This window comes from Eptatretus burgeri, chromosome 2 (genome assembly GCF_056783735.1).
Source record: "Eptatretus burgeri isolate ZD-2024b chromosome 2, Ebu_testis_v1, whole genome shotgun sequence".
NCBI classification, from domain to species: Eukaryota; Metazoa; Chordata; class Myxini; order Myxiniformes; family Myxinidae; genus Eptatretus; species Eptatretus burgeri.
The window spans coordinates 93,631,161-93,743,660 of record NC_140962.1 but is presented as its reverse complement, the minus strand read 5'-3'; the positions used below and the strand labels follow the sequence as shown (position 1 = coordinate 93,743,660).

General features: G+C 45.0%; 3 protein-coding genes across 4 annotated transcripts; all 3 read right to left on the bottom strand.

The window, feature by feature from the left end:
- Positions 1-10,851: 10,851 nt before the first annotated feature.
- Positions 10,852-15,665, bottom strand: LOC147032580 (uncharacterized). The gene has a single exon (XM_085870317.1). It carries the CDS (start codon positions 15,377-15,379, stop codon positions 14,621-14,623), a length of 759 nt encoding a protein of 252 aa, XP_085726443.1. The 5' UTR covers positions 15,380-15,665; the 3' UTR covers positions 10,852-14,620.
- A 1,984-nt stretch (positions 15,666-17,649) lies between these two features.
- On the bottom strand, positions 17,650-88,358 carry SELENOO (selenoprotein O). The gene is made up of 9 exons (XM_085870313.1): positions 87,835-88,358; positions 64,838-65,041; positions 64,418-64,598; positions 63,969-64,099; positions 57,849-58,126; positions 53,600-53,756; positions 37,600-37,785; positions 19,907-20,066; positions 17,650-18,466 (listed from the first exon to the last, which is right to left on the bottom strand). The coding sequence occupies exons 1-9, from the start codon at positions 88,293-88,295 to the stop codon at positions 18,251-18,253; spliced, it is 1,974 nt and encodes a 657-aa protein (XP_085726439.1). The 5' UTR covers positions 88,296-88,358; the 3' UTR covers positions 17,650-18,250.
- Positions 88,359-88,657: 299 nt separating this feature from the next.
- On the bottom strand, positions 88,658-109,654 carry OTUD5 (OTU deubiquitinase 5). 2 transcript variants are annotated; one of them, XM_085870314.1, is made up of 6 exons: positions 109,469-109,654; positions 105,643-105,791; positions 95,330-95,515; positions 94,984-95,170; positions 94,511-94,648; positions 88,658-90,737 (listed from the first exon to the last, which is right to left on the bottom strand). In XM_085870314.1, exons 1-6 carry the CDS (start codon positions 109,623-109,625, stop codon positions 90,607-90,609), a joined length of 948 nt encoding a protein of 315 aa, XP_085726440.1. In that variant the 5' UTR covers positions 109,626-109,654; the 3' UTR covers positions 88,658-90,606. The 2 variants fall into 2 exon arrangements, with proteins under 2 accessions (XP_085726440.1, XP_085726441.1); XM_085870315.1 differs by having other exon boundaries at positions 94,595-94,648.
- Between the last annotated feature and the right edge of the window lie 2,846 nt (positions 109,655-112,500).

The window sequence follows — 112,500 nt, the reverse complement described above, 5'->3', positions numbered from 1 at the left end:
AGAAGCAAGATGGCGTCTCAAGGCGAGCGGGAGCCGGGGGTATTAGAAATGGATGTAGAATGTGTAGGATCCATGGCCCAGGATGGAATGCCCGTACAGGAAAACGAACTCGCCCAACTGAACCCAGAGCCCGAAATGGGTGCGGCAGCGGCCGCGGTGTATGACACCTCCCCCCCCTCTCCACCAAAACCCTTCCCCAACCCTTGCCGAAACGGCTCAGCTGAGTGCATCCGACATGGCCCAGCTATGCGCCATGCTGGCGGCAATGACAGCAAGGATGGATGCAAATACAAATGAAATGAAAAACGAAATGAAAGGCATGAACGAAAAGATGGATGCGAATACACAAAAGATGGATGCGAATACACAACAAATGAACGAAAAGATGGATACAAATACAAATGAAGTAAAAACGAGGATGGATTCGAATACACAGCAAATCAACGGAATGGAAGCAAACATGAAGGAGGAAATGAAAAAGCTCCGGGGTGAGACGCAGAACATGGGCCGATGCCTGCAGGCGGGCATGAAGGCCGTGACCAGGGAGCTGGGAATGGCGACTCCACGTGTGGGAGCAAACGAGCTGGAAGGGGGTGCAACGGCTGACAGGCCCGCGGTGGAGGCGGGTAAGGAAAAAGTAATTCGGGAGACAAGAGACGAGGTGAAAGTAATTGCGAGGGAGAGAAAAGAACAATTAATACGGAGAGCAAGGATGAGGTACGCGGAGATCGTGAAAGAGCAAGGAGTGAAAAACAGGGAAGGACGGGAGCGACTTAAAGAGAAAGCAAGGTTGACCTACATAAAGATAAGGGAAAGACGCCAGAAAGAAGCGGAGACGAAGAGACAGGAGGGGACAACAGAAACTTATAAATGTATAGAGACACGGGAGACAAAAAAAATAGAGACTGCATGATAATGACAAGGTAAGTGACGCACACACACACACGGAGGTAGTGGAGGATAATGGGGGTGAGCTCGCGGAGCGTGTAGGGACCCAGTGCGAGCACCTGGGTGGCCTCCTCGAGGAACGAGGGGAGGGAGTATTCCCCCTTGAGGCGAGTCACGACCAGGTGAGTTCGGTCGTGCTTAGCGAGGTCGAGGGGAGGAGTGCTGTGGACAGGTGCACGGAGAGCTTGGGGGGTATAGAGGCCCCGGAGACCCTTGTGGGGGCACGAATCCCCAGTGTGGTTGTCCCTGTGTGTATGGTGCAAGGCGTGAGTGCGTCCCCGTGTGTGGAAGCGACCCCGTGTGTGAGTGGTGTGGTGGCGATGGTGCCGGAGTGCGTGCTTCCCAGCACGCCGTGTGTGGAAGAGGCCGTGTGTGTGGATGAAACGGCCAGTGTGGATGAGGCACCGCGGGTGAGTGCCCCCGCGTGTGTGAGTGAGGCACGGAGTGTGGATGAGGCACCGCGGGTGAGTGCCCCCGCGTGTGTAAGTAGTATGGTTTGTGTGAGTAGTGAGGCACGCGTGAGTGAACGGCCGTATGCAAGGGAGACCGTGTGTGTGAGAGAGCGGTATGTAAGGGAGATGTCGGTCGGCATGCGGGAGCACGCAGCCGCGTCTCCCGGTGTGAATGTAATGGTATGGAGTGTGAGCGTCGTAACACGCAGGTGTGCGTGGGTCGAATGGCGACGACGACGGCGACATGTGAACAAAGAAAGCCGAGTTGCGGCTGTAGCTGTTTCGGGGACCGTGCCGGGTTCACCCAGCAGTGAGCACGAGGTCCGTGCTGTGCAACGCACGAGACCACCACGTGCTCGCTTGCGAGAGTGAAGTCCCGGTCCGGAAACGCACGCGGTGGATTTGCCGATCCCGTGGACGGACAAAGTTTAGGCAGGATTTCGGATTTGGACCGGACGGGTTCTCCACGCGATCGTGTGTGTTAAGCTCCAACGGGCAAAGCACATGTGTTCGCGTGGGGAACCCCTCGAGACGTGGGGCTTGTGTTTTTTTTATGCGCACGGTGACGCCATGGCTGCACGTGGGGTTGGAATCCGGCAGGAGGGGTATCTCTGCCGGATGGTACCGTCCAAGGAGGGACGAGGAACACGTGCAGCTGCATGACGTCACGGGCAGGTGCAAAGTGCGCGAGTTGCCGCGCTGGTGCTGCGCATGAAAAAAAAAAAAACAGCAAGCCTCACTTTCGGGTGCATAGGATTCCTGGGCAAGGGGTGGAAGACCCCCTTACCTGGGCACAGGATGGAAACTAGTTAGGGGGAAGGGTTAGCTTAGTTAGACCGACTTCATGGGGCAGGGGTAAGTCCTCATGGAGTCCGTGGAATGGATTAGTTAGAGGGATGATAGTGAGCTTTAGGTTGGGAAATTGATTTTTGGGACATTAGAGGACATGGACAGACTTGTGAATGCATAGAGGGGACGTAGTTTAGCTACGTAGTGTTAAATGGAACGTGCTTTAGTGTAAGGGATGACGTGGGAGCACGAGTTAGTTAGGGGATGTAGTTAGGAGGATGGCAGAGTTCAGCGGTGTGTGTGTTCAAGAGTTGGTGAGTTGTGAGGTGAGTACTTGGTGAGTGAGTGAGGCCAGCGGGTCTGTGTGTATGGAGCGAATGGGGAATGCATGGTGCGATGAGTGATTGGGGGGAGGAGTGACTCCCGCCCAAGGGACCCCGGGGTCAGAGTAAAGTGAGTTAGCTGGGTTAGTCAAATTGAGAAATGGAGGTCGTTTTGTTGTTGGTGGGAGTGTAGGCTCGAAACCCGTTTGGAGGGGTGCAGGAGCCCTGTTGACGGGCTTGGGAGCGTGGCTGCGAAAGGTGAGTATCGCTGAGTGGATACCCCGGGCACCAGGCTAGTCGGCCGTGGTAGGCCAAGGGCCCATGGGGGGCCGGGATAGCGTAGTGGGCACGGGTGCGCCTGCTTGGTGCGGGGGCCCGGGGCGCCATTAGCCGCGTGGGCAGTGTTGTGGGCACGGGTGACCCTTGGAAAGGGGCCTGGGAAGCCAGCCTGCCGCGTGTGCGTTTCAGGGGGAGGTGCCATGGGGGGCACTCCCCGGTGTTAGGGAGCTGGTAGGCTCGGAGGCAGTGTAGTGCCCGGGGGTGCCATAGCGGGAGATTCGGCAGAGGGTCGTGCCTGCCAAAGGGAGCCACGTGTCCCAGCCAGGAGACCGTGTGAGGGCACGGAGAGAAAATTGGGGGGCGAGGCCCGAAATTGTGAGGACACCAACACAGGCGACGGGAATCTGGGTTGTTAGAACCAATAGTTTAAGCGAGAGGCGCTTGTTGAAAGCCCCGGGGTAGTTTAACAGTTAAATGGTTAGGGTAGATTAGGAGATGTACCCCTCCGCACCATCCATCCCCTCGCTGTCGTTGTGGGCCGCTGGACCCACTTGGTGTTAAGATCGCCGAACTCTGGGGAGGCCATTCTGAGGCTTCGTTGGGCCTCGACACAGGACGTTAGCTCTCCCTTGTTCCCCTCCGGGAAGGGAACGTAGGGGTTGGGAGTAGGCTAGGTGACAGGATAGGTTAGCCGAACAAGGACGATAAAGGGGGTTAGGGGACGATTTATAGTGGGGGAGTAAAAATAAAAACAACAAAAAAAATAAGTTGGGGGCTAAATTGGGGTTTGACAAATTAAGGGAGTGGGTATGTACAGTGACAGGCAAAGGCGATAGGTGGGAGGGAGACAGGTAGGTAGGTCCGAGCCCGCCTTCCAAGTGGCCAGCACCACCGCACTCCCTCCACCAACCTCCACTGAACGGCAAAGGTTGGCCAGCTTCATCTGCTGGCTGCGTTGCTGCAAGGCAGAGGCCGGCCCACTTCATCGGCAGCTGTTGTTTTGCTGCAAGGCCTGTGCCGGCTGGATCGTCTGCAGCTGCTGTGCTGCAAGGCCTGTGCCGGCCAGTTCATCTGCTGGCTGTTTTTCTTCAAGGCCTGTGCCGGCCAGTTCATCTGCCGGCTGTGTTTGCCTGCAGCGGCCTTCTTCTGCGGGCTGTGTTTGCCTGCTGCCTTTGCCATGCCATGCCCACTGCCCCTGTTCACCAGCCCGTTCAATTTTTGCTTTGCCCCCCCCCCCCTGTTCATTTCCATGTGCGCCAGGATCCGCAAGGCAACAGTTTGCAAGCTGCGAGAACTGCCCTGTTGGCAGCTACAACACGGGCCTGCAGTGGCGGCCCGTGCACCATGTTTGTGTTCATGCATCCATTCGTTGTGCTCATTGCGTGTGCCACTTGAGCTGGCACGGAGACTGCGTTGTGCAGCCCATGCACCGTTGTGGTTCACTGCGTTCAGTTCAGAAGGGAAGGCCTTGGACTGCGTGTGAGCAGCCAGCCACGTTCCCTGTCACCTGCATTGTTTTGAGCCAGAGACTGCATGCGAGCAGCCTGGCTCCCTGTTAACTGCTTTCTTTTTGCAGAGCTCATTGATCCTGGGCCATGGTTTAGTGTAAAATTTGTAAGTTAAGGTTAAGATGTACTGTACATATGAGTGCGCCCCCGGCATGTTTGTCCTAGCGCCGGCAATTTTATTTAAGTCGTCCGTGTGAGTGAGTTTGTTTAGGTAGTTACGCAGCCCTCAGGTTATTTATTTTGGGGACACGAATACCATGAATGTCGCACTCAGGGATCCGTAGGTAAAATGTACGAGGGGAAAACTACACATGATGGCACACGAAAATTTGACGACTCGGGACGAGTCTGTAAAAAGGGGAGGGGGTAGTGTTGTGGTTGACCAAATTCGCAAACCACCATTCAGGTCCCTTAGGTGAGATATCTCGGTAAGTATATGTGTAGTTAGGCCCAAACCCGTTGTCTAGTGGGAATACATGTCATTTATGCGTGCTGCGACTCTTCAGGATAGCCGTTTTTCTTTTACTATCTTTATTTTGGACCAACCGCCATTGTTACCACCACCAACCACAACATCAACCACCCACCGCGGCGCCGCTTCACGTCACACCTCGCAACCGTCGCATCACCACCGTTCTTGCGCCGCTTGTGGGTACCGGTGTTGGACTCGTGCAGGGCGCGCGCCGAACAGCGTGTACAAAACCACAGATTTTCAGCTCCAAAAACGGATCAAAAACGACACACGCCCACTTTTGTTCCGTCCAATCGGTGAGCGAGGGGCGATTTGGCCCCGCCTCCAGGGCGTTGGAGGGCGGTCGCTATATGCAAATTTATGGATCAAAAAGCATTCACGCCCACTTTTTCTCGGGCCAATGGGGAGCGAGGTGAAAGGTCGAAGGCAGGGGGTCAAAGATGAGAGAGCGAAGCCACGGGGCTTATATAAGCGACCGCGTTCGTCAAGTCAGGGGAGTTAAGACTTCGCAGCCGGTGGAGTTGGGAAGAAGAAGCAAGGAGTTGGTCGTCGTCGTCGTCGTGTGCGTTGGAGTCGGAGCGAAGAGGACGGAGCTGTGGAGAGGCGGCGAGGGCAGACGATGGGGTGCTCGCGTCGTGCCGGGAGCTGCACACCAGGGAGGCCGACGGCGCGACCTGGTCGAGGTGGAGACGCTCTTCGCGGGACTCGAGGCAGAGTAGAAATCCTCCTTTCCCCCGAGCATCAGCAACCCCCTCCTGTTTCCCCCCCGCGCTGAGATAGTGCGACCAAGGGGGCCCCTTTCCCACCCCCTACCAGACACTGTCCGCGAGGCCCGCGGAGTTGAGGCACCATCGCCGCTCCGCGTCTCATCACCAGACGGGTAGGCCCGACCCGGTCTCGGCCTCAGGCCCGCCTCATCCTTGAGGGTTCTCTTCTTTTTCTTGGTTTTGGATATGTGTTGTCGGCGCCGTCTGTGAAGTAAAATTATTATAAGTGTTGCCGTGTGCTCGTGTAATCGGTATTAGATCTGCATTGTCGCATTTGCTTTTTGTGTAAAATTGCATTGTGTTTCTTTTCCTTTTCTATGTGCTTTTGGTGGAATTGAATATGTGTGCTTTCCGTTCATCGCGAATAAATGTGCTTTGTGTTGAACTGTTTCCCGCTTCGCTTCGTCATTTCTTTCATTGAATCCTCATCTTGCTTCACGTAAAGGGTTGGTAGTGGGCTGAATACGCCCGATAATTAATCGAACCGTCGAGGTCGACGAATAACACCGCTCGGTTATCCCGATAGTACGGAACGGGTCGCTTAAGTGGCCCGTGTCCGAAGTCGACCTGCGGCGAGGTGCGATCGCCCGGTCTACCCTCCGTGTGGGTACTTAGGTAGGTCGAATTTTGGCGAGCAACCCTATCCCACGCGGGGGCCGATTGGCTCGATCGCGGTGAGACCGAAAGGTCCACCCGTGACTGGTTCCCGGCGTTAGTCCGAGAGGGTCACGACTGGATTGTCCGTCCGGTGGGCGACGTGCCGCGATTCGAGTTACGTGGCCGTCAGCACGCCGGCGGGTGCGAATCTGTAACAATATATATACATATACATATATATATATATATATATATATATATATATATATATATATATATATATATATATATATACATATACATATACATATACATATACATACATATATATACATATACATATACATATATATACATATACATATACATATATACATATACACATATACATATATATACATATACATATATACACATATACATATATATATATATACATACATACATATATATACATACCAGAGATGCCAACTTTTGGAAATCAGAATTAGGGAGGATTTTCAACCGACACAAAATTATGTGCGCCAAGCGCACATCTCGAGCGCGGAGCGCTCGACCCTTGCGCCGGGGTCCATGGCCCGCCTTAGGGCCCTGGAAGCTCTGGGGTTCTAGACGCTCTCTAGTGCCCTCTGAGCCCTATTTTGGAGCATTTAACATGTTAAGAATTCCCACTTTTTGAACAAAAAAAGGGGAAAATTGTGCACTTTTTAATGTTACATGTATGTTAATATTAGTAAGTTAGGGGACAATCAAAGATTAACAAAAAGCACAAAAGAAGCAATATTTTTCTTACCTTACTGGCTGGTACTACTGCTGCTTGCTTTTTCCATGGCAGCTTTGCTGAGTGACAGCTGTGTGGCTCTCTTTGCCCTTCTGATTATGTCTTTGCTGTATTCTCTCTGGTAGCAAGGGGTGCTATGAGCTAGTTTTTCAATTAAGAGAGCTTCCAGGGTTTTGACACTCAAATTGGGACGAAATTCAGTATGATTCTTCCGTACAAGACTGAGTGCCCGCTCACATGATGCGTTCGAATGAGGAATGACCAAGATTCCCTTCATCACTTTGCTCAAATTAGGATACTTCTTGGCACCAGTGCAGGGATCTGTGAGCTGTGAAATCCGATGCCACTGCTCATCCACTCTCACTGTCTCAGTAGCAATTGTAGCTATGGAGGCGTCTGCCTGGTAGTGAGCGAATTCACTCTCAAGACTGTCTATGTCACTATCACCGCCACTGAACAGACAGGGGAATTTCTTGATGAAAACTCCACACAGTCAAACCCCACTTCTTGGTGTAGCTTAACATCCAGCACCTGAGCATGCTTGGCTAATTCGTCACCTAGCGGCCAGGTTTTGAAGACGGAAGTGCAGGCTGTCACATAATATGAGCGCACTGCACTGAAGAAACCTTGATTGGCTGACTCACTCAGAGTGAAGGTGGATTTCTTGGAGACTCCTTTGTTCCCTTATATACAGTTTGGCATCGTTCCCAATCATGAGGTCCTCATCATTCTTCTGATGATTTCTGTCAGAGAAGGGTACATTTACCAGAGCAACCGATGACACCGATGGTTTCAAAAACCGTACGAAGATATCTTTCAGAAGACCATTCAATTCAGAAGACCAGAAGAACAAGATCAGGAGATGAATACAGGATTCGTCTCTTTGGAGCAGAAGATTCCCCTTCTCAAAAAGCTTGTTAGCATATCGAAGGAAGAAACAATAGAGTTTTGTTTGTGGAGACAAGAACATCCTGTTGACACGTTTTTCTCTAGATTCCTGCACAGTGTTTGAGGAAGATGCGCTTTAGTTGTAGAACTCGTAGTACACTTAGCCGCAGGGAGATCACACTTGCGTTTACTGCCAGCAGAAGAGGTCAGACTCGTAGTACCAGATCCAATTTTACGTTTGAGGAGAGAGCTTGAGGTAGGTGCAGCCAAGGAAGAAGACCTCTGATTCGAAGGTTTTGCTGAGCTTCTATCAAGTGATTTGGCAAAAGCAGAACTTAACTTGGGTCCTTCTTTGCCTGTAGATGGGACTATCACAGTCTTTCTCGACTCTGAAGGGATCTGCTTTGTAGATGAACGTGATGAAGGGCCGGTGATGCTACCTGCTCTCAGCATTGGTTTTGGTGCTGTCCCTGCTGTCTTCTTCGCAGCAGATACTGCAGTGGTAGTGGTGAATGCTGCTCCACTAGTGCTTGATCCTGCAGTGCCAGTACTGGCAGTAGATACAGTGCCGTCCTTCTTGCTCGTTGTTAGAGTCTTGGCTACAGTTGGTTGCATTTTTCTTCGTACTTCTTCTTTGAAGAAGAGGCGAAGTGGCTCCCACTGTTCAATCAGCCTGTCTAGGCACTGACCAAGGGACAGCCACCTTGTTGCGACATGCTTCAGAATCTTGTGTGTCGGGGCATCACAGAGTTCTTGCAGTGCTTTCACTCCTTTGACGCGTTTACTACTTTTGTCCAAGTAGTTGTAAATATTGATGAGAAAGTCATCTAATTCAATGGGGAAGGCCTGAGCCGCCTTCTTGGCCGTATTGTGCATCATATGGCAAGGGCATCCCATGATGTAGCACTCTGGATTTTGTTTGTGGATATAAGCAGCGACTCCTTTGTGCTTGCCCACCATGACAGAGGCATTATCAGCACAAAAGGAAACACAATTTCCCCACGGAATTTTCCTGTCACTGAACTCATGATCAAGCAGTTTGAAAATGTTTTCTCCAGTGGAATCTTGTTTGCACGCAGGCAAACTTAGCAAACCTTGCTTCACAATCCCAGCACTGTTGTCATAGTACGAAATCAGGACAGGATATAGCTGGGCCTCACCACTGTCATTGCTACCGTCTGTAGCTAGGCTAAATGGAGCTAGTCTAGCAATATCGGCAATAGATGAAGCAGTAACATTTGACAACTCACCAATTACACTGGTCAACAACAAATTTGTTGTCTGCATTTTTTAAGCTGATTTAGGACGAATCTGATGCGCTGAATCCAAAACTCACATTAGTTTTGTTCAATCAGGTCAAGTTTTTGAGATATGGCCACATGTCGTTTTTTACATATTTGTTCACATGTACGCATGTGTGGAGCATTTTAGAAGAAGTTGGTGGGGGTAAAATGTCATGTCAAATAATTGTTTTGATTGGAAATAATTATTTTAATGACAAGAAGTATTCAGGTACGATAGTTCTAGGTGATTATGTCGAAAAGGGATCAGTTTGAAGTCATAAAACCTCAAAATCTTCCAAAAATTGGTGAGGCAAAGCATAAAGTTCGTGGGACAAAAGTAAAGTTAATGGGGCAGATTTTGTAATAATGTGATACAAAAAAGTTGTATTTCTTGAAATAACGAACTCTGAAGAATGTACAATACCTACATGCGCCAATTTATGACATGCGCTTCTGCTCAAGCTTGGAGTGCCACAGTACGAACCCAAAGATTGGAGACTGTTCATTGACAGCAGCAAGCGATCACTGAAATGTGTTCTGCTACACAACGGCAACCAGTTTGCCTCTGTACCCATTGCTCACTCGACTACACTGAAGGAGAAGTATGAAGCGGTGAAGTACGTGCTGGAGAAAATTGGTTATGATCAGCATAAGTGGTTTATTTGTGTTGACCTGAAGATGGTGAACTTTTTGTTGGGACAACAGTCTGGCTTCACCAAGTACCCATGTTTTCTGTGCATGTGGGATAGTAGGGACCGTGCTCAGCATTACACGAAGAAGGACTGGCCTGTGCGGGAGGAATTGGTGCCATGCAAAGAAAGAAACGTCATCAACGACCCTCTGGTGGACAGAGACAGAATACTCTTCCCACCGCTGCACATCAAGCTCGGCTTAATCAAGCAGTTCACCAAGGCTCTGGACAAAGATGGTGACTGCTTCACTTACTTGTGCCAGGCTTTTCCAGGATTGACCATGGAGAAGTTGAAAGCTGGCATCTTTGATGGTTCTCAGATCCGTCAGCTCATCAGAGATCCAGAGTTCAAAAACTCAATGAACGAAGTGGAACTGGAAGCGTGGAATACATTTGTTTTGGTAGTGAAGAACTTTCTTGGCAACAATAAGGCCAGAAACTACGCAGAACTTGTCAACAACATGCTGACTGCTTTCAGAAACCTGGACTGCAACATGAGCATCAAGATGCACTACCTATTTTCACATATGAACCGGTTTCCTGAGAACCTGGGTTCAATGAGTGACGAGCAGGGGGAGAGATTCCATCAGGACATGAAGGAGATGGAGACCAGGTATCAGGGTCGCTGGGACGCAGTCATGATGGCTGACTACTGTTGGAATCTGAAGAGAGACCTCCCTGCCGCTGAACATTCCAGGAGTTCGAAGAAACGGAAGTTCAAGCCCTGAAGTTTGAACAGTGGTGACGCAACATGCAATTTACTTGTACTTACCTTTATCAATGCCCACCATTCAGATGACAGTATATCGATGTTTCTATCATGTATATCAATAAATGTTGTTGGCAAAACATTTTTTCTAAAAACATGTTTAGGATGATATGTGTTGACAAAAATCAGCTGATAATGCCACAAAAATGTAATTGATTTTGTCACAAGATCTGATTTTTTTCAAATCAACTTAGCACAAAAACCTGACCTGATGGAGAGAAACGGATGCCATTTCCTGATTCAGCAGTGCCAGAATACCCTAATTCACTTGTAGAAATCTAGACAACATTCAGAAAGTAAAAAATTGTTGACCAGTGTTCTTTTTTTCTTCTTTGTTCTTGTTCTTTTTTTTTTTTGTTCTTTTTTTTTTCTTGCTTTTTGTTCTTGTTTTTTTTTTTTTTTTTTTTTTTTTTTGTTCTTGCACATCTTGCACATCTTGCAAGTTTTTGTTCTTGCACATCCATACTTTGAAGCAACTTTTGAATCTGGAAACATCTTTTGAAATAGAGGTCCAGCATGATCTGAGACTGATATGGGCAAGTTATGTTCCACAATAAATCCACTAAAGAGAAGTTCCGCTCGAGTAACATCCTCTTCCTCGCTTGTCCCTTGTTTGGTGAAATAATTCAGAAGTGTACCGGTACTCGTGCTCGAAGATCTCTCCTTTGCAATGTCTGTGTGCCGTTTGCTTCCAAGTGCTTCCGAATATCATCGCGACCTCCGTGCTCAACTGAAATATCAACGCTGCATACTGTACAATACGCATGATGAATTCCTCTTTCAGACTTTCGAATACACGGGTATTGGAGACTGTATTCGGTCTTGTACTTCTGAGACCATTTCTTGGTCTTCGTAAGCTTCTTTTCTGCCATTTCGTAATCAACATCGAGGGCTTGAAGCATCGGTAACTTCGAAGTCGATGTTCCACAGCTGCAGCGCGACTCGTAGAACTCTAGCGGCTGTTAAACACCGCACGGTGGTCGCGACCGCCGGGCTGGTACGGGGCCCAGCTGCATGCAGTGAGCGTATCGCATGCATATACACTGTGCATACATACCGCATGCACTGTATTGCACACATACCGCATGCACTAAATCTCAGTGCATGATCGCCTAAGCGAGATCCAGACCCAATGTTTCGCTGCTCCTCATTTGAATTTGCATTTTTTTACGTACAATTTGGTAGCAGCGAACGTTATGGAGTTACCACATGCTATACGTAGCAGACGATGCTTTTCATTCAATTCTCATACTAGTACATTCTGATTAGTGAACAGTGCAAAAATATCAAAATTTCGGGAGGATAAGGATAGTGATCGTAAGGGCGGGAGTTTGTGTGAATTTTCGGAAGCCTCCCGATGAAATCGGGAGGGTTGGCATTGCTGACATACATATATATACATACATACATATACATACATACATACATATATATATATATATATATATACATACATATACACATACATATACACATACACACACAGTAATACCTTAACCGGGCGTAGTGGCGTGCGCCTGTAATCTGGCTACTCGGAGGCTTGGGTTGGAGGATCGCTTGAGGACGGGGGCTCTGCACTGGGCAGGGTGTAGAGCAGCCCGGAATCATGGTGAAACCCAAATCCTGATCCCTGTGTCGTAAGAGGCGACCAGGGTTGCGTCAGGAAGGGCATCCGGCGTAAAACCTGTGCCAAATCAGTATGCGGATCATAACGGATGATCCGCTGTGGCGACCCCTAACGGGAGCAGCCGAAAGATGAACAACAACAACACACAGTAATACCTTGACATACGAGTTTAATTCGTTCTGTGACCGAGCTCGTAACTCGGCTTGCTCGTATATCAAAACAATTTTCCCAATTGAAATTAAAAATACCATTAATCAGTTCCAGCCAACCAAAAAACACCCCAATTTCTTTGTTACGTAGTTTTAAAAATGAGAAATGTATTTATAAATAATAAATAATGAATACAAAGATAATAAAATAGAATATAAATAAATAAATAAACTGGTTTTATAAAGTGTATTTACCTTGGAGATGAGATGACTTCGGCTTACGGAAGATTCTGGTGGAGGTGGCTGTGGCGGTGGAGGTGGCGGCAGTGGTGGTGATGGAGGAGATAGGCGGAGGAGATTTGAAGGTCTCATCACACTTTATCGCTAAACGTAATTGATACAATTTTTTTTTTTAATTCACTTTATCGCGAAACTGAATTGCTACAATTTTTTTTTACATTTTATTTTTTTATTCCCTTTGCCATTGCACTTAATTGCTACAATTTTTTTTTCATTTGTTTTTTCTTGGCAAAATAACTTGGTTTTTTCTTGCCAACAGCTTGGCAAAATAACTGCACCAATGAAAAAACAAGAGGTAAACACAACACAGATTACTACGGTACGACCCCACTCAACGAGATAACAAAGAGAACTGAACGAGTGAGTGGCAGGAGATGCGTGAAAAGGCGGGAGATGCGGGTGTTCGCTTGCTTGGCTGCGCACGTCTAAAAGCTCGCTCCACTCGTAACTCGGATCTAGACTCGTAACACAAAGCAAACTGGAACGGGCACTCGTAGAGCGCATACCTTCGCCGCAGCCACTAGTTACCGTTATATTAAGTTGTCCACAACGCATCTCAATACAAATATGCATTTCGTGACCCCCATGACCTTTGACCCAAAACCGCTACCTAGGGTGACAATAGTACTATACCTTGTGTCATTTCAGAAGATGGGGAATTGAACACTGAACAATTTGGAGTTAATTTGATGTAAATCGGAAACATATTAACCGTTTTCATCATGAAAAAACGATGTTGACCTTTTTGTGACCTTGACCTTTGATCCGATCAAATTGATTGATCTTTTTGACAAAATCTAATGGATTTGTCCTTTCATGATGCCAAACAAATCCAAAACAATTAAAGCCTCTCTGCGTTTTGTTTTTTTTTGCGTTAAGTTGTCCACAATGCTTTCCGATATAAATGTGAATTTGTGTGACCCCCTTGACCTTTGACCCCCAACCGCTGCCTTGGGTGACAAAAGTACTATACCATGTGTCATATTAGAGGATGGGGAATTTAATTTTGAATATTTTGGAGTTAATTTGCTGTAAATCAAAACAAAAGTGACAATTTAATCGTGAAAAAACGATTTTGACCTTTTTGTGACCTTGACCTTAACCTTTGATCCGATCGCTCCCAAAATCTAATCGATTTGTCCTCTCGTGATGCCAAACACATCCACAAAATTTCATGACAATCTGCGAAGTGGTTTTTGTGTAATGTTGTCCACAATGCTTCCCAATCAAAAACTCCATTTTGGTGACCCCCTTGACCTTTGACTTCCACAGACTAACTAGGGTTGCAAACACTATACCATACGCTATATCAGTGGATTGGGATTTGAATACTGAACATTTTGGACTTAATTTGATGTAAATCGGAACAGAATTGACACTTTAATCGCAAAAAAACGATTTTGACCTTTTTGTGACCTTGACCTTGACCTTTGATCCGATCGCTCCCAAAAGCTTCGCCTGGCGTCCTTGAGTAACTGCACATCATCTCTGAAAATTTCATGCAAATCGGTCCAGCAGTTTTTGTGCAATGTTGTCCGCACACATATTTACCAATAAATAAATACACAGGGGTCAATACAATACCTTCGTAAAACGAAGTTTGCGAAGGTAAAAATTGTCCGAGCAACGGCTCGTAACTCGGAGCATTCGTATGTCAAGGTATTACTGTATATTATATATATATATATATATATATATATATATATATATATATATATATATATATATATATATATATACATATAAACATACATATATACAGTGTTGGGCACCGATAACCAAAAAGTTAACTTCGATAACGATAATCCGATAACCCCAATTTTTAAGTTGGATAACGATAATTATAATAAAGTTATCGGAAGTTAACGATAATCCGATAAAGATAACTACTGTTTAACAAAAATTCAAAAAACAAGGAAAAAGCTTCAAAACCCATAGAAAAGGCTTATTTTTGCTAAACCCAAGAATAAAATAAGCATTATGCGTCTTCTTAGAGTCTATGACACTATGTGCTGGTTGCCCTTGAGGAAGACTAACTTCTCAAAGTTAGGCCCAGCTGACAGTCTTGACCTCTTGGGCCTCAGGATGTCCTTGCCGAGAGAGAATAGCCGTTCCACTGCAGCAGAGGACAGAATTGGGGTGTTGTACTTCAGGAAGAGGTTGGTGAGGATCTCCTCCCCCATGAAGTCAGAGTCGACCATGCCCTCCTTCCCATCAATGTCCAGCCAGGTGTCGACAAGTTTCTTGGCCTTCTGCTTGACACTAGTACGTGAGCCAGCGGCCGTCCACCCAGCGAAGAGGTCGTCATGTATGCTGCTTTCGTCAGAGCTGGTGGTGTTGTCGCCGTTCCGGTCCCTCACGACCCTCAATGCTCTCTCGACCTCGTCCTCCATGGCGGTCTTGACAGAGACCGTTAGGTTTCTGTCGAACCTGTGCAGCCAGTGGAGCCGGAACTTTGGATGGAAGGCAGCTGCCAGCTGGCAGTCCCGGTCGTTCAGGTAGTGGTTGAACCGGGTGGCGATGGCTACTACCAGGACGTCAACCAGTGGCTTGCAGACGGCGAAGCTGTTCCTCATGTTCCTGAGCTTCGTGAGGGTGATGGCCACTGTGGGAAGGAGGGTTCCAAGGTAGGCGTTCTTCTCCCCCTGGATGGTGTCAAGGGCGATAGCCACATGGGACATGACTTTGGCCCACTCCTTCAGGAAGGTTATCTCCTGGGTTATCTCAATGTCAAGAACTTCTTCTTGGTGTTCCATGGTTGTAGACTCCAGTCTTGTAAGTTGCAAAGAATGCTTGGTAACTGGTAAGCAAGAACTGAACGCTGTCAAGTTGACGATGATACTGAAGAACCTGCAAAAAAGTAAAACGATAAAAATGTTATCGGAGGAAAAAAAAATCGAGTTATCGGAAGTTAACTGGTCCGATAACGATAAATGGAAGTTAACTTCTGATAAAAAAGTTAACTGATAATTATCTGTTATCAGATTATCGCTTTTGTGCCCAACACTGCATGTATATATGTATGTATGTATGTATGTATGTATGTATGTATGTATGTATGTATGTATGTATATATGTATGTATATATATATATATGTATATATATGTATGTATATATATATATATATATATATATATATATATATATATATATATATATATATATATATATATATATATATATATATATATATATATATATATATATATATATATATACAGTGGGGAGAACAAGTATTTGATACACTGCCGATTTTGCAGGTTTTCCCACTTACAAAGCACGTAGAGGTCTGTAATTTTTATCATCGGTACACTTCAACTGTGAAAGACGGAATCTAAAACAAAAATCCAGAAAATCACATTGTATGATTTTTAAATAATTAATTTGCATTTTATGGCATGAAATAAGTATTTGATACATCAGAAAAACAGAACTTAATATTTGGTACAGAAACCTTTGTTTGCAATTACAGAGATCACACGTTTCCTGTAGTTCTTAACCAGGTTTGCACAGACTGCAGCAGGGATTTTGGTCCACTCCTCCATTCAGATCTTCTCCAGATCCTTCAGGTTTCGGGGCTGTCGCTGGGCAACACAGACTTTCAGCTCCCTCCAAAGATTTTTTATTGGGTTCAGGTCTGGAGACTGGCTCGGCCACTCCAGGACCTTGAGATGCTTCTTACGGAGCCACTCCTTAGTTGCCCTGGCTGTGTGTTTCGGGTCATTGTCATGCTGGAAGACCCAGCCACGCCCCATCTTCAACGCTCTTGTTGAGGGAAGGAGGTTGTTGGCCAAGATCTTGCGATACATGGCTCCATCCATCCTCCCCTCAATACGGTGCAGTCATCCTGTCCCCTTTGCAGAAAAGCATCCCCAAAGAATGATGTTCCCCCTCCATGCTTCATGGTTGGGATGGTGTTCTTAGGGTTGCACTCGTGCTTCTTCTTCCTCCAAACATGGCGAGTGGAGGTTAAACCAAAAAGCTCCATTTTGGTCTCATCAGACCACATGACCTTCTCCCATTCCTCCTCTGGATCATCCAGATGGTCAATGGCAAACTTCAGACGGGCCTGGACATGCACTGGCTTGAGCAGAGGGACCTTGCGTGCGCTGCAGGATTTTAATCCATGACGGCGTCGTGTGTTACTTGTGGTTTTCTTTGATACTGTGGTCCCAGCTCTCTTCAGGTCATTGACCAGGTCCTGCCATGTAGTTCTGGGCTGATCCCTCACCTCTTATGATCATTGAGGCTCCACGAGGTGAGATCTTGCATGGAGCCCCAGACCGAGGGAGATTGACTTATCTTGAACTTCTTCCATTTTCTACTAAATGCGCCAAGTTGTTGTTGCCTTCTCACCAAGCTGCTTGCCTATTGTCCTGTAGCCCATCCCAGCCTTGTACAAGTCTACAATTTTGTCCCCGATGTCCTTAGACAGCTCTCTGGTCTTGCCCATTGTGGAGAGGTTGGAGTCTGATTGATTGAGTGTGGGCAGCTGTCTTTTATGGAGATAACAAGTTCAAACAGGTGCAGTTAATACAGGTAATGAGTGGAGAATGGGAGGGCTTCTTAAAGACAAAACTAACAGGTCTGTGAGAGCCGGAATTTTTACTGGTTGGTCGGTGATCATATACTTATTTCATGCAATAAAATGCATATTAATTATTTAAAAATCATACAATGTGATTTTCAGGATTTTTGTTTTAGATTCCGTCTTTCACAGTTGAAGTGTACCGATGATAAAAATTACAGACCTCTACGTTCTTTGTAAGTGGGAAAACCTGCAAAATCGGCAGTGTATCAAATACATGTTCTCCCCACTGTATATGCTATTCTTCAAATTTCCCTAGTTGAGCAAGTAAAATGTACTAATAACATCATTTTCATCAATCAAGGAGAAGAACATACTTTCACATACACCTATTTAAAGCAAACAATGGAATGTGTAATGCAATTTACCATTTTGCATTGTTCCATTCATGCAGCAGGCAAATTGTCATACTGTTCACATTAACACAGGACAATTAATTGCTTGTGGACCATGTCCGATTATATCCATTTTTAATCATGGAATTTGGAAGGGTGTTTAAAAAGAAAGAAAGGAGGCATTATGAACTTTGGGATGGTAGCAATTGCAACTCCATTAAAGCCAAAGGGAAAATGTTTGATCACCACAAGAAAACATTTATATAATTACAATCAAAGGAAACCATATGGAACATTTTGCCTTATTTGTAGCAATGAAATAGTAAAAGTAACTATTGTCCTCAAATAATGAGTAAACATCTGTCCAAATTCCTTTTACAATCGAAAATTCAGTAACAGTATCCAATTGACAAAAAAGTGGAAATTATATGACACGCCCAGCGAGATTACACCCTCGGTTAACAATCTGCCAAAGCAACTTTCCATTGTGTAAACAATCAGGATTTATATGAGCGTTTAATGATGAAACCCTTGCTTGCCAAGGAAAAAAAATTCAAAAACATTACAGCATTTGAGCATATCAAACGAAAACAGCCTAGAGAAATAGGTTGATGTTCTCATCATCATAGATGCAGATTCAACATCTGCTGCCATCTGCTAGAATGAAATTGGCCTCCAACATTCCAGTGAGGTATTACGAGGATCATGTGACAGCCAGACTACGAGCCCATGCAGGTGGGTGGCTTGCATAACCACCCACTTCATCCCTTCCCATTGTCCCAGCTTCATCTGTGTCCTCTTCATGCTCACTCTTTGCCATGGCACCGAGAGGCAGTGATCTACCAGCATGTGCCAGTTGCTCTTCTTTTTCAGGTTGATCAGTGTATGGCTGCTCCAGCAGATGCATCACACGTCTCGCCTGTATGCGCACACCACAAAATCATCCATTCTGTCAAAATATAACTCCAAGGGCACTCTTTGACATCGCGACATCACCAGATATGCTTCCGCCCACATTATTCCATCAACATACATACTTGTACCAAGTTTGATTTAAATCCCTGAACCAAGATTAAAAATATTAAATAATTCAGGCTGCCAAACCATGCATCCAATCTGGTTGAAATTTAAAGCAAATGTTACCCATTATTACCAGATTATAATTGTGAAGTTTCACTTCGATTGATGAAGCGGTTCAAGAGAATTTTTTATTTTTTTAAAGATTTTCATTCAACCCAATATGGCTGCCAGATGATGTGGCTTATTAATTATTCGTGAACACCCTAGTGTCCCCAAGGTTTGGGGAACATGTGGGTGAAGTTTCCCTATGATCTGTCAAGCCATTATGGAGAAGATTTTTTAAAGGTCTATTCTTTAAAAGAAAAAAAAAATCAGATGCCAAACCATGTGACCCATAACATCATAGGTGGAGAACACTTTGTTCCTCATGGATAGGCAATCATTCCTGTAAAGTTTTGCCTCAATCTGTTCAGCCATTTCGGAGATTTTTGATGTTTTTTTATTTTTTTTTTTAAGTAAAAAAACAAAAAACAACGGAGCAGAGATACTAAGTCGGCGGTGACATCACGATGCAACCATGTGACCGATGACATCAATTTCTTCCCCCTGTACAATTTGGTCCTAGATGACCCTCAAATTTTCATACTGATCAGATAAAGTGTTCGACATATGCAATTATGATACAACAACAAAGCCACCATATACAGTATGGTGGACACCATATACAAAGACATACGACATCACACCAAAACAAAACAAAACAAAAAAACTCATTTCCAATGGGGAGTATTTGACATGTGCCAAGTTTGAATATTTTTCCATGATCCCCCCCCCCCCCAACACATCATGACCTATTATGTCATAATGATCATTAAACCATTCTACACAAGTAGTCACACCTATGGTGAAAATTTCATGTCAATCATATAAACGGTTGCAGAGAAATCAGAGAAAATTAGCACGTACATATGGACGGACAACCCAAAAACATAATGCCTCCGGCGACTTCGTCAATGGAGGCATAAAAACAAAATAAACATTTACTCTGGGTTTACAGTATACAAAGCCGACAAGCAAATAAAGAGGACACTTGAACACAGATAAAAAATATTTTGCCCATCACACCTGTGTCCTATCCAGTTGAACTGTCTATTTGCTCATCTTCCAAGGAAACCAAAAGCAGACTTTATCTTATTCTCTTAACCATATTCCAATTAATCAGTAAGGTACATGGCTATGATAGACACCCAAAGGCTTGGCTTGTATGGTATTTCCATCTTGGCACTTGCCTAATGAGATGTGACAAAGTTCCATAAGTGCCCAACTATCCAAATCTCACCTCTGTGAAATTTCCTTTTTCAGCAGCATCAATGGCTCTTTGTGCAATGTAGTTCCGGAGAATATACTTGGGGTTTGCTGAATTCATGATTTTTGTTCGACTTGCATTCCACTCCTCCAATGGAACTCCAGAGACCTCAAAGTCTTTCTTCAATCTCTCCCTTTTCACAAACAAAAAGAATATTATGACAGATCAGGTATATAAAAAAATGATGTGTTTAATATATTGTTACGGCTGTGGAAATTGGCAAACCACCATTCAGAGCCCGTCGGTGAGATAACTCTAAGTACATGTGTAGTTAGCCCCAAACCAGTTGTTTGAAGGGAATTTATGCGATTCATTCGGGCTGCGACGCTTTGAGTTAGGCGTTTTTCTGTTCTATCTTTATTTTGAATCAACCGCCATAACCATCAAACCACCACCGATAAACCCTCCACCACCCTCACCTCTCTCCTTCTACGGCCATTGGGCATCACCTGTGAACACTGAGCGTCGGGCTGTCTTGGGCTCGTTCAAGCGATACGCACCGAGCCGCGAGTGCAAATAGCGGCCTTTCCGAGGGAAAATTCGGATCAAGAATTCTACACGCCCACTTCTGATCCGTCCAATCAGCAAGCGCGGAGCATCTTGGCCCCGCCTCCAGGCACGACCGTGTGAAATCGAAATATGCAAATTCTAGGATCAGGGGAGGTTCACGCCCACTTTTCCTACATCCAATGGGTGAGCGTGGCTCCGCCCCCGAGCTCATCCTGATCCGGAAATTTGCATATGGGTTCTCCTGCCGGCCTATCAAGCGCCGAGCGCAAAGAGAATCGGAGAGAGTTTTGTGGCAGAAAGGAGTGAGTTTTGAAGGCAGAGAGTTTTGGCAGTCAAGTCGGGTTGGAGAGCGGAGTGAAGTCGGGAGGCGAAGGCGTCAAGGTAGTTTCCGCAGTCGGCTGAGCAGAATTGTGGGAGGAGGCCAAGGAGCTCGGGTCCGAGGCAGGGAATATGGCGGTCGGCGACGAGGTCGCGGTGGGATCGCTCGTCGCGGGACCTAAGCCAGCCAGCCATTCTCCTCCCCCAGGGCATCAGCAATTTCCCCCTTTCCCCCACGCTGAGAGTGCAAAAAGGGGGCCCCATTCCCACCCCACTCCAAGCGGTGCCAACGAAACCCGCGAAGGAGCACGAAGTCGGGGCACCGCCGGGCAGCAACATTTGCGGCTCGTCACGAGGACGCGGGTAGGACCCACCCGGTCTCGCGGACCTGACCGCTCCTTCAGGTCCTGCGCACACATTAGCCTACGGGCCCGTCTGTCCCCTTGCCTATGAGGGTGGCTTCTTTCCTTTGCTTTTGGGTAAATGTGTGTCGGCGCCGTCTGTGAAGCAAAACTGTATAAGTGTTGCCGTGTGTTCGCGTATTCGGTCGTAGCTCTGCATTGTTGTTTTTGTTTTAAATTGATATATGTGCATTCTGACTGATTGTATATGTGTGCTTTTCGTGAGCTGGGTAATAAATATGCATTAAGTTGAATTGTTCCCCGTTTCGCTGCGTCCTTTCCTTCGTTTGAATCTCCATCTTGCTTCACGTAAAGGGTTCGTAGTGGGCTTAATACGCCCGATAATTAATCGGAACCGTCGAGGCCGACGATAACACCGCTCGGTTATCCCGATAGTGCGGAATGGGCCGCCCAAGCGGCTCGTGTCCGGAGTCGACCTGCGGCGAGGTACGATCGCCCGGTCTACCATCCGCGTGGGTACTTAGGTAAGTCGAGTTTGGCGAACAACCCTATCCTACGCGGGAGGCCGATTGGCACGATTGTGGTGAGGTCGAAAGGCCCACCCGTGACTGGCTCCTTTCGAGCCAGTCTGGTGACTGGTGATAGTTCCCGGAGGGTCACGACTGAATTGTCCGTCCGGTGGGCGACGTTCCGCGATTCGAGTCACGTGGCCGATCGCACACCGGCGGGCACGAATTCGCAACAATATATTGTTACGGATTTCAGAATCCGATCCGCCGAACGCATACAAACATCTAGGTCCTCAGACAGTTATTTCCTGAAATGCATGTCCAGGATAGACCTATCCCCATGTCTGGTGGGATTCCAACTTGATACGTTGATAAGGGTAAAGAATAGATTCCCTCTCCTATGGAAAGCTCCTTTTTCTATTTACAACAGACACATTCATGCACATGAGATAACCGTTAGCCCAATGGAGGCTCACCCACCTCTTTTCATCGATGTTGACACCCGCCTTTTTCCATCGACGTTTGACACCACGTTCAGCAGCTCTATGGACGCTAACTGGCTCTTTTTCGTATCGGCCTGAACGTTGAGGTGATAATTGTTGTTGACGTTTTATGAGCGCTTCATATTTTCGCTTGGTAATTCTGGCAAATGGCTGCTTCATGCCGTTCGTCCAGCACTACAAACGGCATAGTAGGCCAGGAATGATCACGAGACTGGCAGTTTGTTACGTGCAACAATGCGCAAATGGGCGGGGTGGATTTTGCTAGTCTGCTTAAGGCTTCGCCCAGACAGGCTGCCAATAACGAGGACGAGAGGACCGTTTTTTTTTTTTCGAGTGAGTTGGCGATAGCTGGTTGTGGTTCTGACAGCTTTGAGAGCATTTTGTCAGTTCCAGTCAGACGGTCGGCTCGTCGGTTCCAGTCAGACGGTCGGCTCGTCGGTTCCAGTCAGACGGTCGGCTCGTCGGTTCCAGTCAGACGGTCGGCTCGTGGGTTCCAGTCAGACAGTCGCTCATCGGTTCCAGTCAGACGGCTATTTCGTCAGTTCCAGTCAGACGGTCGTTTCATCAGTTCCAGTCAGATGGCTGTTTCATCGGTTCCAGTCAGACGGCTGTTTCATCGGTTCCAGTCAGACGGCTGCTTCGTCGGTTCCAGTCAGACGGTCGTTTCCAGTCAGACGGCTGTTTCGTCAGTTCCAGTCAGACGGTTGGTGAGCTGGCGACAGTTGGTGACGGCCTTGCAGCCTGACAGTTTCTCACAGCGCCTCAGCTTCTCACAGCTCCTAACAGCTGTCTGTCGGTTGTGGCTCCTGGTGGTGGGTAACGCTCTGACCGTTAATGCTGGTTCTGCTCGAGACCGGCTCTTGGCGTACCTGATTCTTGGGGGTGACGTCGACTGGTGTTCAAGCCCGTTTGCAAGTGGGTGCACGGCAAGGCTGGGCGCTGGCAACGGACAAAGCACGCTCACACATTTTAGGACATTTTATTTGCCGTACGACAACTTCTCTTTGGTGAGTGAGACTGGATTTCTCTCCCCCCCTAAATGATCTGCTGGGTACCCTTGTCTCGTGTTTAATTGTTAAGTAAGGCATAGTGATAAGCATCTGCTCTTTGTCTCTTTTTCTATCAGTGCCCGATTAATTTTTTATTTGCTTGCGATTATTTTGATTGATTTGAATTTACTTATTTTACTACACGGAAATAAAAAGTTCTTTTTATTTATTTTTCCCTTATTAATAAATTCCTTTGTCGACGTTCCAACCTCTCCGTGCTTGTTCTTTCCTTCCATTGATCCAGCATTGTCCGAACCTAGATAGACTGGGAGGTAATTACCAAAGTAATTGACCTGCCAGTCGGCACGCACCAGCGGTTAAACGCTTGGCCGCCCTCATTAAGATCTAATCAAGATAAGATTGGTGCATTGCCGAGGGCACGCTCCCAGTTCAGGAAGCCAGGTGAACTCTAGTTAAATGGCATAATTAGACGGTGGACACTGGAACTCATGGTTAACTGATTGGGGTTAATGGTTCTAAAGCAGCCTACCATATCACGAAGTTGACTGTGAGCGGTGGCCCCAGGTCTGGCTCTTCCGAGGACAAACGGGGATTAAACGCCCTCATAATACACTCGGTACCCGTGGCCGTAACAGTATGTATGTATATAAAATTACGGGTAATATATGCATACAATCGGACCCCGACATTTGCGGGGGATATGTTCCTGAAAAATGCCAGGAATGTCAGGGCATTGTTTATTTATATGATTTAATTTACATTTACATGGTTTGTGCTCGTGGAAGAGCAATTACAAAGAAAAAAAATCAGGACAGAACATAACAAAGGGAACAGCAGGAGAAAGGGAAAACACCAACAGCAGGGAAGAGGGAGAAGTAGACAGGGACAGACAAACAAGGGATGCAGCTCACAATGAGGGGTAAGGGAGAACACAAAGGGTGGACAATATGGATACATAAGCAAAATCGCGTTTGACCAGCTTGGAATTTTATCCAGATCTGAGGAGAGGGGAAGAGGCTGCTGCTTTCCGATCTGAGGGATGACAGATGGTAAAGCAGAGGGTGGAGTCATCAGCAAAGAGATAAAAAGGATTTTCCAGAGTCAGAGAGATCATTGATGAAAACCAGAAAAAGAACAGGGCCCAGAACACTGCCTTGAGGAACTCCAGCTTGGACAGGAAGAGGGGATGAGAGAACTCCATTAAGAGCCACACGTTGGCTGCGACAGGAGAGGAAGTCAGCGAGCCATGAGTGGAGATGGCCTTGGATACCATAGGAAGAGAGTTTGGTGAGCATGGCAAAGTGCCAGACTGTATAAAAAGCACGCGATATGTTTGGGATATGGCTTTGATTTTATATCTGGCATTGAGGATGTCCATCCATTGTTGGGAGAGCAGAAGCAGCATATTCAAGATCGAGTGATCTGGTCTGAATCCAAATTGATGATCAGAAATCAAGTCAATGGGGAAGAGGAAGGATTTAATGTCTGAAGCGATGATGGATTCCATAACCTTGCTGATGATTGGGAGAAGGCTGATTGGTCTGCATTTGCAGGGATCTGTTTTTGCACCTTTTTTATGCAGAGTGGTAATGTTTGCTGATTTCCAAGCAGAAGGCAGATGACCTTGAGCAAATGAGAGGGTGAATAGAACAAAGAGAGGGTGAGCAAGAGCAGAGGAGCAGGTTTTTAGGACACGTGGGCTGATGCTGTCTGGACCGGTTGCAGAATCCGAGTCGTGGTTTGACAGAAAGCTCTCCACCTTGTCAGGAGAAAAGGACACATAGTCCAGGAAAGCTGGGTGTGACTGGGTATGGTGGATACAAAAAGCGATGGGTTTGGGACACAAGATTTAGAAGGAAACAGTTTAGGCATTCAGCCTTTTCACATGCAGTGTCAGCTGTGCGGCCATTTGAAGTAAGGGAGGAGATGGAGGGTTAACATACACCAGAAACAGACTTAACGACACCCCCAGGATTTGGAGGAGGGAAACAGGTTGGAGAGTTTAGACTTGAGATTAGAAAGATGTTGTTTTCTGGCTTTCCTGAGGGTAGACACACACTTGTTCCGAGCTTTGGGGAAGGAACTGAGATTGCCTTCAGTTGGATTAGCGCCTCCCATGACGCAAAGGCAAGTCGTTTCAGGACAACTGCCTCGCCACAAGCTTCAGTGTACCATGGGCGGGAGGAAGGGTAGGCCAACTGAAGACGAGAGGGGATAAATCTGTGCATAAGAGAGAGAGGAAATTTCTTTGAAAGAATTCCCAGGATGAGTTGATGTCAGAGGAAGTAGAGATGGTCAACCAGTCTAGAGGCTTGACCAACTTGACACCCAAGTTGTGATTTTTTTGCAAATACCATTTGAAATTCAGAGTCCTATGAAAAAAAGAAATTAAGCAACAGGGAACCATGCAGCCGTAAACAATGCTTTAAAGAAAGAAAACGGGTCATACCCGCAAAATATGGGATGGATGGAACATGGAAAGGAACCCCGCACGACTGAGGGATGACCAAACGGCAACGGGATTGAAGGCAAGACCGATGGGGTGAAGGAGGGACTGTTGAAAGATGTTTGATGGAGGGGAGATTGTTGGTGGACCGTTGGAACAGGCCGATTGGGGGGGGGGTGAAGGGATGGTTGAAAGTAACATAGGGATTGAACAGAACGATTGTGTGAAGGAATAAGAATTGAAAGTAACAGAAGGGGAGGGGGAAAGACATTACATGGGACAAACAGCCGAGCCAATGCATGCCCCCCCCCAAAAAAAGCCCTTTCACAAGGGACTATGGACTATCTATAGAAAGAATAATGAAATAACTGCTCCTCGGGTCACCTACATGTCCATGTGTGTTCTCCCCTTGGGGTAAGTGTTCCACAACAACATATATATATATATATATATATATATATATATATATATATATATTGTTGCGGTCTTCGCGCCCGCCGGCGTGCGACGGCCACGTAACTCGAATCGCGGCACGTCGCCCACCGGACGGACAATCCAGTCGTGACCCTCTCGGACTAACGCCGGGAACCAGTCACGGGTGGACCTTTCGGTCACACCGCGATCGAGCCAATCAGCCCCCGCGTGGGATAGGGTTGCTCGCCAAATTCGAACTACCTAAGTACCCACGCGGAGGGTAGACCGGGCGATCGCACCTCGCCGCAGGTCGACTTCGGACACGGGCCACTTAAGCGACCCGTTCCGTACTATCAGAATAACCGAGCGGTGTTATCGTCGACCTCGACGGTTCGATTAATTATCGGGCGTATTCAGCCCACTACCAACCCTTTACGTGAAGCAAGATGGGGGTTCAATGGGGAAAAGACGAAGCGAAGCGGGAGAACAGTTCAACAATAAAGCACGTTTATTCTCGGCACACGGGAAGCACACAAATACAATTCCACCAAATGCACACAAAAAAGAAAACACAATTCCATTTACACAAAAAGCAAACATAAAAGTGAAAACACAGTGCAGAGCTAATACCGACTACCGAGCACACGGCAACACTTATACAATTCTACTTCACAGACGGCGCCGACAACACATACCCAAAACCAAGGAAAAGAAATACCCTCAAGAATGAGGTAGGCCTGGGGCCGAGACCTGGTCGGGCCTACCCGTCTGGTGATGAGACGCGGAGCGGCGATGGCCCCGCAACCCGCGGGCCTCGTGGACAGTGCCTGGCAGGGGGTGGGAACGGGGCCCCCTTGGTCGCACTATCTCAGCGCGGGGGGGAAACAGGAGGGGGTTGCTGATGCTCGGGGTATAGAGGATCTTTATTATGTGCGCGACGAGCGTCTCCACCTCGGCCAGGTCGCGCTGCCGGCCTCCCAGGGGTGCAGCTCCCTGCACGACGCGAGCACCCCCTCGTCCGGTGTCGCCGCCTCTCCACAGCTCGTCCCCTCCGTTCCGACTTCAACGCACACGACGAGCAGCTCCACCGCCCGCGAAGTCTTGACTCTCTGTTCCGACTCCTTCGCCTCGTTCCGACCTTTACTACTCCTTTGACTGACGAACACCGTCCTTTTATCCCCCCGTAACTTCGCCTTTGACCTTTCAACTCGCTCCCCATTGGCCCGAGAAAAAGTGGGCGTGAAGGCTTTTTGATCCACAAATTTGCATATATCGATCGCCCTGGGGGCGGGGCCAATTCGCCCCTCGCTCACCGATTGGACGGCAAAAAGTGGGCGTGTGTCGTTTTGGATCCGTTTTTGAAGCAGAAAATCCGTGATTTTGTACACGCTGTTCAACGTGCGCCCTACACGAGTCCAGCATCGGTGCCCATGAGTGGCGCGAGATGACGGTGATGCGATGGTGGCGAGTTGTGACGGTAAAGGTCATGGCGGTTGTGGTGAAGCGGCGTTGTGGTTGTGATGGTGGCGATTGGTCCAAAATAAAGATAGTAAAAGAAAAACGGCTATCCTGAAGAGTCGCAGCACGTATAAATGACATGTATTCCCACTAGACAACGGGTTTGGGCCTAACTACACATGCACTTACCGAGATACCTCACCTAAGGGACCTGAATGGTGGTTTGCGAATCTGGTAACCACAACAATATATATATATATATATATATATATATATATATATATATATATATATATATATATATATATGTTGTTATGGTGAGGGGTACCGAGACACCAGATTGTCACTCAGGGGGATTGTGGGGGAAAAATTTATATTAAATGTATTTTAAATTGTAACAAATGGAGTTTCAGAAATGTAACTTTTATGCTGCAAATTGAATTGGCTGTCATTTCTGGCCAAAAGACTTTTGCCCGAAATGATAAGAAATGTGTTGTTCTGGAGCAGAGTGACCGAGCTGATAAATGAACCTTTGCTTAGAAAATGTACGAAGTGGCTTTTTGTCTAAAGGACACGTCTACAGTCTGGGTGAATATCCAAAGGCGAGAAGTGTATGGTGTATAATTAGGAAATAAATTGTTTCACAAGGAAGGACTTGTGTGGACATCAGTTTTATCAGTGTCGATAGGGTTTTTTGTAGGGTTTTATAATCAAATCGGACAAACGTTAAACTCTGTCTGAAGTCAAATAGGATTCCACAATCGACCAGTTAGAATCCTTCAGGAGGACAACGATCACAACAAAGTGGGTTTAAAAAATCCACATCAGGATTAATCCCCAGTCGTCCTCGGTAGAGCCAGATGTGGGACCACCGCTCACAATTAACGTTGTGGTACGGTGGGTTGTTTTAAAACCACGAACGCCACCCAGTCAACCACGAGTTCGTGTCCGTCGTCTAATTATTCCGTTTTACTAGAGGTCACGTGGTTACATGAGCGGGGAGCGTGCCCTCGGCAAAGCACCAATATTATCTGATTAGATTTTAATTAGGGCGGCCAAGCGTTTTAACCTCTGGTGCGTGCCGACTATTTTTGGTCAAATCTGTGGTAATTACCTCCCCGTCTATCTTGGTTCAAACAATGCCAGACCAATGAAGGAAAGGACAAACACGGACAGGTTGGAAATCGACAAATAATTTATTAATAATAAAATAAATGAATAAAAAGAACTTTTTATTTGCTGAGGTAAATAAAGAATTTCAAAGCAAAAGCAATCAAAATGCCAGGAAAGAGACAAAGAGAAGAAGCTCAACGGGGGTTGACTTACAGCTAAATACAGACAAGGGTACCCAACGGATCATTCAGGGGGAGGGAGGGGGAGAAAATTGTTTCGCTCACCAGAAAGTCGTCCGTGAAGCAAAAACGTTCTGAAATGCATGCGTGCGTGCGTGTCACGTCCGTCACCAGCACCCAGCTTTGTCGTACAGCCTCTCGCGGGGCAGCCCTGAACGCCAGTCCACATGCTCGCTTTCCGAAAGCTCTGGGCAGGGCGAACCGTCTCGCTGTTGGTGATGGCCAGACACCCACACTTCCTTCTCCTCCTTTGCATGCATACACCCACTTCATGCTCACTTCTGTCTCGTACCTCTTTCGTTCACGTTTTTTTATTATCTCAGAACGTATCTCTTTCTTCTTCAGAACGTATCTCTTTCTCTTCAGAACGTATCACTTTCGCTTTTTCTCCACTCTCAAAACGTATCTCCTCACAGAACATCTCTCTCGCTTCAGAACGTCCCTCTTTCGCTTTTTCCTCTCCGAACGTCTCTCCTCACAGAACGTCTTTATATCTTCATGGCGTCTCTACGCGGTGCCGTCCACCCCAAGCTCACCCCACCTAGAAAGAAGTGTGTGGTGCGACAATAAACAGGCAACTTACAAAAGGGGACACAGAGCAGACTTAATGCAGAAATAACAACAATAACAATGACAACAATCTTCTACAGTCTTACTTAAGCAACCAATTTACAAAAGCAGACTTATCCCGTTATGTCTTCTACAATCTTAACTTATGCTATGACAAGTGCTATCACATACATACATACACACACACACACACACACACACACACACACACACACACACACACACACACACACACACACACACACACACACACACACACACACACCCCGATGAAGAGTAGTTTTGCAACCGGGGGGGGGGGGGGGTGGTTGAGGCTATGATCTCGGTACCTGTGCGCCCGATAGCACGACGTGCCACCAATACGTTTCGGGGGAGGGGATGCTCCGGGGTGCGGTACCCAACAGTGGGCGCGTTGCCTCTGTACCAAGCCGCACATGTTGAGACTGTGCTCGTGAAGGAGGAGCTTGAGTGGAGAAGGGGCGGAGTCCAGAGCGCGAGGGTGGAGCAGTGGGTGGGATCAGGTAGGCGGGTGGGGTCGACGTGGTGTGGGCGGAGACGAGGAGGCGGAGTCGAGGAGCAGGAAACACAGACAGTCCGGGCAAGAGGGACTGACCCGACCTTTATAGGGCCCGCAGCTCGGAGGGAGGGGCCATTCTGAATCCAAACGTAATCACCCGAATCGGGTGCTCCGATTGGCCCTGATCCCTTACGTGGCCCGCCAGCTTGGGACGGAAACCGCCTCACTTCGTTTCCGGCAAGGCCACCCCAAACAGCGGCAATATTGCGCTCCGAACCCAGAAGACGACATGAATCGCCCACACTGAAATTGGGACGCGAATCATCCCGCAAAAACCCCTGGGCGGCCGGCCGAGGGTTCCGAATGCCCGCTCGGGCGTTTGACCAGCGTCGATCAACGCGCTCGTTCCACGCACGCCAACGTGGCCTGCACTGTACATTCCCTGGGTCGATCGCAGCCTCGCTGGCCGCAGAGACTAGAAGATATTCACCATCCGTGGAGAATCCACCGCTGCCAGTGAGGACCGAAGGTACATCACCATGGTTAATACATGCACGTTTCACGAGCGGCGTACGTGTCTGCTTTCGAGCACATTCCATAGAGTGCACGCGGTTCTGCGATTACGCACGTGGCCAGCGCTCACGTTCACAAGACTCCGCTAGCGTGTGCGCGGGGCAAACACCAATATGTGTCGGGTATTGAGGTTAGAAAAAAAACAAGCCACTTCTACCCGCACACTCGTATCCTGCCCAACATGGCGTGGAGTCGGCTTTATTGGCCTCTGTACGTGTTTCGTGCAGCATGGGCGTCGTGCTGGCAGTGTTTCCCGTGCTGTGAAAAACACCATTCGTGCAGCCTCTTAAGAGGTATTTATTTGCATGCCTTTCTAATGCAATCGGCAATTCTCCCCAGACCATTGGAAGCTTGAGTCGACAATCCCACATTGCCAAGCGCACATCACTCGCCACACACGCCGGGTTTAGGGCTTGCCTGGGAACGAGAATCTCTGAGCAGCAGATCCCTCACCGCGGCGCCGCACGCACTGGCCTCCAAGGCGCACGTGGCTGACTTACCTCAGGAATAATCAGAAAAGAAGAATAGTGGGATGAAATGAAGGAAAAAATGATTGAAGCAACCCAAGCTATTAGATCATCACAACGCACTCCCTTGTTGTCCCGCGAAACAAAAGGAAGGGGACTATCTACACATATAATAATGGAATAACTGTCTTGGGACACCTATCTGTTGTATGCATGCAGTTCTAAGAACCGCAACACTATATGTATGTGTATATATATATATATATATATATATATATATATATATATATATATATATATATATATATATATATATATATATATATATATATATATATTGTTGCGGGTCTGAAAAACTGCATGCCTCTAAGGCAATGGCACCCAACATACAGTGATCCCCAGGCAGATATTTCATGAGTCTTTGTGCTGTCAGACCTTCCCCTCATGTCTAGTGAGTTAACGGGACGAAGTGCGATGCATGGGTCTAATAATTATATCTCTTTCTTCAATACTGATTTCCATCCAACCCTTTCCTTTGAATCATGGTGCAAATCAAGTCAAGCACGGCACTCAGGCAGCCGCCAGTGAGAATCACCACGAAGAAAGACGCTGCCCGGTGCACGCATAGCGCGCCCTTTCATTCAAGATCTGCACGCCAATTTACAACGGCATCTCACCTTGCTCAACCTCCACTCACAAAAAAACTCACCATCTCGACCACCAACATTTCCTGCACATGGGAAAAATCATCCCACGCCTCCTTGCATCTCCGCATCGATACAATTCGCCACAAACAGAGGCGTGCTGCACGGCCCAGGCCACTCGGACCACGTGGTGCAGAGACCGGCCAAGCACGTTAATAGCACCAACCGCATCTTGCCGGGAATGCCCCGAATATGGGTGTGCGGGAACGACATGGCCCTCGCCCAGTTACCAGAACATGGCGGGTGGGGCAATGGGGGGGGGCGAGCTGTGTCATGGCAGATGTGCACGAGACCGCTTCCGGCCCCAGGAGCCGGGCACGGCGGGGCTATGACCGCCGTGGCCCAATAAGGTAGCCCGATTCGGGTCACAGCGCTACTTCGGGTCGTCACCCCACCCTTCGCAAGAGGCTCATAAAAGGCGGATCACGAAGCCATCCGCTCTCTGCTCCTTTCGCCTGCCTGCCTTGCCTTAGTCTTGGCCTGTTTGCCTTGCCCTTTCCTTCGCTTCTCTGCTCCGCCTTCTCTTCACCGCTCCTCGTCTGCCTGTTGCTGCATCTATACTCGTGGTCGGTGTGTGACAGACGTTCTTCTGGGACCAGCGCGGAGCACACGTTTCCATGAGCCCCAGCAAAGTGACTAAGCAGGAGATAACACGCCGACTGTTGAGGTGGGAACGCTCAAGAGGAGCATCCCATGGAAGTACACGCTACACTCACAGACCTATGCACGACTAGGCGAGGAATCTTTTGCCTCACGCATCTTCTCTCCTCTCTGTCTTTCCACCCCTCTATCTCATCCCCTTTGGACGCACAAAACAGCATCCATTACCGACTCATAATCACAGTTTCCTCTAGCAAAACGGCAACCCCCATATTGCACATCACACCTCCCACTCCCACACCTTAAATGCCAGCATTTCTCCCTCCTACCTCCCCCGAAGCGTAATGGGTTGCGTTGGTCGCCCGACCGCACCAGGTATTGCGAGGCCGTTATTTCGGATCTGCTCTCCTTCCTTCTGGTTGTCTAATCTTCATCTGGTGTGTGTGTGTGTGTGTGTGTGTGTGTGTGTGTGTGTGTGTGTGTGTGTGTGTGTGTGTGTGTGTGTGTGTGTGTGTGTGTGTGTGTGTGTGTGTGTGTGTGTGTGTGTGTGTGTGTATGTGATAGCACTTGTCATAGCATAAGTTAAGATTGTAGAAGACATAACGGGATAAGTCTGCTTTTGTAAATTGCTTGCCTTTTGTCGCACCCCATGAATTCCTTGCTCTCTCTGCTGTACATAATAATAAACCCCATTCACTGTGCCACATACCTTTCCTTACTCAATTGTAAATAAATGCTTTGTGTAGAAATGTTCTCAGCTCGTTTTCATCTTTTCCTTCATTGGTCCAGCATGGTTCGTATCCTAGCTGAGCCGGGATGTTATCCCCCAACGATCTATTTTCCTAGCCGGTACATCCTTGAGCAGTTACGCTCAGCTGCATCTGATCCGGTAAGGTGATCCGGTTTGAACAAGGTATACCGAGGGCGTGTCCCCTGGTAATTGAATCACATGACCATTATGTAACCGGTATTCATTATACGGAGGACGCCAAGTCACGTGGTTGAGTTATTGGCGCTCATGGTCGATTAGCGACCCGCCGCGTCACAGAGGCCGTCACGACGGCCTGCGATTCCGGAGAGTCTGGTGGGAACCCGAGGTAGCTTTCCTCCCCATCGTGGTCTTCTCTCCCTCGACCCCGGGTCTGCAACAATATGTTTGAGTATATATATATACATATTTTTTTATATACACGCATGCACGCACGCACCAGGACTTGTCACTTTTATCCACTTGGGAAATTTGAAATCAGTCAACATCACAGCATTACATTAAAAGGTGCAAAAACGGATCCCCTTAACTACAGTCCAATGACCTTTCTGTCCCTTCCAATCATCAGCAAGGACATGGAATTTATCATCGCAGTTGACATAAAATAATTCCTTTTCTCCAACAGTCTCATGTCAGATCATCAATTCAGATTCAGACCTGGTCACTCTACCTTGGACATGTTTCTTCCACTCTGCCAACAATGGTAGAGGCCCTCAATACCATACATGAGATCAGGGCCATCTCTGGAAATATCTTGAATTTTCAATACAATCTGGCATCCTGCCTTGCTCTCCAAACTGTCTGCCTATGGAATCCAAGGCCAACTCCACTCTTCGATTACTGACTTCCTCCACTTTTGTAGACAACGTGTGGCTCTCAACAGAATCCTTTCATCTCTTTCTGTCCAGGCTGGAGTTCCTAAAGGCAGTGTTTTTGGCCCTGTGCTTTTTCTGTTTTTTAATCGATGATCTCTCCAACTCTCTGCAAAATCCTCTTCACCTCTTTGCTCATGACTCCACTCTCTGCAGTGACATCTCTCATCCTTCTGACAGATGTGCAGCAGCCTCTTCCCTCTCCTCAGACCTTGACAAAAATCACAAACTGGTCAAACACAATTTTGCTTAAGTATCCATATTGTCCACACTTTGCATTCTCCCTTAACCCTCATCGTTACCTGCATCCCTTGTTTGTCTGTCTCCATCTATTTCCCCCCACCACACTGCTGTTGGTGTTTCCCATTTCTCCTGCTGTTCCCTTATGTTGTGTCTTGATTTGTTCTGTGTAAAAACTCTGCCACGAGCCTAGACCATGCAAAACAAACAAAAAAACAAACAAAAAGTAATGCCCTGACATTTGCGGCATTTTTCAGGAACATATCCCCCCGTAAATAGTGGGGTCCAACAGTATTTATAGATGCATCAACCAACATTCATAATTAAGTACATATGTTGGCACATTTACCACTGCTGCACACTGCCTCTGGTCGTTCACCTGAAGTGAGCACAAAGCTGCACTTACTTTCAGATATTTTCATTTACTGACGCTTTCTGACGGTTCTGTGATTTTTCCCGGTGTATCGGCTTTGACGTCTATCGGCACCCAAAATTTCAGCTTTCTACGTTACCTGGAAGGTACCGAACATTAACATCAGTCATTCAATCAGTAGTTAGAATAAGCTTTATATATTAGATATATCTCATTTTAGAGAGCGCAGGGTTCACGAAGGGGTTGCATCACTCAACCTCTGACCCTGAAGCCGCAAACTACGGATAACTCTGCGGCCCGACGGATTTCCACGCAACCGCGTATGCCGGTTGGGATGACTAGTTTGAGCAGGATCCTCACGCTCAGCGTCGCATTACCTCACCTGGTGAGCTCATCATCTCAACTGGGGAACCGCACTCTCAACATCCCACATAGCAAATTCATGGGGCACGCCTCCCTGTCTATTTATTACGTACATACTATATCAAAACAATGAAGGAAAAGATACCAGAACAGGTTTGAAGCAGTTTACCAATGTAAAGCACTTATTTACAAACACGTATCAAGTATTCACAAGCAGGCAAACACACACAAGACAGCAATTTACCCTTAGCACATAAAAGATCCCTTTACACAATCTTACTTGCACTAGAACACAAAACAGAAGTGCCACAATAATCCAGAAAAGGAGAGAGACAGAACAAAATAAAAATTAAAAAATGATCAGGCTTTGTGGGTTGGCCCCTTGCTCACCCTACGCAGACAGGTGGACCTGTGTTGATCCAAAGTGGAGGGAAGGGAAAGGAAAGAAAGGAATGTGGTGGTGAGTGGGTGTGGGATGTCTGTGCGGCGTGTCGCGAGTATGTGTGATTGTAGCTGTTGCGCCCAAGGATTGTGTACTTCCGTCTGCCCTCGGAGTCCTTTGATCAGCGCAACTGGTCTCACCGAGCACAACTCGTACTGGCAATGACTCGTTCAGGCAATCCTTTGTTTCGTCTCGATCCTCGGTGCAACAGAGAGCTTGTACAGGCAATAAGTAAAGTGGGCAGGAAAGCAGCTTGGAAGGCAGGCAGTTTTTGGGTTTGTACCAGTCATTGGCACGTCAGACAGCTGGTGGGCACCACACTGGCTTATATAGGGTTTCGAGCGGGGCATAGAAAAAGATGGTAGTTGCTCGCTTATGTCTGTCTTCATTGTCCCGCAGGCACTGTTGTTGACCGGGCAGCCCCGCCCACTCGCCACACGGCATTGTAGGTATAGGTTACACAACGAGTTTCTGCCATGTGGTTTGCACGTAGCCCTTTAGCTTTTCCCTCACAAGCAGCGCAGAACTGGCATTGTCGTGTTTTGTGGTGCGTGTGCGTGTGCATGTGCTTTTTTTTTTACTGGGGTAAGGTGAAAGGGGAAAGATTGGAAATAAGATTTAAATGAATAGAGTATGAAAATGGATTAAATGAAGGGGGAATAGGGGTTGGAGACCATTTAATATTACTTTTCACAAAGCTACAAAGCCCAAGGCTCTATAGAGTAATTAAAAGAAAAAACAAACAAACAAATAAATCCAACGTTTTTTTCAAAGTTGTGAAAAAAATGTCCCCCCCCCCTCCGAAAACACTCCCCGACACACTGATGAACCTTTGAAAGTTTGACAAAGATCCGTTTGGCCATCCATGATAAAAAAGGACTGTGCAGTCTGAAGCTCACCTGGATCAGGTGCAACAGTCATTCAAACCCCCCGCAGACCCCGTTAACCCCGATTTTTTTGTTAATACCATGAACAAACTTTGGCACATCATGGGTGCTGAAGATTGTGGTCGTTTCATTGAAATTATATGTGCAGTTTCGGAGAAGAGAGCAAATACCTATTTTGCGGGGCTCAAACCCCCCGTAGATTCCCCTCAACCATAACTTTTTTATATGCCGTGAACAAACTTTGGTACCTCACAGGTGATGAAGGTTGTGGTCAAGTTTCAATGAAATTGTGCATGTAGTTTTGGAGAAGAGAGCAAATACCTTTTTTAGGGGGTCAACCCCCGCCCCCCCCAAGATCCCCTTAATGAGTGCAGATTTTGATGTGGTCAATACACCTTCGTTAGGCATCAGATATGAAGTTTGTGTCTAAGTTTCAACAAAATCGTGTGTTTGGTTCAAGCGATAATGACTGAAATGTTTACTGACTGAATGACTCACTCACTCACCTACAGACACTGCTCAATCGCAAAAGCTCACCAGACTAAAGTCCAGGTGAGCTAAAAATGGTGACACACAGACAGACATTTCTCTTTTTGTATCGATAAATTATATAAAATGTGCACATGTATGCACACACCTTAACCTGTTGAAATTGAAACTTGCGATATCTGAACTTGGATATGCGAGCAGTCAAAAATTAGATTATTATTTTGCATGCAGATTGTAACTGCAGGTTACATCAATGCTGGGAGTGCTGATGCAGTGCCCTGCTTCCAGTAAGCTGGTTCTCATTTTGCCCAACATCAGAAAGATGACAGGCTGAATTAACCCACCTGGTGTTATTGAACAGAAAGACAGGGGCTTCAACTCAAGACCCTGAGATGTTAAGCCAACCACCTTAACTGTTCAGTCAACATCAGGCTTAAAAATGAGATACAACTGCCTCTTTTGAATGTAAAACAGAAAGAGTGCTTTTCTCAAGAAGCATGATTGTACTTTTGATTACAAGGCTTGAACTTTACAAGAAATACCCATTACTTGAGAAGGGGACAGTTAAACGAGTAAAAATATACACATAAACAGCTTCTTCCTTACCTGACAGTGATACATGTATGTTTACAATGTAATAAGTTATGACGACATCCATGATAACCCCAGTGCAAGACAGCCAGTCTAATAGAGAAAAAAAGCCAGCAGTGGTGCTTCTGAGCTGCAACAATGGTGTGTGTGTGTGTGTGTGTGTGTGTGTGTGTGTGTGTGTGTGTGTGTGTGTGTGTGTGTGTGTGTGTGTGTGTGTGTGTGTGTGTGTGTGTGTGTGTGTGTGTGTGTGTGTGTGTGTGTGTGTGTGTGTGCGTGCGTGCGTGTCAGAGTGAGCGAGCGAACACAAGGCTGATTTAGCATATGTACCGGTACGCCTGCAGCCAGGCTGTCCACATCTCAGAGTCTCGTTCGCTTTTGCTCAACTCAGACATGTTCTGCAGTGCAAGGAGCTTCTTGGTCCTCTCAAGCTCTGCCTCAAGTCTGGCCTGGCCTCCAACACGAGCCAGCAGCATAGGGTTTGATTCTGCTAAGCTCATCAACAGGTGAAGTTGTCTGAAATGCACATGCCACAAAGATATGTTATATTTTTTTAATGTGTGAGATGATGATCCCTTCTGCCATCACCCTGACATTGCACTTGCATGGCATGCTAATACAAAGACCAGGACACAACAAGCCCTTCATGATTTCAATGATTTGACCTTGGTGGGAAAGAATTTCTCTGGACTTGCCAAGAGAAAGTGTACATCCCCTTTCAAAATTTTCATCTTCAGTTGCCTTATAGCTTGGAATTGAATTGCATTAAATCAGACTTTTTCCATCTTTATTTGCACATTGTAACCCACAACTTAGAAGTGAAAAACAAATTCTACAAATTTCAGAAAATTAATTAAAAATACAAAAATTGGTTGGGGAGGTGTCCACCACCTTATAAAAGTAATTGTAAATTTGCTCAGGTGTAACCAATCACCTTCAAAATCACACACCAAGTTAATTGGCCTCCACCTGTGTTAAATTGTAGTGATTCTGATTATTTCAGAATAAAATCAGCTGTTCCTGTAAGTTTCCTCTGCTGGGTAGTGCATTTCACAGTGAAGACTCAACCATGAGCACCAATGAGCTTTCAAAAGACCTCTGGGATAAAGTTGTGGAAAAGCACAGATCAGGGGATGGGTAAAAAATATTACAAAGGCCTTGAATATCCCTTGGAGCACAGTCAAGCCAGTGATTAAGAAGTGGAAGGTACATGGTATCACCAAGACCCTGCCTAGATCAGGCTGTCCCTCCAAACTGAATGACCAAGCGAAGAGGAGACTGCTCAGAGAGGCCACCAAGATGCAAATGGCAACTTTGAAAGAGCTACATGCCTTTATGGCAAAGAATGGTCACTGTGTGCATGTGACAACAATATCTCAGCACTCCACAAGTCTGGCTTGTACGGTAGGGTGGCAAGAAGGAAGCCATTACTCAAAAAAGCCCACCTTGAGTTCCGTTTCAGGTATGCAAAAAAACACTCCGGAGATTCTGAAGCCAGGTGGCAAAAAGTTTTGTAGTCTGACGAAACCAAGATGGAACTTTTTGGCTGATATACAAACGTTACATTTGGCACAAACCCAACACAGCCCATCATACAAAGAACAACATCCCCACTGTGAAGAATGGTGGTGGCGGCATCATGTTTTGGGGATGTTTCTCATCAACAGGGACTGCGGCACTTGTCAGGATGGAAGGGAAAATGGATGGAGCAAAATACAGAAAAATCCTTGAGGAAAACTGGCTGTCTGCTGCAAGAAAGCTGAAATTGGCAAGGAAGTTCACCTTTCAGCGCATGACAACGATCCAAAGCACACAGCCAAAGCTACACTGGAGCGGCTAAGGAACAAAAAAGATAAATGTCCTTTAGTGGTCCAGTCAGAGCTCCGACCTAAATCCCATCGAAAATCTATGCCATGACTTAAGAATGCTGTCCATCAACGCCCCCCACGCAACTTAACTGAGCTTGAATAGAAGAATGAGCAAATATTGCCCAATCAAAGTGTGCAAAGTTGGTGGAGACCCATCCCAACACAGCTATAATTGCTGTCAAGGGTACTCCCACGAAGTATTAACTCTAGTACAGGCATTTTAGCAGAAATATTTGGTCAACCTCCCACAAATTGCAACAAAAGCAAACTCAACAGATTTTGATTCCTGGATATGTCCTCAGTGACAGAAAGAAAGTCCTAAGGGATCCTCCGGGGGGAAAGTCCTGAAATCATGGAAATCCAATATGGCCGCCACCCGGCTTCGGGGAAAATGGGAAAATTGTAAAGATTGATATTTTAATATGTAAATATATGCTTTTCTGCATTATAATTATTTCTAGTTATGGTGAGTATATTGATATACAAGAATAATTATAAAAAAGTGAAATGTATTGAGGGTAAAATGAAAAATTATAGCTTTTTTTGTCCAAAAATGTCAATTTTTTGTCCCGAAAATTTTTACCTGATATTGATTTTGGCTCCTGGACAAAAAAAAAGAAACGTTGAAGACACAAGATGAAATAAAGTCTATGGCAATACAATATAATTATGTAAATCATTGAAACATGACAAAATTCACAATTCCACTCGGGGCAATTACATCTGCCTTATGAAGGTTTCAAAATGAAAATGAAAAATCGCATTAAACTCAGAAACTACATCCATTATAAACTTACTATACATGTTGAGAAAAATCAAGTGAAATGAAGTGAGAACTCGACAATGTCGTCATTATCCTCATCATTGTCACATGGAGTGTTTGTGCAGCCAGAGCCCCTGCAGTTTCCACAAGCTGGAGTGCACTCAATGTTGTGCTTCTTGCATGTGCATCTCATGGTACTACATTCAGCCTGGCAGTTGCACCTAATGACACGTAACATCTTTTCAGGAGCTAGAGCTATTGATGTCTGAAGTGGCACAAAACCCTCGTCACACTTCTGCCAACCCCAGTCTGTGGAAGAAGTATGCAAGTCTGACGTCTTGAAACGAAAAGACCACCTTCAGAAGCATGCAGAGTCTTCAAAGATATCTTCTAGAACTACAGCGCTCTGGGTTCAGGATATGGACATGCTCGACATTCTACGCAAATACATCCGGGCAGAGCGCACTGGACACTGGGCACTACATCTACAGGCCATCCAGGAAATGCAGCCTTACCTGGCAGCCTCGGGCCACAACCTGTATGCCAAATCTGCGAGGGTGTATCTGCAGCAGATGTCCAACCTCAAAACTCAACATCCCAATGTCCAACAACGTTTTGATGAGGGGTTCCATGTGGTTCGACGAAGTTATTGCCTGTGGGCAGGTCTTTCATCTGATCTGATCATCGAACAAGTTTTGATGAGAAGTTTGAAGACCAGCGGGGGGCTCACACGAGGGCGAGGAATGACAGAGCAACAACGGCTGGTATGGCTACTATCAATGCCTGCCTGTGCAGAAATAAACCAGGCAATGCAGGAGCTCACAGGTGTGAACTACAACACTGGAGAGCAGAAGAAGGACATGACCAAGGCAAGACAATCTCGTGACTGGAAGGACACACTATCAGCTCTTCAGTATTTACAGGAACGGAATCCATTCAGTAGTGATCCATGTCTGAGGAACATTGCCACTGAGTTCATGCACACCCCACAGTCACCGTCGATACAGCACATGCTGTAGGAGCCAAAATATTGAAATCTATGGATGGGAAAACACCTGCCGAGTACACATTTAAGAGGAAAGGCCTAGTTGTCACCCTCAGCATGAAGTCATCTGTCAAGATTAATGGAGAGCAAGTCCAGGTTGACCCACAACTCCTCTTCCAGAGACTGATCACTGTTGCACAGACAGCAGAAGAACTGGAGTCGGCCTTCAAATATGAACTGTGCAGCTATCCACCAGCCCTCTTTGATTCCTTTCTTCAGCTCCAAGAAGCACACAAGCCAGTCTTTGCTGATGCCATCTGGGATCTTCTTGGATCCGATGTCACAGCAGATATCCCCAATGATGGGCAACAGTATGTTTTGGATGGCGGGGCACTTGTTCAACGCATTCCATGGTCTCGTGGATCTACATACAGAGACATATGCCACCAGTACACTGATTATGTAACGAAGAAGTACGGAGATGCCATAGTCGTGTTTGATGGTGAGGAGAGTACCAACACGAAGGACATGACACACCAGAGACGGTCTAAAGGGAATGCTGGCACTACTGTGACATTTACAGCTGATATGCGTCTCACAATTAAGAAGGAACAGTTTCTTGCCAATAGGCAGAATAAACAGCGATTCATTTTTATGTTGAGTGAAGAGCTTCAGAATAAGAACTGTAGGACACACCATGCCTCAGGGGATGCTGATCTCCTGAATGTACTGAAGGCCGTGCAGTCTGCTACTGTCACCAACACTGTGTTAGTTGGTGATGACACAGACCTCGTCCTCCTATGCTACCATGCAAGGTTAGAATCCCATGACCTCTTCTTTTGTCCCGAGCCAAAGAAGAACACGAAGAAGCCTCGCATCTGGAACATCAAGGCTACAAAGAAAATGATTGGTACAGACATATGCAAGCACAGACTGTTTCTACATGCAGTTCTTGTGTGCGACACAACATCTCGTCTTCATGGGCTTGGAAAGGGAGCTTCCCTCAAAAAGTTCAAAGCAAACAACACATTCCATGAGCAGGCCAAGGTTTTTGATACATATCCAGCTTCCGTATGTGATGTGGCAGATGCAGGACAAAAAACATTGGTGATAATCTACAACGGAAACTCAACTGACACCCTGGACACCCTCCGGTATCAGCGGTACTGGGACAAGGTGGCTTGGAGGTCCTCTCACATGCAACCAGACGTTACCACCAACATCAGAAGCAGCAAAGTATCACAGCCTGCGCATGTATCTGCAAGTCCAAGAATGGAAGGGATGTGCAGATGAACTTCTTCCGACAGACTGGGGTTGGCAGAAGTGTGACGAGGGTTTTGTGCCACTTCAGACATCAATAGCTCCAGCTCCTGAAAAGATGTTACGTGTCATCAGGTGCAACTGCCAGGCTGAATGTAGCACCATGAGATGCACATGCAGGAAGCACAACAATGAGTGCACTCCAGCTTGTGGAAACTGCAGGGGCTCTGGCTGCACAAACACTCCATGTGAATGATGAGGATGATGACGACATTGTCGAGTTCTAACTTTAATACGCTTGATTTTTCTCAACATGAATGGTAAGTATATAATGGATGTAGTTTCTGAGTTTAATGCGAATTTTCATTTTCATTTCAAAACCTTCGTCAGGCAGATGTGATTGCCCCGAGTGGAATTGTGAATTTTGTCGTTTCAATGATTTACATAATTATATTGTATTGCCAAAGACTTGATTTCATCTTGTGTCTTCAACATTTCTTTTTTTTTTTGGTCCATGAGCCAAAATCAGTATCAGGTAAAAAAAAAATTTCGGGACAAAAAAATTGACATTTTTGGACAAAAAAGCTATAATTTTTTATTTTACCCTCAATACATTTCACTTTTTATAATTGTTCTTGTATATCGATATACTGACCATAATTAGAATGCAGAAAAATATTTATTTACATCTTAAAATATCAATCTTTACAATTTTCTCATTTTTCCCCAAAGCCGGGTGGCGACCATATTGGATTTCCATGATTTCAGGACTTCCCCACCCCCCCCCCCCCCGGAGGATCCCTTAGGACTTTTTTCTGTCACTGAAGACATATCCAGGAATCAAAATCTGTTGAGTTTGCTTTTGTTGCAATTTGTGGGAGGTCATCCGACATTTTGACTGTACTACTTGGGGAGACGGACACTTGTCCATCCAAGATATTGTTGCGGATTTCGCGCCCGCCGGCGTGCTGACGGCCACGTAACTCGAATCGCGGCACGTCGCCCACCGGACGGACAATCCAGTCGTGACCCTCTCGGACTAACGCCGGGAACCAGTCACGGGTGGACCTTTCGGTCTCACCGCGATCGAGCCAATCAGCCCCCGCGTGGGATAGGGTTGCTCGCCAAATTCGACCTACCTAAGTACCCACGCGGAGGGTAGACCGGGCGATCGCACCTCGCCGCAGGTCGACTTCGGACACGGGCCACTTAAGCGACCCGTTCCGTACTATCAGAATAACCGAGCGGTGTTATCGTCGACCTCGACGGTTCGATTAATTATCGGGCGTATTCAGCCCACTACCAACCCTTTACGTGAAGCAAGATGAGGATTCAATGGGAGAAAAAGACGAAGCGAAGCGGGAGAACAGTTCAATAATAAAGCACATTTATTCGCGGCACACGGGAAGCACACACATTCAATTCCACCAAAAGCACACAAAAAAAAAGAAAACACAATTCCATTTACACAAAAAGCAAATATAAAAGCGAAGACAATGCAGAGCTAATACCGACTACCGAGCACACGGCAACACTTATACAATTCTACTTCACAGACGGCGCCGACAACACATACCCAAAACCAAGGAAAAGAATACCCCCAAGAATGAGGCGGGCCTGAGGCCGAGACCGGGTCGCGCCTACCCGTCTGGTGATGAGACGCGGAGCGGCGATGGCGCCTCACTCCGCGGGCCTCGCGGACAGTGTCTGGCAGGGGGTGGGAAAGGGGCCCCCTTGGTCGCACTATCTCAGCGCGGGTCGGAACAGGACGCGGCTGCTGATGCTCGGGGTATAGAGGATCTTTATTATCCCTGGTGTGCGTCTCCACCTCGGCCAGGTCGCGCTGCCGGCCTTCCTCGGGCGTGCAGCTCCCGGCACCGTCGCGAGCACCCCCTCGTCTGCCTTCGCCGCTGCCGCCTCTCCGCCTCTGGACTCTCCACCCTGGACTCTTCTTTGGGCTCTCCTCGTTCGACTCTCTTCAGCTTCTCCAGCTACTGCAGGCTTCGGGCTCCAGACTTCCACACACGGGTCTGACTGACGAACACGGTCCTTTTATCCCCCCGTAGCTTCGCCTTTGACCCCCTCCCTTTGACCCTTCACCCCGCTCCCCATTGGCCCGAGAAAAAGTGGGCGTGAAGGCATTTTGATCCACAAATTTGCATATATCGATCGTCCTGGAGGCGGGGCCAAATCGCCCCTCGCTCACCGATTGGACGGCAAAAAGTGGGCGTGTGTCGTTTTTGATCCGTTTTTGAAGCACAAAATCCGTGATTTTGTACACGCTGTTCGACGCGCGCTCTGCATGAGTCCAACACCGGTACCCACAGCGGGGCAAGAACGGTGGCGATGCTACGGTTGCGAGGTGTGACGGGAAGGTCGTGGCGGTTGTGGTGAAGCGGCGTTGTGGTTGGTGGTTGATGTTGTGGTTGTGGTGGTAATCATGGCGGTTGGTCCAAAATAAAGATAGTAAAAGAAAAACGGCTATCCTGAAGAGTCGCAGCACGCATAAATGACATGTATTCCCACTAGACAACGGGTTTGGACCTAACTACACATGTACTTACCGAGATACCTCACCTAAGGGACCTGAATGGTGGTTTGCGAATTTGGTAACCACAACACTACCCCCTTCCCTTTTTACAGACTCGTCCCGAGTCGTCAAATTTTCGTGTGCCATCATGTGTAGTTTTCCCCTAGTACATTTTACCTACGGATCCCTGAGTGCGACATTCATGGTATTCGTGTCCCCAAAATAAATAACCTGAGGGCTGCGTAACTATCTAAACAAACTCACTCACACGGACGACTTAAATAAAATTGCCGGCGCTAGACATACATGCCGGGGGCGCACTCATATTTACAGTACATCTTAACCTTAACTTACAAATTTTACACTAAACCATGGCCCAGGATCATTGAACTCTGCAAAAAGAAAGCAGTTAGCAGGGAGCCAGGCTGCCCACATGCAGTCTCTGGCTCAAAACAATGCAGGTGACAGGGAACGTGGCTGGCTGCTCACACGCAGTCCAAGGCCTTCCCTTTTGAACTGAACGCAGTGAACCACAACGGTGCATGGGCTGCACAAACGCAGTCTCCGTGCCAGCTCAAGTGGCACACGCAATGAACACAACGAATGGATGGATGAATGGATGGACCGAATGCAGTGAACCACAACGGTGCATGGGCTGCACAACGCAGTCTCCGTGCCAGCTCAAGTGGCACACGCAATGAGCACAACGAATGGATGCATGAACACAAACACGGTGCACGGGCCGCCACTGCAGGCCCGTGTTGTAGCTGCCAACAGGGCAGTTCTCGTAGCTTGCAAACTGTTGCCTTGCGGATCCTGGCGCACATGGAAATGAACAGGGGGGGGGGGGCAAAGCAAACATTGAACGGGGCTGGTGAACGTGGGCAGTGGGCATGGCATGGCAAAGGTGAGCAGGCAAACACAGCCCGCAGAAGAAGGCCGCTGCAGGCAAACATAGCGGGCAGATGAACTGGCCGGCACAGGCCTTGAAGAAAAACAGCCAGCAGATGAACTGGCCGGCACAGGCCTTGCAGCACAGCAGCTGCAGACGATCCAGCCGGCACAGGCCTTGCAGCACAGCAGCTGCAGATGAACTTGGCCGGCCTCCGCCTTGAAGCAAAACACGGCCAGCCGATGAAGTTGGCCAGCCTTTGCCGTTCAGTGGAGGTTGGTGGAGGGAGTGCGGTGGTGCTGGCCACTTGGAAGGCGGGCTCGGACCTACCTACCTGTCTCCCTCCCAACCTATCGCCTTTGCCTGTCACTGTACATACCCACTCCCTTAATTTGTCAAACCCCAATTTAGCCCCAACTTATTTTTTTGTTGTTTTTATTTTTACTTCCCCACTATAAATCGTCCCCTAACCCCCTTTATCGTCCTTGTTCGGCTAACCTATCCTGTCACCTAGCCTACTCCCAACCCCTACGTTCCCTTCCCGGAGGGGAATAAGGGAGAGCTAACGTCCTGTGTCGAGGCCCACCGAAGCCTCAGAATGGCCTCCCCAGAGTTCGGCGATCTTAACACCAAGTGGGTCCAGCGGCCCACAACGACAGCGAGGGGATGGATGGTGCGGAGGGGTACATCTCCTAATCTACCCTAACCATTTAACTGTTAAACTACCCCTGGGCTTTCAACAAGCGCTTCTCGCTTAAACTATTGGTTCTAACAACCCAGATTCCCGTCGCCTGTGTTGGTGTCCTCACAATTTCGGGCCTCGCCCCCCAATTTTCTCTCCGTGCCCTCACACGGTCTCCTGGCTGGGACACGTGGCTCCCTTTGGCAGGCACGACCCTCTGCCGATTCTCCCGCTATGGCACCCCCGGGCACTACACTGCCTCCGAGCCTACCAGCTCCCTAACACCGGGGAGTGCCCCCCATGGCACCTCCCCTGAAACGCACACGTGGCAGGCCGGCCTCCCGGGCCCCTTTCCGAGGGTCACCCGTGCCCACAACACTGCCCACGCGGCTAATGGCGCCCCGCACCAAGCAGGCGCACCCGTGCCCACTACTCTATCCCGGCCCCCCATGGGCCCATGGCCTACCGCGGCCGACTAGCCTGGTGCCCGGGGTACCCACTCAGCGATACTCACCTTTCGCAGCCACGCTCCCAAGCCCGTCAACAGGGCTCCTGCACCCCTCCAAATGGGTCTCGAGCCTACTTTCCCACCAACAGCAAAACGACCTCCATTTTCAATTTGACTAACCCAGCTAACTCACTTTACTCTGACCCCGGGGTCCCTTGGGCGGGAGTCACTCCTCCCCCCAATCACTCATCGCACCATGCATTCCCCATTCGCTCCATTCACACAGACCCGCTGGCCTCACTCACTCACCAAGCACATGCTTCCAATTCACTCACCAACAACTCTTCAACACACACACCACTGAACTCTGCCATCCTCCTAACTACATCCCCTAACTAACTCGTGCTCCCACATCGTCCCTTAAACTACAGCACGTTCCTTTTAACCTACGTAGCTAAGCTACGTCCCCGCTACACATCCACAAGTCTGTCACTGTCTCCTAACTCAAAAATTCATTTTATTTCCCAACCTAAAGCTCACTAAATCCCTCTACCTAATCCATTCCACGGACTCCATGAGGACTTACCCCTGCCCCATGAAGTCGGTCTAGCTGAGCTAACCCTTCCCCCGAACTAGTTTCCATCCTGTGCCCAGGGTAAGGGGGTCTTTCACCCCTTGCCCAGGAATCCTGTACACCCGAAAGTGAGGCTTGCTTTTTTTTTTTTTTTTTCCATGCGCAGCACCTGCGCGGCAACTCAGAGCTCGCGCACTTTGCACCTGCCCGTGACGTCATGCAGCTGCACGTGTACCTCGTCCCTCCTTGGACGGTACCATCCGGCCGGGATACCCCTCCTGCCGGATTCCAACCACACGTGCAGCCATGACGTCACCGTGCGCATAAAAAAAAAACACAAGCCCCACGTCTCGAGGGGTTCCCCACGCGAACACATGTGCCTTGCCCGTTGGAGCTTAACACACACGATCGCGTGGAGAACCCGTCCGGTCCAAATCCGTTTACCTGCCTAAACTTTGTCCGTCCGCGGGATCGGCAAATCCACCGCGTGCGTTTCCGGACCGGGACTTCACTCTCGCAAGCGAGCACGTGGCGGTCTCGTGCGTTGCACAGCACGAACCGCGTGCTCACTGCTGGGCGAACCCGGCACGGTCCCCGAAACAACTACAGCCGCTACCCGGCTTTCTCTCCTCTGTCGCCGTCTCCGTCTCCATTCAACCCACGCACACCTGCGTGTTACGACGCACACAGTCCACTCCATCACATTCACACCGGGAGACGCGGCTGCGTGCTCCCGCATGCCAACCGACATCTCCCTCACATACCGCTCTCTCACACACACGGTCTCCCTTGCACACAGCGACCTTGCACACGGCCGTTCACTCACGCGTGCGGGGGAACTCACCCGCGGTGCCTCACTCGCACTCCGTGCCTCATCCACACACGCGGGGGCACTCACCCGCGGTTCCTCATCCATACACACGGCGACACTCACACACGCGGTCTCTTCCACACACGGTGCCTCACCCACACACGCGGGGGCACTAACCCGCGGTGCCTCACTCACACTCCGTGCCTCACTCACACACGCGAGGGCACTCACCCGCGGTGCCTCATTCACACACACGGCGACACTCACACACGGTGCCTCATCCACACACGGCGTGCTGGGAAGCACGCACTCTGGCACCATCGCCACCACACCACTCACACGTGGTGCCTCACTCATACTGGCCGTTTCACTCACACACACGGCCTCACTCACACACGGTGCCCCATCCACACCCGGCGTGCTGGGAAGCACGCACTCTGGCACCATCGCCACCACACCACTCACACACGGGGTCGCTTCCACACACGGTGCCGCACTCACACCTTGCACCACACACACAGGAACAACCACACTGGGGATTTGTGTCCCCACAAGGGTCTCCGGGGCTTCTACACCCCCCAAGCTCTCCGTGCACCTGTCCACAGCACTCCTCCTCTCAACCTCGCAAAGCACGACCGAACTCACCTGGTCGTGACTCGCCTCAAGGGGGCATACTCCCTCCCCTTGTTCCTGGAGGAGGCCATCCAGGTGCTCGCACTGGGTCCCCACACGCTCCGCGAGCTCACCCTCATTGTCCTCCACTACCTCCGTGTGTGTGTGCGCGTCACTTACCCCGTCTTCATCGTGTTTATTGGTCTCTGCTTCTTTCTGGCGTCTTTCCCTTATCTTTATGTAGGTCAACCTTGCTTTCTCTTTAAGTCGCTCCCGTCCTTCCCTGTTTTTCACTCCTTGCTCTTTCACGATCTCCGCGTACCTCATCCTTGCTTTCCGTATTAATTGTTCTTTTCTCTCCCTCCCAATTACTTTCACCTCGTCTCTTGTCTCCCGAATTATTTTTTTACCCGCCTCCACCGCGGGCCTGTCAGCCGTTGCACCCCCTTCCAGCTCGTTTGTTCCGACACGTGGAGTCGCCATTTTAAGTTCCCTGCTCACGGCCTTCATGCCCGCCTGCAGGCATCGGCCCATGTTCTGCGTCTCACCCCGTAGTTCTTTCATTTCTTTTTTTTATTTGCTGTGTATTCGCATCCATCGTCGTTTTCACTTCATTTGTATTTGTATCCATCTTTTCATCCATTTTTTGTGTATTCGCATCCATCTTTTCGTTCATGCCTTTCATTTCGTTTTTCATATTCGCATCCATTTTTTCGATCATTTTCGCATTCATCTTTTCGTTCATTGCCGCCAGCATGGCGCATAGCTGGGCCATGTCGGATGCACTCAGCTGAGCCGTTTCGGCAAGGGTTGGGGAAGGGTTTTGGTGGAGAGGAGGGGGGGGGGAGGTGTCATACACTGCGGCCGCTGCCGCACCCATTTCGGGCTCTGGGTTTAGTTGGGCGAGTCCGTGTTCCTGCACAATCAACATTTCCTGCACGGGGATTCCATCCTGGACCATGGATTCTACATTACTACACATATACATTTCTAATACCCCTGGCTCCCGCTCGCCTTGAGACGCCATCTTGCTTCTCTTAAAGGGTTAATTTCGCTCGCTCGTAATTTGGAGGGAATCGGGGGTCGCTTCTCTCACCCCTGGACCGATTCCCGTGAATTTAGCCGGAGACAGGAGAGCCCGTTTTCCTGTTCTCCGATACCAGTGCCGCGAGGAGGGCGATGAATTTGTATCGCACGACCTGACACCAGTGTTGCGGATTTCGCGCCCGCCGGCGTGCTGACGGCCACGTAACTCGAATCGCGGCACGTCGCCCACCGGACGGACAATCCAGTCGTGACCCTCTCGGACTAACGCCGGGAACCAGTCACGGGTGGACCTTTCGGTCTCACCGCGATCGAGCCAATCAGCCCCCGCGTGGGATAGGGTTGCTCGCCAAATTCGACCTACCTAAGTACCCACGCGGAGGGTAGACCGGGCGATCGCACCTCGCCGCAGGTCGACTTCGGACACGGGCCACTTTAGCGACCCGTTCCGTACTATCAGAATAACCGAGCGGTGTTATCGTCGACCTCGACGGTTCGATTAATTATCGGGCGTATTCAGCCCACTACCAACCCTTTACGTGAAGCAAGATGAGGATTCAATGGGAGAAAAAGACGAAGCGAAGCGGGAGAACAGTTCAATAATAAAGCACATTTATTCGCGGCACACGGGAAGCACACACATTCAATTCCACCAAAAGCACACAAAAAAAAAAGAAAACAAAATTCCATTTACACAAAAAGCAAATATAAAAGCGAAGACAATGCAGAGCTAATACCGACTACCGAGCACACGGCAACACTTATACAATTCTACTTCACAGACGGCGCCGACAACACATACCCAAAACCAAGGAAAAGAATACCCCCAAGAATGAGGCGGGCCTGAGGCCGAGACCGGGTCGCGCCTACCCGTCTGGTGATGAGACGCGGAGCGGCGATGGCGCCTCACTCCGCGGGCCTCGCGGACAGTGTCTGGCAGGGGCTGGGAAAGGGGCCCCCTTGGTCGCACTATCTCAGCGCGGGGGGGAACAGGAGGGGGTTGCTGATGCTCGGGGTATAGAGGATCTTTATTATCCCTGGTGTGCGTCTCCACCACGGCCAGGTCGCGCTGCCGGCCTTCCTCGGGCGTGCAGCTCCCGGCACCGTCGCGAGCACCCCCTCGTCTGCCTTCGCCGCTGCCGCCTCTCCGCCTCTGGACTCTCCACCCTGGACTCTTCTTTGGGCTCTCCTCGTTCGACTCTCTTCAGCTTCTCCAGCTACTGCAGGCTTCGGGCTCCAGACTTCCACACACGGGTCTGACTGACGAACACGGTCCTTTTATCCCCCCGTAGCTTCGCCTTTGACCCCCTCCCTTTGACCCTTCACCCCGCTCCCCATTGGCCCGAGAAAAAGTGGGCGTGAAGGCTTTTTGATCCACAAATTTGCATATATCGATCGTCCTGGAGGCGGGGCCAAATCGCCCCTCGCTCACCGATTGGACGGCAAAAAGTGGGCGTGTGTCGTTTTTGATCCGTTTTTGAAGCACAAAATCCGTGATTTTGTACACGCTGTTCGACGCGCGCTCTGCATGAGTCCAACACCGGTACCCACAGCGGGGCAAGAACGGTGGCGATGCTACGGTTGCGAGGTGTGACGGGAAGGTCGTGGCGGTTGTGGTGAAGCGGCGTTGTGGTTGGTGGTTGATGTTGTGGTTGTGGTGGTAATCATGGCGGTTGGTCCAAAATAAAGATCGTAAAAGAAAAACGGCTATCCTGAAGAGTCGCAGCACGCATAAATGACATGTATTCCCACTAGACAACGGGTTTGGACCTAACTACACATGTACTTACCGAGATACCTCACCTAAGGGACCTGAATGGTGGTTTGCGAATTTGGTAACCACAACAATATTTTAGTTTGTGTTTTTAATTAATTTTCTGAAATTTGTGGAATTTGTTTTTCACTTGGAAGTTCTGGTTTACAATGTGTAAATCAAGGTGGACAAAGTCTGATTTAATGCAATTTAATTCCAGGCTGTAAGGCAACAAAAGGTGAAAATTTTGAAAGGGGGTGTACACTTTCTGTAGGCACTGGACACCTTCCCTACCACCAATTTTTTGCATCATAAGAATCAATCTAATCATTCCATAATGTGCAAAATTGGCAAATTTCCAACCCGCCCCACCCACCCCCTCTACATGTGGAATAAAAAGTTGAAAAAGACAACACAGGCAAAAAAAAAAAACTTTCATGAATACGATTTGTAAATCATGTAAAATGAATGAAACAAGGAAATGAATCATGTACAGTAAACAAACAAGACTAAATTATGTTTATTATTTGAGTGAAAAAAAAATTGTGAGCTCAGACATATTAACTTGTGCTGTAGCCCTGTGAAACCAAATTAACCAATTAAATGAACACGTGACATGTCATGCTTGTTTTGTTCGAATATTTGATGCAAGAAATTATTTTTGTGACTGCTAAGTGAGCAGAGTAGTCATGCCAATTTCTGTGATGTAAATTGTGTGGATGTGCTCGACGACTATGTCGGAGGATTGTCAGCTTGCATTGCTAATCGACATGGTCAATTAAATGTATGAGCAAGTTAAAGGCATTTTAGGTGTTGACAAAAATGGAATATCTGCGTTTACATTAATTATTTTGGATGGTTGCGAGGGTTCTTTAAACAGCCCTTGGGAGGAGGGACCGGTCCCGGGAGCCTGGGGACACCAACGCAGAGTTAGCCCGGGCTGGTCGGCGACCCACCTCACGGCACATTTTTATGTGTGGGAATTGCAGCTTGCTTCTCTCATTCCAGGTCAAGGAGCCTCACTTAGCTTGACCAGACCTAAACCAAGCCTCTTTCTTTTATAGTCTCCGCAATTTTCCAACCCTTATTCTCCTCCTTGAGAGATAGACTTTTTAGGATAGGTCAAGTATATTAGCCGAACAATTCTTGTAGAGTTATCAGCATGATATTTTCCAATTGGGAGGATGTCCTCCTCTTCTTAATTTTCCTCTTTCTTTGCTCCCATCCCTGGCTTTTGTTTTCACGTTTTTATTAAACATAATTATTTATTATTCCTGTTGGTTATTGGGTTTCATGACCATCTCTGTGAGCGAGTAAATCATCAGCGGACACACAAGTTAGGTTCTCGGCATGTGCAAGCAAATTGAAGATCTTAACGTTTTCAAAAGCCGCCATTGGTGCTTTGCAATATTTAAATCAACACCTCAGCTTGGGAGTTTATCTCCAGTGGTCTTGCGGCACCAATTATGGAGACAGAGAGCATTACATTATATATGGTATAAGGCCATAAATCGTGACACACCACCCACCCACCCATGCACCCTAAGACAAACATACTACAGGTTTTTAGCAAATTAAAGGAGAATGACTGAATGGTTCAATTAAATACAAGACCACAACGCACATGGGGGAATTTTGAATAATATTAGCACCAGCACGCCATCCTTATGCTTCGTTCCACCAACACTTGGGCTGATGAGGTTTAGCCTTCATTATGAAAGATTTCAACAACTGTGGAGACATCAAAACCATGAAACCACCTCACTTTTATACACCAACTACTAATCAAATGCACAAAAAAGGGAAAAGGGATGAAACAAGAACATGTAGATTGACGATAAAGACAATGGGGGAAGTCTGTGTGTGTGGGCGTGGGCGTGGGGGAGGAGGGGGAGGGGTAGTGCAAGTCTATTGAAAGCAGGAGAGAGAAAGAAAAACATTCATGAGAATATTGTGGGAAGAAAGGAATTGGAAGGGAAAGAATGTTTGGAGGAAATTAGAGTAAATAAAAGGAGTGAATTGAAGGAGAGTGTGGACATACATAAAGCCATATTTGCATGTTAAAAAAAAAAAAACTAGACGCCCCCCCTCTGGAGGAAGCACTTCACCTTGGGTGCATACGTGCTCTGAAAGCTTCCTGCATCTCAGCAAGAGAAGCACAATTGTCCAGCAGCAAACACAGGAAGTTGGCTAGCTCCATTGCCCCCTCAGCTTCAGGCAAAGAAAATTGAGATAGCAAGCGGAAACAGTTGGTGAAATCACATCCTGTAAAAAAAAAATATTATTATTATTTTAAATGATGAGATTTATTATATAAAAGAAACATTTTGGGGTATTTGAATGTGCATGTAGGTAACACCGATATCGTAAGTTATTCTACAACGTCGCTTCTAATGTTGTTAACCACGAGGGGAGCACTTTCCAACAACGTCAACGTTTCCATATGATGTCGTCGGTTCCCGTCAGTGTGCTTTTATTTTGAAGTGAATTTCTGCGAAACCTTTATCTTTATTAAACATCCACCTGGTAAATTTCCACAAAACATCACGACATGGAGGCATTGCAGGAGGTGAATTCTGCTCCATCTTCATCCGCCTCGCAATAGCCCACTCCCCTTCCATTTTCCCTCACTCCACCTCCACAAGCTCCATCCATGACCATCGTCGGGAAGTACAGTACTGCACATGTTACTTCTATTTATTTATTAGGTATTTTATTGTATGATAAGGATTTTATTGAATGGAAATGTAGAAAAATGCTTTTTTGCACTCATTAAAAATGTTTTTGGTGCAAAAACAAAATTTATACCTGGGACATTAAATGTTATTTACATTAACTAGCAGATACCAGTCGACGATGGGCATGGGGGACAGGATGGATCACAATATTCGGTTACGGTAGTTTCGTTGGATGTTTTGCGTCGCATTCAACAGCTCAGTTCATATTGGTGGCGTGTCTGGGTGCCCATGGTAGCGTTTGAGACCGGTCGCTTTAGATTGTTGGCCTTGACACATAGTGCCGGATGAGTAACACGAACAATTTGACATAATAATCATTTCTATATTACCTCCATCAACAGATTAACAACATGGCAGGATAAAAGTCGTAAATGCTGAGTTGAACAAATGTCCTGAACTCATGGACTTAGTTAAGTAAAGCACGTCGTCTGGGACCCGGCCGGCGGTTTGCGACGTCATAGATTCCCTCTGAAAATTCGATCTATATTCGATATTTTGAATCCGCTATCACCTGCGAAATACATGGAACACATATAATGTGAAGATTTTGGAAGTATGAACAGAATATGTTCGGAGAAAAGTGTGTTCGAAGTTCCAGGCTTACGCCCATTATATTACGATTTAAATGGGAAAATTTGTTTCCAACAACATAGTTTCCTCCAACGTCGCACTTTTCAGGGACACATCAACGACGTTGTAAGATAACTTACTGTATGTGATTTAAATGCCTGTGCAATCATATTTTACTCGGAATGATATGTGTAACAGGAGAGATTTATGGGATGGAAAATAAATAAATAAACAAAAACAAACAAATAAACAAATAAATGGGCAAAATGTTTTCCTTCCATGGACAATGGCCTTTAAAAAATCAGACATCAAGTGCTAATGAAACATCAGAATGGCATGTCTTTTTCAAGAGTCCTCAACAAGAGAATAATATGACAAGTCATACATGATCGACATGATTATTTTCACTTTGTCCTAGCTTGATAAAAATACAATATACAATTATCCACTCACCGAATTCAAGAACACCGAGTATGCTGACTGGATTTAACAGGCTATTCATGAGATTTATTTCAAGACTGTTGTCAACAAATGCAACAAGGACAAATGTGTCCAAGAGCAGCATCCTAAAGGTTTTGTCAGCTACAACAAAACAAAACAAAAAACAACAACTTCCGATATTTTGTCACGTGCCTTGATTAAGCCAATAGCGAGACCCGTCATAATGTATTTACGTATTTACGATATATATAGTGTATTTACGAAATAAATAATGTATTTACGAAATTACAATACGGTAAATGGAATAATCTTTAAATAGTAACGTGAACTTTTCGAAACTTCAAAGCAAATGTCCGAATATATTGAAAAAGTTCATGATAGACGCTCTCAAAAGGCACCGTCAATGCGAGGATGTGTACATGTGCTTAGTATTTAAGGAGATCCGGATCTTGTATATACAAGAGCAGAATCCTAGAGGTTAAAGGTCCCCTGACATGCAAAATAAACTTGTTATTGATATATTAACTTGACCTTCCGAGTGAAGAAATCACCCGTTTTTTTATCAAAAATGGGATAATTAGAGCAATATTTAGATCATTTCTGGAGCTATTCACAACTTGCTATGCCCCGCCCCTTAAAAAAATGGACTTCAGCGAATCGCAGCGTGACGTCACATACAGTAACTCGCACAGAGTGGATTGACTCGAGAGTCGAGATGTCGCGCACCTTATACAGTACATACAAATGCATTTTGCACATGTTAGTGCAATCTCTGTGATCGTCTTAATTCCAGTGATTGCTTCGCGAAAGTTTTAAAGAGTTTTATCCGTACTTTCGAAAATGCCTGCAAGATGTATCGTAGCAGGATGCAGCAATACAAGCAAAACGGTGTAAGCCTTCATGTATTCCCGAAAGATGATAATCGTCGGAGAATATGGACATCTAAAGTGAAGCTGACGAGGGGAAACTGGAAAGGCCCCAGCGACACGAGCATCATTCACAGCGCCCACTTCAAAGACAGTACACAAAATATAAAGTTTGACTGTTGAACCTTTCCATTAAAAAAAAAAAATTACAGTGACATACAAGTAAAACACTAACGATTAATATTGCATTATTTCAAGGCACAAGGAGATAATTTTAAAATCAAACAATGTGAAAAACCTGCACCCACATTTTGCAGCTTATTGAATTGTTCGTTGAAACCAGCCTGCTGGGACAGGTACGATTCCACATCCATGCAAGCCAGGTATGGCTGCACTCGACATACATGCGTTTATTTCAAAGTGAAGGTACTGCTTCCATTGGCAAGCTATAAATTAACATTTAGCCAAAATGCTGTAATAAAAGAAAAGGGAAAATAAATGTTTGCACAACTATGAAAGACAAATGTGTCTGTCCTATTACATGGCCTCATAGCCTCGGGACTCTTACGCATTGACTTATACATTGTGTGCATGCTAATAAAAGTTACTTGTCAACTCTAGAGTTGAGACGAGTCTGATAAATCTGTCATCCGTCTGACTAGGCCGATAAATCTGACGTGCTGTGGCTTTATTTTATTATTCTCTTTTCTTCATTGTTTTCTACTGGTGCTACATGACGACAGTAGTAATGAAATAAATAAAAATGCAACAGAACGTCAGATTTATCGGACTACTCGAGACAATTGTATCGCAAGGTGTGTTCTGCACACAAGTTTTCATCACATCCGGACAGCGAGATTACTTCGTTTGACGCGCGGAGAGATACGGCCGATGAGATGCGCTGGCCTTGTTTGTGATTAATTCACCGCGGTGCAACATGCCCGCTGCGCTGCGCTGTTCACGTCACCTCACTAAAATATTTCTAATATCGAGCAGTATGCAAGTTGAATTTACATTATTGAATTACGAATAGGATTTAGTCTAACCAGTTGTTATTGCCAAGTCTTCCTTCGATGTCTTCCCGATCATCATGAACTCCGGGAATTTCATCGCCATTTTTCTCTGCTTGTCCTGCTTCAGGCTCGATCTGGTAAGGCCGTATTTCATTTCCAGCTGCCTGAACTTCACCTCCCGCGACTATGTTATCCGACAATTCTCCATGTGATTCAGACCAAAATCCTTCATTTCTCTCACACTCACTGTTGCTACCAGACAAATGAAAGTCCATGCCATCCATTATTCAAAACCAAATGTTCGATTTTTTTAAAGCAGAAATGAACGAAGCGATTGAGTCGACCAATCAAATGTGGAAACACACAGCAAGCCAATAGAATCACGGAGACCACCAACCCGAGTAATTAACATGCAGCCTTTGACATACTGTACGTGACGTCATGTTGGTTACGCCCCTTTCAGGAGAATTTTTAGGGGCGTTCCCGAAGGAGGTTTGTTTTTTTAATTTTACATTTTACAGAATGAGTATTGTGAAAAAATTGTCAGATCTGAAATCACGATGAAAAACTCCTCGAGGACATATATAAATGAAATTTATGTACTTTTGTATGTCAGCGGACCTTTAAGGTTTTGTCTTCACAAGAAGAAGAACAACAACAACAACGCCGAGCTCTCTATGAGCAGCGTTCGCTACGCGAGACGCTGCTGAAAATCAAACAAGGACAAACCTGTGGAATGCATCGTTTCAAGAAGGCTGCTGACCAAGTCAGGATCATGAGGCAGTTCCTGTTGTCGCAGGCCAAGTTTCCGGTGCATGTTTTCTGAGAAACGGGCATCAAACTCGGGCTGGAAGTCGTTGAGCAGTGGGCCACTGCGCTCAGAAGGTAACTCCGGTGACAGAGCTTCCGCAAGGCGTGCTAGGTTCCAATGGCAAATTCCAGGCTGCTGTTTGAATGCGTAGCGCCCGCCATCATCAGAAGCGTTGCACACAAAGTTGGGGTCAAACCTTTGAGGATAAAAACATGCAATTAATTTCAAACTAGGATTCAACAGCAGTGGAACAATACATTTTGATATTATTGCTTCTCCATGCAATACCTGTTGGGATCTGTTTATTGTTCCCATCTCAGCAAATTGTTTGAAGCTGGGATCCTAGGTTCAAATTCCACGACTGTACTGCATCAATTTGTTAATTGTGTTCCAAAGAGCTGATGAAACGTATATATTTTGCAGTCATCTCAAGCTCATGGAGGAGTTTATACATTGTGTGAATTGCTTGCATTGCCGATACTTGTGTTTTCCCACAAATTCCTGATTTGAATTCCAACCGCCATTTCTGCTCGCTTGTAAATGCATGAAATATTTGGCGTTATGTCTCAACTTAACCTGCTCGGGTTTTATCCAAGATAGCACTTCTGGGGGTATTATCCCAAGCGGTTGATTGGCTATTTGATAGACGATAGGGTGCGGTGAGCATAACGTTGGTTCACTCTGCCAATCTACTATACTAAAAAGATAGAATATGTTTGTATGTTTGTTTGTTTGTTCGTCCTTTATAGGTGGCCGAACCGTTGGATGGAATGAGATGAAACTTGGCATGAGTGATCCTTGGGACATGAGAAATGACATGGGGGCGGGGGGGGGGGGGGTCAAGTTCAAGGTCAAAGGTCACGGGGTCAAGGTCACCGGGTAACTTCAATCTCTCAATTTCATCCGATCGAGACGGGACCAACGCCATTCGACAGATAATCAAAATTAAATGACACAGTCCATTGACGCCATTCACTTCCGACTTCTGGTTTTCGAGTTATGACATCATAAATTGACTAAAACGTTAATTTTTCATGTTTGTTTGTCCTTTATAGACGGCCAAACCGTTGGATAGAATGAGATGAAACTTGGCATATGTGATCCCTGGGAACGGACATAAGGGGATCAAGGTCAAGGTCAATGGTCACGGGGTCAAGGTCACCGGATAACGTCAATTTCTCAATTTCATCCGATCGAGATGGGACCAACGCCATTCAACAGATAACTGTGGGCGGGTACTTTGCTAGTTAACATCTGTTATGTGACCACCGGCACAGTTCCCCATCTACTTCAGTCATCTTTCCAGTTCAGTAAACAGACATTGGGCATGAGGATCCGACCAAAGGTGATTGTTGTAGACGGCAGCCGTGGTCATTTTATAGATGCATCGGCCTTTCGGAGTTATCTGGGTCATATCCAGGACAACACAATTCAAGAAGTGTCTATTTGTTTGTTTTATATGAATACACTCCTGAACTGTCGAGTCAAAAACTGATCGTTGTACTCGGGGTGTGCCCGGAATGTTCTAGCCAGTCAAAAAAAAATATACATGTTAATAGCCCGGGGTTCAGGGTAGGGGTGGAGGACACAAGGTCTACGTAAATGTGTTGCATCACATAACACTGCCTAGTGCCGAGTGGGAGTGGGTATTACAAGTCATAACAAGAACGGCACTTGGTAGAGCACATACCTCTGCTACGTAAGACCTGATCCATGGGAATATATTGGGCCCAATACATTTTTGAAATATCATGCTATATATCGTTTTTGGCCTCATCTCTCAGTGGTGAAGAATCACTTTAGAGATTAAATAATTATTGTATCCAGAACCGGATTCGGATCTTCACCACAATCAAATCAATTAGTTCTTGTCCAACACCCAACATGTCCACCAAGTTTCATTCAAATCCGTCCACAACTTTTTAGATATTGTACTATATATCGTTTTAGCCGGATCACTCAATGGTGAAGAATCACTGAAAATTTTTTATCAGATCTGAATCTGGAATCAAATGTTCACCACATCTAATCAGTTCGTCCTTGTCACACACCCAAACTACCTACCAAATTTCATGCAAATCTGTCCACAACTTTTTAGATATTGTACTATATATCGTTTTAGCCGGATCACTCAATGGTGAAGAATCACTGAAAATTTTTTATCAGATCTGAATCTGGAATCAAATGTTCACCACATCTAATCAGTTCGTCCTTGTCACACACCCAAACTACCTACCAAATTTCATGCAAATCTGTCCACAACTTTTTGAGATATCCTCCACACAAATAAAGAAGAAGATGTCATGCAGAGCACAACACTTGCAAAGTCAATAAAACAAATTTGACCTCAAAAATAATTGGTGGTTGAATTCAATGACAAAATATGCAACTCCTCTTCAAATTTCAAATCAATCGGATGAAAATTGACAATTTTAGAAATCCGGCCTATGTTGTCCTTAAAAAATAATTGGCTGGTTGAATTCCATGACTTGATAAGCAAATCCTCCTCAAATGTCAAATAAATGGGATGAAAATTGAGGATTTTAGAAATACCACCGATTTGTTGACCTTTCCTCACCAAAGTTATCATTTCCTCACCTCACCAAATTTGAGGATCTCACCGAAGTTGTTGACCTTTGGCCTAAGTTGACCTTTGGACCTCAGAAACAATAGACTTCTTCCTTATGACAAAATCTACCATGTGGTGAAGGTTCGTGAAGATCGGTTTAAAATTGTGACCTGTAAGTGATTGATGGACAGGCAAAGAAAATCGACAAACCAATATACTTGAAAATTCTTCGGTTTTGCAAGTAACAGACAGACAGTGGGGAAAACATAACCTCCTTCCACCCTCGGTGGCGGAGGTAAAAAAAAAAGTCACTCGGCAGAGTGCATACAGTACCTCAACCAGCTGAACAGTTAACCTTTCGTATCCCACTGATAGGCCAGATCTGCATCCGGACGTTTACAATAATGTAACCAATGTGTTCTTGTCACGTAACCAACTCATCCACCAAGTTTTGTCATCCATCCACAACTTTTTGGAATATTGTGCTATATAGCATTTTTGGCCTCGTTTCTCAATGGTGAAGAATCACTTTAAAGATTCTAGCATCCAGATCCTCAACAAAATATCATCAATTTGTCCTTGTCACACATCCAATATGTCCACCAATTTTTTGTCCGAATCCATCCACAACTTTATGAGATATCCTGCTCACAGACAAACAAACAGGTGAATACCGTTACGTCTGAGGCTCACCAATGTGCTATGCCTCATTGCTGAAGAATTTTTGTCTGCCTCCACGGACTTCTGAAATGGTCCTACACTGACTGCGTTTAGTTATTCCTTCCTTCCTTCCATACAAGTGCTGCTTCATCAGGATAAACATTACTGCACTGCAGTTGCAGGCATGAACAGCGCCGATACAACCATTATACGAGCACACTGGTACTCATTTCACCGACCTCTGAAGGATGACAGGCTGAGTCAACCCTACCTGATGTTAATTCGGTGGCAAATGGGGCTCAATCTCAGGACCCTAAGATCCCAAGGCAGCCACCCGAACCACGAAGCTTGCACCAGCTTTATTCTTTGCTACTGTACTCTTTACCGATTGCACTTGTACAAACATTAAAATTTCAGGCGAGGACTTTCCTTTGGCGATGCGTGGAATGTAGATGCAGGACTTCCTGGAGCTCGTTTGACGCAGGAGCTAGATGACGATACCAGCTTTGAAGAGCGCCCAAGATGACGAGAGCCAATGATGAAAACTGAGCCAGAGACGAAGACAGAGCCAAAGGCGAGGCAAGCCAGCCACAAAGAGCACCAGCGTCGAGGAGAAACTCGGGATCCTCTCTATCTTTTCCACCACACGAGTCCTCCTGGTCTGCCCTCCATCCTTTCTCAAGGCACTTCTTGACATCATGTGCCCTCTCAGTTCCTCTTCGTTCTTCTGGGCCTCCTCCTCCTGCAAGTCCTCCTTCAGGTCGTTTCACCCATGGGGTAGCCCCAAAAATAATGTCTTTCTCCATTTCTGGACCCCACAGTGCATTATGCCACAATGGCTTGCACACATAGGTCTAAGAGATTGTTATGGCCTTTTTTTTTTAAGTGTGTGGCGCTTTCTCCGTGTGCCTTTTTGTGACCGGAAGTCCTCACCCGGTCCCACCCGCAAACAAGAGGTGTTTACGCATTTAATTTTATCCTGACAATTCTGTCATAAATTACATATGCTGCCCTCTCAGTGTCACGCGTAACAAAACGACTTACTCTTACAAGTTCCTGTTACATGCAAATCTAACCTACAAGTAATCACATGGACCATACCACACTTACCACAATCTAGCTGTGGATCCACCCCCTACCCCTCCCCCATTCCACATAACAATACATAATCTCCGTGCACTTTCAGTGGCGGAGGTGAATATGCCAATTCTGCAGGACTTAGGCCATCTGTAATTTTAGATGGAATTAACCCATCTAATTTTTTCTCCCACCCCCCCCCCACCCAATAACGACTACCACAATCACCACAAATTAGAAACGTTGCGGCAATGATCTTTAGGGGCTAGATCATCTTCAGTATAACAGTAGTTATTTCTAAAGTATCCATTTGGTTAAGTGTATCGGATTACATGTGAAAGATGCATTGCGTATGTAATTGATAGCATTTACCTCACCAATTGTTTCATTTCTAAACCCATTTTTCAATCTCATTCCTTGTTTCTTCCCCCACTTCGTCTCCCCGAATGCTCATAAAGTCTTCACGGGCTGAGCGAGTCACAAACCAAGTGGATAAAGAATGACTATAGGAAGAGTTACGTGCCGGGTGGCAGAAATAAAAGTACTAGTAATTTCTCACTCTTGTCGGTGTTTGGTTGTCGGTCCTAGGCTCTCTAACCTCCTCGCCTCACCGCTGGTGATAGATGGCTCTGCGCTGGGTGTGCCGGGTCGTGCTGTTCAAGATGGGCCTGGCACAGACGTGGAGGAGAGCAGCGCCACAGCCTTTGCATCTCAGTGCCCTGGAGTGGGAAGGGGGTCGTTGGTGCGAACCTCACGGCCATTGATGTTTGGTACCAGAAGACTGAGCATCAACCATAAAAAAAGAAAAGTACCATCCACAACTGTCTTGGGAGGAACTCCACACCCTCCAGGAGCTGCAGGCCTTCAGCTCATGCAACCTCTGAGCACCGGGCTCTCCAGAGTCCACCGAACCAGGTCGGGGGGGGGGGGGATGTCGATAACCAAATTGTCTTCATCTCTGCTGAGCAAATGTGGGGCCGAGGTATTTCGTTAAGTTGACTGTACATATCTGATTATTGCATGGGTGTCGCATAGTGGGTAATTTGGGAGATTGTTTGCTGCTGCTTTATTATGTTTGCTGCCATTTTAATGAATATGTACATCTAGAAACCTGACTTGGTCTCTGACTCATAATCCTTGCTTGCGACAGTTTTGTCTGATGTCTCTAATCTAGTTCTGTTAAAGGCAGATTAATTGATTGATCTGATAAGATTGCATCATGTGATTTGGTATGCTCGGCCAAAGATATGATCTGTCACGTGACTGCCTGAGCACGTCACTCACCCAGAACAGAAATTTCAATCGGCATGGTAACACGGCGTCCGGTGAGGGACCCAACCGGGAGTCTCTGCGATGGGAGGCTGACATCGTCACTGGGAGGCTGACCAGATTCAAACTGGGCCACCGAGTCGGATGGTAGACCGCAACAATATCAAGCCTGCTGTGAGGAGACTTGGCACAGGTGAGATGAAGGTCTCCATGGGATCTTACACCCACGAGTAGTAGTACATAGTGCAAACAAATTAACACCACTTCTGAAAGAGGTGCACTTCAGGGAGCAACACTATGCCCATGCAGCTGCAAGATAGTTTGTAATCATAGCCTATTTCATCAGATGGCAAAATGAGACCGGCAGGCTAAAAATGCAAGTGCACCAAGTCAAAGCGATTCTGTCACTTTCCTGAAACACAAAAATATCACTGGAGAAGCACCTTCACTATCTGTGCAGTACCTGTCCATAAAGCCAAAGGGTCCATAATCGATGGTAATGCCCAAAATGCTCATGTTGTCGGTGTTGAGGACGCCATGGCAGAAACCCACACACTGCCAATCAGCCACAAGGCGTGCTGTACGTCGGACAACCTGCAAGACAGATGGCAAGTTAAAGTCTGGGAAAACTTGGCGTGATCATGATGTACAAATCTAAGTGGCATGACTACTCGTATAATTCACGAGAGCTAGCTCAGAGTTCCAACTTGAAATGTAGCCACCTCCAATTGCAACATTACATTTGAAAGCGTAGCTATATCCATGTTCTGCATTATGCCATTCTTCTCTGCCGATACGTCATTTGTTCCCAATGACATTCAATCAACGGAAAGAGACATTTAATGTACAGGGAAAAGAGGTGCAAGCCCATTTCAATCAGATTTTCAACAACACTTGGAAAAACCATCGCACCTCTCCAAAAAACCTGGCATACATCTCTGTAGATTGATGCTTGTACTTTGCGTAAATGTCAGGGTAGAAGGTATGAATAGTGTAATCTAGCATGGTGGCCTTCATGTCACTACGTCCTACACTTGGACCACAGTGACCAGTCACTGGATCTGAAGCCTTGAAGATCTCAAATGAACCAAACCTGCTCCAAAAAAAACAAAGAAAGAAGATACACTTCATGCATTAGTGCAGTTTGTTGTGTTGACAACATCCCATTTTACCTCTTTTCCTGAAAGTTAGCCACACAAAGCACTAAATCACTTTCAGAAACAGAACATTGTGATTAAAAAAAAACTTAACATGAAAATAAATGCAAATGCCTTCTTGCCAACTATTTCTGCAGCCATGTTTACCCCAATCAATTGATGGGAAAGCTTATACCGTAGGAAGGTGGGGGCGATGCGAAGAACCACAGTGCAGTGCTCCATTTTGGAATTTCCGTCGTAGAAGGGATCTCTAAGCACTAGCGTGTCGGAGGTGGTACACGAGGCAGCACGAGTCGTTGGGATACCCAGGTGGTGCATCGCCTCACTGCACAGGAATTCCCTCAAACTGGAGCGTAACACCTTTCTCCCATCAGACTGCCTGTGACCAAGTAGACCATAATTAATCCCATTCAATTGTCTGGAAGTATTTTTTGGGTCACAAGATATTGCAATTGGATTACCATGGAACTGTACTTACAAGGCTGTCTGGCAAATAAAAGGGTATCTGGTTATACGGTACTTGGGGAAAAGACGGGAGGGGGTGAAGGGGTGGCTGATTGGTGTCATGATTTGAACGTCCTCTTCTCTATAAATACAATTATTACCTGCACCACCGAAGGTGAAGGAGGTTGTTTTCACCCCTTTCTGCTTGTTTGTTTGTTTGTGTTCAGGATATCTCAAAAAGTTGTCGGTGGATCCAGACGAAACTTGGTGGACACGTTGGGTGTGTGGCAAGGTCGAGTTGATTCAATTTTGGTGAAGATCTGGATCCAAAGATTATTTAATTTATAAAGTGATTCTTCACCATTGAGAGATTGGGCCAAAAACGATGCATCACCTGAAATTTCAAAAATGTATTGATTGGGCCTGATCCGTTCTTGTGGATCAGGCACTACATGGCAGAGGTATGCACTCGACCGAGTGCCCTTCTCGTTATTATTATTATTGTTGTTATTAGGAATACTCGTCTCATGATGATGTGACCAAAATTTTAACTTAAAATCTTAGAGAAACAAGTCCATTATATTTAATTACCTTTATCTCAAGTTGCTGATAGTGGGATCAACTTCAATCCTTTATCATTTTAACTCCTGATCATCTTGGCCCAAACTCTACCACCTCGGCACAGGAACTTCACTGCCCCGACCTTTAAAAACAACCCATACAATATAATAGTTATTAAATGTACCTGCACTATAAGGCTAAGGAAAAAAAAAAGCAACAACTATTTTTCCACTTTTCAACTCAGTCTTCCACGGGCCTCAACGGATGGCCGATGCCTCAGTAGAGCTTCTACAGTGCCAAGTTGAGTTGCTCAGAGTCAAGTAAAGTGTAGACTGAAGGAGGTCTTCATCTGATGTATGGGTCCCCACTCAGGGATGGTGCAGCTCTTCCTCATCTTGCTCACCTGCAGGCAATCGAGCCAAAGGCTCGAGGCATTACTGACACATCTCAGCAGGAGACAAAGTCCCAAGGTCTGGGGCTCGCATACTGCAGGCAGTTTGAGACTCCCATGTTCTATCACCTAACTTTGGCCTCGCTTGTACTGGACTGTTGTCTGTCAGTCTTCTCCCAACCTGCTCAGGTTTCACCACATGTTATCCAAAGATCCTCCACCTGGTTACCCTTCACAATTCCAATCAGAACACTCACCTACATTCTTTCATCTCTATATTCTCATCTGTGGAACCAACTCACTCACTGTGTCTGTTGTATTGTGCCCCTCCATCCTGTCATTCAAGAGTGCTGCCCATGGTCACCCCATTATCCAACCCTGGTGTCCTACCATTGCTGATGCATACACACAGTTTGAAAACTATATTAGTTAAATACAAAGGGTCTGTTTATGATGATGCATCTTGAACCATTCCATGGCATCTTACCGACTGATAAGTTTGAATACTTCTGCACTTATCAGATTATTTTGACACAGGTGACCATTCTTACATCCACCATCTGCAATGGACAGAGGTTATGTTTACACCTGTCTGTTTGTGTGCAGGATATCTCCAAAAGTTATGGACGGATTCGGAAGAAATTTGGTGGATAGGTTGGGTGTGTGACAAGAACGAATCGATTCAATTTTGGTGAAGATCTGGATAGTACAATTTGTTGTTTTTTTTTAAGTGATTCTTCGCCATTGATAGATAGGGCTAAAAACGAAAAACGATATCTCAAAAAGTTGTGGGCGAGTTATGACAAAACTTGGTGGATGAGTTGGCCAATTCGATCTCGGTTCAGGTCCGGTTCCAGATCCGACCCATCAGTGGGATACAAAACGTAAACCGTTGAGCCTGGCGGATGTATGCGCTCCACGTGTCGTTATAATGAACACCGTTTTAGTATCCCTATAGCTGCTATTCAGTGGTTCAAATCAAATCGATCTGAGGGTGTTCCCCTGAGATATCTATTATTGGTCCACTCTTGATTCACATCCACTTGTTTTTTCGTTCAATTTCAATATCAACTATCACTGTTACACTGATGATACCACAATCTACTTATCCATTGACCATGATGGTGCTCACACATACTCCGTGGCTCAAACATACTGTACACATCTTGTTAAACTCCCAAGCCCCAGGCTCTCTGCTCACCTATACTCATTTGTTCCTCTTTTCTCTCACCTGTGGAACCAACTTCCCCCAGTCTGTTCATTCCCATTCTTCCCTCCAAGGCTTCAAGACAGCTGTTCACCACCACTTCAGGTCATCCCCCATCCATACTCATGATCTCTTCCACCCCAAATGATCCCATTCCCAAGCACTCCCCTCTTCCGGATTATTATCCCCACACTGTTTGAATAAGGCAAGTAAATAAATAAATGAATACTAAAATAAACTTCAGGTCACAGGGGTCAAAATGGAAAAAAAAATATAAAAAAACCTCAAAATTTGATGTTGGATCATCCCTGGTGGAACTTTTTGCCATCTTTCAACTCCACTTTAAGTGGGAAGTGTGGGGATTTGTGGCGTGCCATCGACGTTGCTCCAATTGTGACCCCCCCCCCCACCACCCACCTCTTTTAGTTTGTTGGTTGAGGGTTGGTTTGTTCCTGTTCTGTTTTATTCCCAGGTTCCCCTTCCTCTTCTTGGTGCAGCTTGTTCACCCCCATGTGTCCTTCTCCCCTCCTCTTGATCTCACTCACTTCCACCCTGCTGTTCGCGTTTCCCCCTTTCCGTTCTGCTCTCGCTCTTCCACAAACTTCGATCATGTCTCCAAAAAACAAAACAAAACATTGATGTCCATTAACTTTTTCAAACGATATGTTGCTGCTCATGCTCTCTCGCTCGTGTTCTGCCCAAAGGCAGGTTCAGAGCTGTTAAAACAGTCGCATGGAGGGGTCTGGTGGTTTGCCTTTGGCTTCTCAGTGACATCCAGAGCAGGAATTCAAAATTCATAAAAAGACACCATGGGATCTTTCAGGTACACATCTCATCCAAGGAGACTTGTCCCCAGTTTATTGTCTATCAGAGACGGAGTACTTTGTGATACAATGCATTGCCTGCAAAGTACCAACCAACAGTTTAGAGACGGACCAGGAATCAAACTCGACATATCTCAAAGGTAAATGCATTACCTGATGCATTTACCATTACCACCATGTAGTACTGCAGCATAGCAAACCAATTGTTTGACTTTTCATAAAAGCACCAAAATTGGTACATATGTTGACTAATGCATTCTGAACAATTCTGGATATGGAGCCACTCGAAGTTTTGCCTTGGTCAGCTTTGGCGGCCATTTTCCAAAATGGCCACCATTCTACTTTAACAACATTGGATATCTGTCATTGTTAGTCTCTTTGTAGGTTTCTCAGAGGTGATAAATACTCCATGTGATGTGCATTTACAAAGGAAAACAATACAAATGTCATTTGTGTTGATTTATTATATTTCCAACCATTGTTTTGGGGAAAAATGGTCATTTTAATGGGAAAATCCATTTTCGCACACAGCATCAGTGACAGGTTCAGAAGTATTTTGTTGTGGTGGTGGAAGTGGTGTTGTAATTGGTAATATTGGTGTAGTCAACATCCAGGATGACACAATGCACTGCATTGAAAGGTTTGTGGTGCTCCTCTATGACCGCACCAGTCCATATACAAACGTCAACGAGGCCAGAAAGAAATTCTTCGCCAAGAGGAACTCCGTCCCACGCATCCCACCTACCTACAATGCTTTGGAACAGCATGTGAAGAGATCAGTCTTCCAGGGTGGCTATGTCTGGGGGCAGGTCTTGGTCCCTCAACCCATACTTGCATCACCAAGCTGGGGCTGGCGGCAAACAGAGGATGGGTCCTACGAACCGCTCTGGACCACACTCCCTGAGGCTTCAAAAAGCTGCTTCGAGCTGGTGTCGTGGGGCTGCAAAAAAGGCTGAAGAAACCTATGCAAATGCAAGAAGGATAATCTGCAATGCACTGGACTGTGTGCTTGTGAAGGAGAATGCCAGTAGACAGATGCAGTAGACACAGACCGAGATATCGGCCTAGCTTAGAATGTGCAAATGCAAAGTCGCATTGCTTGTAAAAGTGTTGACTTCTTGATCCAGAGCCAGTACACTTGAGCTCAGAAACTCATATTGTACCATGTGTCCTGGTAGAATGGTAGTAGACAGTAAACCGTAGCCGCTTCAAAGTGAAGTGTGCAATAATTTGACATTTTCTGAGTTTGTCATTATCACGATTATCAGTTCCCTTTTCAAAATAGAGTTGAGTATGTAATCTATAATGCTATTTTGTTGATTCCAAACCCATTGAATGTGATGAATATCATTTGACTCTTGTTCTCCAGGCAATAATGGGTACTTTTCAGCGAAAAGTTTCAGGAGAGCAGCAATTTACAAATCAAACTAGAGGGGGAGCATTCGGTAGAGTGCAAAACCTCCGCCGCCAATACTGCTAGGTCACTCAAGTGAACCTGATATCCTATTCATTCGATTTGACGTCAACAGTGCTCACAGAGTTATAGTTTGCAATTTTCCCTTTTACATACTCAATTCATTCGTCATAACTAGATTCCTTGAGATAGAAATTGATTTTACGTGGGTATATCCACCTGAAGTTCCAAAATCAGCCGCAATTATAATTTTGGCATGTTTTTTGTTGGAAATCACTTATAACATAGAAATGCAAAAAAAAAAAAAAAAAAATCGAAATTTTGTTGAAAAAAGTTGCAAATTTTGTTTTTTTTTCTCTAACAATTTTTTTTGGGGGGGGGGTTGGAAATCACTTAAAACATGTTGAAATGCAAAAAAAAATGTTTCTCTCACAATTTTTTGGGGGGGGGTAACAATTTTTTTGGGGGGGTTGGAAATCACTTAAAACATGTAGAAATGCAAAAAAATTCTCTTTTTGGGGGGGTTGGAAATCACTTAAAACATGTAGAAATGAAAAAAAAATTCTATTTTTTTTTGGGGGGGGGTAACTTTTTTGGGGGCGGTTGGAAATCACTTAAAACATGTATAAATGCAAAAAAAAAAAAAAATTTCTCGAACAACTTTTTTTTTGGGGGGGGGGGGACAAAGTCCAAAATTTAATGGCATGATCCTTGCACCATACCCACCCCCCCCCACCAAGTTTCGTCGAAATCCGTCGAGGAGTTTTTCCGTAATACTGTTCACAAACAAACAAACAAACAAACAGAAAGGGGTGAAAACAGTAACCTCCGTCCATCTTTGAAGATGGCGGAGGTTAATAATGGCTTTTTTACCGAAAAGACTGGCTCATATTATTTGAATGTCTTTTCATGGTCAATTTACTGAATTTTACACTTTCCTTATATCTACCACCAATACAATAAGAAAACTAGAGGGGGAACACTCGGGAGAGTGCAAAACCTCCGCCGCCAATACTGCTGGGTCACTCAAGTGAACCTTATATCTTATTCATTAAATATGATGTCAACAGTGCTGACAGTTATCGTTCATTTCTCCATTTGGGGGGGGGGGGGAGGGTTGGAAATCACTTAAAACATGTAGAAATGCAAAAATAGAAATCGAAATTTTGTTGAAAAAAAAGTTGCAACTTTTTTTTTTCTCCAACAATTTATTTGGGGGGGGGGGGTTGGAAATCACTTAAAACATGTAGAAATGCAAAAAAAAAATTTTTTTCCTCAAACAATTTTTTTTTGGGGGGGACCAAGTCCAAAATCTAATGGCATGGTCCTTGGACCATACCTCACCCCCCCCCCCACCAAGTTTCGTCAAAATCCGTCGAGGAGTTTTTCCGTAATACTGTTCACAAACAAACAAACAGAAAGGGGTGAAAACAGTGACCTCCAATCTTTGATGGCAGAGGTTAATAAGAGCATTTTGCCAATTTTGCAAAAGTAGAATGGTGGCCATTTTGGAAAATGGTGGCCGAAGCTGACCAAGGCACAATCTCGGGTGGCTCCATATCTAGAATTGTTCGGAATATATTATTCTACATGTGTACCAATTTTGGTGCTTTTATGCAAATTTGAACAATTGATCTGAAATATCAGACAACGCTGCAGGACTATAAAACCTTGTCTTACCGAAACAAAAAAACCCTTAAATCCCAGAAACAAAAACTTAGGGGGAGGGTGGAGTGTGTGTGTGTGTGTGTATGTGTATGTGTATGTGTATGTGTATGTGTATGTGTATGTGTATGTGTATGTGTATGTGTATGTGTATGTGGTGGAGGGAGGTGGGGGGAGGGGGGGGTCACCGCCGAACCTATGGGTAAACCCTAAAATTAAATAACGTAGAATAATGTGTTTTGAGATGATGGGGTTCAGTTTCAGTTTCAGAGCTTTATGCAGCAACAGGATACAAGTCTCACAAAAACAGACTGAACTTACAATTACAACTGGAGAGATCACAGAATACCTCACACCGCAGTGTTCCAGTATATAATCCAATTCAAACAAGGACACTCGGTAGAGCACATACGAGAACCTGATCCACGAGAACATATCGGGATCTGATCGGGATAAAGAACATATCGGGCCCAATACATTTTTGAAATATCATGCAATGCAGTACTACATCGTTTTTGGCCCCATCTCTCAATGGTGAAGCATTACTTTGAAATTAAATAATTCTCTTATCCAGATCTTCACCAAAATCAAATCAATTTGTCCTTGCGACACACCCAACCAGTCCACCAAGTTTCATCCGAATCCGTCCACAACTTTTTGAGATATCGTGATGTGTGTGTGCATATATATATATATATATATATATATATATATATATATATATATATATATATATATATATATATATATATATATATATATATATATCTTCTTTCGGCTGCTCCCGTTTGGGGTCGCCACAGCGGATCAATGATCCGCATAATGATTTGGCACAGGTTTTACGCCGGATGCCTTTCCTGACACAACCCTGGTCGCCTCTTATGACACACAGGGATAATATATATATATATATATATATATATATATATATATATATATATATATATATATATATATATATATATATATATATATATATATATATATATATTGTTGTGGTTACCAGATTCGCAAACCACCATTCAGGTCCCTTAGGTGAGGTATCTCGGTAAGTGCATGTGTAGTTAGGCCCAAACCCGTTGTCTAGTGGGAATACATGTCATTTATACGTGCTGCGACTCTTCAGGATAGCCGTTTTCTTTTACTATCTTTATTTTGGACCAACCGCCATGATCACAACCACAACATCAACCACCGACCACAACCACCGCTTCACCACAACCGCCACGACCTTCACGCACACCTCACAACCGTAGCATCGCCACCGTTCTTGCCCCGCTGTGGGTACCGGTGTTGGACTCATGCAGAACGCGCGTCGAACAGCGTGTACAAAATCACGGATTTTCTGCTTCAAAAACGGATCAAAAACGACACACGCCCACTTTTTGCCGTCCAATCGGTGAGCGAGGGGCGATTTGGCCCCGCCTCCAGAACGATCGATATATGCAAATTTGTGGATCAAAAAGCCTTCACGCCCACTTTTTCTCGGGCCAATGGGGAGCGAGGTGAAAGGTCAAAGGGAGGGGGTCAAAGGCGAAGTTACGGGGGGATAAAAGGACGGTGTTCGTCAGTCAGAGTGGGTCGGAGAGTCAAGAAGAGGAGAGTCGGAAGCAGAGGGTCAAGACTTCGCGGGCGGTGGAGCTGCTCGTCGTGTGCGTTGGAGTCGGAACGGAGGGGACGGAGCTGTGGAAAGGCGGCGACACCAGACGAGGGGGTGCTCGCGTCGTGCAGGAAGCTGCACCCGAGGGAGGCCGACAGCGCGACCTGGCCGAGGTGGAGACGCTCGTCGCACATAATAAAGATCCTCTATACCCCGAGCATCAGCAACCCCCTCCTGTTTCCCCCCGCGCTGAGATAGTGCGACCAAGGGGGCCCCGTTCCCACCCCCTGCCAGGCACTGTCCACGAGGCCCGCGGGTTGCGGGGCCATCGCCGCTCCGCGTCTCATCACCAGACGGGTAGGCCCGACCCGGTCTCGGCCTCAGGCCTGCCCCATTCTTGGGGGATTTCTTTTCCTTGGTTTTGGGTATGTGTTGTCGGCGCCGTCTGTGAAGTAGAATTGTATAAGTGTTGCCGTGTGCTCGGTAGTCGGTATTAGCTCTGCACTGTGTTTTCACTTTTATGTTTGCTTTTTGTGTAAATGGAATTGTGTTTTCTTTTTTGTGTGCATTTGGTGGAATTGTATTTGTGTGCTTCCCGTGTGCCGCGAATAAATGTGCTTTATTGTTGAACTGTTTCCCGCTTCGCTTCGTCTTTTTCCTCCATTGAATCCCCATCTTGCTTCACGTAAAGGGTTGGTAGTGGGCTGAATACGCCCGATAATTAATCGAACCGTCGAGGTCGACGATAACACCGCTCGGTTATTCTGATAGTACGGAACGGGTCGCTTAAGTGGCCCGTGTCCGAAGTCGACCTGCGGCGAGGTGCGATCGCCCGGTCTACCCTCCGCGTGGGTACTTAGGTAGTTCGAATTTGGCGAGCAACCCTATCCCACGCGGGGGCTGATTGGCTCGATCGCGGTGAGACCGAAAGGTCCACCCGTGACTGGTTCCCGGCGTTAGTCCGAGAGGGTCACGACTGGATTGTCCGTCCGGTGGGCGACGTGCCGCGATTCGAATTACGTGGCCGTCAGCACGCCGGCGGGCGCGAAATCCGCAACAATATCGTTTTTAGTCCGATCTCTCAATGGTAAAGACTCACTTTAAAAATTCTAGTAGTTGTATCTGGTTCCAAATGTTCACGAAAATCAAATCAGTTCGTCCTTGTCACACACCAAATGTGTCCACAAAATTTCATCAAAATCCGTCGACAACTACGAGATATCCTGTACACAGGCAAATAGACAAACAGACACACAGACAGAAAGGGGTGAAAACATAACCTCCTTCACCTTCAGTGGCAGAAGCAATTAAATAAAATAATTATTTTAAAAGGTTGGATAAAAAAATTTCCTGAAGTTTAGCGCCATTGATGCAGTGTCTTATATACCACGCTACATTAATTCTTTGTGCCTGTTGTTTGTGTCCTTTATGACGTCGATAAAACAGTCGGGTTTCCTGTTTGGAATTATTTTAAATTTTGATGTTGGATCATGCATAAATGTGACCCGATTTCCTTGATCTTCTGGGACGTTTCATTTCGACGGAACAGCCTCATGAGCAAGCCAAAGTCTGAAGCCTCGGCCGAGTGTCAGGTGTCTCGTCCTTATTTATTAGACATCCTATGGACTTAAATGAACACTCGTTTTACTCTGCGCATGTTGCACATCATGTGCAGTGAATTTCACCTCCCTGTGCCTTATATTTATTTTTAGGGTACCCAGTCAAATGGACTGGGTAACCCATTGTTTTTCTTCTGTTTATTTCTTATTTCGTATTTTTAGCCACGTCTCGCGGAGCGAACGCTGGCTCCAAGAGAGCTGAGTTGTTGTTGTTTTTCTTCTTCTTCTTGTTCTTCTGGTGAAGACAAAACCTTTAGGACTCGGCTCTTTTATATACAGGATCCGGATCTCCTTAAATACTAAACACCTGTACACATCCTCGCATTGAGGGTGCCTTTTGAGAGCGTCTATCATGAACTTTTAAATATATTCAGAAATTTGCATTAAAGTTTCAAAAAGTTCACGTTACTATTTAAAGATTATTCCATTTAATGTGTTGTAATTTCGTAAATACACTATTTTCTCGTCATGAACGAGGAGCCTCCATGACGGGCCTCGCTATTGGCTCCATCAAGGCACATGACGAAATATCGGAAGGTGTTATTAACCTCCGCCATCTTCGAAGATGGATGGAGGTTACCGTTTTCACCCGTTTGTTTGTTTGTGAACAATATTACGGAAAAACTCCTTGACGGATTTCGACGAAACTTGGTGGGGGGGGGGGTTAGGTATGGTCCAAGGATCATGCCATTAAATTTTGGATTTGGTCCCCCCCCCCAAAAAAATTGCTAAAGAAAAATTTTTTTTTTGCATTTCTTCATGTTTTAAGTGATTTCCAACCCCCCCCCCAAAAAAAGTTAGAGAAAAATTTTTTTTTTTGCATTTCTACATGTTTTAAGTGATGTCCAACCTCCCTCCAAAAAGTTAGAGGAAATTTTTTTTTGGCATTTCTACATGTTTTAAGTGATTTCCAACCCCCCCCCCCAAAAAAAAATTGTTAGAGAAAAAAAAAATTTTGCAACTTTTTTTTTTTTCAACAAAATTTTGATTTCTTTTTTTTGCATTTCTACATATTTTAAGTGATTTCCAAACCCACCCCCCCCCCCCCCCCCCAAAAAAAAAATGTTGGAGAAAAGAACTATAACTCTGTCAGCACTGTTGACATCATATTTAATGAATAAGATAAGGTTCACTTGAGTGACCCAGCAGTATTGGCAACGGAGGTTTTGCACTCTCCCAAGTGCTCCCCCTCTAGTTGTTATTGTGATCAAAATGCTGATTTTTCGACTTTCTGTAATGAATTTTTAGTCGCGTTGCGAATGCTGGCTCTCAGAGAGCTCAGTGTTGTTGTTCTTCTTCTGGTGGTGAAGACAAAACCTTTATGACGCGGCTCTTGGACACATTTGTCCTTGTTTATTTTTCTTCCGCCGGCAATTTGCAGGTTCTTTCGCTTTAAAAATCATTTTCTCAGGAACGGCAAGTCCGATTGACAAGAAATTTTCACCATAGTATGTTTCTTTTTTGATAGCATACTTAGTTTATAATTGTGACGTCATAGGTCACGTGGTATGGGCGCCATCTTGTAAAAAACGATAAACTTTGGACCTCTGTATCTCTGAAATGGTGCAATGGAAAAATATTTCGCTTCATACATTGTAATGATAGTAGGGAGGCAAAACCAGAAAATGACATTTTAAAAATCATTTCATATTAGAAGCTGGCATCCACCATGGATAGTTCGGCCATGGGGTGGTGCTTTGGACCAGGGTGGATGCCACCCCATATTTCTCCGAAAAGGGTCATAAATGAATCCTTTTCCCAAAAAACACAATTTGGAAAATTGTCCAAAATGTGGGCTGGAGATTTACATTATTGCCCATTACTAATTAGCCAATAGTCAGAAAGCAGCAAATGACCACTTATCTTGTAGCTACAAACATTAGCTACAAGGTGATAGTAAAAACATTTCAATGGTGTGATTATTAAGGGCTCCAGGGTCCAAAACGTCATGCGACCCTTAAAACCCCTAAATAAATATTAATATTCAATATAGCTCTTTAAAACAAATATTGTTTTGAAGTAGACATATGTGGGCAGTTTTTGAAAAACGTCCCATTACTCATTCTTAAAAGGGGTATGAATTAAAGAGGGTCAAATTTGGCCCCTTTTTCCCGAAAATCTGAAAAATCTGAATTTCGGATTTGTCAACTTTATTTTCAGCAAGGATCACATGGATACCACAGTTCATATAGTTTGCATATTTGGGCCCTATGAGATGAAGATGTAAGTGGATACAAGGGGTACGGGGGAAAGGGAGGAATTTGGACCCCTTTAAACCTAAATTATGTGTAGGGGCCCACAGCAACTGCATAATGGTCGATTTTTTTAGTTAAAAAATGGTTGCTGCAACAATTTAATCAAGGGCAACAAAATAATAAATTCTCCCATAAAGTGTTGCTTTCAGTCAACAGAGGGCACATTTGCTGTTGAGTTCACTGAAGTGAAAGTTCATTGTTGTCATTCTATTATTCCATCTTTCAAAATATATCTCATTTACATGACTGATGGATACAATTGCTAGGTAGGTTGGTTTATTAAATCTGTTTCTTCAATCACATATTGAGCTATAGATATACAATGCCATAATAACAGACAAGAAATCAGAAACTTGTGCATGAGCCATGATGCAATAGTCTCTGTGAGTTGAGGGGTCATCTCATTTAGATATAAATTCAGAACTAAGTGAAGTGCAACTAAGGTAACTATCATCATGAAGATGCATCATATGGATAATTTATGTATCTGTGCATTATCATAGAAGTAATTGCCATAAAGACATGTCTTCTGGATGTAAATCATGGGTAATAGCCACTCAATGAACCTTTGAAATGGTCCATTGTAAATCCCTCGAGGGAGTATGAAGTTTTTTTTTTTTTAATGTTTATTGTTAAAAAAAAAAAAAGATTGATTTTCAACTTAAATATAAATAAACATTTTAATTTGTTGAATTTTCTTCTTTCATTCCAGAAAATGGATTCTGCAGCAACTCTAAAACGAAGAAGAAGTGATAGTTTTTCAGTGGAAAAATGCCTACTTTGCCAGAAGGGTGGGAAAGACGGTATACGCAAATGCACTCAAGGTATTCACACCCTGAAGGAAGCTCTAGCAACAAGACTTAAATACAACTGTGACAAGTATATGGACACAATAGACCGTTTGCAAGGTGATGCAGTGGACCTCGTTGATTCGAGTAAACCATTACTGTGGCATAAGAACTGCTTTTCGTCATTCACAAGTTCATTGCACCTTGATCGGCTGAGGAGGAGATTTGAGTCCTCCATGTCCAGTTCAGACAATCCTATTGAAAATTCCGCAAATGTCACATGTGTTGATGTGAAACAATGTGAACCACAAAAACCGCCTTCCGGGCAAAGTTCAATATCGGCTGTACAGTGGGACAGGTGTATATATATATATATATATATATATATATATATATATATATATATATATATATATATATATATATATATATATATATATTGTCAATGTGAATCTAAAGCAAAGGTTCATCAAATATTGACTTTGGAAACATCTGATAGGATCCTGAATGGGGCTAAACGAGACTGTATTCTGAGGTATCGTTTGGCTGGCATATCAGACCTTGTAGATGCAGAAGCTAAGTATCATCTACAGTATCATGCTTCGTTTATGCAGAGTCTGAATAAAACCCAAGCAGCAATCGGTGCAGACAATTTGTCAAGTTACAACCAAGCTTGCTTTAATGCTGCAGTCCAAGAACTGGAGAAAGGGCTTGATGGGAGTAACATATACACTGTAAAAAGCGTGTGGGACAGATATTGTGAACTCATGACTACTACTAGTATTAACACTGTACTCTATCTAGTTCATCTGACAGTAATGCGCTTAGGGCATTCAGAAAGAAATTGGAATCAAGCCCAGGTGACAAGGTAGAGTTTATTACAAATACAAGTAAGAAGGAGTCCCTCTTAATTGTTCCAAGTGTTACCAAGGACTTTATTTTCCAAACTCTGAAAGATACTGCAGTTGATAAAGATACTAAAGACACCGAATGCGCTTTTCAGACATTCTCCTTGATAGGGGAACGTGACAATATTTTGAAAGCTATATACTATGTAAGTTGTAAAGTAAAAATGGATATTAAGAATGGTGTAGGACATATAACATATAGTGGCATTGACAAAGACCACACTGAAGAGGTTGTGCCACAGTCACTGTTCCTCCTTTTGAGTGTGATTCGAGGTGAAAATGAGGAGTGTGACAATCATGATAGAATCCTTAACATAGCACAAGACAGTCTATGCTCAGTCAAAAGGGCGAAAATTAACTCCCAAACACATTGGCTTGGGTGTAACACTCCACCACTTAACGATAAGCAAACAGGTTATTCAGCTTATCCATGAAGCTGGGCACTGTGTTAGTTATGAAGGTGTACAGAGGGTTGATACAAGTATTGCCAAATCTGAGCTGTCCCGATATATGGCCAATGGTAATATGTTGGTTCCATCAAATATAGTGGAAAATCAGTTTGTGCAATTCGCTGCAGACAATATTGTTACGGCTGTGGAAATTCGCAATACACCATAAAGGGTCCTTAGATCAGTTATGACGATAAGTAATTGTGTAGTTAGATTTCTCCACCATTGTTTAAAGGGCTGTGATCCTTTGAGTTAGAAGTTTTTCTTTTCTGTCATTATTTTGGACCAATCATACCCCCACAACATCATTCCCGAACAACTACAACTCAAACACCACCACCTTCGCCTCTTTACCTCCACAACTCCACCACGCAAACATCGCTTCACCGCCATTCTCAAACGACGCCCGCCAACAACCAAACTCCCACCACCTCCGCCTGTCTACCACACGTCGTGCCATGGGCTGTGAATGCGTTCCTTTCGCCTCAAAAAGCGGACCAGGAGTGCTTCACGCCCCCTTTTCATCCGCCCAATCGCTGAGCATCGGGTGGTGTGGCCCCGTCTCCGAACTCGCTGTGATCCAGAAATTTACATAGACGCCCCTCCCCCGGGCTATACAAGCACAAGCACAACGCAGCTCGCGGGGCAGTACGTCGGCAGAAAAGTCAAGAACCAAGTGGGAGCAGTGGAGTGGCAGCGGCAGTGTCGACGGGGCAGTCAAGTCGAGTGCAGTACGTCGGCAGAAAAGTCAAGAACCAAGTAGGAGCAGTGGAGTGGCAGCAGCAGTGTCGGCGGGGCAGTCAAGTCAGCAGTGTCAGCGGGGCAGTCAAGTCGGGGGACGGAGCTCGAAGCCGACGGGAAAGGCAGACGGGGAGCGCCGGAGAGCGCTCGCCGACAACGCCAGGAGCACGAAGCCAGGCGCAGCTACGCTGACATCACAGCTTGCCCGCCATCGCGCCACGAGGGCATGGGTCGGACACTTCGGTCTCGTGGACCTGGCCGCTCATCCAGGTTCCAGGCGCATTCGGCCCACGGGCCCAGTCTGACTCCCTTGTCTATGAGGGGGTCTTTTCTTGTGTTTTCTTTGAATGCGTGTTGTGGTGCCGTGTCTTGTAAAGTAGAAACTGTTTAAGTGCATGTAAATAAACATTGCTTCATTCGGTTGTAACTCTTGCTTGTAAATTGCATTCTTACTGTATGGCTGTGAATACGTGCTTGCCTTGTCTGAGTGCGTAATAAATGTGCTTGTCGAACTGTTCCCCATTTCGTTGCGTCCTTTCCTTTGTTTGAAAGTTCCATCTTGCATCATGGAAGGAATTGGTAGAGAGGTGTAAGCACCCGGTAAATAATCACGTCCGTCAGGGCCGGCGATAACACCTCTCGGTTATTACTGAAGCACGGAACGGACCGCTTAAGCGGTTCGTGTCCTAGGCCGGCCAGCGGCGAGGTACCATCGCCCGTTAACTACCCGCACAGGTACTTAGGTAGGTCGAGTTTGGCGAACAACCCTATCCTGCGCGGGTGGCCGATTGGCACGATAGTGGTGGGGTTGAAAGACCCACCCATGACTAGCTCCTGGTGGTAGTTCCAAGGAGGGTCACGAATGAATTGTCCGTTCCGGTGGGTGACGCGGTCGCGATTTGAGTTACGTGGCCGATCGCACGACGGGCGGACCGAAATTCGTAACAATATAGATATAATTGAAGATGTTCCAGATGGAAAAGGCACATTTCATGCCACACAATGTGCAGCGTTTCAGCATGGTGGAAATAGAGACTCAGTAACTGACACATGTAAGACTATAGGAAAGGAGAGATCACTGGGCATATTACTTCCAAATGATTTCCACGAAGTAATGGATTCTGGTTACTGTGCAAAACAACGTGGCTCCCATTTTTGATGTAGAAATCCAACAAGAATGGTACAAGTCAGAAAACACCATCCTGAACCAAGCCAAGGCAAGGGATATGTCATGGTTACCATGTCGCATGGAAGATCCAGACAAACAGCGTATCCCTGCATGGACAGGATTTAATCATGTTTCCCAGTATGAATCTGACGTTACATGAATAGGACACATTCCAATCCTCCCAGTACCAGCAGATGATATGGACACAATCTACACTGTGATAGCAAGATGCAAGTATATTGCAGAGTTGCTAAACATTTCACATACCATCATGACCTTCGACCAGGCCCTTTACTGCAGAGCAAAGGAACTTGTGTGGTCCAACCAACCAGGTTTTAAGAATGTGATCATATGCCTTGGATCATTTCACACTGCAATGAACTTTATGAAGGCTATTGGGCAGCACATGGAGGGATCTGGTCTGAAGGATATATGGGTGGAGAGTGGAGTGTTTGGAGAAAGCACAACCAATAGCATGCTCACAGGAAAAGCATACAACAAGGCGATTCGAGGTCACAAACTCACTGTGGAAGCATTGTGGCGGGTGCTCTGGCCGAAATTTATCCAAAGGATAGGGGAAAACTCACACATAAAGCAAGTGCAGAAGGCTGCTATAGAGGTTGTGGAACAATTGAAATATCATGATGAGAAGCCCGATCATGATTATGAACACCTTGTCGGTCTCATGTTGGAAATGTTTAAATTAATTGATCAGTTTGACGAAAGTAACGTCAACAAGAAAACGTGTGCTGTGGAGACAGTATATGGATATGGTATTCACACTGTTGGCTTTCATTCGAGCAGACAGAGAAGGAAATTGGAGTCTGCACCTGGAGTCATTTGCAAAGATGTTACCAATGTTCCATCAATACGATCACACAAATTATGCACGTTGGGGCACAATCTACCTTGCGGAGATGCGCAGCCTCCCACAGACGGCACCCATGGTCCACCGCCAATTTGAAAATGGACAATTCTCCATCAAGCGTTCAGAATCGAAGTTTTGTCAGGTTGCAACAGACCAAGCCTTAGAGCACATAAACAAACAGAGTGGCCAAGGTATGTGGAAGATTGTTGGGATCACAAGGATTGATTCTGCAAGGGACAAATGGTGTTTAACTCTGAATGAAAAATCTGCCATATCTGATGCCACATTTAAAATGTTTAACATGGATATTGATGATATAAACAGTGACTGGGGACACCAAGAAGCTGGACCTGCTCGACTTGAACGTGACGAATCTGATATGAAGAAGTTGGTCCATGAACTGGAGCGCTTCCAAGTCTTTGACAGTTTGTCCAATGAACTTGTTGTCATCACCACATCAAATGTGGCACCTGATGATATAGCCAGCACTCTAATCAATGCTGAATCCATGGGAGAGAAGGCCTTGGAGGAGTTTGTCACAGCGCGACTCAAGGAAAAGTCAGAGGACTTTTGTTCAAAAATGAAGCGCCATAAACCAAAAATGCGAGAGAGCATGTACCATGTCAAAGTCCGAGATGGTGGAGGTAAAGAGAAGACCATAAAGGCTGACAGAGATCTTCTAAGAAGACTATTAGTTGCATCTCAGGGTTGTCGGGAAATCGACATAAAAAGCATTTTAGAACATGAATTGAGTCCAGTCCCACTTTCCCTTGCATCTACCAATTTCAAATTAAATAAGGGCAATTCGGCAGACCTAGCTACACTACTGATTGAGGATGTGGATGTAAAGAGGAAGATGGCAAAGAGTGACAAGAAGTCATTTGTAGTAATAGATGGACCAGCACCAATTCAACAAACTGGAAAACCAGATGGTGCAAAGATATTTGGAGACTTGGCTGACACATTCGTAACCAAGGTGTTGAACAATTACAGTGCCACATGTTGTAGAGTAGATGTTTTATTTGACAGATACAATGACTTGTCTATCAAAAGCGGCACAAGGGAACAGCGGACGGGGTCAATTCAACCGATCAGGCGGCGTATTGACAATAGAGAAGTGAAACTTCCCCAAAACTGGAAACAATATATCAGCTCATCTGTCAACAAGGAAAACCTGGCTTCTTTCCTCAGCAACGAGCTGAGGGCCCAGTCTGGCAGGGTTCCTACAAATGGAGAACTGGTCATAGCAGGGGGATTTGAGAACGTGATGGAGACATTCACCACTAGCGAGAGGGACATATCCCATTTATGTGCAAACCATGAAGAAGCGGATACTCGTATTCCGCTCCATGCGAAAGATGCTTTCGAACAAGGATTTGAAAAAATAATTATAAACTGCAAAGACACAGACGTCTTGGTGATGGCCACAGAATTGTTGCCAGGGTCCACTTCAGAAATTTGGATGAGAGCAGGAACACTAAAAAACCAAAAAAAAAAACATTCCAGTTCACTTGATAGATATTCCATCAGAAGTGAAGCAGAACCTGATCCCATTCCATGCCCTCACAGGGTGCGATTCCATGAGCCAGTTCTAAGGGAAAGGTAAAAAGAGTGCCTGGAAGGTCTTCCTGCAATACCCATCTTGCTTAGTGGCTTGGGAGAGCACGAACGTTCTGAAATGACATTTGGTGAAGTTGAAAAGTTTGTGTGCATTTTGTATACAGGGAATGACAACATGGAACATATCAATGAAGTGAGACACCACTTTTTCGTCAAGGGAAGAAAGTCACTTGAATCCCTTCCTCCTACTAAGGATGCCCTTAAACATCATGTTGAAAGAGCAAATTATCAAAGCTGTGTCTGGAGGCAAGCACTTGAACCCAAACAAGTGCTCCCCGATACAATAACTATAGGCTGGAAAAAGGAAGGGAACACATTGAAGCCAATCCTTACGACACTGGAATCTGTACCAGAGAAATGTCTGCAACTCGTTACATGTCAATGCCGAGGTGGTTGCACAGGTCGATGTGGATGTGCTGCTAATGGTATACCTTGTATTGCTAGCTGTTTCTGTGGTGGAGTGTGTCACAACTCAAACAACCATGTGGATGAGGACAGCAGCTAGTTATTCCATGGAGGTATACCTCCATGGTTATTCATGTAGTAGTACTTCTTGCACATTCATGTAGGCCAGTACGCCTACCTACAAATGCCTAACATTTTACCACAGGTACTGCACATGTAGTGTGCTGCTGGACCCTTCAGTTCGACTATCCAATCATTTGAATCATAGTTAATTAGTCCGTATTGACATAATGCACTAATTTCACAATACATGTAGGTACTTGTCAGATCCTATCAAGGCATTTGACTAAAATTAAGTAATTTAGGATTCAAGGGGTCCAAATTCCTCCCATTTGCCCGTACCCCTTGTATCCACTTACATCTTCATCTCATAGGGTCCAAATATGCAAACTATATGAACTGTGGTATCCATGTGATCATTACTGAAAATAAAGTTGACAAACCCGAAATTCGGATTTTTCAGATTTTTGGGGAAAAATGGGAAAAAGGGCTTACATTGACCCTCTTTAATTCATACCCCCTTTTAAGACTGAGTAATGGGAGTTTTTTTCAGAAAACTGCCCACATATGTCTACTTTAAAACAATATTTGTTTTAAAGATCTATATTGAATATTAATATTTATTCTGGGGTTTAAACGAAGCAGTAGCCTAAATTTAGGGGTTTTAAGGGTCACATGACGTTTTGGACCCTGGAGCCCTTAATAATCACCCCATTGAAATGTTTTTACTATCAACTTGTAGCTAATATTTGTAGCTACAAGATAAGTGGTCATTTGCTGCTTTGTGACTATTGGCTAATGAGTAATGAGCAATAATGTAAACCTTCACCCCACATTTTGGACAATTTTCCAAATTGTGTTTTTTGGGAAAAGGGTTAATTTAAGACCCTTTTCGGAAAAAATCTGGGGTGGCATCCACCGGGTCCAAAGCACCACCCCCATGGCCTAACTATCCATGGTGGATGCCAGCTTCTAATATGAAATGATTTTAAAATGTTATCCAGGCCTCTTTTTTCACTTCGCCTCCCTACTATGACCTCTCAATGGGGAAGAGGGGTGATTTTTCGTGACATCATCAGTGAAGTGGTATCCTGGTGAAAATTCGTCAAGTAGAACGCTGCATATGAAAAAATCTGAAATTTCTTTAGCCTCATCAACACAACAATTCCCGGTAGAAAAAAGAAATCATAGGTGACTTGGTTCGGCAGCCATCTTGTTTTGAAGTCAAAAAAAAAAAAAAAAAAAAAATCTCCATAACGGTTGGACAGATTGAGGTGAAACTTTACACACACATTCCCCATGATGTCCTTTTTCAAGTTTGTTAATTTCTTATTGACATGTCACATGGTTTGGCAGCCATGTTGGATTGAAGGATAAATATTAATTAATGTTTACTCTGGAACCGCTGCTTCTATATATGCGAAACTTCACAATTATAATCTTGCCGACATGTGAAACGTGGCTTTAAAATTTCAACCCGATCAACCACACGGTTTGGCAGCCAGAGTTATTTAATTATTTAAATCTGAGAACTTTGAGTTTTTTTTCCAGAAGGCTTACTTGGCTGCACCTGAATGCGTTTGAGGGTCCAGGAATAGCAATTCAATTGATACTGACAATGTCCCCAGGAAAAAGGGATAACTGCATACATAACTTGAGGGGGAGCACTCGGGAGAGTGCAAAACCTCCGCCACCAATACTGCTGGGTCACTCAAGTGAACCTTATATCTTATTCATTAAATATGTCAACAGTGCTGACAGTTATAGTTCTTTTCTCCAACATTTTTTTTTTTGGGGGGGGGGGGGTTGGAAATCACTTAAAACATGTAAAAATGCAAAAAAAAAAAAAAAAAATTTGAAATTTTGTTGAAAAAAAAGTTGCAAAAAAATTTTTTTTCTTTAACAATTTTTTTTTGGGGGGGTTGGAAATCACTTAAAGCATGTAGAAATGCAAAAAAAAAATTTTTTTCTTTTTTTGAGGGGGTTTGGAAATCACTTAAAACATGTAAAAATGCAAAAAAAAAAAAATTTTTCGAAATTTTTTTGGGGGGGTTGGAAATCACTTAAAACATGTAGAAATGCAAAAAAAAAAAATTCTCTATTTTTTTGGGGGGGTAATTTTTGGGGGGTTGGAAATCACTTAAAACATGTAGAAATACAAAAAAAAATTCCTTTTTTGGGGAATTTTTTCTCAAACTATTTTTGGGGGTTGGAAATCACTTAAAACACGTAGAAATGCAAAAAAAAAATTTCTCTATTTTTTTGGGGGGGGTAATTTTTTGGGGGGTTGGAAATCACTTAAAACATGTAGAAATGCAAAAAAATTCCCTAACAATTTTTTTTTTGGGGGGGGGTTGGAAATCACTTAAAACATGTAGAAATACAAAAAAATTCCTATTTTTGGGGGGGGGTAAAAAAAAAATTGTTGGGGGGGGGGGGAGTTGGAAATCACTTAAAACATGTAGAAATGCAAAAAAAAAAAATTTTCTCTAACAACTTTTTTTGGGGGGGGGGGGGGGAGGACCAAGTCCAAAATTTTAATGGCATGATCCTTGGACCATACCTAACCCCCCCACCAAGTTTCGTCGAAATCCGTCGAGGAGTTTTTCCGTAATACTGTTCACAAACAAACAAACAAACAAACAGAAAGGGGTGAAAACAGTAACCTCCATCCATCTTCGAAGATGGTGGAGGTTAATAACTAGATTGAACACTTGGTGCGATCCAGTTCGTAACTCGTCTGTCCCACACTGTCCCGAAGCAAGGCTGCATTTGTGTCACTATTAAATAATGTTTTCTCTGGAACCACTTATCCTATCGAAGGGAAACTTTGCGACTATCATAAAAGTCTCACACTTTATCAACGGCAGACGTCTGGGCGGCATCACTGCCAGCAGTTATAAAGTGGCAGTTCTAGTTTTTTTATATCCTCATGGAGGATCTCTAAGTCTTACTCATGTTGTTGGTCTTGTGGACTTTTTTGTTTCACAGCCTACACTTTTCATCGAAACCTGGCATATATATATATATATATATATATATATATATATATATATATATATATATATATATATATATATATATATATATATATATATATATATATATATATATATATATATATATGTAAAAAATACCTGCGCAGACAGTAACGATTTCCGAATTTGAAAATTCCTCCTAGAAAAAAAGGTTATGACGTCAAAATATCTCCGCGAATGGAAATCACCTAAAAAATTATCTCTGAAACTCGGCAAGCTTTTTTGAATTCTGTTTGCGGTAATCGAACAGAGCATTAGCAGAGATGAATTACTGCACATACAATACATCACTATGACGTCATATCAATTTTTATGATGTCGTTCCTATTTTTTGACATTTGTTGTTTCACAACCCAGAGTTTTCATCGGATGTTCGTGAAACTTGCCATGTATATGCAAAAAGTCCACGCACAGGCAGTAACCATCTCCGATTTTGGAAATTCTGCCTAAAAAAAAGTTGACGTCATGATATCGCCGCTAATGGAAATCGCCTACACCATTATCTCCGAAACTAGGCAAGCTGTTTGAATTTTGTTGTGGGAATCAAGCCGCGCATTAGCACAGATAACTTATCGCAAACCTGAAAAATCACAATGACGTCATATTCGTTTTTATGACGTCATCATTAAGAGGGCGAGGATCTTGGCTCATTCGAGCTTGTTTTAAACGCTTCTGCACACCGCCCTTGAAGCTCGGTTTGCAAGTCACCATCTACAATTCCAAAAGATGAGACGTAATTACTCTTTGATGAAAAATCTTTTTCGACTTTCCGTAGTCCTGAAAAAAAAAAAAATAGACCGTGGTGAACACACACACACACAGTCTTGTTAAAAGCTTGCCCTTTAAACCATACTCAAATCATCCGTATGAAGAGGGACAAACAGACAAACGCATTAACGTCTTAAGATGGTCAACTGAGCAACTTTTGGAAAGTGAGAGCCGAGTTAAACCTGGAATGTAAACCTAGTGTTGGCTTAACAGTTAAGGTGGTTGGCTTAAGAACTCAAGGTCTTGAATTCGAGCCCCTGTCATCCATTGAATTAACACCGGGTGGGGTTGACTCCGTTTCCGAGGTAGGCGAAATGAGCACCAGCGTACCGGTACCAGGGAGGCAGCAAATAAAGAAACACCAAAACGGTCCTAATACCTGGAGTACGGTGTCGGTCCAGCGCCCTTGATTTGCAGCTCCCAGCGGTCTCCCTGCGGTCCCAGCACTTCACCCAAGTACATGGCGGCGCCATCTCCCAGTTGCCCGGCGAAGTTCCCGAACTGGTGTCCGCAATAGCAATGAGCCGCGGCCTCGGTCCCAGGGAGCAGCCGGTTCCCACACAAGATTTCCGCGGCGATCTCCCGCTCTGACTGCGCCGGATCGAGTCCCAACAAGCGCAAGGCCGGCGCAGAGGCGGCGACGATTCGCGGAGCAGATACTGGGCTCGGACTGACTCGAGAGAAACACGCTCCGGGGACCTGCCTCGACCCTGGTGCTCGGTTCGTGTCCACGGGCAGGCGACGCAGCGCCAGGTTATCGAAGCTCAGAGACTCGAACGCCATGTCCCGACGAATGCTTCGCACGGACGTCGAGTGGATCAGCCGCCGCACGACGGACATCGGATAAAAAACCACGCGGCAACGCCTCGACCATGACCGGAAGTCACCGATGGCGATTTCGGTGCAGATGGTCTTCGTCAAGTTATTGCTTCACGGACCGTGTAACAGCGATTGTGTCGATATATTTTTTTTACCAAACGCTTCTCTGTTTTGGTAAAGTTAATTATGTAATCGTGAAAAATAATTACGAAAAATTATCACAACACTCCATGTAAACAATTACTCTTACCATACACAGCTCGAATGGCAAACCTACCTTTTTGTTGACCGGTGGCTTTTATTTGCACAGCTCGGCCTGTGGTACGAAAAACCAGTAAAGGATCACCCACATCCGCCGGGAAGGCAAAACGACTCGAGGCCGGTTGTGGGAGAAAAATAACGTTTATTCCACGACCATAGACCAGGCACCTCGTCCGTTTGTTACGCGAGTCCCTTCCAAAGCAAACATGATCGATACAAAGATCGTACACCCCTCAAGGAGGAGGAGGAGGAGGAAACGCTCGAACGACGGTTAACGAGACCGTCAGTTACCTCACATAAACTGCAGCACCATTTTCAGAGCGCAATCTTCTTGATGCGCAAGAAAACGGCCCGAGCTGTTGCAGTGGAGGTTCCTCTCCATTGAAAAAATCCTCCCCCCCCCCCAAATATCAAATTCCCTCAAGCCACGGCCCAGTGCTCCCAATCGCGTCTTTGGCACCGAGTGATCACGTCATCGAGGTCGAGTCACCATTTCTTCCTCCCAGGAAATGTTTCTGCAATCTTCTTCTCCGCACAGGACATACATCATCCACGAAGATCACAATCACACTTAAATACAAGCAAAGAGCAAGTGTGCTGTTTTTTAAACGCACACCCTGAACACAGGTCGAGAGGGGGCAGAGGGGTGTAGGTGTGTCGCCGACACCGATGGTAGTGTTACTGGTGACACCGAATGGAAAAGCACACATGCACAGCAATTTCTTAAAACTTTGGTTTGACAGCAGTTCAAATCCATCTGCATCATAAACCCACAGTTTAATAAGAATTTCAAAGCAAGATAAACAAGGTGGTGATCTTGTATTTGAGTATGGTTTGGAAGGGCAGGAGGGGAAGGGAAGAAATCAATATTCCATGGCTGGAATTGAATGATTACAGATTGATTTTCAAGAAATGATGCAGAGCTCACAAAGCAATGCTCGTCTCCCAAAGTAATTTTCTCATCGGATACCCCCCCCACCAAGAAAGCCATTTTCTAATATATATATTTATATTCAGTTGGAATATCACGGTGCATATAATTAAATGAACACCGTGCTGAAATACCATCTGCAATGAAAAAAGAAAATAAGCTCATGGCATCGTTTCACTGCAATATAATCCACAGGCTTGAAGGAAAGTAAATGATAAGTTGACCAAAAAAAAAGGCCCAGGAACAAAAAAAATTTTTTAACCTAAAAAGAGGGAAAATAAACATAACCCTGTATCCAAGTCAAACCCGAATTAAATTTGGATAGTTCAATCCAAAATCAGTGCAAAATAAAAAAAAAAGGCACAAAAGCCTGTTCTTCGAAACAACGAATAATGTACATTTTTCAAAAAGCCGAAGAAACAGTATGTGATGATAAAAAAAAATTAAAACCCGAACAAAAATTACTTTCAGCATTTTTCATTTCCAAAAGACGAGACAGAGGAGGATTCCAGATAATATGGTGATGAAAGTGTAATCTAAGGGCACGTTGAGGCCTCACATCAGATGCAGCATTCCCGTTAATGCTCTTCAACTTTCACTCTTGTTCCTTAAATGCACACCTCACGACCATTGCCAAAGAAAAGAAAAACTCCAGAAGCATTTACACACGAGCAACAGAAATGATACAGGAAGGCTGCTCTCAAACGATGAATATAACCTCCATGCACGCACATAACGGGGTAAACGCTGCAAAACAGACTGTTTTGGTTATCTCAGAGAATCAAAAGCTGGGAGGGAGGGACACAATAGGACAGTATAACAAAAAAATAAAAAATAGGGGGAAGGTGACAAAACCTGAAGAGGATCATGACAGCCAAGGAAAGGCACGGAGGAAATGAAAAAGGACAAGAGCAGGAGTAAAAATGTAGAAGATGCAAAATCAAGAGCCACATTTCACGACCCAAAATGGTGCCACGCAAGATCTCCGCAATATGAGAAGCACTCAATGGCCATCTTTTTTTTACCACCAGGAAACGAAATAAAAAAAAGAAAATAGAAAGCGAACAAAAACAAACAGCAACCCCAGAGTATTCAGCAGGCTCGGGGAGTGAGTGAGAGTGTCAATATTTTCACTGATGGTCAGTACGCGTCAGGTGGTGGGGAGTCCCTGTGTGTGCCAGAATTCTTCTTCTTCAAGCTGTCCAGGTACTCTTGTTGGGAGGCAGCTATCACAGAAGCCAATATATCATCATCTTCCCAGTCGGTCAGCCCTGCGGTGCATGTGGTTACTCACACATGGCTTGAAGCAAGGTATTATGTACACATTTAGGACACGGGGGACCAAAAAATGAAAGTCAATGTATGATTAAGTTTTGCATATCATTTGTTAGCAAACATCATGGGGATTCAGGATCTATTTGGGCAGAGCTTAATTCTTCCTCTTTCTATTGCTCTGACAGGGTCAAAGTTGGTTATCAAATATCTGTATCAAAGAACCACTCATATCATTCTAAAATTGGTCTGATGGCTTAGATATGTATTGTACACTAATTGGAAACCACATATATGGAGAATATTTGGTTTACCTGATATTTGACCTAAAGCAAAGAGGTCGAGGTCATATAAAATTAACAAATTGATCAGTGTTCATTCAGGTCATAAATATATATGCACATAAACTTAACCATAGAAATACATGCTGTGATGAACCAAACTAACATCTTCGGATTGAAAGTGCAGATTTCTTAAAAACGTTACGTACTTCCAAACAACCTTTGATGCTCTGTATACTGAACACAAATTGGCCTTTGGTATTGATTTTTATATCATAGGGCCATCTTGGTAAACTTATTATCTGGTTATAAAATCAAGATTAAAGGTACCAGTAATTTTGTAGCAGCTGGGTAAATGCAATTTGTTACGTACTTCCTCACATTTTTTGACCCAATCATAGAAGTGAACCTATAAACTAGTATGTGGTAATGATCCATGTTGAAACTTGCCATTTGAAATCATCACTTTATGCAGAAGTAAATTGCTATTTAAGATGTTCTATCAGATGCATTTCAAATTTCTGGAATAAGATTTTGTAAGTTTCACGATGGCTGGGGGAAATTTTGCAAAATCTGAGATTTTACACATTTGAAGGTGCCAAGATATGCAGAAGGTCATAAGAAATGTACTGTTTCGAGGAATTGTTCTATTCCTATGTATAATGATATATATCAAACAAAAAATGCATTTTCAACCATTTTGGACAACATATACAATCATACATGTAACCCATTTCTAAAAAATGAGCCATAAAAATGGGAAAAATAGCCTGTGTTTGGATAAAAAACATGCTTTGTAAGCAACTATATCCATAGGAACCATAGGAAAGTATACATTTTCTGAAAGCACAGACACTTGGGAATTATATAACATTAAGATTGTTTATCTTATTAAAACTGGGTTCAAGTTCTAAACTTTTGCCTCATTTAGGACCACAGTGCACACAATACCATGCTCCAAGCCACATGTGAAAAGTGGATCACACGTACAGGAACATTTTGAAAATGTCTAATCACATCAACTGTTGGAAATAATTATGCAAACGTAGAAATAAAACGTGTACTGGAGTCACAAACGAGTAACTGAAATGAGATGATTAATGTGTTGGTGTTATAATACAATTCTTTCAAGGATACAAAATAAAAGAAGATCATGGCCAGGTACAATGCACCATTACTTTGTGTATGGCCCTTACCTTCATGCTACAACATGGTTTATCAATGGACGACATGGAATATTGTTCCAAATGTTCGGAATTCAGTCAATTTGCTTGGTCTCCATTTGACTCTCTCAGCTTCGAGACAAACCCATGTTGCCTTTGTCTTGTTTACCTATCAGGATTTTGTATGTGAAGTTGTGATTGTGAATTTTCCATCAGCATCATTACCATCAAGATATTTGACTATGTTCATAGTTTACTTGGCTAGTTGGTCTTGCTGCAAGATGAATTCCTCCCCAAAGAGTCATGCTCTTTAGAGAACACCTTGATGAATAATCACTCTCTTGATTGCAACGTGTGTGTGTGTGTTCTTTATTCCCTCTGTATGCTGCCATCATCGGCTAGGGGACAGAGTGAACACGATGGATATAGTTGCAAACACTCAAACACATAAGTGGAAGGAAAAACTGGAAACCTAGAAAGGGCTTGGGTGAGAAAATGTGGGGAGAAACGATCATGGTTGTGGATGGGTGTTGTCAAACTTGATGGGTGTTATCTTTGTGTACTCAAACTAACACTCATTTATTTTACAGTAAGTATTGGCAACATCAATTATAACGATCTTTGCTCTGACATAATGAACATGCCAGAGGATTCTAAACACAACTTTATTTGGAGTTTCAACTAACTTGACTACTTTTCTTGTGAAGTGCCAGTTTCATGTACAACCACAGGAACATGGAGTCTTTTCATCATTTTTCATATCAGAGTATCCTCCGCCAACTAAAAAGTTGGGTTTAAGCATGCATGTCATGCAGTCAGCTTTAAACGTTCATTGCGGTGTTTCACAGTCAGGGTGATTCCTCAATGTGTGCCATCCCTCAGATGGATGTTAAACGGGTGTCCTGTCTGCCGGCATTAGTCTGTGGATGTTAAAGATCCCACTGTGTCCTTCACGACGAGTAGGTGAGCTATTGCGGGCACCATGAACAAATTCCAAATTCATTCCTCAACTACTGCTGAGAAGGCAATGGTAAACCACCCAGCATTGTAACGCTTGCCAAGAAACAGCTTTAACAGTACTGAACCTGTCTTCGAGCAGAACCCCAGAATATGAATACGACATGCATTTCACTTTTGGGAGTCATTGCTGGATTCCCAATACCATTACTGATTGTGGTATCGCTGCCTGCAGTTTCACATGCTTTGCAATGGTTGGTTGAATGAGAGTGTATCACAGTGTAAACCAGGTGCATGTGTGACACTCATTTGGAGTTCAATTTTGGTTCAGTTACAGATGCAGATCTGACCTATCATTGGGCTACAAAACGTAAACTGTTCAGCCTCGCAGAGGTATGCGCTGCATTGAATGGTGTTCCAATTTCTCTCGTGGCCCCAGAACCAAAGAAAAAAAAAACACATGGATATTTATATTGGCACACACAGCTTCCAGAACTCCGACTCACACTCCACCACCCCCCCCCCACCCGCCATCCCCTCCTCCCAAACATGATTAATAGTAAGTATCATCATTTTAAAAAAACTTACCCTATGCATTGATAAGCCCCAGATATGATCTTCCCATCAGTATTAAGAAGTACGAAGGTTTGGGTAGAACGCCTATTCACGAACCTTTGGACCCTTCACGGCCCACATCGTCGGGAGTATTTGCAGTATGGGCTGCAAGATGTCAACTTTTTGGATGAGTTGATGAGGAAGCTCTCCAACTGCTTCGTTGTGCAGAGGCATACCCCTTTCTCCCAATTACTTTTCCAAGTATTTTTGGCTTCTTTAAAAGCTTGGAGAGCCGTTTCATGCTCCAATCCTTATCTGGCTCGTGATATACATCGATTCCGCCTCAAATGACTGTCACGAGGGGGTTTCAGCGCATGCGCACCGAGCAATCTGGGGTGGATTACATCATTTTGAAAGTGCCTTAATGTAATCAAGTCTCCCTTCTGCAGATGACCTTTTCTGAAGCTTATTGATATACATCGTATTTAATGTGAGAACTGCTGTGCACTTTGACCGAGCATGTAAAAATTTTGAAGCAGTGTGGTTCTCAACAGAAATGCACATTTATACTGATAAATAAGCCCAGTTGCTATTGACATTGTGTCAACAGGGGGAAAAAAAAAAAGCAAAGACAACACATAACTTCATGGATTACCTTCTTAATTGACCAATTCCAAGGGAAAAGGAGAAAATATGCTAATTGGAGAAAGTCTTGCAAATCTTTTCAATGTTTTTGGCATTCCAGTAAGGTTGGGATTCAAACTGGGAATAGGAATGCCAGATGGGGAGTATAGGATGCAAAAGGGCAGTGCGTACCAAACGCAGTAGGGGACATCTGTTGCATGACTGTTCTGCAGTCCAGGAGTGGGGAAGAAAATGTCATGCTTGCAGAATCCTTACTAGAGTGCGCCTGGCTGCTGGACGGCTGGGGTGAACAGGGGTGGGTACTTGTTCCTGCAAAAATACACACGGTCCAGTCAATCTCTCAACAACATACACGAATGTAGTAAATTATTCTGCTGAATCCTCTTGTATATGCCGAGGATGATTTTGCTTAATATAAATTTGCAGTGTTTAAAAAACCGTGGAGGGTTAAAGGAATTTCCTCTATACACCTGGAGATGGCCGGTGAACTGCAAAATACCATGTGGCAGCCACGCTGCACCAGAAAGGCAAGTCCACAATGAATAAACACTGGTCCAGCTTTCACAACTTCAAAACTATCATACGGTAAATGGGAAATGCTGAGAGCAAACTACTCAAGAACTAAATAACTTGCGGCCACAGACCAGCAGCTGGGGACGGTGGCTTTGAGAAGCCAGGTGAGGCTGGCTTCAGGCTTTCTGTAGATGTCTCCTGGTGCTCTGGCGAGCTGCAGAAGGTGGAGCGTTGTCTTGGTGATCGTCCCCCAAGTTCATCGATGCCGATGGCTGCCGCTGCTGTGGCCGAACTGCAGGTAGCTGTCACCTTCCGTGGCTGGAAGCACACAGTCAGTCCTTACACATTCCGTTCATAATCTCTGCTTCTCCCATACCTAAATTATCTCACTATGCATCTCTCAGTCTCTGCATTCGTACCTAAAATTAGTAACTTATTCCATATCCAGTTTAATACGTCAATGCAAGTTTAACCAACCCGTCGATCATTCTTCTCTTGGTCTCTTAGCCATTGCAGGTATGACTCCCTTGCCACTTGCTCTTCGATGGCCTCGTTGGTTGCCTCCCAGTCTGTGGCACGCTTCTTATCCTCCAACATCTGCTGCTCTATCCACGATTCCTCAGAAGTCGTGATAGCACTTTGCATCAGTGTTTTATCTGCGTTCTAAATAAAATAAAATAAAATATACACGACCACATACGCAAAAGCACACACACAATGAACACTTGCTTACCCCATACCATGTCAAACTTCAATTGTCTCTTTTAAAGATGGCTTCATGTCATTCTCTTGTGACTATTTAAGACCATTATCAATATGCACCAAATCGATTGCTTTTGAGAGCCACAACAAACATTTTTTTTTTTTATTATTACTATCAGTTACAGTACACTTATTGCACATTCGTAAATTTTGTTGCACATTCTCATTACTGGGAAAAAAAGCCTTACAACTCGAGAGGTGGAGTGCATGGTGCTTAGGCATCCAACAAAAAGGGTATGACACTCACTTTATCAAAGAAAACAAAACAAATGAATTGCTCACGTCGAGCAGCCGAGGACAAGAAGCTAAACTAATATGGATGTGTTTCACCAAACAAGCAAATGTATTCCTTCATCTTTATGTGTACAAAGCCGAGGCTTATAGGAAAACAAGGTGACAGGAAGAAGAGAATGTACCTAGTGAGGCAGGAATATAACATGGAGCCAACCCGTAGCAGAGAGCAGTACTCCATCGAGGTACTGGCAAAGGCCTTGCAGATTGTGAATCACTCAAATTTTCCAGGAAGACTTAGATTGATGGAAGATTCCAGTCTGCGACTGGCTGTGGAGGCTGGCTTGGATATAACATTGGCCCAAGAAAGGTCTTGGCTCATGGTGAGGCCTAAATGTCCAAGAGACTGAACGTCTTCCAGTGGATCTCTTACATATGAATGTGGCCGTGCTGTCTCCCGAGATGAACGATGGTGAATCCTTTGCTGTTTATTCTTTGCTTCCCATCTCCCTCCTCCCCTTCTCACCCTCCCACCAGGCACACTACCATTTCCCCCTTTTTCTGGGAAGTCAGAGATAGATTCATAATGATCGATTATGCATGTACAGTGTATCCTTCACAAAAGCATTTCATAACCCTACCTTTAATACATGTGTGTTGCCATATTGCTGAGAAAGTTTTCTCTTTTAGAATAGCTGTCTTGCTGAAAAATGCAGAAACATGGATGTCTCCTTCCTGATAAACCCCCACTCAATCTCTCCTGTCTAATTTACTCAAACCTTCACCTCACACTCACCACTCCAACCCCCACGACCTGTGCCCCCCCCCCCAAACAACATCCATGCCCCACACTCCACTCCACTAACTCTCTCATGCTCAGCTATGGCATGGCATTGGCATGGCAGTTATGGTGGCTGGCTTGGAATCCTGGGGTCCTGAGTTTGAGCCTGTCAGCTGCTGAATTAACACCAGTTAGGATTGACTCAGCCTGTCATCCTTCCGAAGTGAGCGAAATGAGCACCAGTGTACTGGTAATAGGGGCACTGCATCAGCGGCATAGCCACATCCCCAACCAATGAGGCAACTAGCAGCCTCAAGGCTGCGTGTGTGTGTGTGTGTGTGTGTGTGTGTGTGTGTGTGTGTGTGTGTGTGTGTGTGTGTGTGTGTGTGTGTGTGTGTGTGTGTGTGTGTGTGTGTGTGTGTGTTTTCTCAGCGATGCACTACCCCACCTTTGATATCTGCTCCACGAACATCAGAAACCTGCACTGCAATGTCATGCATCTCTGATTTAAGGTAGCTGCCTCATCTCCCAATTAAATATGTCCAACAAACTTTTCTTTCACAGGATACCCCCAACTCACTTGTTTCCCAAATTGTGTGAGGACCGATGGAATATCTCTAGATTGAGGTTTCTCTCCATCACTTGTTTGTACGAGTCATTTCTATTTGTGGTCTACTATACTCCCAAGCATGGGGACACCGTGTATGAGGCGCTCTCAGGCAACCGATCCTATCCTCTCATACAAACTCTCTTTTCAAAATATGCAATGACTTCATGTCAGGTCAGGTTCGATCTGTGACCTGCTACAGGTACCATGTAAACCTGTACTAACCTGTTCCATGGTCGGGTTGTCGGCGACTAAACCGTCTCCCCCACCAGGTTTTCTGGTGAGGAGGGTGTTTGGATATGGACACCCAGCAGGATTAAAAACAAAACCTGTCAAAGGGCGGAGGAGCTCTTTGTGAGCCAATGGCCATCCATATCTGGTGCCCAACTGTGTCTGCGGACGTCCTCCTGCAGTTGGGTTACTTTCATTAGGAGGTTGGTGGCAGGATTTGCACTCCGGCCACCGTAAAACCCTTCATTCCGCAAAACGCAAAAACGCAAAAAAATCTGAAAACCCGCTCCGTGGGAGTACCTCCTGTGCAGCTTCCCTTCGCAGGGCAGCTCACCGGATGACGAGATTGGGGCAAAGCCTTCGGGACCCCCGATCTTTGATGATAGGAGGGAAACCACGGGGTAACATCCCTGGGTCAGATTGCGGGAGAGTGTGTCGGAGTGGTGCTGAGGTGTCGTCCACCAGACGGCGGTCTCCTTGGGTTAACCTGAGGCGGTCCCTTCGGGTGGGTGCCTGGAATGTCCTATCCCTAAGAGAGGATGATCACCTGTCTCTGTTATCATCTGAGCTCAAGCGTTTGGACATCGGGATTGCAGCTCTTTCTGTGGTTCGGAGACCGGATTGCGGCGAGATAATGGTGGGTGGTTACACCTACTATTGGTCTGGTCGCTCTGATGGTTACCATACCGAAGGAGTTGCTGTAGCTGTGTCCAATAAGCTGACCCCAATGATAATTGAGGTAACACCGGTCAACGAGCGTATTATGAGATTAAGGATTCGTCACTCCTTAGGTGTCATTTCCCTGGTCTGTGTTTATGCTCCGACTGAGGCGAGTGATCTCACCGTGAAGGATGCATTCTACGCCACGCTCGAGTCTGTGGTTGATCAGTGCCCCAGACGAGATACACTTCTAGTCTTGGGAGATTTCAATGCATCGACTGGAACTGATAGGGATGGTTATGAGGTGTGTGTTGGTCCCCATGGGTCAGGAACTATGAACCAGAATAGCACGAAGTTCCTTGACTTTGCAAGAAGTCATGGACTTAGGGTGGCTGGTTCATGGTTTCAGCACCCACAAGCTCATCGCTGGACTTGGTATTCCAATGCTGGCGGTGTGGCAAAGGAGATTGACCATGTCCACATTGACGGTCGTTGGAGGATGATCCAGAACTGCAGGGTCTACCGGAGTGCTCAGTTCCTCAATACTGACCACAGGCTTGTTGTAGCAACTCTAAAGCTGCACTTTAAATCCTGGAGAATGGTACCATCCCAGCCTAGGCTGGATGTTGGCAAGCTCAGGGATGAGAGAGTAGCTGAGGAGTTTGCGGACAGGCTGAGTGGACACTTGGGGGGTCTGGGTGCTTTGGGGGATCCTGAAGAGTTGTGGAGTGCCTTCAAGACCACCATCCTTGATGTTGCCGGTGGATGTCTTGGAGCTCACCGCAGGGCAAAGAAGAATTTTGTCTCTCAAGGGACACTGGATACCATTGACCAGAGTCAAAGGGCCAGGCTGAATGGCAGAGCTGAGCTGTTCAGGGAGCTGAGGCGTAAAACTGTACGTGCACTGAGGGTGGACAAGGAGGCCTATGTGCGAGGAATCTGTGAGGGGGTAGAGCATCACCTGTGGACAGGTGATTCTCGTCCTGCTTACAGGGGAATTCGCGCATTGCGTTCATCCAAGCCCATCCCTCGGAGCACTGCAGTTCGAGCGGAGAGTGGTAGGCTCTTGACAGAGGAGTCTGAAGTGAAGGCCCGCTGGGCCGGTTACTTTGAGCAGTTGTACCAGGCTGATCCCCCAGCTGTCGAGTTGGACGTCAAGGGTGTTACAATCCCTGTTGCTGACCCTCGAATCAACTGTGGTCCACCTTCGCTTGTGGAAACACGGGCTGCGGTGAACTGATTGAAACGGGGAAAAGCTCCAGGGATCTGTGGCATCCATGCTGAACTTCTCAAGACTGGTTGAAATGCTGCACTCGTGTCGTTGCATGCAGTTTTGTGCTCTGCCTGGAACACAGGCATCATCCCAACTGACTGGAAGAGGGGCCTTGTTGTCCCTCTCTGGAAAGGGAAGGGTGATCGCCAAGACTGCAACAACTACCGAGGGGTGACGCTGCTCTCAGTGCCGGGCAAGGTCTTTGCTCGGATAATTCTTGAAAGAGTTCGCCACCATCTGCTTGAGCACTAGCGTCCAGAGCAGTCAGGCTTTACACCAAAGAGGTCAACGATTGACCGTATCCTTGCCCTTCGTGTCCTCACCGAACGCAGACGAGAGTTTCGGCAGGGGCTGCTTGCAGCCTATGTTGATCTCTGTAAAGCGTTCGATTCAGTGAATCGGGATGTACTCTGGAGGATTCTTGGTCTTCGTGGGGTGCCACCAAAACTGATCGATCTGATGTCTGAACTCTACTCTGGTACTGAGAGTGCTGTGAAGTGTGGTGGTACCATCTCTGACTTATTTCCAGTTGTTACTGGAGTTCCTCAGGGGTGTGTACTGGCCCCCACACTTTTCAGCACTTGTATGGACTAGATTTTAGGGAGGATGTCGGAGAGATCAAGTTGTGGTGCATCGTTTGGGAATGTCAAGATCTCGGACCTTGACTTTGCAGATGATGCAGTCATCTTTGCGGAGACTTTAGACATCCTTTTGGGGGCCCTGGAGGTGTTGAATGAGGAGTCGGAGCCGCTGGGATTACGGGTTTCTTGGGTCAAAACTAAGATCCAGGCTTTCGGTGACATCTTGGATGCTGCTGTCCTGTCTGTGTCTGTTTGTGGTGAGGATATTGAGGTTGTGGAGAGATTCACTTACCTTGGCAGTGATATTCATGTCTCTGCTGGCTGCGAGTCAGAGGTCAATAGACGTCTGGGTCGGGCCTGGGGAGTCATGGATTCACTGGATCATGGGGTGTGGCACTGCCGGTACCTGTGCGGGAGGACGAAAGTCCAAGTCTTCAGGTCCTTGGTACTTCCAGTCTTGCTCTATGGATGCGAGACTTGGACTCTGACCAAGGATCTGAGATGGAGACTTAATTCCTTTGGTACCAGGTCTCTTCGGAGAATCCTTGGCTATCGCTGGTCGGATTTTGTGTCCAACGAGCGGTTGCTGAGAGAAACTCGGATGAGATTTGTTACCTGCATAGTCCGTGAGCGTCAGTATATGGACATGTGGCTCGTTTTCCTGACGCTGATCCTGCTCACCAGATTCTCTCAGCGAGGGAGTCTCATGAGTGGAGGAGGCCAGTGGGCCGACCACATGCCTCGTGGTTGCAGCAGGTTGACCATCATCTCAAGGAGATAGGGATGGGCCTGGCATCTGCCTGGGGGATGGCCAGACGGAGGCCCCTGGAGTACCGGCGGAAAGTGGATGCAGCGACGCGCTGTTCTGGCACATGCTCCCATACCTGACCTGACCAATGACTTCAACAGTCATAATTCCAGCAAGCTTGATACATCAATACAAAACAAATCTGTTGGATCCCCATCTGAATCCCCCCCCAAAGTGCCACACTTTGCTTGACTTTATCATATCCAACTTTCCTTTCTGATCTTCTGCTCCAAATGGCTCTTCAGAAGAGGTACTATTGAAAGTGTCTCTTCAATGGTATCTGGGGAACCACCAAGGTGCTGATGTGTCTGGCATTTTAATCAGGCAGACTGGTATGGTCTGCAGTCAACCATTGCTTCCACTGACTGGGCCATGATCTCTTCATTTCCAGAGAGTGTGTGAGACTACAACAGATGACCTCTCTCGATGACTCCACCAGTTCAAACAATTCCAAGTTACATGGTACGATTCATGAGGTGAAGCAATTGGCAGAAAGCAGATTTAATTTCCTCCTCTAAAGCCAACCCCACTAATGAGAACATTCTACTCGCCGCAGTTTGTAACCATCGTTTCCATATTCAGACATTCCAGGATCAAGCACACCTGCATTGTCAGAATTTTCACTTTTTTTTTTCTTTTTTCACCATTTGCAAAACAGGGTTATCTCATAAAGTTGGTCTCTGGAACATGCTCCACATCCATTCCTTCAGTCTTGAAAGATGGGATCAAGATAAGCAATGCTCATGCTGTGGCTGACTACCTTAACTGTCTCTCTGTAGAAAAGTCCAACATCCCAAATCATTTTCCCCACACCTATCCTGAAACTCGTCATTTGACAACAACTGAACTTTCCTTTCCTCCTGCAAAGGTGGGGAAATTCCTAACCTCTCTCGATGACTCCAAAACTTATTCTTCTGGCAGTGCCATAATACTCGGAAACCGTTCAACTGTTGTATACCGGTTTCGTATTTTCCCATTGTTTGAGAGTGGCCTGCCTGCATCATTTAGAATTGTCAAAGGTACATAAACATGAGAGCTTAAACTAACCATCTTAACTAAAGTCCAGGCAACCTTCTCCCCATCATAAGCAAAGTAATGGAATTGATGATTGCAGTCGACTCCAAGACTTATCTTTTCTCAAATGCCGCAAGTTTCTGATGATCCACCTCTGAGGCTCGCCACCAGTAGGGCTTCCGGTCAGGTCATTCCACCTTGTATACATCCTGCCTCTTCGATGTCATCAATGTATGGATGCCGTCATTCTCAAACAAGAGGGTCGCGTCATCCAACTGAACATCTTCCATGGATGTTATTCTGTCTGGCACTCTGTCTCGATTTCCAAACTGTGAGCGAATGGCATCAAAGGTTCCCCCCCAGACTGGCTATCATATTTCCTGGGCACTCGCAAGCAAGAGGTTACTTTGGATCAACTTGGATCCGATACTGTACCTCTAGACTCGAGAAGCAGGTGTCCCTCAAGGTTTTTTTTGAGCTTAAAGGTCCCATGACACCCAAAAGTACTGAAATTGCATGTATATATATATATATATATATATATATATATATATATATATATATATATATATATATATATATATATATATATATATATATATATATATATATATATATATATATATATATATATATATATCCTGTAGTAGTTTTCCATCGTGATTTCAGATCTGACGATGTTTTTTCACAATACTCGTTCTGTAAAATTAAAAAAAACCTCTTCGGGAACGCCCCTAAAAATTCTACTGAAAGGGGCGTAACCCACATGACGTCAACTGCAGGATGACAAAGGCAGCACGTAAATTACTCGGGTTGGTGGTCTACGTGATTCTATTGGCTTTCTGTGCGTTTCCACATTCAATTGATCGACTCAATCGCTTCGTTCATTTCCGCTTAAAAAAAAATCAAACATTTGGTTTTGAATAATGCATGACATGGACTTTGATTTGTCTGGTAGCGACAGTGAGTGTGAGAGAAATGAAGGATTTTGGTCTGAATCAGATGGAGAATTGTTGGATAACGTAGTCACGGGAGGTGAAGTTCAGGCAGCTGGAAATGGAATACGGCCTTACCAGTTCGAGCCCGAAGCAGGACAAGCAGAGGAAAATGGCGATGAAATTCCCAGCGTTCATTATGATCGGGAGGACATCGAAGGAAAACTTGGCAATAACAAGTGGTTAGACAAAATCCTCTTCGTAATTCAATAATGTAAATTCGACTTACATACCGCTCGATATCAGAAATATTTTAGTGAGGTGACGTGACCAGCGCAGCGCAGCGGGCATGTTGCACCACGGCGAATTAATCACAAGCAAGGCCAGCCCATGTCATCGGCCGTATCTCTCCACGCATAAAACGAAGCAATCTCGCTGTCCGGATATGATGAAAACTTGTGTGCAGAACACACCTTGCGACACAATTGTCTCGAGTAGTCCGATAAATCTGACGTTCTGTTGCATTTTAATTTATTCTTACTGTCGTCATGTAGCGCCAGTAGAAAACAATGAAGAAAAGGGAATAATAAAAGAAAGCTACAGCACGTCAGATTTATCGGACTAGTCGGACAGACGACGGATTTATCGGACTAGTCTAGACTCTAGAGTTGACAAGTAACTTGTTATGTATTAGTATGTACACAATGTATAAGGCAATGCGTAAGAGTCCCGAGGCTATGAGGCCGTGTCATAGGACAGATAAATTTGTCTTTCATAGTTGTGCCAACATATTTTTCCGTTCATTTATTACAGCATTTTGGCTAATTGTTAATGAATAGCAAGCCAATGGAAGCAGTACCTTCACTTCAGAATAAATCCATGTATGTCGAGTTTAGCCATACCTGGCTTGCATGGATGTGGAATCGTACCTATCCCAGCAGGCTGGTTTCAACGAACAATTCAATAAGCTGCAAAATGTGGGTGCAGGTTTTTCACATTGTTTGATTTTAAAATTATCTCCTTGCGCCTTGAAATGATGCAATATTAATCTTTAGTATTTTACTAATTTGTCCCTGTAAGTTTCTTTTTTAATGGAAACGTTCAACAGTTACATTTAATATTTTGTGGACATGGTATAGCCCTTTATTGTGCATACATGTATTGGATTTGTACACGACTACGACAAGGTAGTAAAGGGATAAATAATTGCCTCGTGATTGTTGTGCATACACGGCTCAGAAGCATAATTTCTTTTCCGCGAAACAATCACAAGAATTAAGATGATCAGTGAGATAGCAAACACATGTGCACAATGCATTTGTACGTACTTTATACGGCGCGCGACATCTCGAGTCAATCCACTCTGTGCGAGTTTCTGCAGATGATGTCAACGCTGCGGTTCGCTGAAGTCAACTTTTTTAAGGGGTGGGGCATAGCAAGTTGTGAAAAGCACCAGAAATGTTCGAAATATTGGGCTAATTATCCCATTTTTGATTTTAAAAAAGAAACATGGGTGATTTCTTCACTTGGAAGGTCAAGTTAATATATAAATAACCAGAAAGTTTTGAGTGTGATGGGACCTTTAATGCCATTCTCGCTCAAAAAAGAAATCCAGTGTATGACTTTGCAGATGACGATACTCTGTGCAGAGTAGTTTGCACCCCTCTGCTGGGAAGGCTGGAGCAACATTCCATTTGACTCATCTGGAGAAAGCATGCAATTGGTAATCTACTCAGAACATAACTTTTGGTGCAAATAAGATCCACATTCTCATTGTGTCGCTCAATAAATAACCGACAGTGAGAGAAGTATACCTCTGGAGCTCCTGGGCCTCGGTATCGGTTATAACTTTAGTTGAGCAGATCATATCTATATTCTGGCATACAAAGACAGCCGCTGCCTTTGCAGGGCCAAGTCCACGTCCCCAACCAATGATGCAACCAGCAGCCTCAAGGGTGTGTGTATGTGTATGTGTATGTGTATGTGTATGTGTATGTGTATGTGTATGTGTATGTGTATGTGTATGTGTATGTGTATGTGTATGTGTATGTGTGTGTGTGTGTGTGTGTGTGTGTGTGTGTGTGTGTGTGTGTGTGTGTGTGTGTGTGTGTGTGTGTGTGTGTGTGTGTGTGTGTGTGTGTGTGTGTGTGTGTGTGTGTGTGTGTGTGTGTTATTTTGCCACATTTACGGCCCCAAAAGCAACAGTTAATGATGCGGATGAGGAGCTGTAAAACACTGAAGCAGTTTATTCGTGAATGGCCAGCTCAAGGAGGAATCTTGTCGTTAACACACCTGGGTGGAGAATGCACCAACATGCCGAAAGAGCTAAACTTCATCGGCAATCTGCATTACTAGCCAAAAACGACAAAATAGCACATGTTGCACAGTGAATAGTGAGTTCCCATGTCCAAAATAATACAGCAAAATAAAGTTTTTTTTTTTCTTAAAGATAAGTACTGCTATGCACTGTTAATGCAAAACATTGTGGGGTCAGAGCATCATGAGCAAGGTGCTCAGGTAGGGATGCTAAACAGATCAACGAACTTCATAATCGAGCTGCAGAGCCGCTCTGACAGCTTGGTACATGCAGCAAAAATAATGCAGTTCTTGCATGCATTGAATGTTATGTCCTTTTTATATGTCCGAGCTCTTCTATTTTTCTTTTTTAGTTTACGGACCTCAAAGAAGCTGCTCTATCCTATAAATGCCGAGTGTCAAAAGCAAGGAGTCAATATGGACTGTTATTAAAGTGTTTGGTTTTAACTCGGCCAAGGTCAGAATTGAACAGACTTCCCAGACTCGTACCGGTCACTCTAACCATTACGCCACCAAATCTGGTGCTGGATACTCTGATAATTATTCAATGGAAAAACAAAACACAAAAACGGTAAACTGAAGCAAACTTACCCCAGGTTTGAAAGAAGGCAGGCCAAGTCCTACACCAATAGTAGCCTTGTTTGGGTTCACAACAGAGTTGTAGTGTGCATTTTGGTGGTAGCTGACTCGAATAGGCTCATTATCAGATTTATATATACTGTGAAAGGTATTTATAGGATCTGAAACGAAAGGCAAGACACATAAAAAAACCTCAAGAGATTGAAAATTATTTGCATTAGAATTGGAAATATATAAAGGGATAATTCTACATATTCACTCATGAATCATGTATGGTACAGCATAGGTTCTGCCAAGAAGCTTCTTTGGCAAGGGGTACAACCTTTGATGGGTCACTATTCCAATGCAGAAATCTACATATTATGTACTCAAAGAGGAAAGGGTTGGGGTTTAAAAGAAAAATAAAAAGTATGATTTTTGTGTTTGTGAAATAATTTGTAACTGGCTTTTCAGTGCAGTGAAGTAATTATTGCAATAAATTAATAAGAACAGGCAAATAAATGAAAAAAACATCACTTTCATCTTTTCAAAGCAATAAACCAATTTTTTTTTTTTCGACAAGAGTGAGACTGTGGTTCGCACAGACCAAATTTCCAAGAGTCTTCAAAGACAAAAAAGTTGTTTTCCAGGACTTTTAAAACAAATGTTTTATGTTACAAGTGACAATGGAATAAACCCAAAGAACAAGAATGAAACTGTTTGTTTTCTGTTATCCCATTGAATATTTCAGCAATAGTCAAGCTTCATCCAACGTGCCATCTGCGGCTGCATTTTTGCCTTTACACAATCGATCTATAATTCCAGCAATCTGTGTGTGTGTGTGTGTGTGTGTGTGTGTGTGTGTGTGTGTGTGTGTGTGTGTGTGTGTGTGTGTGTGTGTGTGTGTGTGTGTGTGTGTGTGTGTGTGTGTGTGTGTGTGTGTGTGTGTGCGCACTGTTTCTCGACAACCTCTGGTCCGATCTAATTGAAACTTGCCAGGTATATTGCTGGGTACCTGAGGATGTGCCTTTTCAAGGTTTGATATTAATCGGACAAGTGCTTCCCAAGTTATGGCCATTTATTTACCAACCAATGGCAAGACACGTTGTTGCGTGGGCGTGGCCGATGGGGAAGGGAAGCTCAGCCACGTTCCCCATTACGGGTTACAACGTTCGGGCTTCCGGAGAGTGATGACTTCGTGTATTCTAATAATTTCTCAATTTCTTATGCGCATTTATAGATAAACACAATGGCCCAAGTTATGATCGTTTTCATCTTAGACTGTGTATAAATTTCGGGAACATCAGAGTGCTGGTATGCTCCAAACCAGGAAGCAAATTTTTTTCTCTTCTCTTTTTGTTTTTCCTTGCCACGACATTGCGAAAAGGTAAAATACGTTGGCGCTAATTGAATAATTGGGTATTAAAAATAAATTGTGAATAATCATAACTGCGAATAATATCGAACTTCCGGGTCACACACGTACAGGCACGTGAGAACGAAGAAACGGCCTGTGTGGTTTATTTATTTATTTATTTATTACGGGCACGTACTAGTGGATTGAATGCAACAAAACCTCCCTAACGCGAGGGCGTTTCACAATTACCTGAGTGCAGCAAGCGGAGCATACACAATCGATAAAGCCAAGTGAAAATTTCATACAATTTGTATTTCATTAATTTTATTTCGTTCAATAAAATTAAATGTACTTTATGTACATTCACAGTTACATTATGATATCAAATAAAGTACAGTACTGCACTGGAGGCCAAGTACATTTGTAAGTTGTGTGCCCACAAGTGAATCGGTGGTGGAGGAATGTAGTAGCTACAGTTGTTAGTCAATTTGGTTGCTACACAGTACGTGGATTAGTGCAAGTGAACTTTTTTATTTCGATTTATCCAACCTATCGATCATTGAGGCTCCCAAAAGACCATGCAATTCAAACCAACTCGAGAAGAAGAAGAGGGAAATGACCATGGAGGTCAAACTTTATATCCTGAATAAATCAGTTTCTGCTTCATCTTTGGTCAAGAAATATGGCGAGAATGAAGACCACAAGGACAATGCGAAATAACAAAAATATAATCCGTGCCAGCGTTCGTGCAGGAGCCTCCATTGCAACATCCTGGCTTTTTAAAATACACATTAAATTTTAATCCAGTAATAAGGTGAGTTGTTTGGCTATAAAGCGGAACTATAATGATACATACACTTATTTTAATGTACATTTAATAATTCTGCACCATTCCATGTAAAGAAGCATAAAAATTACCAAGAAAGGCCGTTTCAGGATCAATTTTTCAGGACCCTGGTACATATCCCCATTTTCCCCCTAAGTTTAATGATCCCTCCCAACACAAATTCCTCCAACATAAGAGTACCCCAGAATGTATCCCCCATGTTGGAGGAAGTCCAACTGTACATTTATACCTACAGAAAAACAAAATGCACCAGCTTAATATGTTATATCGCAGAACCATTCCACATTGTACCTTTGGCAGCATTAATCACCAGCTTCTGTCACATGGATTGCTGATATGGAATAAATTGCAATCAATAATTATCCTCATTTTCATAAAAAATTGAAGTCAACAAATTAAGCTCACCACACACAAAGCGGCTTGGTGGCTTTTCAGATTTTAAGCCGACAGGAAACCCTCGTATTAAGCGGTGGATTAAATTTCCTCTCACTGATAACCTCACATGTCATGTAATGGAGCGGTTTTACCGGAATCGCTCTCGCTAGCAGTGCAAAACCAGAGCATTTACTTCCCCTTATGTTTTCTGCACATTTCTTTACTTGGCAGAGACTGGACTCGTTCACACCATAATGTCTGCCTAGTGACGCCATGCACTCTCACCCGACCAAGCGTATCCAAAACCTCCACTTTCTGTGTCAAACACATCACTTCCCTTGACTTCTTCTGCACTTGGTTCTCCACAAGCAACAGTTTCCCTCTTGGGGAGCCGTGGTTAACAAAAATCACCAAGGGCAATAATAACCCAAAACAAAGGAATTGATTACAATTACACAGAACACAGTGTTGACTGAGAGATGGGTACAATACAATACAATACAGTGCTGTACAGGCTGTGTGTCCGTTACCAACTGCACAGCAGCAGCATCGCCGATTTACAGTTATATGTGTAACGGCAAAACCATGCAAAGTCCCAGGGATCCTCAAATATTTTTGGTGTGATCGGATAATAGCCAGGCGATTAACACGTAATTAGGGGAAATAGAATGGAACATTGAGGGGGTTAACTCAGGAATACTTTTGCAGCTAAATTAGCACTGTGAGATCAATTGATCAATCCATTGATGGGGGATTAGAATTAGCTAAGGAATTGGACTGACCAAACTGAAACCATTTCATTAAGGCTTTAATGGTAAATCCCTGGGGGAGGTTAAAATTGTTCATGTTCTCTTTGTGGCAGAATTAACAATTCTGAGTAGAGAGCCTGGCAGATTATTTATATTTGCACAATTTTCTCAATTTCCTCTCTCAAGGACTTGGGAAGGAGTCTCAAGGACTTGGGACAAGTTTTGCAGGATTTTCCAGGACTGGAAAGTGGATTTTTTTCATTTTTTTTCCCAGGAATTTCAAGGAGTTTTAAGGACTGTGTGAACCCTGCCATGGAAGAGCTAGGTTAAGTTGACAGTGGGGTAGCAGCAATTTAAAGTTTTTTTAATGTCAATGAAGCCAGGCTTTCACTTCAGCTTGAATATGAACAAAACAGATTCGGAATGAAATTTCAACCACCATCACTACCACCACCACAACCGGATATTTAGCATTGCCACTGATGAGAATGGCCACATCAAAACCCCTGGCATGTTCATGGCACAACTTACCCGTGCTATACTGATAGACCTCAAATGTACGATTGTACATTTCCGCCATGGCCTGCATCTCTATGTGATTTCCATGGCAGTGGTTCATGCTCTTGCGGTTTACATATGTGGCAAAATCCTCAGTAACATAGTTTGAGAAGTAATCTGAATTCTTCATCTAAAAAAAAAAGCAGCAGAAGGGACACGTACAGTCAAATCTGATGCGAGACTCGGGCATAACTTAAACACAGTTATGCAGTTATTACAACAAAGCAGTTATTATCAAAGTTTATCCTCTGGAAAAAGTATTTTTAAAACTCACTTTATGCTTATAACACGAGTCCTTAAAGGGTAACTGAGAATGTAAATATCGAATCAGATTTTATCACGTTTCACTCACAGCTGCACATAAACCTCTACACCCCAGTCACTCGAACCCGCAGATCTTATTTCATCAGAATGTCTCGATAAATTAACAATTGAAAATCATAGCCACAAAAGTTGTGAATATTGCCGTAGCCGTGGTGATGTCATAGTGACAAGAACACACACAGCAAATGACCTCAGTAATGACAGTGGAGGCGACTTGAATCGCGAGTTTTTACTGACTAAACCACAAAATTCTAGCAATTTTAAAAGTTATTCCTCATTCAGTCTCTTTGGATGAAAGGATCAAAGAATGCATCGTGGGACCATTTTTGACTAAACCTGATAATTGCAGCTCCCACGAGATGAAGCAAGTCATGAAGTAGCAGTGTATAAATGAGCAAAGTAGCCAGCTTGTACAACTTGTAAAGACCGTGACAAGTACTCTAAGTCGCATCAAGCACTTCAGGCCGTAAGCTAAAACCCAGCAACATAGTTATGTCTGCAGCTTATATGGTTCATAGGTGTGCGAAATTAGGTCAACTATAATCATCTTGCGAACTCCAAAATAAAATGTAATTGATCGAATTCAAGTGCATAAATCCATATTTATTAGTTCATATTTCTTTATTCATTATATTATTTATTCGGTTTATTACTTACGAAATCTAAAGATTTCGTAAGTATATTGATGACTTCCATCCTGTGTTTGTTACTTACGAAATCTAAAGATTTCGTAAGTATATTGATGACTTCCGTTTCTGTTTGTTTGTTTGTTTGTTTGTTTGTTTGTTTGTTTGTAGGCACGATAACTCGAGAACGGAAGCAGCTACCAATGTCAAATTACACCACGTGATTCAGGAGGGTGATGGCTCGTGCTGATTAGATTTTGGTCAAAAGCGGTCAAAGGTCAAGGTCACAGTGAGGTCAAATATTCGATTTTTGATGGTTTGGTACAGATAACTCGAGAAGGGAAGAAGCTACCAATGTCAAATTACACCACGTTAATCAGGAGAGTGATGGCTAGTGCTGATTAGATTTTGGTCAAAAGCGGTCAAAGGTCAAGGTCACAGTGAGGTCAAATTTTCGATTTTTGATGGTTTGGTACAGATAACTCGAGAACGGAAGAAGCAACCAATGTCAAATCACACCACGTGATTCAGGAGGGTGATGGCTCACGCTGATTAGATTGTGGTCAAAATCGGTCAAAGGTCAAGGTCACAGTAAGGTCAAACATAATTCCATAAATCCGTGTGGAGAAATGGAGTATTTTTGTTCGGTCGACGTTACGAGTTCGTTTTAACTTCGATTTTAATTTTGTCTTCGGTTTTTTGCGATTGCTTAGGACGCTTAACACTTGGTTGTCGAAATTCTGGTAAAAAAAAAACAAAAAAAAAACGGATGTTTTGGAGACATTTTAAGATTGTATAAAAAATATTTCACTCGCCGCGTGGTGCAGCGCACTTGAGCAGATGTGTCGTTGAGTCACGTAAAGGTTTTGCGTGTGCGCGCTGAAGGTGTTTTCGATAAAGATGGTGTTTAAAAGTAATTTTTTATCCCAATAAAGGTTATCGTCACATGCCTGACTCGCTAAGCCGTAGGATTATGAAAAGATTGTTGGTGGATGGCCGAATTTTATGGTTTTGTAACTTTGATAAAATAATATTTAATAATTGCGTGGAGAAATGGAGATTTTTGCTTCGGTCGACATTACGAGTTCGTTTTAACTCGGATCGTAATTCTGTTTTCAGTTTTGGTAATGGCTAAGTATGCTCAACACTCGCTTGTTGAAATTCTGGTAAAAATCGGATGTTTCATGAGATTTATGTTGGGTGTAGTATCTGAGGCTAAACTGAAGATTATGCTAATGAGGGAGATAGTAACACACGGCATTATGCCCTCGTTTTAAAATCAATTTCAATCCTGTCTTCAATTTTGGTAACGGTTAAGTATGCTCAACACTCGTTTGTTGAAATTCTGGTAAAAATCGGATGTTTTATGAGAGGTTTGGTGCAGAATCATCGTAGAAACTTATGGTTTGCGTCGCTCCCTTCTCTCGAGACAGCTTTTATTAGACAAGGTCAGAGGTCAAGTTGACGATTTCGTAAGTACCAGTCTATGACTGCTTGTTTATTTCTTGATTATATTATTATTTCTTAGTTTTTATTTATTTATTTCCCAAGTGGGAATGATGTGGACACTGACCAAATGGCATTTTGGAGACATGCGAAGGCTAAGAGTTAAGGTCGTGGTCTGACAGTTTGTTTCCCAGAAATTAAGGCTTTTTGTTTTAGGTTGCATTAGTCAAGGCTTGAAAAGGAGCCAAATGACACAGGACAGCAGGTTCACAGATTGACAGGGGATAAAAGTAGAACAGGGAGACAAAGGAGAACAGGCTCCTTTCAGGAGCAAACAGCAATCCAGTAAGGAGATGGTATCTCCCCCCCCCCCAAAAAAAAAACACCCATCCGGATTGGACTGGTTTGTGGCAACTCAAGTTGCCAAGAGTGGAAGTGGAATCCTTAACATGAGGCAGATGAGCTAGTATTAGATGACATCAATCATCAAAAGGTGGATGAGCGAGTATTTAGCCAACGGCAACCAAAAACACGATACCCATGGTGAAGAGGGTGGGGACACAGTGTCGCTGAAGCCTTGGAAGGAATGTTCCTCCTCCAGTCAATGCC

What these genes read in the sequence shown, in the direction of transcription:
- OTUD5 (XM_085870314.1), bottom strand. Translation starts at nt 109,625, where the DNA reads ATGAAGAATTCAGATTACTTCTCAAACTATGTTACTGAGGATTTTGCC. An exon ending in GCCACCGTCCCCAGCTGCTG is followed by an intron (nt 94,649 to 94,983) that starts GTCTGTGGCCGC and finishes GTATTTTTGCAG; the next exon opens with GAACAAGTACCCACCCCTGT. An exon ending in GATGTCCCCTACTGCGTTTG is followed by an intron (nt 90,738 to 94,510) that starts GTACGCACTGCC and finishes CATGCACCGCAG; the next exon opens with GGCTGACCGACTGGGAAGAT.
- LOC147032580 (XM_085870317.1), bottom strand. Translation starts at nt 15,379, where the DNA reads ATGGAACACCAAGAAGAAGTTCTTGACATTGAGATAACCCAGGAGATA.
- SELENOO (XM_085870313.1), bottom strand. Translation starts at nt 88,295, where the DNA reads ATGTCCGTCGTGCGGCGGCTGATCCACTCGACGTCCGTGCGAAGCATT. An exon ending in ATCGCCCCCACCTTCCTACG is followed by an intron (nt 64,599 to 64,837) that starts GTATAAGCTTTC and finishes TTTTTGGAGCAG; the next exon opens with GTTTGGTTCATTTGAGATCT. An exon ending in AAAAAGGAAATTTCACAGAG is followed by an intron (nt 18,467 to 19,906) that starts GTGAGATTTGGA and finishes GTGCGCATACAG; the next exon opens with GCGAGACGTGTGATGCATCT.